Consider the following 114,723-nt stretch of genomic DNA (forward strand, 5'->3'; position numbering starts at 1 on the left):
GTTCTGTGTCCTTCACCTTGACCACACCTCCTCCCCTTGAGTAACCACCCCCTCACCTGCCTAACAGGACTCGGACCCTTCCCCAGGACCCTTCCCCAGCCAATCGGCTGAGGCCATAGCCATTACCTCACCAACTGCCCCTAGGCCCCAATAAAAGCTTTGTCCTTTTGAAACTCGCTCTCTCTCCCCCCCGGTATCTCACCGCTGCATCGGTGCAGGTAGGGGATTGAGCTCGAGCTAGCTCGAATAAAGGCTCTTTGGCTTTTACATCGGACTCGGCTCCCTGGCGGTATCTGGGGATCACGAATTCTGGGCATAACATAAGGAAGTACAATCCCTCCGTGTGCATGGACACAGAGAACTGGACATATTTGCTAACGGCACCAAAGACTCCAAAAGCAATTACAACAGCCTGGATCCTCAGATAATCCACAAGGCCACCCAACTTCAAATCCCATACTTCCTAGCTGTGTGCCCTTGAGCAAGTCGCTTAATTTCTCTGTATCTCTGCTTCTTCCTCCAAAAAGGAGGAAAATATATCAACCTTGCAGAGCTATTAAGTAATGGTTTCATGAGTTAAAACGTGTAACGTGCTTAAAACAGTGCCTGAGACATGGAGTTCAGGACATGTTAGCCAGGATGTTATGAGGAATACGGTGAAGTACCCCACACGGAAGGGGCATTTGGTAAAGGGTTGTTGTTATGACTGAAGCTCCGAGGAAAATGACTGTCCAAGGTAACCTAGCTGGTAAGTACAGCATGGTGGTTAAGGGCCTGAGCTCTGGGGTCTCCCCTTGGCAGTTAGTAAGTACTCAGTAATGTTAATTAATATTTGGAGAAGGTTCAATGTGGTTAAGAGCATAAACACTGCCTGGGTTTAAGTCCTAGTTACAATACTAAGCAGCTGTGTGACCTTGGGCAAGTTACTTAGCCTCTCTGTGCTCTAGTTTCATCACCCATAAAATGAGGATAATAATAGGACACTTGCAGTTATGAAGATTAGAAAATAATATAAGCAAGGCCCTCGGGACAGTGTTTGGCGCATTATTAGCACCGTGTGGTTGCTGGCTATATTTTTACCACACTCTTAGCCACACAGAGGCATCCAGAAATAAAGCAGTTCGTTTCTCCCAGCCTAATGAAGACAGCCGGTGCAAATTTAGCAGTTCTTGAACCGCAGAAAAGTTTACAAGGGACCTGGGAATGAGAGAAGGAAACAAATTGGAAACTTTTCCTACCTGCCCCAGGCAGTCCTAGAAGTCAGTGAGGATGTCCATTTGTTCTCAGACGTCCCTGCAAGGTAGGAGGGCAGGAGAAGGGACAGGCCGAGTAAGGCCAGTTAGCAGAGGCATTATTTCCAACTCAGAGCCAAGATACTCTGTAACTGCTGGTTCCCTCCAAATTCGGCCCGCTGAAGCAATTGCAGTTTCCCATCCAAGCAGACGGGGGCGCTGAGTCAAAAACCTTGCTCTTAGTAGAGACTAACAGTCACTGTCTAACCTTTTCCAATCTACTGACCAGGTGTTGTTCCAAACATTTTCCACGCATGATCTCTTATGACCCGCGTAATAAAACCCTACAAAGTAGGTATTCTTATTAGCCCCATTTTAGATATGACAAATCTGAGAAGAGAAACTAAGCAACTTGCCCAGCAGGCCATACCTAATATTTGTAGGATGGGGACAAAAGTACAACTCTAGTTGTACCAGGCATATTTATGTACCAGCCATATTTAATATGTACCAGGCATATTTAAAAAATTATAAATGGAGTTCATGCACTGTCATACAAAATACAGTCTGTTTTGCTACCTACAAAGATAAACCTTCACAATGACCTGGGAGGCCACGTTCAAATTTCTGGGCTTCTCAGAGCTCTGCACTAGAAGTTGGGGGAAGGGAGAGAAGCAGGACCCTCACCACCCCCCTCCTCTTCTCCTTATACCTCTAAGTATGTTTCCCTGCAAGGGGCCTTGGGCACATGTGTGCAGATGTCCTAACCTGTGTGCTCAGGTTCTGTTTTAAGGTTTCTTTCTTCCTTTCTTCTTCTTTTTTTTTTTTAATGTTTATTTATTTTGAGAGAGAGAGAGAGAGAGAGAGCAAGGGAAGGGCAGAGGGAGGGAGAGAGAGAATCCCAAGCAGGCTCCGTGCTTTCTGTGCATTGTTCGACACGGGGTTGGATCCCACAACCATGAGATCATGACCTGAGCCAAAATCAAGAGTCAGACGCTTAACCGACTGAGCCGCCCAGGCGCCCTGTTCTAAGGTTTCTAAACTGAAAGGGTCCATCTGATATCCAGCACAGTGGATCACAAAAAGCCACAACAAAGCACAACATCATCACATTTTCTAATACTAGGGACTGAGAGAAGATCTTAAAGGCTTCCAGAAAGGGAGCGGTGCTGGTGGTGGTGGGCGGGGGGGGATCCATATAAAAAATCAGGAATCAGAATGGCATTGTACTTCTCAAAGCTAGAAGAAAACAGCAAAATCTTCAAAATTCTAAACGAATTTTATCTTCAAATTACCAATTAAGTATAAGAGAAAAGTGAAGATATTGTCAACAGTCACTTAATATGTATGGTAGTGTAGTAGCCAGCCTTTAATGAGTTCTATCTCCTGGCATTCATAACCTTACATAATTCCCTCACACTTTGAATTTGGCTGACCGAATCTGTGGAACCCTGGAATATTCCAGAATGACAGTATGGGATTCCTAAGGCTAGCTTGTAAAATACATTGTGATTTCTACCTTGCTCTCTCTGCTTTGGTGACAGCTAGCTCTCCTGTCTTAAGGACACGCAAGCAGTCCCATGGAGAGGTGTGTATGACAAGGAACTGAGGCCTCCAGTCAACAGCCTGCAGCAACCTGACAGCCATGTAAGTGGCCATCTTGGAAGTGGATCCTCTAGCCGCAGTCAAGCCTTGAAAGACCCTAAGCTCGTGAGAGAGCTGAGCCAGAACCACCCAGCTAGGCCACTCCCAAATTCCTGGCTCAGAGAAACTTTGAGATACATGTTAACTGTTTTTCACGCAACAAAATATAATTAATACAGATATACTGGGGAGGAGGGGGAAAGGAGCCACAGCATTTTACAGTTCTTCCCACCAAAAGGTGACGTCAGTATCTCCACCCTTGACTTTGGGTTTGGCCACGAAACTTGTTTTGGCCGATGGCACATTAGCAAAAATAACGGAAGCAAGGGTTAAAAAGTGCCTGTGCAATTGGGTCTTCCCTCTCTTGCTTCTATAGCTCCTACCTTGTGACTAAGCTCAGGTAGCCTACTGGAGGCATATGAGTATAGTTCTCGGCACATTAGTGCTCAATAAATCAGTAATGGAGGGGCGCCCGGGTGGCTCAGTCGGTTAGGCGTCCGACTTTGGCTCAGGTCATAATCTCGGGGTCTGGGAGTTCGAGCCCTGCGTTGGGCTCTGTGCTGACAGCTCAGAGCCTGGAGCCTGCTTCGGATTCTGTGTCTCCCCCTCTGTTTATCCCTCCCATGCTCATGCTGTGTCTCTCTGTCTCTCAGTAATAAATAAACGTTAAAAAAAATTTTTTTAAAAATCAAATCAGTAAAGGATGACAAAGATGAAAATGACAGGATAGAAACCAGAAGTGAGTAGATATCCTGAGTAAGTAAGGCCTGTATCAGTTCCACGGTCTTTGCAAAGAAAGGCTACTGAGAGTATCATTCAATTAAACAAATATTTACTAAAGTGTTTACCATGTGCCAGGCCCTTGGCCTGAAACTGTGATAGGAAAGCAGGAATAATTCATGACATTGTGCGGTTCTGAACCAGAACCCAGCTCACCTATTTCACACAAAATTGAACTAGGACATCAAAATATGTTTGAATGGAACTTAAACAGATGGATCTTTTGATTTGTATTTCACCTGCCCCCATTCTTGTCTGGACACCCCAGAGCCAGACATGAAGGGCAAGGGATATCCAGAGTATCCCATAACTCTCTCTACATCCTCCCTCTTTCCCTCTCCCCACCAGCAGTCAGAATGCATTTGACCCTGAATCCAAAAATCATTTCAACTCTAAACAGTGGCTGACAATTCTTTTGACTTCAACCCACGACGTGAAAAACACTTCACATTGCACCTGGGTACTCAAACCCAAACTGAAATGAAAGTTCTATAAATTGAGACTTAAAATGTGTGATATATTCTGACTTTTTAATTATATTCTATTTTTATGCTGGTCACAATCCTCTAAACGGATTTTAACACCTATTAATGGGTCACAACCAGCCGTTTGACAAAAAAACCCTGCTCTGATATGTCACACGGCAAGGGGACTTAAAGGTCATTTAGTCCGATTCTTGCACCTTACAAGTAGTAAATGGAGACTCAGAGAAGTTAAGTCACTTGCCCAAGGCCACGTAGCTAGCAAGTTGGCAGTGCCTGGATTTGAACCAAGATCTGACTCAGCTGTTACCATGTGTCAGCCACTGTGCTGGGTTCTTTCACTTCCTTATTTCATGTAATACTCACTGTGATTCTATGAAACATATCATCATTCCCACTTTACAGATGACAAAACGAAGTCTCGGGATGGGGAAAGTGAATTATTCAGAGTGTCCCACTGTCAGTAGCAGACCCAGGACCGGTCTTCAGATCCGGTGGTTTCGACCGCTAAGCCCCCTATGGAGTGGTTATGGAAGTGAGTGTGTGCGCTCTCAGTGCCTACACGTGTACGTGGGAAGCAGCTATAACGTTGTGCTCCCAGCCCTTCAGGACCTTATCGCTGCACACGCTTTCTGCGACCAGCTCCCCCAAAACGCTGGTGGTAAAAGAGCACAGCCTTTAGCCTAATGGGGAAGAGGATTCGAATTCCAGCCCCATCATTTACTGGAACACGAGCCTCATCTCTCTGCGCCTCAGTTTCCACACCTGGGAAGCGGGGAGAGCAACAGGACCGCGGACTCCGGACCTGAGTCAACAGAAACTCCCTTGCACCTGGAAGCGCTTATCGAAAGTCAAGCCCTCGCCGAGCCACGCCCCCTCCCCCTCCCCCCCCCCGCCCGGGCCCCGGGCGCATGCGCCGCACAGGGGCGCCTTTTACGACGCGGCGGCCGCGGTGCGCTTAGCGGCGGAGCGGAGCGGAGCGAACGAGGCGCGGCGCGGGCGGCGGCGGCGGCAGGGCCGAGGGGACGCGCGGACGGCGGCGTCGCCATGTCGCACGGCCACAGCCACGGCGGGGGCGGCTGTCGCTGCGCCGCCGAGCGGGAGGAGCCGCCCGAACAGCGCGGCCTGGCCTACGGCCTGTACCTGCGCATCGACCTGGAGCGGCTGCAGTGCCTCAACGAGAGTCGCGAGGGCAGCGGCCGCGGCGTCTTCAAGCCGTGGGAGGAGCGGACCGACCGCTCCAAGGTGGGCCTTTCGGGGCCTGGGGCGGGTGGGCGAGGCGGGGACCCGCGCGGGGCCTCAGGCCTCCCGACTGCTCTGTCGGCCTCAGTCCTGCTGTTAAAAATAACGACAGCCCGCTTGCCAAGCGCTTTCCCGTGCCTGTCACCTGCCCGCCCCTGGGGAGGGAAACAGCGTCGAGTCTCCCTATTTTGCAGGTAGAGGAACTGAGGCCCGGAGAGGGAGAGGGGCGCTTTGGCTTTACGAAGCCGACGTTCTCTTCCAGGGCTTTCGGGAGGATGGCTGTAGGGCGTTTTCTCTACTGTTTGACTACCAGTCCCAGTGGCTGCCTGATCATATCACCTGATGAAGACCAGAGACAGCGTAGGCAGATGAAGCGTGTTATCCTATCTAGAGCCTTTACCGTTGCGGGGTCACAGAGCCATTTAAAAGCTGTGGACCCCATAGGCACATACTTTTGCACACAGTTTCAGGCTCGTCGAGCCTGGAGGTTCATTCATGGGCTCCCCATTTAAGAAGCCTCTGAGAGGATGGCCTGTAGACTTTTGTTAGCGTCAAGGCAGTAAGTGCTGAAAAACCGAGGGAGGTCGACTATTTATTTGCATTGCACTCCCAGTTGTAGAACAGGGTGGAAGATGCCTAAAATTGTAGGCTCTCAGCAAATATTTGTTGCTTTCTCCTCCCCACTCCCCATCCCCTCCAGTTTGTTGAAAGTGATGCAGATGAAGAGCTGCTGTTTAATATTCCGTAAGTACCTCCTTGGTGTTTGCCTCAGGCTAGATAGGCTGTACCCAGAATCCTTATCACGATTCACTCACTGGTTGTGTCAAGAGCACACATCTGTTTCTAGAAATGGGGGAGATTACAGTGTGGTGGGTTTGAGGAGGAAAGCGTAAAGATGTCTCGGTTGAAAGATAACTGAGAAGCCGTGGTAACTTTCTTAGAATTGCAGGATGCCAGAGGCAGACAGGATCTTAGAAATTTTCTGGTACAAGTCTGACACATGAGTCACCTGAAACCCAGGAAGGGGAAGGGTCTTGCCTGGGGTCACGCAGCTAAGCAGAAGTTCAAACCCAGGTTGACAACTTCTTTTGCATCCTGGCAGATTTACAGGCAATGTCAAGCTCAAAGGCATCATTATAATGGGAGAGGACGATGACTCACACCCCTCTGAGATGAGACTGTAAGTGGCAAGGCCTTCAAGAAGCCTCGGAGTTCTCTTTTCTCTGGTAGCACTTTATTCCAGAATGATCCCCCCTTTTTTTTTTTGTTTTCTACTGGGTTAAATATCCCCTCCTCCCCCTCTTAAAAATCTTGATCTTGTTCTGCATCAGAATACACTTATCTCTTCCTGAATTAACGACTTTTTTAGATTAAGTGTCTTTAAGGCCAACAGCTTGTGTCTTTTCAAAATGCTTTTGCTGTGCCAACCATTCATCCAGAGAGCATCCTATAAATGCCAGTTGTTGATGACTTTGCAGTTTCCTTAGTAACCCAGCTGCAGATCTCAAATGGTCTTTATGGTTTCTGCTCCTGGGGTTAGTTTCCAAATTTACCCTTGTTATTTCACACAGTTAAAAATCTTTGCGTGTGTTTTGTTTACATGGAATTACTCCATCGGAGTGTGCATGCCCTTTAGCGAGCAAAGTTCCGTAGGCCTCTTGCGGTACAGGAATCTGTTGCCACCAGGGCTGGTGCCCCTTATTTGACAGCTTGCCTTATTCCAGCACAGCCTTCCTAAAAGAAGGGGCAAACTTTTGAGTGCTGGAGAAACAAATACCAGAAGAACTTTACATTTTAAAGAATTTCTTCTGAAAACGTTTAAATGAGAAATTTAAGAAATTCACACTTTTTGAATGTTAGAAACATAAATTTGAAAGCAAACCCACATATGTAATCATTTTAAGGGGACAGTACATTTGAGTTGATGGTTTTGGAGACTTGTTTACTGGGGAGATGGACTGGCTTGAGAAAACTAGAAATCCATGTTGCATTGTGGTTAAGAGGGGGCTCTGGAATAAACTGCTTGGGTTCCAGTTCTGTCTGTACCACTTGCTGGCTCCATGACTGTGGGGCATTACTTACCTTCTCTTTATCTCTGTGCTCTCATATGTAAAATGACAACAGTAATAGTAGGAACTTCGTAAGATTGTAGAGAGAATTAAATGATCTATAACATGTAAAGAGCTTAGAAGAAGTCTGGAACTTAATAAATGCCCAGTTTTGGGAGGGCAGGTACAAATACTTACATAAGACCTCACATCTAAACACTTTACCTATGTTACACTTTATCGAATCTAAGATATCATTGATGTAATTATCTTATACACCATTAATAAAGAAAAAATATTGCCTATTCAACTATGACATGCCACTGACACATCTGGAAAAGTTAAATTGGTACTTAATGAAATTTGAACACAGACTAGGTGTTAGATGTTGTTAAGGAATTGTTAATTTTTGTAAAGTGATCTCACTTTTTAACAGTGGTATTTTAAGAAGTCTTTGCTTTTTAGAAATATGTACTAACGTGTGAGTGAAGTGAAATGTTTCAGATTGCTTTAAATATCAAGCACAAACAAAATGGGGGTGATAGGAAATAGGCATAATGTTCATTATTGAAGCTGAGTGATAAATGGAGATAGAGTAATTGTATTTTTCTCTCTGTGTATAATTTGACATTTCCCATAGTAAAAATTTTTAAGTATATGTATCTTAAAAGTGATTCAGTTTAATCTCATCACTGTATCAGATATGTACTGTTGCCATCCTCAGTTTATACATGAGGAAACAGATACAGAGAGGTTAAATCACTTGTCCAAAATTATACAGCGGGTAAGTGACAGAGCCAGGCTTTAAGCCTAGGAAGTCTGGCTCCAGAGACACTGCTTTTAACTACAGTGCTACGCTGCCTCTCATAATGCTGCTCATAAATGTTCACTATTATTATTCTGTGCATCATTCTTAGAAACACTTTGAAGCAAACACTTGCTTTCTTAAATTACGTGCGTTTTCCCGCCGCCAATATCTAGGCCCCTTCTGTGTGGGTGTGGAGATGGTGGGGGTGTGGCGCAGGTCTTTAGAATCTGTGAGTTATAGAGGAGACAGCTGTTTCTTAGATATTTCTTTGAAAAATTTATTTCTTCATTAGCAGTTTTACTTGACTTTCCAAAGCCCATTGTGAGTTGGCAGCCTTTTGTGCTCTTTTCAAAATGGAAACCCGCAGATACTATGTGTTTAAAGAACTGTAAGACGACTCTATGTATAGGGTAATTTTGAACACAAAAGTTGCTTGAGTGTTAAGTTACCTGCTCTTCTCTCTTAGCTGTGTTTAATGTGTTTCTGCCAAACTATTTTTCTCCCATGAGTAAGCTGTTTTGTTTAACCTCCTCAGCTTGGTGTGAATGTGCTGAGTTGCTGATTTTCTCCATGCATTTGCTGCGTGTGACCTGGTTTGAGCCTTCTCTTTGTATATTGCTTCTCATGTGATCTTAACCCACTCAAAGATGCCACTGGCTTATGTTGCAGTTCTCAGCTCTTTTCCTGCTGGTTTAAAGATATTTGTGTATAAATGCCAGTAAAATGCCATTCCTAAAATTTGATCTTCTTTTGATAGAACTGAAGGCAGTTGAGTCAATAGGCAGTTTTGAAAAACTGAAAAATATGATAATGCACATTCTTGATTTTTCTTCCCTTTCCTTTCTCAGGTACAAAAACATTCCACAGATGTCCTTTGATGATACAGACAGAGAGCCAGATCAGACCTTTAGTCTGAATCGGGATCTTACGGGAGAATTAGAGTATGCTACAAAGTAAGCACTGTACCTGTTTCCATTCTCTGGCTTCTGAGGAACAGCAGGTGTTCATTTGCAGTGAACATATATGTCCATTAGCACTTACTGAGCTTGCAGTTTAATTTTGGCCCATCTCCTACTTTCTTAACGTCAGAAACTAGTTAAAACAGTGGAGGGAAGCTTGATCCTCAGCTTGGTCAATTTTTGGCAGAGATGCAGTGCAAGCCATAGGCCTGTTGCACTTGTAAGCAGTTGACAGATCTGAGTGAGCTCCTAGGGTGGTCTTAGGAAAGATGTTTTCAGAATTCCTCTTTGCACAGTGGGCTTACAACAGGCCGAGTTACACATGACCACTTTAGCTCTTCACTGGCTCTCTTTTTCCTAATGGTAAGGTCGGTGAGATCGGCACTGAACTTGCATTAGAATCGCTGCTTGATCATACAGCATTTCTCATTCCTGCTCCTTGAGGGCAGGGCAGCGTTGACTCATTTTTCTATTCTTACTGCCTTGGGCAGGATCTGGCAGATGCTCAGGCAGTGTGTACTGAATCGATTGCTTATCCAAAAGGGAAGAATGAGACCTAAGAGCCCAGAGTGTTCTGTGACGTTTGCCCGGGTGTTACCACAAGTTAGAGTTAGAATTGTTTCTGAGCCGGTGGTGAGATATTCATTGAACTCTAACCTGTGTCTTCTCTCCCCATCCCTTTCATTCTCTAGAATTTCTCGTTTTTCAAATGTCTATCATCTTTCAATTCATATTTCAAAAAACTTTGGAGCTGATACCACAAAGGTCTTGTATATTGGCCTAAGAGGAGAGTGGACTGAGGTAAGAAGGGGCAGGAATTCCTGGCCCCCCAGTATATATGCATATGTGTGTGTATATCTGTGTGTTGCCATATGGGCGCTTTAGGGAAAGGAAAGAGAGCAGGTGAGACGCTGCTTGCTCCCAGTCTGTTTATAATTTTTCTTGGTTTCGTTACTGTACACTGTCCATCTCCTTTGGCAGGCTGTCCGTATTTTTTTTTTTTTTAACGTTTATTTATTTTTGAGACAGAGACAGAGTATGAACGGGGGAGGGTCAGAGAGAGGGAGACACAGAATCTGAAACAGGCTCCATGCTCTGAGCTGTCAGCACAGAGCCCGACGCGGGGCTCGAACTCACGGACCGCGAGATCATGACCTGAGCTGAAGTCGGATGCTTAACCGACTGAGCCACCCAGGCGCCCCAGGCTGTCCGTATTTTTAACGGAGTTGAAGTAGCCCAATTGACACCAATTCATTTTTTTCACTTTAAGGTTCTTTTCTTTATCCACCATTTTTGATGACCTTTCTTGTGTCAGGAACCAGAGAGAAGATGATAAGATAGACAAGGTCCTCTTCTCATGGTGGCACCATTATAGTGGGGGAATGAATCTTCTAAGTTATGGGGTGAATCATTGATAATGGTCTTTGCAGTCTTCCTAGGATGATTGTATCAGCAGGGGGAAGAGATGGCTTCCAGAGATGAACCTGAGTAAGGACGACTCCACTGTATGGTCTGGGAAATGGCCAGCTGACCCAGCCTCTCACTTTTCTTGCAGCTTCGACGACACGAGGTGACCATCTGCAATTATGAAGCCTCAGCCAACCCAGCAGACCACAGGGTCCATCAGGTTACCCCACAGACACACTTCATTTCCTAAGGCTGGCCAGGGCTCCCACAGAGGCGCTGTGTCAGTGAAGACGTGCAGCATCCTGTTGGGGAGGACAAAGAGATGGGGTTCCGGAGAGAGCTGGCGCCACAGCCTCTGCCAGGCTGTGTCTTTGGGGCTTTTGCTGCAGAAACCCGGCCTATGGAAGATACCACACCACCGGGGAGGGTTGTGTGGGTGCTGAGGGACAGTCGTGGTTCTCTAGGGCCTAGGAATTGAGTCTTGGACTGGTCAGCATCTGGCAGTCATTGGATGATGCCTGCCTTTCCAGTCAGTGTGGCCATGGGATCCCAAGCGTCTTGTTGCTTTGTGGCAGGATTTTTGTGTGACTTGTTTTTTTTAAACATGGAAACTGTTTCCTGGGCTGCAGTAAACTTTCTGAAGCCTCAGCATTGCGTTTCTATTAGCCATCAGGAGGGTCTCCAACTAGAAATACTTGTCCCTGCTTGCTCCTTCTTCCTGTCAGCGTTCAGCATTCTTGTCAAGTTGCCCGGCTTGGAGTTGTCTGTCATGTACTAGTGTCCCATGGTAGCTAGGAGAGCAGGAATGTCCTGATGATGCTTAATAGCTTGAGGAGAAGGTCTTTCTACTGCCTAGGTAAGCAGTCTGGGGAGAGCATGGGCATCATTTCTGTGTTTGTGAGTTATCCTGGTTGGATAAGGTTGGGACTTAGGTAAGATTCCCCTTGGGACATCTTTAATGTTTATTAGCCTCTAACTAGTGTCATAAGCGCAGTGCCAGAAATTGGACATCTCAGTTTTTCTGTTCATGGCTTTTTATTCACCGTAACTAATAAGCTTCCTAATAAATCTTTGCCGGACTTCATGTTTGTATATTCTTTTGATTTCTTGGCAGTACTGATGAAACTTTTACTTCACAGGAACTGTGTGGAACTTTGAAATTTGTTGTTGTTTTGTACTAGGTAGATCATAAGTGCCACAGTGATATATATTCAAGACTAGATCATTTCTCCGGGAAAGATACAGTGGACTAAAAACACTCCTACACCCACCCACCCACACTTTGTAAAGAGGAAGGTGAAGTTACAAACTGATGTCCTATTTCTCATGAGAGGAAGTAACTTGAGTGACATTTACAAAGACAAGGAGAACAGATTCTGGAACTCACCAGAAGAAACGAGAGTAAGGAGAGTAAGTGAACAGCACACGGCAGACCCAAGACTTTGGACTTCAATTTTGTTAAGACAGCAGTTGGAGAGAATTTAAATATCTAAAATAAGATCGGAGATGGTCAGTATTCTCTCCTTTGTAGAAAATAGAAACAGTGGATAATGGGAATCAGTGTTGAACCTGATCCTCTTGAGAGAATTCTCCTGAAAGTGTTGGCCCACACTGTTTCTCCAGCCTGTCCAACGGAAAGCCCGCCACCACCGTTTTGTCAAGCCTCAAGATTTCTAAAATGAATCCTGAAATCACCCAGAGTGCAAACACGATTATTGATGCACTAAGGGACCTACTCGTCAGCCACAGCCTCTTTATTTCAGTTGGATCATTTTGGAGATAAAAATATAGGCTATGTCTTTAAATTTGGAGTAGGAGGAAGAGTAAAGTTAGAAATCTTAGAGCAGACTATCCCTTCATTAATTCCACTAATTAAAATCTAATCACAGGTAGCCCCTGGGACTGGGTTTCTGAATATGAAGCTTCACTCTGAAGAATCTGTTCCAGGATGTGAAGAAGGGCCCCAGGATCTCAGGCGATTGGGGGTATAGTATAGGAGGAATTGTTTACTCTTGCATAAGCAGACCTAGCAGGGATCCTATGTGGGGGGCAGTTACGTGGTCTCCGTGCACTTCTTCCTTTCTGACATCTAGTCTGGGTCTTCGGCTTGTTGCACTTCTCAGGACTCAAAGATTTCCTGCTCGGAATCCTGGTGTTTTAGGCTCTTTGTGACCCTTTGAACACTAAAATCAAACTGCCTCTCAGCCTGGGAAAAGTGCTTTGAGTTCCCAGGTTTACAGTGTTCTTTCAGTTCAAAGAAAAACTGTAGGTTATGCTGGGAGAATGAGTCCTAAGCTGCTTAGGTACCAGTGTCACTCATCTCCTGTTTGCAGGTATCTATGTGTTCTCTTAGGGATGTGGCCTTCGACTCAGTTTGCCTCCCTTTCCAGCTTTTCTGTGGACCCTGAACCCATTTCCACTTTATCAGTGCAGCAAGGAGCAAATGGCAACAACATGAAGCCTTTTTTGTTCTTAACAACTGGAGCTCATTGATGGTATTTTGTGCACCGTCTGCATGGCATTGCTTGTGGGGGGCAGAGCTAAGACAACGCTGCCAATGCCTGTCCAGCTGTCCTGATGTAACCTGTGTTTTCCCAGTGTCCTTTTTGGTCATTACATCCTCACACTGTAATTTTACAGTGTATAAAGCATTTCCACACGACCTCGTTTGAGCCTAACAACAAAGCTGTGAAGGAGGCAGGGTAGTGGTTATCACCGTGTTTTATAGCTCAGGAAGCAGGTGCAGAGAGGCAGCATTAGTGTTGTCCTGAGATCGCTGTTTCCTTCCCCGCTCTGAGCGGGAGTTTCCTCATCTTTAGAGTAAGACTGGAGGACTAGACGGTCTCTAAGGTTGTCTTAAGTGTATGATTCCATCCCTCCAGTGTATGATACATCCTGGATCATTCTGAGGATGATTCCATCCAGAAACAGGGCATTGAGGTCAGTGGTGGATATCCAAGACCACGGTGAAGTGCCACCCGTGAAGGCCGGGAGGTGGGAAACTGCTAGGAGAGGTATGCCTCTCCTTCCGGATAGCTTTCCTCCAGGAGGCGCACGGGCGGCGGTAGCAAGCGGGGACTACCGACGCGCTGTCTAGATTCCGCAGGTAACTCCGTGGCTTCATTACGGGGAGTGGCCCCACCGTATCCAACATGGCAGCTTCTATCTGGCGGATCGCCGACGCCCACTTCCGGGTTCCGTACTGCTGGCCAGGCTACTTCCGGCAGCGCGATGGCTGGGTTCCCGGGACTCGAACGGAAGTTCCGGCGGGGGCGGCCGAGGGGGAAGAGAGTGTGTCTGTGCAGGAGAAAGAGGAGAATCGCCCGAGAGGTCTCGAAACCCCCAGGGAGTGGAGGTACCCTCGTCCGGGGCCAGCCGGCGGAGGGAGGGCACGGGGGTGGGGGGGAGAGGGGGAGATCGGAGCACCGCGGGGGTCCCGGAGAGTGGGGAGGGGACCGCAGTTGTGAGGGATGGGGGTGGGGAGTGAGGTGCGAAGAGGCGCTGGCCAGTCCTGGGGACTTTGGGGGGAGAGAGGGGAGAGAAGGCGGCCGGGCTATGACGGGAGGGACTTAGGGTTGAAGTGGAAGATCTCATTGTGGGGCGGGGGCTCCACAGGGTCAAAAGTAGAACAATCCTTTGTGGACAAGAGAGGGTCCTGGGTCAAGGTAGAAAATGTCACTGTGAGAAGGGGGCGACCCTTGGTCAGCACAGACATTCCCAGTGTAGGGAGTGGGAGAGCCGGGATTAGAGTGGAACTTGTTACCGTGGGGAGCTCCCTTCCCTGGTCAGCGGGGAAGGCATTACTTTGAGAGAGGGGACCCTGGGGTGAGAGGTGGAAGTCTCCCAGTGAGGAGGGAAGGGAATCCCAGCTTAGGACGAAACGTGCATCTCCCATGTGGGAAGAGGGACCTCAGGGTCAGAGGTGAGGGATCCCACGTGGAGAGGTGCACTCAGGGTCAGAGATGGAAGGTTGAAGCCAGTGGGGAAGGTGGGAGGGGTGGGCGCCACTGGGAAGGGCAGGCGTTTAGGGACAGGTTGCACAAGCTGCTGGGGACTTTGGAGGATGCTAAGGACGGGGAGGAGCCCGCCAGCCTTACATTCTTTCGTGTGTTTGGGAGCCCCAGAGCATGGTCAAACCGGGGGACCCGGTTGGATTCAGGGGCAGTAGCAGCAGGGAGCATCGTTCAGCGGGGCGTGGGGCGCCAGTTGCGGCTGGTGGACGGGAGTTCGTGCGCCTCCTGGAGACCTGGGCAGCCCCCCCGGGGGCTCTGCGAACGGCTGAGCCGGAAACTGCTTGTGAAGGCTGGGTGGGGGCTGGATGGGAGAGAGGTGGGAGAAAATGTGTGGGACGGTTGGGGGTAGGGGCTGAAAGCATATTTTTCTGGCATTTGCCCCCCCTTCGTTTCCCAGTAGGGCTGAGAGTTGGGGAGGAGGGGACCAGGGGCTCTATTAGAGGCATGATGATTGGAAAGCAGGGAGGAGGCAGTTAGTGGGGGGACGACAGCAGGGGATGCCCTGCCCCTCCCCTCCCGCAGGGTCCCTAAGCCCTACTTCTGCCCCTCTCCAGCAAGCTCAGGCTAAGTAAGGGGTGGACCGAACCGGGGACGCTAGGGTAGCCGCCTCTGCTTTTCAGCCTGGAGTAGAGGCAAACTTCCTACCCCCTGTGGCCCGAGACTTCTTTCCTGCCTTTTCTTTGTGGCCAGGACAGAACCCGGGGTGCTTTGGGGGGTTGACGGCCTGAGTGGGCCCTGGGTTTGAGGCTCTTCTCCTGTGTCAGGAGTCTCTCCCTTGCTCTTGACCGCTCCCTCGAATTTGCACAGGCCCCAGCCGTGGAGCCCTGCAGTGTATGTGTGGTAACACCATGTCTGTGCCCCTGCTCACCGATGCTGCCACTGTGTCTGGAGCTGAGCGGGAAACGGCTGCGGTAAGGGTCCTCTCCCACCCTGGGCAGCCCCCAGGCCGGCCGCTGCCGGTAACTGGCTGGAGGGGGCGTGTGGGAAAGATGGAGGTGCAGTGCGGAGAAGGGAGCAGCCTGAAGCCAGGCGGCAGCGAGGTAATCATCTGTTTGGCTGCTCCTGGACTTCCCCCTAGGCCCTCGGGGGTGAGAGGGCGGCCAGAAGTTGGAGGACAGAGGGGGAATGAGAGCAGGGGGTGACTGCCCTCTTTCCACCTCCCCATGTCTCACCCTCTTCCAGGTTATTTTTTTACATGGACTTGGAGACACAGGGTAAGTGAGCTGGAGAGGGGGTGTCCTTTGGGAGGGTGGGGAAGGGCCCGGTGGGCAGGATCAGAGAGGCCCGTGCCCTCCTTTCTCCCTCCCCACATCGGTGCCTTTTTTCCCTTCCTTCCTACAGGCACAGCTGGGCTGACGCCCTCTCCACCATCCGGCTCCCTCACGTCAAGTACATCTGTCCCCATGCGTGAGTGTCACCCCAGCAAGGGAGGGACTGAGGATGGGGATAAGCTGGGGGGTGGTCCTGTGGTCCCAGGCCTGTTCTCTCCTGCCAGCTGCGCCCTGGGCCCGGGCCCAGGGCAGTCGGAAGTGCCGTTTTCAGCCTTCACTCCCGTGGAGCCCGCGGCCCCAGCCCCCAGCCCTAAGGCCTCCTAGACCCAGGGGCCTCCTGTGCCCCTTCCCCAAGTACTCACCGACCGAGCTGGAACCCCGTCACGCCGTGTGTCGGGCTCTGCTTGTCTGCTGATGCCCCAGCCCCAGCCTCCGGCCCCACGTGGCAGGTTGCCTGGCAACACCTTAAACACAGGCCTTGCCTGCTGGGAGGGCCCCCCCCCCCCCCCCGGGGGCTACTCTGCCCCCTCCCGGCTCTCTGCTGTGGCTCCCTCACCCTTCTGAGCGCGATGGCCCTTCTCGCCGCCCCTCCCCAGACCCCGGATCCCTGTGACGCTCAACATGAAGATGGTGATGCCCTCCTGGTGAGTTGCAGGGGCAGGGATGGCTGCTGAGAGAGCTGCAGGGGGCTAGCCAGGGTCTTCCAGTAGCTGCCAACGCCTCTCCTCCCTCAGGTTTGACCTAATGGGGCTGAGTCCTGATGCCCCAGAGGACGAGGCCGGCATCAAGAAGGCAGCAGAGAACAGTAAGGCCCCGGTCCCTCCTCAGCAGCCCCCTCCTCCCCCACCGGCCCCCCAGGAGAGCGCTGGGCAGCATCTGGCTCCCTTCCCTGGGCCCCTCCAGCAGCTTTCCCCCCACCCAGTCATGCCCCCTCCCCCCAGTCAAGGCCTTGATTGAACACGAGATGAAGAATGGGATCCCTGCCAATCGAATCGTCCTGGGAGGCTTTTCACAGGTGAGGGGAGAGCGAGGGGTGGGGGGTGGTAGGAGAGCTGTGCCCTCATGACCTGTCATTCTCTCCTCCCTCCAGGGTGGGGCCCTGTCCCTCTACACGGCCCTTACCTGTCCCCACCCCCTGGCTGGCATCGTGGCATTGAGCTGCTGGCTGCCTCTGCATCGGGCCTTCCCCCAGGTGAGTGTCTCCACGAGTCCCCTCCTGCCCTTTGGGTCTCCTCGCGGCTCGGGGACCGTGCCGAACACTGGCTTTGCCCTCAGAGCCCCGTCTGGCCCACAGGCAGCCAATGGCAGTGCCAAGGACCTGGCCATCTTGCAGTGCCACGGGGAGCTGGACCCCATGGTTCCAGTACGGTTTGGGGCCCTGACGGCCGAGAAGCTTCGGTCTGTCGTCACACCCGCCAGGGTCCAGTTCAAGACGTACCCAGGTGTCATGCACAGCTCCTGCCCTCAGGTCGGTGATGGGGGACCACTTCCCACCCCACCCCTCCCTCCTCCCTCCTCCCTCCGGCTGGGAGCCCCTCACGATCCCTCCTCACCCCCAGGAGATGGCAGCCGTGAAGGAGTTTCTTGAGAAGCTGCTGCCTCCTGTCTAACCAGAGTCGCTGGCCCCCAGCGCAGGACCCCAGCTCCTGGGGGACGCAGCACGCGCGGCGCCATCTCGGATCTGAGCCGGTCGAGCCCCCGTCCCCACCATCCCTGACCCGTCCTCTTCCCATAGGCCTCTGGGGCAGGCGGGCCCAGGCCTGGCCAGGCCTGCGTCCCTGGCCTCAGCCACCTGGCTGTCTGCGGCAGGGGTGGGCCACCCTCTTCTCCCATTTCCCCGGAGGTGGGCCCCCCCCACGGCAGCAGTATTGGAGGGGCTGTAGGCAGCGGGAGAAAGGGGCCCGGCCGCTGACCCACTCACTCAGGACCTCACTCACTAGCCCCGCTTTGGGCCCCCTCCTGTGACCTCAGGGTTTGGCCCATGGGGCCCTCCCGGGCCCCACCTACCACTCCACACCCCCCCCCCCCCCCCCCAGTGACTCTGCCCAGATAATCGTGTCTCTCCTCCTTCTCTCCAGCTGCTTCTCAATCATGAATGTGTCCATGGCCCGGCCCCCGTGCTGCTGTGGGCTGCCTGCCCCTGGGCAGGGGTGTTGGTGAGGGGGCAGAGTCCTTCGAGGGGGGCCTTCCCTTAGGCCCCTGAAACGTGGGGGCTGGGCCCTGCCCCTCCCCGCCCCCCCCCCCCCCCATTGCCCTGTTCCCCCCCGTAGGCCTGGAGCCTGCAGGGCTGGACTGAGGCTCAAAGTCTCCCCCCGCTGTCCCACTCCCACGTTGTCCCCACTCTAGGGCCAGGGGGGAGGTGGGGGAGTTGTGTCTCGTCTTCTGTCTCCATGTGGTTTTGGGTGTTTTTCTTGTTGTATCCTGGATTCCGATAAAATTAAATTGCTTCAACTCTCAGGCTGGATGATTCTGTCCGAGGGGTAGAGAGTGATCATGTGCAAGAATCTGCCCCAGTGTTAGAAAACTTTTATTTTAAATACTTTAGAAATCTCTTTCAGAGCAGTATAAATTAGTTCCTGTGTCAGGGCCCTCGTTCCCACATTTGCTTCTGGTGGTCCTGATGGGTTCGTGGAAAAGAGAGACCCCCAACTCCTGGTCAGTGGAACCCTTGGCCCCCCGCCTGGTGGGCTGAGCAGGCCCGTCTGGGGTTTGAGGTAGGGGAGGCTGAGGCCCTGGGTTCCCACCGGAGGCTGGAGAACAAGCAGGTGTTTCTTTCCTTCACTGGTGCGTGGCAGGAGAAGGTCTCAGGCCTGTGCCCCAAAGCCGGAAGGATTCTGCTTCTGCCAGCGCCACAGATCTTCACCTGTGATGGGGGGAGGTGTGGGGTCAGGGTCCACGTCGGAATGCGGGGTTCCTGCCACCTCGGGCGGCCCAGGGTGGGCATGCCCAGACCCAGTCAGCCCCTTCCCAGCCCCTGAGCCGGTCGAGCCCCTGTCCCCACCATCCCTGACCTGTCCTCTTCCCATAGGCCTCCGGGGCCTGGCCAGGCCTGCCTTCCTGGCCTCGGGGGTCAGGCCAGCACCCAGGGTCAGGGGTTAGGGCTAAAACTCACACATCCTGTCCAGCCCTAAGGCTGCTGTCCAGCCCAGCTCCTTGAGGGCCAGGCTGGGGTTGGCATAACAGGCAGCCACGTCGCCTTCCCGCCGTGCCACCACCTTGTATGGGATCTGCAAGAGAAGGGGCAGCGGGAGCTTGGCTGAGCCGGCCCTGGCGCCTCCTGCCCCGCTGCCGACCAGGCTGAGAAATGCAGGTGCAGGCACCCTGCGCTAACAGCACTAAGGCAGGTGGTGGAACCAGGCGGCGCTGGGATCCCCGTCAGGGAGGCTAGTGGGAAGGGCCCAGCTCACTGTGACGTTCGGGCCTACCTTCTGCCCGGAAGCCTTTTCCATGGCCTGGACCATCTGTAGCACCGAATAGCCCGTGCCCGTGCCCAGGTTATAGATCTGCCCAGGAGAGGAAAACGGGTTATGGAGGGGGGTGGACCAACTACCCCTCTGGACCCCATCTCCCTCACCAAATTCGCTTCTCCCTTTTCTCCCTACCCGACAGCCACACTGCTCCTTCAGCTTCCTCAAGGCCGCGATGTGGCCCTTGGCCAGATCCACGACATGGATGTAATCCCGGACACCTGCAGAGGAGGTGGTTGGGTGTGGGGGTTAAGTGTAGTCTCTGTCGGACCTCCCTCTCCCCCTGGCTCCCCCTCCTGGATCCTCCTGGTCCTGGGCTCACCTGTGCCATCCTCTGTGTCATAGTCATTGCCAAAGACATTCAGTGCCTCCCGTCGCCCAATTGCCACCTGGGGTGGAGGTCAGGTCAGCTCTTTCCAGGCCTCTGGCACCAGTTGTACCCTTCAATCCTATGGCCACCCCCTGACCTTCCCCTTCTCCCTTACCTGGGAGACATAGGGCATGAGGTTGTTGGGGATGCCCTGGGGATCTTCACCGATGCAGCCCGAGGCATGGGCGCCTATGGGGTTGAAATACCGCAGCAGCACCGCGTTCCACGTCTGTGGGACACAGGTCAGAAGATGGGGAAGGAGGCGCATGCTGTGCCCAAGCCGAATCCAGAGCTCTTTAGCTGCTTCCCCCGCCCCCAGGCCTAGTCTCTATCCCCGGAAAGCAGCAGGGGGTCAGGCCCACCCACTCCGTGCTGTGACTTTGGGCAAATCGCTGCAGCTTCCAGAGTCCTAGCTGGGAGTGTTCACGGGAGACCTTGAGTCCATGAGTGGAGCCAGGGCTGGGTCAAGCGTGCGTGCGTGCGTGCGTGTGTGTGTGTGTTGGGGCGGGGAGGGGGTACCCTCACCTTGTCTGCCCGGCACAGGTCCCGGATCATTTCCTCGATGAAGAACTTGGACTTGCCATAAGGGTTGGTACAGCCACCTGTGGGGTGGGCCTCATCCAGGGGCAGGTACTGGGGATTCCCGTACACGGTAGCCGAGCTGCTGAACACCAGGTTCTTCACCCCGTGGGCCCTCATGATCTGCTCACGGAGGAGAGGCGTCAGCGGCCTCTGCCCTGCACTTAGTCCCACCCCCTTACTCCTTTACAGGTGAGAGGGGCTGAGGTTCGGGCGCTCCCATTTATAGATGGGGAGACTGAGGCGGAGAAGTCAAAAGGGACACGTGTCCAAGGTGGTACAGCTCGGGCCCTGCCTGACTCTGCCCCCCAGGCCCTCATCTACCGTGTCTGGCATGGCCTGCCTGGCCGGGGCCTCCCGGTGTCCGTGTCCTTGCCACACGTCTCACCTCCAGAAGCTGAATGGTTCCTGTCAGGTTAACTCTGTAATAATCCAAAGGCTTCTGCACGGACTCTCCCACGGCCTTGAGACCCGCAAAGTGGATGACTGCCATAAAGTGATGCTGCAGGTGCAAAGCCAGGGTCAGAGGTTGCTTTACAGGCCCTGGCCCTTGGCAGGGCCCCCTGCCTGCCTGCCTGCCAAGCACTGACCTTCTTGAAGAGACGCTGTAGGGCTGCCTGGTCCAAGATGTCCATCTCCTCAAACTCCATAGAGCGGCCTGTCAGCTCCTGAACCCGCTGTAGGCTCTCAGGCATGGAGCCCCTTCCTGGTTGGACACATGGAGACCGTCAAAGGAGAAGACGGGTCCTGGGTTCCCAAGGGACTAGCCTGATATATGTGTGTGTGTGTGTGTGTGTGTGTGTGTGTCTGTCTGTCACCCCTAGTAGGTGGAGGTAGAACAAAAGGTTTTCCTTCTGTCCCCGCCCAAAGCCCTAGCCCCCCACCCCTGTGCTCACCACGGATGGCATTATGGAAATTGTCAATGACCACAGGCAAATAGCCGGCCTCCAGCAGTTCCAGCACCGTGTGGCTGCCGATGTAGCCAGCGCCGCCTGTCACCAGCACCTTCTCTGCCATCGCACCTGGCACAGAACACAGTGTCAGAGGTGGTCGAGATGGCCCACTCAGGGACCCGCCTAACGTCCGAGGGAGGCAGTAGTGTGTCCCAGCTAATAGGGTGGATCTGGAATCAGCCCTGGTCCGGGTCTGGACATCATCTCTTTCTGGCCTTAGGCCTTGGAAATCACTTATCCTCTCTGCTTCAGTTTCCATCTTTAGAAAATGGAGTTGATAACTACAAACGTGATGCAATCGTGTGAGGCTTACGTGAGTGATTTGAAACGCCCACAGTGTGGCACAGGTGGGGAGACTGATGCACGGGCACCACAATCCTGGTCCCAATTTACCTGTGATTGAGAAGATGAAACCTAAGGCCCCCAAGGTGTCTGGGGACTAGACAGTCCTGGCCCGAAGGACACACGGCCAGCAGCACTGGGACTCCCAAGAGCCCAGGAAGAGGTTCTGTCTGCTCAAATTCAGGCCTTCCCAGTCTCTCTGCCATCACTAGGTGTAAAGTGGCCCGGTGATTAATACCTCCCGCTCCAGGCAGCTCTCCTGACTCCCACAAGAGTCAGCTGGGAGGAAGCAGGAAATGTACCAACTGGCCACAGGGTGGGGTCCTTTGCCAGGCCCACTGGAGCCCGACTCTGGGGCTGCAGCACCACAGTCCCGGAGTGGGCCCCACCCGCCCCAGGTCATTCAGGCTGGCTCAGCCTCTACCAATGCATGCCAGGGCCAGCTGGGTCACCGCCCGCTTGGAGCTAAGGATGCCACCCAACTTTAGGCGGCACCGAGCCGGGCGCTGTAGACGTGGCCCTGGTCCCGACTCCACTGCCAGGTGTGCACCTCCGCCCTGAACAAACTCTGTGGGCGGAGAGGGGGAGTGGGTAGGGAACCCCAGACACTGAGGCCTTTCATTCGGTGTGGCCTGGCCCGCAGCCGCCTTCCTCCTGGCTGCCTCAGTCCCCTTCTGGGCTTATTCACTCCCACCCACTTGACTGCGCTCCTGCTGAGTGGCGGGCTCCGACCGGGCACTTCTGCATTCTTCTCCCTGTGTTCCCCCAACATCCTAATGAGGCAAGTGTTAGTGCCGGCACTTTACCGAGAAGGATACTAAGGTCAGAGAGGTCAAGTAATTTGCCCGAGGACACACAGCTACTATACACACAGCTACTATAGCCGCCCTAGAATCCGGATCTCCAGGTTCACAGCGAGCCAACCTCGCACTTCACCCTTCCCCCCATGGCTTCCTGCTGGACTCTGCTCCCGACGCCAAGACCGCCCCCGCCCCCACCCCGCCTCGCGGAAGCCCGAAAAGTGGTCGCGGAGGGGCCCCGGGAGGCAGGAAGGGTGGTGAGGTCGAACTCGCCCCGGACCGACGGAGTGACCTCGGTCGGATGTCGCCTCCTCGGTTTTCCCAGTCTGCAAAATGGAGGGGAGGAGGCGATGGGCGTCGGGCTGGGATGTGGGCCGTGGCTCCGAGGGGGCCGAGCTCGGAGCTCCCGGGTCGGGAATGAATGAAGTCGGGCCACCCCGGCCAAGGCGGCGGGAGCTGGGAGCGGCACAGGCACGGGCGAGCCCGCCCTAGCGGGGCTCTGCCCGGAACGCGGCCCGGACCCCTGAAACCAACCCTCGCTCCCCGCAGGCCACCCGGCCCCTCGCGAGCCCTCTAGCCCTCCCCACCACGGCATTCGCCTTGCGAACCTGTTCGGAGCCTCGCGCCCCGCGCTGCTTCCAGCGGCGCCGCCTCCCGCGCTCGGCGCCCGGGTCCCTTTAAGAGCACACGGCCCACCTGGTCCCGCCCCCTCCACGCCCCCAAGGAAACGTGTCACCGGGGAGTGCGCGCTACGGGGCGCCGGGAGGACCAGGGGCGCCGCGACATCTAGGCGCCTGCGCGGCGCGGTCCGGTGTCGGAAGGCGGAGGGGAGGCGCGGCCTGGCCCGGGGAGCTCGGCTCCGGGTGCCCGGCGGCTGTCCCGCGGCGGGAGCCACAGGCCGAAGGCGGGGCACCCCCCCCTTCCCACCACCCCCACCCCCACCCCGCTCACCGCCCGTTCGCCAGCCTCTCTGCACGTGCCCCGCCTGTTCTTCCGAGCCAGCCTAGCGGGAAATCAGCGACGGCGCGCAGCCCAGGCCCTAAGGGGCGGCCGCCCAGAGGCCGCGGGCTCTGCGAAGTCTGGTTCGAGAACCACCCAGAGAGCTGGAGGGCAATCGGAAGCTCGGGCGGACGCCGCAGTGCTCGCTGCGCTCGGCACCCGCACGGACCACTGGGGACGGTCCGTCCGCACCGTGCCTGCCACAGTGGACTAGAAGACGGTGTCGTGCTTCTGCTGAAAGTAGGGGCAGGGCCGGGGCACTGTGCGTAGGAAGTCCTGACGACCCGAGCAAACAAGCCGTGCCCAGCCCGGAATGCCCTGGGCCTGCAGTCCAGCGAGGACGACTGACGACGGTAACGCCGGAGCTGGAGCCCAAGGCGCCCGGACCCGCGCCTCCCGGCTCTCAGGGCCAAGAGCCTCAGAAACCACCTCTCCGCGGGTTTCTGGCCAGACCTGAACGAGCCCAAAGCCACTGATTTCCAGTCATTATGAATTTGGGGCCCGGGTGGGGAAACGGAGGAAACCCAGAGGCCAGTAAACCAGCTCAAAGTCTCCATTTTCCTCTCAGGATGCCATGTTGTAAAGGTGGTTTATTCCCCACCAGTCTCCCCCATTCGTACACACATCTGCACAACGGAATACCTGAATGCTTCGTGTCATTAAACCTTTAATTACATAAGCGCTTTTCGAAAATCATGCTCAGAGTGGAGATTTTCCAGAGATGCCAGAGTTGGCAGTGGCCACCAGAGCAGCTCAGCCCTCGCCCCCTCTGCCGGCTTGGGGAAAAACTCCACGCCCCTTTGCTCTACGGAGTCAGTGATGGCCCCAAGGCCATGGCAGGGTAGAGCTGTGTAGTGTAGCTAGCTGACAGATTTCACCCAGAGATGAGGCCGGAGCACCAGGGAATGGGTTCCAGGGGACCCCCAGGCATTCAGCTCCTGGCGGGGGGTGGTTCATGGGGCAGGGAGACCTACAGCCCCCAAGGCTTCTCACTCACACCTGGGTCTGGCAAGGAGGCCTGAGGCCAAGCAGCTCCTGCCCTCCTGCCTCCCTTCTGCAGGAGCCCTATGTGCAGACCCCCCGGGAGGTGCCTGCTCCTGTGAATTTCATTCCCATTTCCATGTGCCCTGTCCGGAATCATTCACGTGTGCCCCTCTTGCCCACATTGTCCCCAGCGCTTGAGGCAGCAAAATGGCTCAGAGTTTACAGGTAGCCTGAGCCACTTTGGAGCAGGTTTTTCTGTTCAAGGCTTGGCAGATAAAGGCCCCAGCTTCCAGGAGCTTCTGGAGGTTCACACCCTTGGAGAAACAAGTGAGACGATGCACTAAGTCATGACCTGCCTTCCACACCCAGGGAAACAGACTGGACAGAAAGCTGATACTGAGAAAGTAAAGGTGAAGACAGACCGGGTCTTGTTCCTCTTATGGTGGGACCCCGACTGCCCACAAGCCTGTATCCTTGTGCCATCAGGGGTTATCCCTGTGCCTCTCCTTGTATGTGGAAATGGTTTCTAGTGCTGCCACCAGGGCAGGAATCTGGTCAGTCCTGTGTGGTACCCCATCTCCAGCGCCCAGCACCCGGCCTGGCCTGCAGTGGTCAAAAACTCCATATTGAAGTAATAAAGACCACAGGCGGAGAGCTAGGACAAAAACACCAGCTCAAAGGGCCACCCTGGAAACCTCTGTTCATCACGGTAGCTCTCATTCACTGATGCATTCTATGCTCTCAGCCCTGGGCTGCACATTCTCCCATTTTCCCATCGAATCCTAACAGCCCTAGGAGATAGGTGCTGTTATCATCACCATTTCTTAGGCCCAGGGAGGTGAAACAATTGTCAGGTCACACAGCCCGTGAGTGACAGGAGTAGGTTTTAAACCGAGTTCTGTCTGGTCCCAAAGCTCAGACGTGGTACTGCTTCCAACCCACCACTGAGGGCCCTTAACTGACTCTGATGGAGCCCCGGGAAGGGCTGGCTACCTCTGCCCTCATTCTACACGGAGTGAAACAAAGGTGTGGGGGGAAATGACTCAGGTAATGGATGTGACTCCTTTCAGGGCCCTGTCCCTACACCTTGGTGCCTCCTCCAACTGACCTGTCCAACTGAGAGCCTGGCCTTGTGGCCTCCATCAACCACACTCTGCTACCTCAAAAACATACAATAGGTGTTCCTGGGTGGCTCAGTCGGTTAAGTTTCTGACTCTTGGCTTTGGCTCAGGTAGCGATCTCACGGTTCGTGCGTTCAAGTCCCACACTGGCCTCCACGCTGACAACACAGAGCCTGCTTGGGATTCTGTCTGTCCCTCTCTCTCTGCCCCTCCCCTGCTCATGCGCATTCTCTCTCAAAATAAATAAAACTTATATTGGAAAAAAAAAGTACAATAAAACATCCCTAACCCCCTGAAAGCCTTGCCCTCTTAAGTGCCCTCCCTACACCCCCCCCCCCAAAAAAAAACCCAAAAAGAAAAACAAAAAAAAAACCTAAAAACTATCAGCTTCTGTCCTCTGGCTTCAGGGAGAGCTCTAGTCAGTTCAGGGTTGTCGCCACCAGGGGGCAGGCATGCTTACCGTGTGAATGCCCAAGCCAGACAGCATGTAGACAAGGTCCTCAGTGGCCAAGTTTCCTGATGCCCCCTGTGCATAAGGACAGCCTCCAAGTCCTGCCACAGAGGCGTCCACAACACTCACTCCCATCTGGAAACACAAGGGGTTGAAACATGGCTGTCATTGTGGGGACCAGGGCCCTACAAAGCCAGTCTTTGCAAACCTCCCAATCAACTGCTGGCTGAAATTCCACTGAGAGTTATTCTTTCCTTTGGCTAAAAATTCTGTTACTGTTCCTCCTCCTAGTTCATGGAACAGTGTGAATCTTTTTTGTGGACACTGTTTCCTCTACCAGGGGTATCATCCCTGGTTCCTTTCATGCTGGACTCCTCACCCTGAAAGGTCTCCTCATGCTCTTCCTGGACACAGACCTAAAGGAAGTACCTCTCACTGCTGAGATTTCAGACCCCTGTTGTTTACTGTGATTCATTTATCCACCCCTCCTCCCCTGCCCAAGGCTGTTCTCACTTCAAGTTGGACCTCTAATCCCAGAAGGCCTTATCCCACAGCCCTGAGTCAGTACTGCCCACTTGCCCCTTTCCCTCTCCTCAAACCTCCCAGACCTTAACCTGGATACCCACATGGAGAAAACAGACCCAGAAAGTTAGAGTCATGTGGCTTAGAGACGTGAGCTTCTAGGAGATAAGAGGGGGAAAAAAAAAGAAGAAAAAGAAAGGAGAAACAAAAGAGAAAAAAAAAACCAAACAACCCAAAGATGGCCCAGGATTGCTTTAGCTAACATAAAGAAATAGGTCAGACCTTGACCAATGTGAAGGCAAGGTGGCTTGCAGTCAGGCACTCAGAACTCTCCTTCTAGGGCTGGCCAGTCCAGGGAATCCTTCTGGGCCAGCCCACAAGAAGCAAACCTCAAGGGAAACCCAGCCTGAGGCCTCGGTTCAATCTTCGGGGAACAGCACGCAAGGCTGCAGCGGAGTGACCTTTGCCTACCCCTACTTCCGGTCTCCTCGTGTGCTCCCCGACAGCCCTGTGCACACTCCCCGGGCCAGCGCACGCGTCCTCCCTGAACCCCGTCTCAGCCTTACAGTGGAGGGCTGCCTAGTCAGCTTTTCACTCCCCTTTTCAACTGCTCACCTCTTCACAGCCTCCGAGCCTCATTCAAGCCTCTTCTGGCAAATCCTCTCTGGCCTTCTTGGCTGGGATGGAGGCCTTCCTCAGCCTTGTGCTTCCTCTCTTCCTGTGATCTGTCATAATGCACGAAGGCTACCACAAAACTCCCTTGGCTGTCTCCCCTAAGGCCCTTCTAGGCGAGGGTCACATGTCTGTGTCCACGGTGGCCAGGCAAGGGCCCAGCACACAGGTAATCGGTGAGAGCTTATTGAAAGAATACATGAACCTAGCTGGCCTGCCACTATGCCCTTTAGGAGAATGGACACAGGTCTTTCTCCCAGGACATGCCCTGATTACCTGCAGGGCCATCAAGGTGTTGGCCAGGGCCTGGCCATAGGTGTCATGGCAGTGGACGGCCAGGGCAGCCACGGGCACGTCATACATGACAGCGGACAGCATGTCCTTCATGATCCCAGGGGTGCCCACGCCGATGGTGTCCCCCAGGGAGATCTCGTAGCAGCCCATGGAGTACATCTTCTTGGTGATCTGGGGAAGCAAGCAAGCAAGCAGTACTTGGAGGGCACTGGATTCTCCAGGTCCGGGGCCCAAGACTTCAGACGCAGGGATTCTTGGCCTACGCGGAACATCTCCACGTCCGAAACACTAAATTCCTGTCGCGTCTTAGGCCCCTTACGACTTTCTGAATGGCAGTGACAATAACCTTTCTCCTCACTAGGTTGCTGAGACGTGAGGGAGCAGGGCCAGCCGCTGGAGCAACCCCGGGGCTGTGACCCTGTGCCTTCCTCCCCGGCGCGCCTCAGACTTCGGTCCTTCACTTCCTCCCTGTGCCACAGCCAAACACTGGACCCAGGACCATGGGTTCCTGTCACGTAACTTTATCCTCAGCAAGATCTGTCACCTTGTGGGTCGGAGGTGCTAGTTATATACTGTCAATAGAAGTACACAACTGTTTAAACTTTTAGAAGCCCATTTGCAAATCCCTAAAACCACTGAAAATCCAGGGCAGCGTGTGTCCCGCTTGAGGAGACGCTGCCCCACCCTGCACTGCAGAGAAGGCGGAGGGGATGACAGGGCCGGGGACGCAGCGGACGCTCGGCCGAGGTGCGCCAGGGGGATGCAAGGGCGAGCCCCGCCGCCCGGGCAGCAGGCCGAGGACGACCCGTGGGGACGGAGGCCGCAGCGAAGGAGCAGGCTCCGGCGTGATGGACACTGGTGGCCGTCCCAGTTTGCCCGGTCCCTGGCTGGGGGCGCCGGCGAAGGGCTGACCCTCTCGGAGCTTCCATTTCTGCTTCTGAGAAACGGCGACGAGCCTTTGTGGGCTGCGGTAAGGACTGGCGGGACCGGCGGCCGAGATGCGGCGTGCAGCCGCCGCCCTCAGCAGGCACCTGCCCGGACGCTCCCCACGCGAGTGGGGGCACAGCAGGTGGGGCTGAGACCCAGCTGCACCATCTACAACCTGTGCGGCAAGTCGTTCGGTCTTCGTTTCCTCGCCTGAAAAATGGGGTAACACTAACACGACCAAATTTTCGGGGTGACTTTGAGGGCTAAGGGGCGTGAGCTCTTGGGTGGCTCAGACTCCGTTCCCACATCGTGCTCTTCTCAGTGCTGACTTGGTTACTGCTCAGAGGGCGCCAAGGACGCGGCCTCCCCAAACGCTGCAAGGAACCGCAGGCACCCCGGGGGAGGAGCCTCTCATAGATCACCTCAATTATCACCAGTCCACTGACCAGACTGGAAGCCGCATCAGAGGTTTTCAGGCTGGGGCGGAAGGTGGGGGCTTGAGAGAATCCAAGCTGCACTGGGAGGCGGGCCTCCAGGAGCAAGTGCTGGGCTGTGCTCCCAGGGGGAATGAAGGAAGGAGCTGGGTGAACGAACGACATCAGTGACCCACCAGGAAAGGGTGGTGAGGAGGACCTCAGGGGCAGGCAAGGGAGACGACCCTCAGAAAACCCCGCCCCGATACACACACACACCTCAGCTACTTTAGCCGGGGAGATCTTCCCTTCATAGGGGCATCCAAGCACACAGGAGACATACCTGTGGGAGGACAGGGGAGGTATGGTGTCAGTTCCCCCGAGCTCCTTGGCCAGCAGAGCTGACGCAGGGTCGAGGGTTGAGGGTTGCTGTTTCACATACACCCCTGGAGTGGGGCAGGTCAAACGTCTGGGTGAAAGGCGAATTCGAGGATGTGGAGTCAGAATGGTCATGCCGTGTCACGCCAGGAGGGGGCAGTGGAGAGCCAGGGCAGGGAGGGGACTAAAAGGCGCTGTTCAGGAAGCTGGGGCTGCTTAGGCCTGAGGAGAGAAGCCAGAGAACAGCCGGGAGAAGCCGGGAGAGGGCAGTAGGACAGGCTCCGGAGCCACAGGGTATGCGGTCCCTACTCACAGGAGGGGGCCAAGCATCAGCTGCTCCGGTGAGCTGCTCGAGGATTCATACGTACACTCATTTACTCAACTGCTATCTACTGAGTTGCCCACTAAGTGCCAGGCACTGGGTCATGTGGTGAGCAAGACGCCAAGGTCCCTACCCTCACGGAGTCTGTTTCCAGTTAGGGAGAGAGCCAAGAAAAGGGCAACCCAAGGGGTGGATGCGATCATCTCTGAGTGACTGCTGTGAGGGGAAGAGCGGGGAAAGTGACAGGAGCGGCTACAGGCGGTCCACGGCAGCCTGGGTGGCCCGGGGGAAGGGGGGCGGACCTCTGGGGCTGCGATGTGGGAGCTGGGGGCGGGGCAGGAGAGCTGCTGGAAGAGCATTCCAGACAGAGAGAAGAGCGGTGTGGAGGCCCCAAGATGGACGAATGGGGGTGTTCAAGCCACAGAACAAAGGACAGGTGTGGAGTGTGGGCTGCCTGCACCCAGGATAAGGAGTCTGTGGGGACGAGGGTGTTGAGTCAGAGGCTGGCCCCATTCCAGAATGGTGCCGAGGGAAAGGCACTGATGTGGTCTCACTCACCCGCGCACAGGGATACCAGCGGCCCGAGCCGCCCTCAAGATTTCATCAGCGCGCTGTAAACTCTCATCAATGGAGCAGTTGGTGTTCTTCTTAGTGAACTGCTCCGAGGCAGCTCCAAAGATGCTCACTTCCTTGGCTCCAGCAGCAACCTGCCAAGAGCCGGGTGAGCCCCTTTCAGCCTTTTTCCCTTCGAGGAACACCAGCTTGGCAAACACTCTGGTCTTATGGCAAATTTTATAATATATGAATATTATGGGTTGAATTGTGTCCCCCCACAAAAGATTTATAGAAGTCCTAATCCCTAGTACCCCAGAACGTGGTTTTATTTGGGAAAAGGATGGGTGTGTAAGTAATCAGTTAAGGGGCACCTGGGTGGCTCAGTCGGTTGAGCGCCCGACTTCAGTTCAGGTCATGATCTCGCGGTTTGGGGGTTCGAGCCCCGTGTCCTGCTCTGTGCTGACAGCTCAGAGCCTGGAGCCTGCTTCGGATTCTGTGTCTCCCTCTCTCTCTGTCTCCCCCCGCCCCCCACTCACACTCTGTCTCTCTCTCCTTCAAAAATAAACATTAAAAAAAAATTTAAAAAAAAAAAGTTATCAGTTAAAATGAAGTCATACTGGTCTCTACTTCAATAGGACTGGTGTCCTTCTAAGACGGAGGCCATGTGAAGACACACACAGAGGAAATGGCCGGTGAAGACGGAGGCAGAGAGAACAGAGTTGTCCTCCCGGTCCTCAGAAGGAACCAACCCTATTAACACCTTGATTTCACACTTTTGGCCTCCAGAGCTGTGGAGAATACATTTCTGCTGTTTTAAGCTGCCTAGCTTTTGGTATTCTCTTATGGTAGCCCTAGGAAATTGACACTGTGAATTAGATCTTCATTTAAAAAGACACCACCACCTGGGGTGCCTGGGTGGCTCAGTCGGTTAAGCTTCTGCCTCTTGATTTCGGCTCATGTCATGATCTCACAGTTTTGTGAGTTCGAGCCCTGTATCAGGCTCTGCGCTGGCAACACGGAGCCTACTTGAGATTCTGTCCTTCTCTCTGCTCCTCCCCTGCTTGCACTCTCTCTCTTTCTCAAAAATAGAGAATTAAAAGCTTAAAAAAAAACCCCACCACCACCCGTGGCCTTCCCCCAAAGGCCAACACTACCACTGCCATCACCACCCTGCAAATCACCCTGAAGGACAGTTTTCTGCCTAAATTCAGAATCAACATCCCCAATGATGCTTTTGTCCTAACTTGTAAGAAAGTTAGCAGATACGAGCAACCACTGTGGGGAGCACGATTCCTTTTCTCTAAAGAGGAAACGTGTATTAACAAGAGCTAACATTTATTAAGCACTTACCTTCTACCAGGCTTTTGCTAAGCAATATAGGTGCATTCTATCCTCTGAAATCCTCCCAGCATCAGGTAACCATGATTAGCCCTATTTTACAGGCCGAACCTGAGGCTCAGAGAGATTAAGTAGCCGGTCAAGATCAGAGAGCTGGGGGTGGCAGGGCCTGGTCTGTCTGACAGTGCTCATCGTTACTGGAGAAAGCCCTTCAGACAGACATCCCACAACAGGAACTGGGGCTCAGGGACAAGACAGGGACCGATGCTGTCTATCTCATTTCAGAGGCCCCCGCCATCAAGCTAGTCTCTTACCGCTGCCTGGAAGCCTTTGATATTCGGGGTCAGGACCGGGTAGTTGACGCCAGGAAATTTCTGGATGCCCTTCAAGACTTCAGCATTGTCAGCCATCTGGGAGCCAAAGGAGACAATGCCAGGTCATTGCCAAAGGCAGGCAGAGAGCTCAGGTACAGAAAGCGTTTTTATCACAAGATCTTTGTTGTCCAGAACCCCTGGAAAGGAAGTCCTTTTGCAGAGCCGCGTCTTCCCAGTGCTTTACTATTTGTTTTGCACTGATGGGCCAGAAGGCTCCTCGGTGCAGGTAATTCCCCCAATTTCTCCATATGGCTAATACTGTCAGCTTTACATAAGCAGGAAAAGCAGCAATGATGCTGCCAGCCATTTAATGAGAACATGCTCTGTGTTATTTACTACTCAGGTAAACAGGATCTTTCTTCCCACTTGATTGTTTCTGTGAAGCAGCAGTTGTCTTTCCCTTTTACAAACACAGACACCACATCTCTAGACAGGTCTAGAGATTCTAGACTTCCAGAGCCAGAAGAGACCTGAGAGGTCACCCTCAACCTGGAGAGGGGAAGACCTCAGCAAGACCCCCAAGCAAGGAAGGGGCAAGCCTCCTCCTTATGTTCCTGTGCTGCACCATGCTACTAGAAGTCACCTGAGACCAAGCCAGAGATCAGGAGACCTCTGTTCCCAACTTCTACCTACTTTCAGGGCAAATGCAAAACTTTACACCTCTTTCATCTGAGAAACGCCTGTTACTGAGGGCTGGGGCTCACCTGGGGAACCCACTTGGGGGACACAAAGCTGGTGGCTTCTATAACAGGGAGTCCTGCTTCAGAAAGCATGTCTATCAGCTTGATTTTTGTAGGAGTAGGCACAATATTCTGTAGAGGAGACAGAAACACCAGAAAAGACAGGTTAGCAAAGCTGGGAATACAGTGGTCTCAAAATGCAGTGCCCGTTAGTTCAAAGCTCTGCTTAAAGCATGCACTTCACATTGGGGCGCCTGGGTGACTCAGTCGGTTAAGCGTCCGACTTCGGCTCAGGTCACGATCTCGCGGTCCGCGGGTTCGAGCCCCGCGTCGGGCTCTGGGCTGATGGCTCGGAGCCTGGAGCCTGCTTCCGATTCTGTGTTTCCCTCTCTCTCTGCCCCTCCCCCGTTCATGCTGTGTCTTTCTCTGTCTGAAAAATAAATAAACGTTAAAAAAAAAAAAAGCATGCACTTCACTATCTCAACTTCTAAGCATGAATGAGTTCACACGTAATCCTTGCCAGTAGGTGGGGCACATCTTCAAGTTCTACAGATAGCATTTTGCAGTGGAGGCAACTTCTCGCCTGAAAAGGTGTAAATATTTACATGGAAATGATAATTTTTCTGCCTTAAAGGCTTTTTCTTAACTGTTAATTCATGAACCCACCATAAACAAATTGAGATCAATGTGCGATGGCTCGAAAGGGCAGAGATGACTAACTCTCTGGGTCCCAGGAGATGGGGCCCCTAAAGTATCACACTGCCCCCTTTTCCACCTCCCAACTGGCTCAGGGCCTCATCCTCACATGGTCAGCCTACTGCTTCTTTCTTTCCCTCCCCCACCTCGCCTAGTTGCTCTACTAGGTTCTATGGATCCCCCTTTCCAAATCCACTGTCATTCTCCCATGTATATTACGGCATGGTCTCACTCTACCAATTCATCCCACAAGGAATCCTTCTAAAACAGTCTCTATTGTTTCACTCTCCTGCTCAAAAGCCTTCTATGGCTCCTTAGTACTTACAGGTTTAGGTAAAAAATCCAAGAACTCAGTCCTTCTCACCAGGCCCGTCCACCCCAACCCCCTAATTTCTCTCCAGGCCCGTCAACCCCAACCCCCTAATTTCTCTCCCATTGCTTTACCTTAATTCATTCCGTAATTTTTTTTTTCAACTTTTTTTTTTTTTTTTTTTTTTTGGGGGGACAGAGAGAGACAGAGCATGAACGGGGGAGGGACAGAGAGAGAGGGAGACACAGAATCGGAAACAGGCTCCAGGCTCCGAGCCATCAGCCCAGAGCCCGACGCGGGGCTCGAACTCACGGACCGTGAGATTGTGACCTGGCTGAAGTCGGACGCTTAACCGACTGCGCCACCCAGGCGCCCCCATTCCGTAATTTTTAAGAGCCCTCCATGTTCCGGGGATTGTGCTAGGTGCTAGGGATACAGCAGTGAGCAGAACAGAAACGATTCTGCCCTCACAGAGCTTACAGTTTATTGTCAGAAATAAGCTCTCACTATTAAAACTTGGCTTTTCAAAAAGAAGAAAGAAAGAGAAAGAAAGAAAGGAAAGGAAAGGAAGAAAGAAGGAAAAAAAGACATTTCTGATTGAAAAAATAATACATGATTATTTCAAAAAACATGCCAAAACCAGAAGAAAACCATCCTTAAAATCTCCCAGAGATAACAACGGTAACACCCTGATAATGTAGCTTTCTAGATCCATGTAATCCAATACATTAAACACTAGCTATATGTGATTATTTAAATTGACATTAATTTAAGTTACATAAAAACAAACTTTCAGTTCTCCAGTCACACTAGTCACTTTTGTTTTTCTTTCTTTTCTTTCTTTCTTTCTTTCTTTCTTTCTTTCTTTCTTTCTTCTCTTTTCAATCTTTACTTATTTTTGAGAGAGAGAGAGTGGGGGCACATGTGTGAGCAAGGGAGGGGCCAAGAGAGAGGGGGACAGAGGATCTGAAGCAAGCTCTGTGCTGACAGCAGACAGCCCGATGCGGGTCGTGAACTCACGAACCATGAGATGATGACCTGAGCCAAACTCGGACGCGTAACTGACTGAGCCACCACAGCACCCCACGTTAGCCACATTTCAAGTGCTCGATCGCCACATGTCCAGCACAGCTCACATCTACGACGTTTCCATCTTCACGGAAAGTTGTACTGGACAGGACAGTTCTAGACTCTTTTCTAGGTAGATGTTCCCACACACATATAAACTTTTTTGTTTCTTACGTAAAAGTGTAAGATTAAAGAATATACATATTATCTTATCATCAGCTTGAGTCACTTAATATACACCTATATTAATAATAACTTCATAATCCATTTTATGAAGTCATTTAAGTACTTGATCTAACATTCCCCATACTGAGCATTTAGGTGGTTTCCAACTGTTCTGTTGTTACAAGGGGGTTGGAAGGAACATGTCTAAGGCTAAATCTTTGCATGTGGCCTTCATTACTTCCTTTGAATAAGTCCCCTTGCGTGGAATTGCTGGATAAAAGGCATGCTCTCACCTTCACTCTACTCTCCTGCGGTCTGCCCCACTGGGCCTTGAGATGTTCCCCCTGGGGACACCACACCTGTCGCTCCACCAATTTAGATTGCTTTACCGTCACAGGTGCCTGCCCGGCCTCCTGGACTTTGGCTGGGACAATCGTGTCTTGCACAGCTCTGTCCATCCCGGCTGTGCCCACCACAGGGAGCTCTTACTGCCTGAAAAACCTCTTTTGGATGATTTCCATCTTTACCTTTTCATTTTGTAGTCCGTCTCGGGCACCAACTTCCACAATTTTCACTTGCTTTGGGAAAGTATCCGCAGAAGAGGTGCTGACCTTTGGTTTAAAAGAGGAAACGAAAAGTAACCAGAAGAGATTGTCCCAAGTCCCCAGGGGGACAGATCTAAAAGAATGGATCCACCTTCACTGAGACAAGAAGCAGTATTTCTCACTGAACAGTAAATATTTCTCACATTTGGTTCATTTTAGAATTGAGAACAAAAAGAACAAAAATGTTTCACTGAGGAATGGGCAAGAGATTCATGCTCCTAGTAAAAGTCCATTTCCAACTGTCTGTCAGCGGAGCATTTAGGTTGTTTTTTACACAAACCTATTTGCTCCTCCTAAACTTAGAAGTCCCCAAACAGAACTGTTTAAATTCTCCTGAAGCCCCATCTGACTTCATGCTTTCTCAGTAAAAATCATCACATACATTCTACTGCTTAAGCCAGAAACTTGACTCATCCCCTGACCCCACTCATCATGGGCTAGAAGGTTATCATTTGGCTCCTACTAATCCCAGTGAACTCATTACTTGTTTCTACTGTCCCACACCCCCCCCCACCTCCCAGTGAACCCATTACTTGTTCCCACTGCCCCACCTTCCCCAGTGGGGTAACTACACTGCAGTCCCAATGGCCTTCTTCCCACAGCAGGGCCTCGAGGGTTACTGTTCCCTCTGCCCAGAATGCTCGTCCACATCTGGCTCCTTCTCACCTTTCAGCCAGATGAGCCTCTTCTGACCACTCTTTGTAAAGCTGCCAATCCCCTCACCCTCATCATTTTCCGTATCAAAACAGTAATTCCTTCAGAGCACTGCAAATAATGCCTACTCAATGTTTCCCTCAATAGAATATAAGCTCTATGAGGCTCAGTCTCCACCTCCACTCCATCCCTTGTGTTTGGCACTGTGCTTGGCACACAAAGCAGGCACTCATTAAAAAGTTACTGAAACAACAAATAAATGCATGAAGGGGCATAGCTGCCCCAGAGGAGGGCAATTACTAGGTATGGGGAGTAGTTCGTCTTAGACTTCGTGGGGTTGGGGGATAGAGCAGGACTTGTTCTGTTAGTCATAGGCTGGGTGATGACAAGGAAGGGGCTTGAGGGGAGAGGACACCAACAGCTGAACACATTAAAAAAAGTCCTTGAGTCTCCTCCATTTAAATTCTGCCCCAAATCTTCCTCTCCTTACCACCAAGTAATAAACAAGGCTTTTCTCCCCTGTCTCCTCTGTTCTTCTTCTTTTTTTTTTTAAATTTTTTTTAATGTTTATTTATTTTTGAGACAGAGAGAGACAGAGCATGAATGGGGGAGGGGCAGAGAGAGGGAGACACAGAATCGGAAGCAGGCTCCAGGCTCTGAGCCATCAGCCCAGAGCCTGACGCGGGGCTCGAACTCACAGACCGCGAGATCGTGACCTGAGCTGAAGTTGGACGCTCAACCGACTGAGCCACCCAGGCGCCCCTCTCCTCTGTTCTTCTTAATACTACAACTCTTCAAATTAACTTTGTGTTACCATAATTAATCTGGATAAACATACTGCAATGAGGCCGCGGGAGAGAAGTGCATTGGGTAATCTGCTGAGGATCGCCAACTCCTGAAACCCTTAAGGAAGGAAACGTTCCCTGCTATGAATCAGCTAGAACTTGAACAACTCACCTGAACTGGCCTTGCTTTTAGTCAGAGACTAAGGCGATGAGCCAATGAATTTCATGAAGTCAATAGGAAGGTCTCTGCAAGTTGAATGTCACTACAACAGGGATGTTCAGCCTATGCTAGTCCACTGCCCTAAATGGATCCCATTGGAATGTAAGCTGCATGAGGCAGGGACTTTGCTTTATCCATTGCCGTATTTCCAAGGCCCTGGGACATATACGGGTTTGACAAATAACTGCTGGATGTTGTTGAAAGCACGCAAGACCCGCTTCCAGTGTCCTTTTACTAGAAAAGAACAGACTCAATTCCACTTCCTTCCCCGTAACAAGTCTTCACATAATAAAATAATAATCCACATTTATTAAGCATTTAATATTTGCCAGGCACTCATCAGCGCCTTTTACACATTAACCCATACCATCCTCTCAACCTCATTAGGTCGGCCTATTACAATCTCCTGTGAAGCCCAGAGATTAAATAACTCTCCCAAGGTCAGATGGTTAGCTGACCCACTGATCGATATCTGAACCTGGCAGTGTAGACGTACAACGCTTGCTCTTAACCCCTAGGCCACATTGCCTCTTTGCCACTTTTCTGTCTCCCCCCCCCGCAATATTCTACCTGTCTTGGTTAATCACTCAGTTCATTCCCTCTGTACAGCTCTGCCCAGAGATGATCTCCTCTAACCACAGAAGTCCTGGGCCAAGCCTCCCGAGCTACGGCATACCGGTACCAACAGTTAATAGCAACTGAAGTCCAGCGCTAACTTCAGGGTCAGTACCGCACTGAGTACCTCCATGGCAGGGACTATCATCATCTCAAGTCCGTTCAGGAAGAAGCAGCCTCAGAAAGATTAGCCAAAATCACACAGCTAGCAAGTGAAGAAGTCTGACCTTGAACCATCTGCTTCTGCTCTCAACCCTATGCTAGTAACCCCACGAAGGGCCTATTACCACCACGTCATCACACATTTTTTTTCACAGCACGTTGATGCCCACCATCTCATTTAATTTTATTTTTCAAGTTGGAAGCACCATCTCTACTTTACACATTAATAATCGGTAGGGGTGGGTGGCCTAGCAGACATTAGAGTGGTCTTCCGAGGGGCCCACTGCCAAGACAGTGTCATTTTCCCCACCTTACTCTTCTAACTCTTCCTAAACAATCTAAGGCAAAAATAACACAACTGACTTATCCCTTACTACGACCTAAAACAATGTCAAATGCTTTACCTACATTTTCCTTCCACTCCAAAGAACCCGGAGGTAATGTTTACCCAAGTTATAGACGAGAAAACGGAGGTTTAGAGAGTAAATGATTGTCACTCAATTTAGAAAGGGGCAGAACCACTGGGCACCAGAGCTCTAACTCTAACCAAAACAATTTATTCAACCCCTTATTCAGCTAGGTCTCCTACACTTTCCCTCCGCTCACTGAGCAGGAACATCAGGCTCAAATATGCCCAAAGTACGATTCCAAGGGAATCACAAATAGTCTTACGCGATCCCAGTCCTACTTGGCACGCTAGGATGGCTCTCCAAGCGTCCCCAAATGCAACCAGAGCTGGCAATGCCGGCGGAGGGAGGGCGAGAGCCTTGCTTTCTCCGCTCGGAACTGGAAGGGTATTCGTGACATTCGCTACTGAGAAGCCTGGCAAGGTCGGAAGCTCGGAGGGACGAGGTGCTAGGGTCGCCGGGAAGAGGCCCAGGTCTCCATGACCCGGGCAAATCGTTCCCTATCTCCGGGCCTCAGTTTCCCTGTGCCCCTCAAGGGATTTGGGCGGGACAAAGAGGATCCATGACTCCAAGGCCCTCCTCCCGACGGTGGCCTGAGGAGCTGTCCGGCTTCGGCTCTCAAAGAGCAGCCGCCACGGGCCAGGGCCCCGAACCCGACCGTCACGGTGCCTGCAGGGCCACCCCTCGGCGGGCCGGGGCACTTACAGCCCGGAGAGACGCCAAAACCATCAGTCTCCGCGGCAGGACCTTCCTCATTGTCGCCATCTTGGCCCAGCTTCCCCCGCGGACCTCGGCTGAGCCTCACGTGACCGCCAGCCGCCAGGTGGGCGTGCCCCTGCCTTTGGGGCGGGGCTTCGGGTGCGGCGGAACGACACCCTCAGCTGACCCTGTTTCCAGTTTGTTTTTCTTTCTTCTGGCCTGCTGTTCCTTATCCATTACGTTTTCTGAGTGCCTTCTACTTGCCATGGCGAAGTGAGGCTAGGACTATAAAGATGAACAAAAATTAATCAAGGGGTTTGGAGTCTGGGAGCTGTAGGAAGACATTAATAATCACATAAATAGTTGCATAATTACTACCTTTAGCAGTAATCACGAATACCCTTCCAGTTCCGAGTGCAAAGTAATAAGATGAAGCATTAGTATTTGCCATGCCCAGGTCTGAGTTCTTTGCACGTATTAACTCTTTCATCACTACCTCCAGGATTCAAATGCAGGCAGTCGATGAGAGAGACAGTGCGCGCGAGCATGAAACATCCTTTGATTTCATACCTTGAGAATGAGTAAGATTTATCCAGGTAAAGAGGACACAAGAAAAGCTTTCCAGAGAGCAAACCACATGCAAAGGCCCCGGGGCAAAGAAATTGAATGCTTAGAGCAGTGTTTTTCAAAATGCATGTTGTACCCCATTAATGGGTCATAACGTTAATCTAGCAGGTGCCAACTTTTTTAAAAAATAGAAAAAATTGGAGAAAATAGTAGTAAAGCTAAGTACTGCTTTACAAATCTTTTGTTTGTTGTTACATATGTCAACTAGGTTACAATGTAAATTAAATTTCTTACTGTAGGCTGTAATTTAGAAATGTTTGAAAAACACTGTTTTAGAGAGATAAGAAGGCCAGAATGACCGCAGAGCAAGGATGGGACTTTCTACTAAGATGGGAGAGATTGACAAGGACCATACCACTGGCTTTGGAGAACACATTAACAGCTATCCTAATAACAATGCATTTGATGGGTTTTAAGCAGAGAGAGATGATCAAATTTCCATTTAGTGAAAAGTCACTGTGGCTACTGGGTGGGTGGTATCCAGCTGGTAAATGCACTAACTGGCATTCCTACGGGAGTCAGAGAAGGCACTGTCCCTGCCATCAGGGGGCTCAGATTTTAGCTAGGGAAAGAACATGACCTGATAAGTGTTCTGTTATGCTTCCATAGTACCAAAAATTTCCTCAGCACCAAAAACTACTCCCAGAGTTCTCAAACTTGCAGCTAACGGACAGAATCAGACCTCAAAATACTAGCACGGCATTTAATTTATTTTAAAATATTTATTTATGATTTTCATGACTGTTATGACATATTTATTTTTGACTTTCAGGAATTGTGCACTGAAAACTATAAACAAACTGTAAACAATTCCTGAAATTAAAGAAGACAGAAATAGATGGAAAGGTATATCATGTACATGAATTGGAAGACAATATTGTTAAGATGTCAGTATTATCCAAAGTGATCTGCAGATTCCGTGCAATCCCTATTAAAATCTCAATGATGTTTTTTGAAGAAATAGAAACATTCATCCTAAAATTCATGTGGAACCTCCAGGGGCCCTGAATAGCCAAAACAATCTTGGGAAAAAAAAAGCAAAGTTGGAGGACTGACACTTTCTGATTTCAAAACTTACTATATTAATAAAAACAGTGTGGTACTGGCATAAAGGAAGACATATAGATCAGTAGAATAGAATAGAGAACCAAGAAAGAAACCCTTGTATATATGGTCATATAATTTTCAACAAGGATGCCAAGATCATTCAGTGGGGAAAAGGACAGTCTTTTCAATAAACGATGCTGGGAAAATTGGATATCCACATCGGAAAGAACGAAATTGGACGCTTACTTCACACTATATACAAAAATTAACTCAAAATGGATCAAAAATCTACACGTAAGAGCTAAAACTACAAAACTCTTTGAAGAAAACATAGAGGAAAAGCTTCGTGACATTTGAGTTGGCAATGATTTCTTGAGTATGGCACCAAAATCATAGGCAGCAAAAGGAAAAACAGAGAAATTAGACTTCATCACTTTTGTGCATCAAAGAATACCATCAAGAATGAAATAATAGCCCACAAAATGGGAGAAAATACTTGAAAATCATATATCTGATAAGTGCTTAATATCCAGAATATTCAAGGAACTCCTAAAATTCAAGAACAAATAAACATCTCAAAAATGGCAAGAATGTGAATAGACGTTCCTCCTAGGAAATGGTGTTTGCCAAAGTAGAGTGGTTACCAGAAGCTGAGGGGAGAAGGATATGAGGCATTATTGTTTAATGGGTACAGAGTCCCAGTTTGAGAAGATGAAAACATTCTGAAGATGAATAGTGGAGATGATTGCGCAACAATGTGCCTTAATGCCTCTGAACTGTATACTCAAAAGTCTTTCAGAAGATGCCCCTCCCCTGTTTATGCCCCTCCCCCTCTCTCAAATAAGTAAACATTAAAAAAAAAAAAAAACAGGGGCTGGAGGAGTGGGGATGAGAGGGATGGGGACTTATTGCTTCAAGGTTTCAGAGTTTCTGTTTGGAATAATAAAAATCTTAGAAATAGTAGTTGCACAACACTGAGGAAGTACTAAAAGTCACTGAGAATTATACGCTTAAAAATGGTTGACGGAATACTATGTGGCAATGAGAAAGAATGAAATATGGCCTTTTGTAGCAACATGGATGGAACTGGAGAGTGTTGTGATCACTGAAATAAGTCATACAGAGAAAGACAGATACCATATGTTTTCACTCTTATGTGGATCCTGAGAAACTTAACAGAAGACCGTGGGGGAGGGGAAAACAAAAAAGGGTTAGAGAGGGAGGGAGCCAAAACATAGGAGACCCTTAAAAACTGAGAACAAACTGAGGGTTGATGGGGGGTGGGAGGGAGGGGAGGGTGGGTGATGGGTATTGAGGAGGGCACCTGTTGGGATGAGCACTGGGTGTTGTATGGAAACCAATTTGACAATAAATTTCATATTAAAAAAATGGTTGAAATGATGAATTTTATGTTATATATATATATATTCATAATAAAAAAAGTTAAAAAAAGAGTTACCGTATGAACCAACAATTCCACTCTAGGTATATATGCAAGAGAAATAAAAACATGTGTCCAGGGCGCCTGGGTGGCTCAGTCGGTTAAGCGTCCAACTTCGGCTCAAGTCATGATCTCACAGCTTGTGAGTTCGAGCCCCGCGTCGGGCTCTGTGCTGACAGCTCAGAGCCTGGAGCCTGCTTCGGATTCTGTGTCTCCCTCTCTCTCCGCCCCTCTCCTCCTCACATTCTGTCTGTCTCTCTCTCTCAAAAATAAACATTAAAAAATTTTTCTTTAAAACCCATATGTCCATTAAAAAAAGTTGTGCATAACTGTACGAAGCAGCCTATTCATAATTAGCCAAAAAAGTGAAAGTAACCCAAATGCCCATTAAGTGATAAATAGATAAACAAATGTGGGGGAGGGGCATGAATACAACAGAGTATTATTCAGCCATAAAAAGAAAGTTCTGATATGTGTTATAACAGGGATCAACCCTGAAAAAACTAGGCTAAGTGAAAGAAGCCAGACCCAAAAGACCACATATTGTATGATTTCATTTATACGAGGTACCCAGAATACGTCAATTCATAGAGAGAAAGTAGATTAGTGGTTACCTAGGGCTGGGAGATTACTGAAGGGAGATGGGAGTGCCAACTTTTAAAAGGTATGGAGGGGTGGTGTGCCTGGGTGGTTCAGTCGGTTGAGCGTCCGACTTCAGCTCAGGTCATGATCTCACTGTCCATGAGTTCCAGCCCTGCATCGGGCTCTGTCCCGACAGCTCAGAGCCTGGAGCCTGCTTCAGATTCTGTGTCTCCTTCTCTCTCTGCACCTCCCCTGCTCACGCTCTCTCTCTCTCTCTCTCAAAAATAAATAAACATTAAAAAAAAAAAAAAAAGGTATGGAGGAGTGCCTGAGTGTTAGGTCATGATCTCACAGTTTGTGAGTTTGAGCCCTGCTTGGGGCTCTGTGCTGACAGCTCGGAGCCTGGAGCCTGCTTTGGATTCTGTGTCTCCTCTCTCTGCCCCTCCCCCACTTGTGCTCTGTCTCTCTCTATCAACAATACATAAATGTAAAAAAAAATTTTTTTAAAGGTATGGAGTTTCTTTTGGGGGTGATAAAAATGTTCTAAAATGGATTGTAGTGATGTTTGGACAACTCTGTAAATATACTGAAGACCACTGAGTTGTCCATTTAAAAAAATTTTTTTTAATGTTTATTTATTTTTGAGACAGAGAGAGACAGAGCATGAACGGGGGAGGGTCAGAGAGAGAGGGAGACACAGAATCCGAAGCAGGCTCCAGGCTCTGAGCTGTCAGCACAGAGCCCGACGCGGGGCTCGAACTCACGGACTGCGAGATCATGACCTGAGCCGAAGTCGGACGCTTAACCGACTGAGCCACCCAGGCGCCCCTGAGTTGTCCATTTTAAATGGATGAGTTGTAGAATGTGAATTATAGCTCCATCAAGCAGTTTTTTAAATGTCAAAAACATAATAAAGGGAGGGAAAGTCCCTGAGATGACCGACAATGGAGTCTTTGAGCCCAGTCCCATCTTTCCACCCGCTCAAGGTTGGCCATCTAGATCTATGGCCCAAGGTAGCCCCCACAAGTATAGTATCTTGGGCCTGGTCAAGGTCTTCTCATCTGCAACCCATGTCCCCGGTGGGGGGGGGGGGGCACTGTGGCAGGGTTGTCTACCTTTGGAAAATTCTCAGCCCATTAACAGACTATGAGAGTCACTTTTGTCAGTTTCCTAAGGTAACTACAGTGAAAATTTGTCAGCTTAGGATTTGCTGGCAGGTGAGAGGAAGTGGTCTGCCAAGGTCCTCAGCTGAAGAGTCCAGAAACTTAGGCTTCCATTTTGTAAGAGATCCAATCAAGTCTTCCCTACAAACTATCCTGCCCTGGGCTGGTAATTCCAACATGCAATTACTTGAGACATTTGAGTTGATGGCAAACTTTGCAAGGTGTCTGATTTGCTTGTCTCCATTGAGAAAGATCCTGGGACACACCTTGGGCCAACATTTTGTAAGGGGTTCCGTCTATGTCCCAGCAGCAAACCATCCTGGACCTGTGACCGTCCACATGAGCAGGGAGGCTGAAAGGATATGACAGACCTCTGACCTCCGTTTCGTAAGAAGTTGGATCTACTTATTTCCATCATAACCGTCATCTGGAATCAAACCCAAAACAGCATGGATTTACTCCAGACATTTGAAAAATTTTTAAATATTTATTAATTTTTGAGAGGGGGGAGGGCCAGAGAGAGAGGGAGAAACAGAATCCAGAGCAGGTTCCAGGCTCTGAGCTGTCGGCACAGAGCCTCATGCAGGGCTCGAACTCATGAACCGTGAGATCATGACCTAAGCCGAAATCAGATGCTTAACCAACTGAGCCACCCAGGTGCTCCATACTCCAGACATTTGATGCAATATTTACGACTTAAGAGTTAGGGACAACTCAATTTTGTAAGAAGTTGGACCTGCCGGTTTTCATAGCAGCCATTCTCCAATAATGACCAACAGCGACGATTTACTCCAGACATTGGATGACATCTTAGAGTTGGGACCACACTTTGGGATTACATTTTTTTTTTTTAATTTTTTAAGTTTATTTATTTTTGAAACAGAGAGAGACAGAGCATGAGCAGGGGTGGGTCAGAGAGAGAGGGAGACACAGAATCGGAAGCAGGCTCCAGGCTCTGAGCCGTGAGCACAGAGCCCGACGCGGGGCTCGAACTCATGGACCGGGAGATCGTGACCTGAGCTGAAGTCGGACGCTTAACCGACTGAGCCACCCAGGCGCCCCAAGGGATTACATTTCTAAGGAGCTGAATCTACTCTTCTTCTTGAGAACCATCCTGGAAGCACTCCAGTTTGGCATCTTCTGAAAGACTGAAGAGCTGAGGACACACCTGGGGTGTGTAAGATTTTGCCAGGAGCTCGGTCTGTAAGTGAACTCAGCCAGCAGGATTTACTGGGGACCTTTCATACCGTCTGGGAGGCCTTCAGATGCAGGCCACATTGTCTGCCCCATCTCCTTCCAGTGGGATGAGGGGTTAGGGCCGTGGGAGTGGCCATTGTTGAGTCTCTGGCACAACTGTTTCTCATCTTGTTTTAGGTATCTTGTATCTTTCATTGTTACAGAAGAAGGAAGTTTTTCATTGTTTTCTAGTTTCTGGACTGTGGAAATGCAACTGGTTTCTATCTACGGATCCAACAACCTGCTAACATATCATGTTACTTCTAAGAATTCATTTGTATATTCTTTGAGGTTTTGTATGTGGACAATCACACAATCTGAGAACAGCGACAGCTTGGTTTCTTCCTTGCAAATTCTGATGTCCCTTATTTCTTTTACCTGTTTTATTGCATGGTTAGGACCTCCCAAATAGCACTTAGCACAGTGATACTGGGCACCCCAGCTCACTCCTGCTTTACAAGGCTTGCTTCTCAACACCCCCTTTTAGGTATAATGTTTGCTGTAAACTGTTAGCGTATGCCCACTTCTGGTCCTGCTTTTCACATAGGTTTGTTGTTGTTGTTATTCTGAATTACGAATGTGATGTATCAGGGGTGGCGCCCGGCTGGCTCAGTTGGTAGAGCTGCAACTCTTGATCCCAGGGTCATGAGTTCAAGCTCAATGTTGGGTGTGGAGCCTACTTAAAAAAACTACAAAAAAAAAAAAACCCCACAAAAAAACAAATGTGACTTATCAAAAAATATTTCTGAAACTATTGAGATCATCTAGCTTTACTCCGTTAATGTGTTGAATTCACTGGCATTTTTTTCTGATATTAAAGGCAACCTTAAATTCCTGCTATACAACCAATTTCAACAAGTGTTGTTATACTTTTATGACTGTTACCTGGATTCAGTTTGTGATATTTTGCTCAGGATTTTTTGCATCTTTGGGGGTGAATGGGTGGCTCAGTCGGTTGAGTGTCTGACTCTTGATTTTGGCTCAGGTCATGATCTCATGGTTGATGTGAATGAGCCCCAGGTCGGGCTCTGCAATGGCAGGGCAGAGCCTGATTGGGATTCTCTCTCTCCCTCTCTCTCTGCCTCTCCCTGCCCCCGCATGCTCTCTCTCTCTCTCTCTCAAAATAAATAAACTTAAAAAAAACTTTCTGCTCAGGTCATGATCTCACAGCTCGGTCAGTGCAGAGCCTGCTCGGTTCCTGTCTCCCTCTCTCTCTGCCTCTCCCCAGCTCATGCTTTCTCTCTGTCTCAAAAATAAAAGCATAAAAAAATTTAAAAAAAGAATTTTTTGGATCTTTATTTATGAGTGGATAGAGCTATCCTATTATTTTACTATTTTCCTCTAATTATGGTGTCAAAATTATGGTAGTGTTATGAATGACGCGAGGTGTGTCCCCTTTTTCCATTGTCTGAAAAACAGTAAGACTTCCAACCTCTTTGGAAGTTTTGCGTGACTCAACTGTAAAACCACCTGGGTCTGGTGTTTTCTTTACAGGACGATCATGTAGTACTGATTCGGTTTCCTTAAATGTTAGAGGACTTTCAAGGTTTCTACTTCTCCCTAAGTCATTTGGCTTAGTGCTTTTTTCAAGGAATTATTTTATTTGTTTCAAATTTTATTGGTACAAAATCATCCATCTTATTCTCTTTAAAAAATTTAAATTTTGGGGGGCGCCTGGGTGGCTCAGTCAGTTAAATGTCTGACTTCAGCTCAGGTCATGATCTTGTGGTCCGCGAGTTCGAGCCCTGTGTCAGGCTCTGTGCTGACAGCTCAGAGCCTGGAGCCTGTTTCAGATTCTGTGTCTCCCTCTCTCTGCCCCTCCCCTGTTCATGCTCTGTCTCTCTGTCTCAAAAATAATTAAATGTTAAAATTAAAAAAAAATTTTTTTTTTTATTTTTAAGAGAAAGAGAGCAAGGGGAGGGGCAGAGAGAGAGAGAGAGAGGATAGAGGGAATCCCAAGTAGGCTCCATGCTGTCAGCACAGAGCCCAACTTGGGGCTCGATCTCACAAACCCTGAGATCATGACTGGAGCTGAAATCAAGAGTCGTACACTTAATGACCGAGCCACCCAGGCACCCCTATTCTCTTTTTAATCTTGCTGTGTAGTGTGTTTTCATTCCTAAGATTGTTTATTTGTGCCTTTTCTTTTCTTTTCTTTTTTCTGTTTATTGTTAGTATTTCAAAGAATAAACTATTGGCCCTATTGATCATTATTCTATTCTGCTTCTTGAGTTTCTGCTTTTAATTTCATCACTTAAATATCATTTTCTTTGAATTGGTGCTCCGTTTCCACCCCCCAACCCTGCTTCCTGATGTTTTTACAATGATATTCCATAACTTATTAAATCTCCGCCTTGGGGCGCCTGGGTGGCTCAGTCGGTTAAGCGTCTGACTTCGGCTCAGGTTATGATCTCGCGGTCCGTGAGTTCGAGCCCCGCGTCGGGCTCTGTGCTGACAGCTCAGAGCCTGGAGCCTGTTTCAGATTCTGTGTCTCCCTCTCTCTCTGCCCCTCCCCCGTTCATGCTCTGTCTCTCTCTGTCAAAAATAAATAAACGTTAAAAAAAAAATTAAAAAAAAATCTCAGCCTTTCATTTTTCCCAATATAAATTTAAGGCTATACATTTCCTTTAAGTACACTTTTCCATTTTTTTTTCCCATTTTTTATTGTGGTAAAATACATATAACGTACAATTTATCATCTTAATCATTTTTAAGTGTACAGTTCAGTGGTATTAAATATTCATAATGTACAACCATCACTGTCATCCATCACGACAACTGATTTCATCTTGTAAAACTGAAATTCTACAGCCGGTACCCACCACTCTACTTTCTGTCTCTGTGATTCGAACTATGCTAAGTATCTCAGAGAAGTGGAATCTTCTGGTGACTGGCTGATTTCATTTAATGTTCTCAAGGGTTATCCATGTTGTATCATTGTGGAATTTCCTTCCTTTTTGACATTGAGTAACATATATGTGGCTAAGCAAACTGTGCAATATACAGGTGAAATACATTGAAAAGCAAGCACATATGTAAGTATATTTTGGTTTGCTTATCCATTCATCTGTCAACAGACACTTGGGTTACCTCCATGTTTTGATGATTGTGAACAATGCTGGTATCAACATAGGTGTACAAATACTCTTTTTGAGACTCTGTTTTCAGTTCTTTGGGGTATACACCCCAAAGTGCAATTGCTGGACCGTATGGTAAGTCTACGTCTAATTTTTTTCAGGAAGTGCTACATTGTTTTTCACAACAGTTGCACCCTTTTACATTCCCACCAGCAACGCACAAGGGTTCCAATTTCTCCTCATCCTTGCCGACACTTATTTTCTGGTTTGTCTTTTTGTTTTTTGATAAAGCCATTCTGATGGTTGTAAAGTGGCATCTCGGGGTTTTGATTTCTACTTCCCTAGCGATTAGTGATTCTGATCATCTTTTTATTCTTAATGTCCATTTGTATATTTTCTTTGGAAAAATATATGTTGAAGTCCTTTTCCATTTTTAAATTGGTCTGTCCTTCGTTAGTTGAGTTTTAGGAGTCTACTACTTTATATTCTGGATTTTAATCAGAATATTAAATAAAATCAATATTTTCTTAATATTAAAAATAATATTAAATATTTAACATTATCAGATATATTATTTGCAAATATTTTCTCCCATTCTGAGGTATGCATTCTTTTTTTTAAACAAAATTTTTTAAACGCTTATTTATTTTTGAGACAGAGAGAGACAGAGCATGAACGGGGGAGGGTCAGAGAGAGAGAGGGAGACACAGAATCGGAAACAGGCTCCAGGCTCTGAGCTGTCAGCACAGAGCCCGACACGGGGCTTGAACTCACAAACCGCGAGATCATGACCTGAGCCGAAGTTGGACGCTTAACCGACTGAGCCACCAGGCACCCCGCATTCTTTTTTTTTTTAACTGAGGTTTGTTCTATAAATCCTGTTGATGGTGCCTTTGGATGCACAAATTTTAAAAATTTTCATTAAGTCCATTTGTCTATTTCTTTTTGTTTTCTGTGCTTTTGGTGTATCCACAAAATCACTACCAAATCCAGTATCATGAACTCTTGTCCTATGTCATCTGTCTTCCAAGAGTTTTATTGTTTTTGGGCCTTACGTGTAGGTATTTGATCCATTTTGAGTTAATCTTGTATGATATCAGAGAAGGGTCTAACTTCATTCTTTTGCACATAGATATCTAGTTTTCCCAGCACCATTTGTCGAAAAGACTGTTTTTTTTCCCCCAGTGAATGTCTTGGCACCGTTTTCAAAAATAATTTGACCACATGTGCAAGGATTTATTTTGAGTCTCTCTATTCTAATCCATTTATCTACTTTATGTCTGCTTTATGCCAGTACCATGCTGTTTGGTTACTTAGTAACTAACAGTGTATGTGTGTGTGTGTGTGTGTGTGTGTGTATGGGAATCTTCAGGGTTTTCTACATATCAGCTTATATCATCTGCAAACAGAGTATTTTACTTATTCCTTTTTAATTTGGATAGCTTTTATTTCTTTTTCTTGACTAGCTGCTCTGGCTAGGACTTCCAAAGAGAAGTGGTAAAAGCAGGAATTCATGTCTTGTGTGTGGTCCTAGAGGAAAAGCTTTCAGTCTTTCACCATTGAGTATGATGTTTGCTACAGGTTTTTTATATGGCTTTTATTATGTCGAGGTAGTTTGCTTTTAGTCCTAGTTTCTTGAGTGTATTTGTCACAAAAAAGTGTTGGATTTTGTCAAATGCTTTCATCAGTTGAGATGATCATGTTTTTTCCCCTTCATTTTGTTAATGTGGTGTATTATAACGATTGATTTCTGTATCTTGAACCATCCTTGCATTCCATGAATAAATTCCACTTGGTGATGGTGTGTAATACTTTGAATATTTTGCTGATTTGGGTTTGCTAGTATTTTGTTGAAGAGTTTTGCATCAATGATCATAGGGATATTGGTCTGTAGTCTTCCGGTAGTGTCTTTGTCTGGGTTGATATGAGTTTAATGCTGGTCTCGCAAAGTTAGGAAGTTTTCTCTCCTCTTTAATTTTTTGGAAAAGTTAGTTCTTTAAACGGTAGAATTTGTCAAGAAGCTATTGGGTCCAGGGATTTTCTTTGACAGGAGATTTTAAAACTATTGATTCAATCTCCTTACTAGTTATAAGTCTATTCAGGTTTTCTATTTCTTTGTGATGCAGTCTTGGTAGGTTTTGTTTTTTGGAAATTTCCCACTTCATCTAGGTTATCCAGTTTGTTGGAGTACAACTGCTCATTAGTTTTCTCTTATAGTCCTTTTTATTTCTATAGAATTAGTAGTAATGTCCCCATTTTCATTTTTATTTTAGTAATTTGAATCTTCTTTTTTCATCATAGCTACAGGTTTGTCATTTTGCTGATCTTTTCAAAAAATGAACTTTAAAAAAAGTTTTTTTTAGAGAGAGACAGTTCACATGCAAGTAGGAGAGGGGGGCAGAGAGAGAAAATCTTTTTTTTTTTAATTAAAAAAATTTTTTTTTCAATATATGAAGTCTATTGTCAAATTGGTTTCCATACAACACCCAGTGCTCATCCCAAAAGGTGCCCTCTTCAACACCAATCACCCACCCTCCCCTCCCTCCCACCCCCCATCAACCCTCAGTTTGTTCTCAGTTTTTAAGAGTCTCTTATGCTTTGGCTCAGAGAGAGAAAATCTTAAGCAGGCTCCACACTCAGTGCAGAGCCTGACACAGGGCTCAATCCCATAACCCTGGGATCATGACCTGAGGTGAAATCAAGAGTTGGATGCTCAACTGACTGAGCCACCCAGGCGCCCTGAAAAAACAATTGTTTCATTTATCTTCTCTATTGTTTTTTGGTTCTCTATTCTGTTGATCTCTGCTCTAACATATGGTCTTTTCTTCAATCTTTCTTCTTTCAGTTCCTCAGGCTCCATAATTTCCATTGTCCTGTCTTCAAGTGCGGTATCCTTTCTTCTGCCTAGTCAAATCTACCTTTGAATCCCTCTGGTGAATTTCTCATTTTAGTTATTGTACTTTTCAGCTCCAGAATTTTGTGCGTGTGCGGTTTCTTACGTTATCTAGCTATCTATTGACATAGGTTTCATTCATACATCATTTTCTCGAATTTCTCCCACAGCTTCCTTTAGTTTTTTGAGCGTCTTTAAGGCAGCTGTTTTAAGGTCTAATTTATCTGCCATCAGGTCTTTTTCAGAGACTTGTTTTTAAGTTTCTGTTGATTCACTTTTTTCTTTTGAAGGGACATGTTTCCCTGTTTCTTTGCATGCCTGGTGATTTGTTTAAAACTGGAAGTTGGAATCTAATAATGTCGTTAACTCTGGAAATCAGTTACTACCCTCCTGGGTTTGCTGGGGTTTTGTTGTTGTTATTGTTTTCGTATTTTGATTATTGTAGGCTGTTTCTATGCTGAGGATAATCCAGAGGTATAAACTTAAGGTCTCCTCAGGTCTTTTCTGAGCCTTTCCCTGGGCATGCATGGTCACTTTCTAATTCTCCTCATACATGCAGTTGCTTTTGAATATCCTCGTTTTTAATGTCTGGCTCCCCAAATGGGTAATATTTGAATGGGAGAGGGGAGGGCACTAGCCCTTTAAATCCACTGGAAGTCACTTTAGCCCAAGGAGGAGGGGCTTGCAACAATGGGGGAGGCACAACAATGGCTGCCCACCTCTGTGACCAGAAGCAGCCATCAGAGATCTGAGCTCAAATCCCAGGTATTTGGAGGGCAGGGTCCTTTTTGCCCTCTTGGGCTCCCATGAGCTGTGTGCAAGTTGTTCCAGGAACACATTCATAGCTGCCTGTTCCGTGGCTGGGGGTGGGGAATAGGCAGCTAAGTTGACCAACACTAACCACAATTTACCATCCAAATCTTCCTCTGGAAGTTGGAGCCTTGGTAGACTCCACAGTTCTACAAAAGTTGCATCAAATTCTGCCAGTGCAATTGTTGTCCAGGTCTGGAGATAGATTCCTGGTGCCTCCTCTCTGCCATCTTCCCAGCATCCTCTCTAAAGACTTCATTCCATCTCACAAGGTTCAGTACATAGTGTTCTCAATATTATTCTAAGCATTTTCTCATTCCCTGTATGGTGCCTTCTTTGATCAGTGAGTTATTTTAAAGTATGTTTTAATTAGCAATAATCGTGCCTCGGATAAACCTCATTGGCTATGATACTGCCACTGTGCAAAGCTATTTTAAAGTATGTTTTAAAATTTCCAAACTATAGGCTTTTTTCCTCCAGGTTTTTATGTTTTTATGGTCCTTTAATTATGTTGCAGACATCTGTATGATAGTGCTCCTTTGGTATTTATATTTATAAATATTCCATGTGCTTGAGAAAACAAACATTCCTTAAACGTCGTGTTAAGATGTCTAAATATATCTACCAAATAAAAAAGAAATGGAAAATCTGATTAGATCTATAATTAAAGGGGGGAGGGGGGCTGAACTGGTAGCCAACTCAAAAGAAGCAGTATTAGAGAAGCAAAAAAACCAAGGAATTATGTTCTCTGTTCTGCATTAAGGAGACTTGGCGAGTCTTTTTTTTTTTTCTTTTTACAGAAATATAAAGCTTTTTATAAGCAGTCCATATAGAAACTGGGAGAAGAAGACTACAACATGCTTTTTGGTAGAAATGATTTGACATAAAAATTTATTCATTTGATCGTATTTTAAAAAGCAAGGCAGAATCACATTCATTTCCTTCATAATATCTCTGTAAACAAACTGGACTTCTGAGTCCCTAGTTTGCTTTGGAAACTTCAAAGAGCTGACCACGTGCAGTCTAGCAAGCCTCTTCTTTCCCTTCCAGGCTCTCCACCTCTTGGAAGGGTGGGGATGACAAATGGCACTAGGTAAACAGCATGTGGTTGAGCTTGCTAAACCTTTTTCACCTCCTTCCACAGGCAATAGGGTGACTGGCTTATTCTTTACCTGAAGTCACTGAGTAAGGAAACAGGTTTCGGACACAGAGAATGGAGGGAAGTTTCCAGGGTAGAGAATTTCCCGAGTTGGGAAGAGAAGGATGAACTCAGAGCTTAACCGATTAGTTCCTTCTGCTCAGAGAGAGACATGCTAGCCATGGATGTCAGATCCCTGATCCACAGAGACATCAGTACAGACCCTCAGTTCCTTTGATTAAAATGTGTTGGAAAATCCAGCTCTGAGTAGAGAAGTAGTTTATTACAACGATGGTGCTATAAGAGGAAAATCAAAGCAGCAAAGAGAAGACAGTTCTGCCTGAGCTCCAGTGGTCACTCCACTCCTATCAGCTTTATAGTCCAACCAAAGTCAACTGGGAGAGTAAGGAGTGGTAACTGGGGCAGATAAATGAGTAGACCTCCTTCTGGATCTGGAGACCATTTCAGATCTTTTTCGATCCCCAGCATCGTTATCTGCAGAAAGTAAAAGGGAATGATCACACATCAGTGCACTGAGTACAGAATACGGCTTGAACATGATGGGAGACGGCCACACCGGGCCAGGGGAGGGCAGACGGTCTAAAAGGGGAATCAAAATGGGGGAAAACTGGGGCCAAAGGGAAGAAACAGAGATGACCTCCCATTCCTTTAAAAAAAGTTACCTCTCAGAAAGGACAGACTGAGAGGCTCCTTACCTGTGTAGTCGAGGTAGTTATGGGGGATACGAGGCTTAAGACTCCATTTTCTGGCCAGTGCAGGAAAATGGCATAAACAGTTGTTTCTCTTGAGGTATACCTGGGAAAAAAGAAACACCATTGTCAGAAATACCTGGCTTGTGAGCCTGACACATAACCTTATACATCTCCCTTTCAGTTATCTACCAACTCCAAGACCTTGAGTCTGTCACTGCTGCTAGGAAGTGATGCTTACTCGGACACCAGTTAAGGTCTGCAGGAAGGAAAGAAAACAGCCTTGGAAGGCTCTTTTGGGTGATCTCTTCCATTTTCCTGCTCTACTGGGCTAGAAATTGTCTTTAAAAAATTTTAACGCTTATACTAGTTATTTCACATTGAAGCCCCTTCCCTTATTATTCAAATCTTTTTTCAACCCTAAATCTGTGGGAGAACAGCAGAGGATCTAACAAGGGCAAGATGTACAATAAAGACGCATTTGTTCTGAGAGTTCACCAGGCTTAGAGAAGAGGATGAAAATCACTAAATAGAAATTCACTTGAAACGGAAGGATCAACGTGTTTCCCCCGATCCAAAGACCTATGTGCTATGGTGTAACACCTGCAGATACCTTTCGCTGAGCACTTTGTATACGCTGGGCATGCTCTCGGGCGCTTTACATAAGTTATCGCGCTTAACCATCACAACAACTCCAGGAAGTTAAGTATCTTTGCCCAGCTTCGCATTTGAAAAACACAGGCCCAAGGTCAAATAACTAGATTCGAAATTCCAAGTTTCGATCACAACTTCTCCACTAGTTAGCTTTGTGGTCCTAGGGTTAGGAACTGTATAGAACTGCCCTGGGTCCCCTTCTCACTTGCAACATGGGGATGATAACAGTGTCCGCTTGGTGGGGCTACTGAAGGGATTATGTGAATGGGAAGAATTTGGATTGGAGCCTAACACACTGTAGGTGCTGTGCAAGTACTGGCTATTACTATTTTTAGAGATAGGGTAACGAGGTCAAGTATGTTAACAGATGCCTTGTGGCTCCTTCCTTCACGAAGCCCACCACACCTCTCACGAGTCAAAGATATCCTGGTGGCTTCAGACATAAACTGGGGTACAAATTTAACAGCAAAAGAACGGCTCCGGGTTTCCTCAATCAAGATGGCTTCCAGCCTGGCTTCTAACACTGCGGACCCGAGGAGACGCCGGTTTGGGACGGGCCGCCGTCCTGCTCCCGCCCGCAACGAAGGACAAGCTCACCACACAGACGTCGTGTTCTTCTCCAGTTGCTTCCTCCACGGTTTAGAGGAATAGATGGCCTCCCCATTGATGCTCAGCCACTTCCCAACAGCAAGAAGCCTTTCTTGGAAGATGGGAACTATCAGCCCGTCTTTAGTTGGTCCAATGTTGAGAAGGTAGTTGCCTCCCAAGCTCACTGTCTGAACCAGTTCCTGGAGAGAGCAGAACAGTGAAACCATAGCTACGAGTGCCAAGCCCAGCATGATGCTGAGAACACATAGGTATTTTTTTTTATTTAAAAAAAAAATTTTTTTTTAAACGTTTATTTATTTTTGAGACGGAGAGAGACAGAGCATGAACGGGGGAGGGTCAGAGAGAGAGGGAGACACAGAATCTGAAACACATAGGTATTAAGAAAAAGAATCTCCTTTGGTGAATAGCCTTTACCCTTTTGAAAATGCCATATATTTTTTGTCATTATGAAAGCAGGATGGGTTTATATGAGAAAACTGAAAAAATCCTGCTACAGAGTGGAGAAATAGATTAACTTGAATTCCAGGAAGTGATCATGGGTGCTTCCGTGTCAGCCTGCACTCCCCACGGTGCGGCACGCACTGGGAAGGTCATGTGTCAGAAGGGCAAAGTGTGAGCAGGGAAGGGGAGGACAAAACACTTTGCTGTGATGTGATCCCATGGAGCCACATAGAGAGAATATGGGGATAAGACAAGAGAGATTTTGAGGGGGTGCTAGGGGCACTTTGGGGACATGGACGAGATCTGCAGATTTCGGGACGCTCTGTATGAAATGGGCTATGTAGCCTGGGTGGCTCAGTCGGTTAAGCGTCCGCCTTTGGCTCAGGTCGTGATCTTACGGTTTGTGGGTTCGAGCGCCGCGTCGGGCTCTGTGCTGACAGCTCGGAGCCTGGAGCCTGCTTGGGATTCTATGTCTCCCTCTCTCTCTGCCCCTCCCCCACTCGTGCTCTGTCTCTCTTCCTCTCAAAAATAAATAAATAAACATTAAAAAAAAAAAAAAAAGAAATGGGCTACATAAATGTATATGCTGCCTCTCTGGGAAAAGATGCTGTAAAGAAATATATTCTTCAAGGCTTCTGGAGTGGGGTGTGTGTGTGTGTGTGTGTGTGTATTTACTATGACCTCAAACAGGTGCACTTCAAGGAGGCCCAGAAAAATTATGGTTACACTCATAAAATTTTAAAAAGGAGACTTTGTCACAGTATCCCAAAGACACTACACCACCAACTTTTGATACTCCCTTCTGGTCTTTTTCCCATGCAGTGGAAATAGATTTTATATAGCTGTGGTAATTCATAACTTATTTTTTCACGCAATCCCCAGGCACTGACCCAATATTACATTCATAAACTTTTTAATGGTTAAGGAAAATCCCCAAATCTACTTAAATATCCCCTTACGGCTGCCAGAAATGAACACAATCCGCATGTCCAACTGCAGATAATCCTGGGAAGAACATCTCTGTATGTAAAACCTTCTTCTGTAATTACAATGATTTCCTTAGGACAGGTTTCTGTGGGTATGTTCAATGACCCCAGTGGGTCTATGGATCGAGCTGCACTTCCATCCCAGAATGCTCCCACCACTCTTAGTTAGAAGGCTAGTTTGAGATAGTAGTTAACAAACACCTAACTCGTAAGTGTTCTTACCGAAATGATTTCACACTCAGTTGCGACGTCAGATATCACCATGTTGCGACGATAGCCCCAGGAGACCTTGTCTATGGAGCTACACATTTCCCACTTGTGATCTGGCAAGCTCTCTGGCTTGAATTTATCCTGACAGTTGTAGTATCCTCCATGGTGACAGGAACAGTTCTGACCCCATCGGTCATTTACCACTACCTTGTCCTAAAGGAAGAAAGAGTACTGGGTCACCAGAGGTAAAACCACCTAGCCTCCTTATGTAATGCTGTTTGGTAAATTAAGTATGTATCTGGACATAAGGAGCAGACTTGGTCTACAACAGTGGTTCTCGTTTGGGGGCTGTTTTACTCTGGAGACTTTTGGCAAAGTCTGGAGACATTTTTGGTTGCCACAGTCGGGGTGGTGCTATTGCTATCTATGGGTAGAGGCCAGGGATGCTGTTAAATGTCTCACAACAAAACATCCAGCCCCAAATGTCAACAGTGCTAGGCTGAGAAACCCTGCTAGGCCCATAGGTAATGTCAGAGCTGGGAGAGCCTGTTTTAAAGACCATCTGGTAAACCACTTCTTCTATAAAGGAGAAATGGAGAGAAGACTTGCCCAAGGTCACATCCCTGGGCAGAGTTTCAGGAAGCTGAGATTGTGAAGCTGGTAGGTGAACTCAGCCCAAGATGCTTTCCACTATATAACCCTGACTTCCTTTTCCTAGGTAAAGAAAAGTCAGCAAATATTCTTTTCCTTCCTTCAAATCTTTGCTGCACTCTGAGAAATTACGCAGATTATCTCAATGTTAATGATTAATACTACCATTATGCTCGTGCTGGCATATCTAAGGTGAATAAAACAGTTTTTGTCCTTAGAGATCCAGCAGAGACTGGCTGAGGAGACAGACGTGTGGACAATATGACAGCACAGCAGAGTTAATTACCTAACTTAAAGGGGAAACACTAATCCGGGAGTGTTTCTTAATTCTAGCAAAGAATATGAATTGTCAGGAGCCAGATTTAGTTAACATTTAACTAATACTTATTAGGTGCCTAACTGGCTAAGTACTGTTCTTGGGGTTGGGGATGTAGCAATGAATAGACCCAAAACCTTGCCCTCAGAAAGCTGACCCTTTAGTGAGAGAGAGTTAAGAAACAAGGCAAGTGACATCTGAAAAATGTTAAGCCAGGCAGTGCTAAGGGAAAAAGCCAGCAGGGAGACAGGGGCATGCTGCAATTTCAGACAGGGGGACTAGGAAGGCTGCACGAATCAGATGAGCTCTGGGGGAAGACTGGAGGAAGCACAGGAGGGAGCCATGTGGGAATTACGGACAGAAGGAACAGTAAGGAAAAGGGACTTCTCCTAAAAGCACTTCCCAAGATGAGCATAGCTCCGAAATAACCCTCCTTCCTAACGCACGAGAAAGCATAGAACAAGAGTGTGCAGAACAGCATCTGCAACGTCCCACCCGAGGGTGCACATCGGAGCCGGTCCAGGGTGAGCACCTTGGGGAAAGCCCGTTTTAAGCTGTGCCCCCTGAGTCCCTCCACACTTGGCAAATCCCAGAAAAGCACTCTTAATTTCTAGGTGTCACATCGGTTTTTCCCTTTTTACCTCCTGAATTTAGTAACAGTTACCCAATAAGCTCCTTAGGAGGTTTATGAATCTACCAAGATAGCTCAGTACAACCTGGTGCTATACTTGGATTTTTCTTGAAAATCCACAACAAATCCAGAATATGCAGAATTGTTAAATTTTTGTGCGGTGAAGACCCAGGCTTCTGTGACTTTGTAAGCGTACGGAAATACAAACCAGAAACGGGCAGCTATACAGTGTCATAGTGCTGAGTATGTAGCAGGGGGGAGGAGGAGGGGGAGGGGAGGGAGGCAAAGTTCCGTCAAGAATTTGGATAGAAGGGCAAGGAAATTTCCTCGAGAGTTAAACCACATGACCAACACAGATTAGGTACAGTCATAAATATGTACATCTCATTCCCATCATTTAATTTTTATGTTTTGTCTATTAATTTGGGAGGGAGGGCTGGTTTTTTTTTTGTTTTTTTTTTCATTTATAATGTTCGTGTGCTTAATAGTATATTTTACTTTCTCTAAGTCTCTGGGATTTCTACATACTGCTTCTATTCTACTCCTTAAATTTTTTTTTTTTTCAATATATGAAATTTATTGTCAAATTCTACTCCTTAAATTTAACAAGATGTAAACCTCTGTTGTCAAAGTCAAGAATCAAAGGTGGCTCAGCCCATTGAGGGTCCAACTTCAGCTCAGGTCATGATCTCACGATCTGTGAGTTCGAGCCCTGTGTCGGGCTCTGTGCTGACAGCTCAGGGCCTGGAGCCTGCTTCGGATTCTGTCTCCCTCTCTCTCTGCTCCTCTCCCATTCATGCTCTGTCTCTCAAGAACAAGTAAATATTAAAAAAAAAAAAAAAATTTAAATCAAGAATTAAAGAAGAAAAAGAAAAGCTTATACTCTAAGGAAGGGGGGGGAAAGGAGAAACCTTTACTACCCATGAAGTCCCCTGGTCCCTACCACCTCCACGTTGCTATTAGTATTTATTATTGTTGCTGTTGTCACTGTTACTACTCCAGATCTTGGCTCCTTACTCTTTCTTTTCTCATAACAGACAAATAAGAGAGAAGTCATACAATCACATGCCTTGACTGGGCTATCATTGTAGAGCCAAGAAAGAAACTCTGTAGAGTTCCAGTAAGTATCAGGACATTCCCACTCTCCATCAGACCAAATCAAGTCAGGTTCATACCTGAAAGATACACAATTAGGAAAGTTTATCATCTGAATCTGTTCACAGTAAGGTCTTACGGATCTATTTTGTAACAAATATAAAAATTTCTCCCATTTTGAAAGTACCAAAAAATTACATGGTGCAGAGAATGTGGAAAACTAAAGAGACAAAAACAACAGCTGTAACTGTTATGGTTGCTCATATAACCGCTGTTTAATACACAATATTTTGGTATATTTCCTCCTAATCTTTTTTCAATGTCTTCCGAAAAAAGAGTCGCAATCAGTATATATACAATTTGATTTCCTTCCAGCAACTACTTCTGATCAAGAGTGGTGCTCCAGAACTGTAGGATTAAGGTGTCTGCTTTTAAGATGTATTAAGCGCTTCGGGGCACCTGGGTGGCTCAGTCGGTTAAGCGTCTGACTTCAGCTCAGGTCGTGATCTCGTGGTCTGTGAGTTCTAGTCCCGCATCAGGCTCTGTGCTGACAGCTCAGAGCCTGGAGCCCGCTTCGGATTCTGTGTCTCCCTCTCTCTCTGCCCCTCCCCCACTCACAATGTCTCTCAAAAATGAATCAATGTTAAAAAAAAAAAAAAAGCTTCAACTATTCCACCAAATGCACTGTTTTTGGACAACTGCCATAGCCTCAACTATAAAGGATCTTTTGAGTCCACTTGAGCCACAGCTGCACCTTTCACATAGTGACACTCTGAGCTCTATGCGGCGTGAGCACACGCACCTATGAGGTAAGCACGATTATTCCCATTTAGAGAGCAAGAACCTGATGCTCAGCAGGGCAGTGTGTTTTAGGTGGCAAAGCTTGTAAGTGATAGGAGCTGAAACTCATGTGCAAATTTACCCGATCCTGATCCTGTGCTGTGCTCTGTAAGCAGGACAGCAAGTGGACTTCAGGAAAAAGACTGCCTGTCTGAGAGGCAAGATAAAACGCAGGTGGCCTGTGTGGTACCGTGTATGAGAAACTGTACTAGGCACTTTATACTCATCATTACCTCATTAGTTTTCACAACAGCCCCGCAGTGTCTATTAACCTCCTTTCACAGATAAAGAAACTGAGATCTAGACAGATTAAGGAGTTTGTTCAAGGCCATACAGCCAGCAAGAAAAAGAACCGGGTTTCAGATCCAGTTCCGTCGGGACTCCGAACCTCTGCGGGTCTCTTACGACCGTACTATTTCCTTAGGGAAGTCATCTGGACGCAAGGAGTTTTGTTTTGGTTTTGGTCTAAAATGAGAGTCCAGGCAGAGATGGCTGCCGCTAGAGTCTTGAAGGTTCACCATCCTCTACGAGGTGGCACGCCCAGGTGCGAGAAGGGCAAACTAGAAATAAAGCATGGTGAAGACTAGTGCTGAACCCCAATGTGAAAGTGATCATTTTAATGATAATAATGATAACGCCACCCTTTTTCTATACAGGCAAGGTGACAGAGACTTTTCACATATTGTTCTGAACCCTATGTAAAAGGCACGATTTCCCTACTTTACACAGTGAGAATCTGAAGCTCAGAAGGGTAGTCATTTAAGGCTTGTAACAAGAGCCAGGGTTCAAATGCAAATCTGCCGGATGCCAAATCCTACGCAGGGGCTTGTTGCCCCTCTGCAAGGTCCCGACAGAGAAAACTACATGTAAAGAGGGCCTGAAGTTTTGACTTAACCACCATCCTTGGTTTTGTTCATTTTAACCTATAAAGACAGTTATGACCACATTATGGGAGTTTTGAGAAGTAGAGGAGGAAAAAAATATACTCTGTCTTGGGGCGCCTGGGTGGCTCGGTCGGTTAAGCGTCCGACTTCAGCTCAGGTCATGATCTCACGGTCCGTGAGTTCGAGCCCCGCATCGGGCTCTGTGCTGACAGCTCAGAGCCTGGAGCCCATTTCAGATTCTGTGTCTCCCTCTCTCTCTGCCCCTCCCCTGTTCATACTCTGTCTCTCTCTGTCTCAAAAATAAATAAATGTTAAAAAAAAAAAAAAAAAAAAAATATATACTCTGTCTTAATACAAACCACCGTTCTTATTTTGATGTCTTGTAGATTTTTTTCCATAGTCCTTCCTTTCCCCTTCCCCCCAACTTAACAGTATCCTATAGGAAGCTCTAATTTCACTGATAAAAGTCATAAGACCAAAAATAATTTTTTTTTTCTTTTTTTACCTGTAAACAAGGTCGTACAGTTCTGGCATTGTTTTTGCATAGACAAAATGCTGTGTTTTGAAGCCATTTTTCTTATCAAGTAGGTAGAGTGGGTGGAACCATTCTAACAGTGAGTGATAGAGTCCATAACGCATGTTCCTGAAAAAGAAAAATAGAACAGTACCTGTCCAGTAAGCAAAGAAAAAATAATTTAGTTTAAGAAAAATCAGTGACAGCATTTTACATCTCAGTGAAACTCACCCGTAAGGGTATGCAGGGCAGTGGGATCCCAAACCATTTCCTTAAATTATGTCTTATCATTAACTTAAACAAGATGATTGGGTTTTTGATAATACACATGACTACTTTTTATACATAACTATCTTAACACCAAATGTTATTTAAACCATATTTTATCTATGTCCATTATCTCAGTAATGACACATAGTTCTTTTTTAAGAACTGTTTTTCTTCCAGTAAAGATATTGGAAAATAGAAAAAATAGAAAAATAGAAAAAATAGAAAATATAAAATATTATAAATATATATAATATATAATTATAAATATAATAATATATAATTATATATATAATATATTGTATTATAATATAATATAATATAATATAATATAATATAATATAATATATAATATATAATATAATATATTAATATTATAAATATATATAAATATAAAAAAATAGAAAAAATAGAAAAAAATATAAAGAACATCCAAAATCTTATCTCTGAGAAGTGATCATTAGTAACATTTTCTATTTAGTTGAAATTAATGAATACAGGTTTATTGTTTCATTTACCTAAGATTTACTAATAGTTCTTAACACTGAAATGTTAAGAATTCTTAGCCAAAATGAAAAAGGGTCAAAGTGACCTATTTTTGTACACAATAAAACTTGTTTTGAGTTCTAAGTGGTGAGTGTCACAGAAATGCTATACTCAGTAAGAAGTAAGGATAACATTGCAACCGCACAGATAAGGCAGAAAGAATTAGAGTTAAGTGTTTCATCATATGACCTGGGGCCTAACCAGGTACAAAGAAGGTAAAAATCAAGGATGGTAAAATCCAGATCTCATCAACATCTCAGAGTTTTACAGCAGGACTGTGAGCCAAGCACAGCACTGGGAGACTGAATATTGAACAGGTGACCAGAGTCAGTAAACGCTTTCTTTATGGCCACATAGCATTTTAGACTTTGTGGGCCTCACGGTCTCTATCACAACTCTGAAGTTGCAGCCTGAAGCAGCCCCAGACATAACCCATAAATGAGTGGACGTACCTGTGTTCCAATCAAACTTTATTTATACAAACAGGCAGCTGGCCTATCCCTGAAGCAGGGCAGCAAGTTTACCAAATCACAAAAGAGCGGGATTGGGCAGGGGACAAACACTACTTTTCCTCTCTACAGGCAAACATACCTAGAATTATAGGGCACAGAACCAGGATAACGGGGTTCAAAGCCCACCTCTACCATTTCCTAGCTCTTTGATCTTGGGAAGTTACTTTTTTTTTTAATGTTTAACGTTTATTTGAGAGTGAGAGAGAGTGAGAGAGAGAGAGAGAGAGAGAGAGAGGGAGCGAGTGCACCAGCAGAGAGAAGGAGAGAAAATCTCAAGTAGGCTCCGAGCTCTCGGCACAGAGCCTGATGGGGGGGGGGGGGGGCTCCATCCCAGGAACAGTGAGAGCATGACCTGAGCTGAAATCAAGAGTCTGATGCTTAACTGACTGAGCCCCCCAGGCGCCCCTTGGGAAAGTTACTTCTTATTAAGTTGATAAATATTAGGAAGCATTAGAATCAACCAAGCGGCTCCTCGCCTCACTTTTCGGCTGCTCTAACTGCCCTTTTCAGTTCCCTCTGGATCTACCATTCAGCCAGACTTTCTCCGAATGCCTGCAAAGCTGCATGTTGACAGCTAAGGGGGACACAGAGATGACAGACCCAGTCCTTCATCAGCCACCAGAAAAGGCCTTGGGTTGCAAGGCCTTCCAGAAAGAATCCTTCACAGGGTGCAAATGAGGCATTGTGGGCTACTCTGGGTATCCTTCACCTAAACAAGGCCATGACCTTCTCTCACGGTATCATGGAAAGTTCAGGCATGAAAAGCGCTGGGCATCAGAGCCTGCTAATTCAAAGGCCAGGCTACTCGCTGAACATAAACTTAGACGACACGTAAGATCGGAGGGAAATGGTGCATCAAAAGACATGAAAGAGTAACCATCTGTAGATGCCTACCTCTTCTGAACAGCTTTTCCCAACTCACCAACCAAATCGCGATGGGGACCCACATCCTTGGAGTTCCAGTTCCAAGACACAGGACTTGGCCAGTTTGTGAAGCCTTCGTGATGCTTTGTTGTCAGGACTACGTATCTGTGGACATCAAAACTACATGAGCAAAGGAAGCAGGCGGCGGGCCACAAGCATGAACTTACCCAGCATGCCTGAGGGTTTTAAAAATGGTCCGGAGAACGTGATTACAGAAAACGTACTTGCATATGGGTAATTGCATTAGCGACACCCAGGGAGCTGCGGCAGTCACAAACCCCCATGGGGAGTTTTAGGAATGGAAGCAAACTTAAGGAGGACCATTCTTTAGTCCCCAGCCAAGGAGGACGCCCAGAGGGAAGGGAGGAGTAGATAAGGGAAAAGAAGTGCACCTTAGCTCTCCGGTTCTGGAAATAGCAGATGATAGAAAAGTAAAGGCAAAGGTCACCTGGATTGCCTCTCACTTACAGAGGTGACAAAAGACCAAAAGAACTGGTGAGAAAAATGTCAAAATAACAACCAAATCACTCAACATCTCATTTGCTTTAATGGCAGAAAAACAGAGGAAGCCTGCACGTGATAATTTAATCACTGGCTGAGGTAGGGAGCTCTAAGACTTGAAAGGCCAGATAGTACTTCAGCCTTTGTGGCCCCCACTCCTCTCCGTAGCATATCCTTTTTCTTTTTTAAACCCTTTAAAATGTAAAAACCATTCTCATCTCATGGAACTTATAGAAACAGGTCATCTCTCGGGCCACAGTATGCAGACCCCTGGTGTGGTGGAAAGAACCTTCACCTTGGAGTCATGAGATTTGGATGCAGGACATTAGTTCCCTTCCTCTGTCTGGGCTAGTCACCTGGGCTACAAAATAAGGGGTCTGGACAAAGGATGTCTCCCAGATTTTAATTTTTTGTCATTTGTAAAGTATGGATCTCTAAGGCTCCCATTAGACAGTGACCACCACCTCCATTTGGTCAAGCTTTATGTTCCCACATATTTATTGGCAAACACTAGTAAGAGTCAGCTGTAATTTTTCTTTAGGACAAAAGAACTTACCCAAGGGAAACTAAAACCCAGAAAATGACTGAGAAGACAAGGTAAGGGTGGAAGGCCACTCTAAGCCAGGAGCCCAGAAACCTCCCTGCCTCCATTCTTACCCTCTTCCAACCTGCTTCCCTCCCGGCCGCCAAGCTGATTCTTCTAGAAGCTGAAGGGAACCATCCCCTGACTTCACACCTGACTTCACACAATGCCCTCATGGATTAGTCCTTCAGGATTGGCCCCAGCCTTTAACAGCCTCTCCCTTCCCCATTTCAGCATGCCACACTCTCAGTTCTCTGCACCGACCACACTCAAGCTCCAACAGTTATCAAAAGAGTTCAGACATTTCTCGAGCACTTTCTGTGTGCAGGGCACTGAGAAGAAGCAGGTGAGTGAGAACTGGTACTGTCGTCCAAATGGACTGCACACCAGAACTCCCCTCCCCTCCTTCTTCCCCTGGGAGATATTAAGGCTGAAACGAACTAAATACACCCCCTTTCTATCACCATGGAAGGAGGCTGCAGGGAGGTAACAAAACTCCAGACCACTGGATTAAAATTCTGGAATCCTGATTGTCTTGTTGACCTGGAAGGACATTAGGTATCAGAGCTCAATCGTCTCGATCAACAGGTGTAGACAAGGGGGCTTTCCAGACCACCACCTCCCTGAAAGCTTTATTTTCTTCGAACCCCCCAGCAGACGCGCCTTCTCCTGATCAGGAGTGCTACATTCAGTTCTGCATCCTTCAGGAGGCAAATCACAGGCCCCGGGGGGACCTTAAGTCAGCCGGGCAGCCGTGCGACCCGGGGACAGCGGCCTCGCCTCCCCCCCCCCCTCCCGCCCCGCCCCCACTCAGTTCCCACCTGCCCAACGTCAGCCCGAGCCGGGAACGCGAGCTCCGCCGGTCCCCGCGGCGACACTCACTTGGCCCCGGCCGCCTGGAAGAGATCGGCCCAGCTGTCCGGGTTGAAGAAGCGCGCGGTGAATTGCGGCCCGAAGTCGGCGTAGCTGAAGCCGGGCGGGTAGTTGTCCCTCATGAACTGCTCGTACTGCGGCAGCCCCTCGCCCTTCCAGTGCCACCAGAACCACTCGCTGCCCCAGGCCGGCACCGAGAACACGCCCCAGTGCACGAACACCCCGAACTTGGCCTTGTCGAACCACTCCGGCAGCGGCCGGGAGTCCAGACTCTGCCAGTCCGGGGTATAACGGGGCTGAGGCCGGAACCCGCGCACGTATGCGGCTCGGAGCAGCATCAGCAGCAGCAACACCAGCCCGGCGCCCACCTCCCGCGACTTCATCTCGGAGAACCGAGTGGCGGACTCCGAGCCTCCTCTCCGCTTCTTAACGCGCAGGTGCGGGCCGCCCGGTTCCGCCTACTCTAACTAATGATTGGCTCGGAGGGGAAAAGGGGCGTGTCAACCTAGGCGGCTTGGCGACTGTGTTCCTCTCCGCCGCGGCTTTTCCTGCAGCGCCCTCTGGCGCTCAAAAGGAGAAAAACGCAAAGGGTCGTTGACCGTGGTCCCTGAGGGATGAGGGAGTCACAGTTGGGTTAAATCGTGGGGGTGAGGAAGGCCTGGCGAGTGCTGAGAGCTGGGACTAGTGCATTTTGTCATTGGGAGACATAGAGGACTTTTCGAACGTTAGTAGAGAAGAGCCAGCCTGGAGGCAGGAATACCAGATGGAAGGGCATAGTGACGGCCCAGGCAGAAATGCGGGCTAGAGGGATGGTGGAGGCATTGCCAGGGAAGAAGAGGGGGAAGAGAGGGCGCCGAGAGAGGAAGAGCCTCTGTGGTCACTGTGCCCGTCTAATATTTACTGAACTTGCTTTGGGCATTCTGAGGCAATTCAAAGAGTGTAATATCTAATTGGAAAAATGAGACCCTAGAGAACAAACCGAGGGTGGCTGGAGGGGCTGTGGGTGGGGGGATGGGCTAAATGGTCAAGGGGCATTGAGGAAGACATTTGTTGGGATGAGCACTGGGTGTGATACATAGGGGATGAGTCACTGGAATCTACCCCTGAAATCATTATTGCTCTATATGCTAACTAACTTGGATGTAAATTAAAAATAAACAAATGAAACAAAACCAAACAAAAAAACAAGACCCGGGCAGAGGCTGCCACTAAGGAACGTTTTTAGAAGAGCAGAGTGAGAAAATTGAGAGCCCCAGGCCCAAGGAGCGCCCGTGTCAACTTTGTCTCTCAGGGATGTCACCAGCTCCTCTACCCTTTTACACGCTGTGTGCTCAAACAGGTGAGGCCATCAGGTGGGGGAAGCCCAATGACCCCATGTGGCACAGCCAGTCCCCACGTATCAGTGAGAGAGCTGAGGCACATCAGAGTTCGAAGGGACTTTGGAGACCCTGGACACTATCCGCTTCCCTACTTATGGAGGAGGAAACTGAGAGCCAGAGAGGGGATTGGAGTTGCCCGCGGATCACGAGGCTAGTTTGAGCCGGAGGTGGGACCAGAATCCAGGTCTCCAGGTGTGGAATCTGTGCCTCTCCTCTACAGGCTGCATCTTTCTGGGAGGGGTTGGAGCCTGTGTTGACAAAACCAAGCACTTCCTCATTCAAGGAGTGATAAGGAAATACAGTGGTGTTGCTGATTGAACAGCTAGTTTATCTTCTGTGTGTCTTTCTCTGCAAGATTATGGTAACATAGTGCCCAGAACAGTAAGCATGGACCACCTCGAGAAACCTAACCCAACCCATTTGCACACATCTTGTAGTGATCAGAGTGAGTAATGGGATCTGACGTTATGGAACTTATCTTGGGGAAGGTAAAATGGGACACTGTGACCTTCACGTCTCCTTATTCTCCTCACCAAAATGTAAATCTGCAGGGACAGGTAGGTGAGAGGCATGGTGACGGTGTGGACAAAACCGGAAGTTGGGAGACCTGCATTTTTGGCACTGGGTATCACCTTGTTGGCTCTTCTTGGGCAAGTCTCGTCCACTGTCTAGGTCCGTTCTCTCATCTCCATAATAAGGAGAGTTCTCAGTGAAATCCACGGACCCCTTTCCCCACTTGCTCTCCTCCTCCATAAACTCGAGTTCTTTACTTAGAGCAGAAATTGAGCGTGAATGTGAAAAGAGAGAGGTAGGAAGTGTGGAAGTGCAAATGATTTTTAAACTCCAGTTTCATTCGTTAAACAATAAATATTTGCTGAGTGTCAATTTATGCCAGGCACTTGGGGCATTTTCTTTGCTAAAATGAGAGCAGACCCCACGAATGATTAAAGAAAGGCATGCCCAAACTTTAAGGAATCACAAGTTCACCTTAAAAAAATCATGCCAGGATGCCTGGATGGTTCAGTCGGTTAAGCATCCGACTTCAGCTCAGGTCATGAGCTCACAGTTCGTGAGTTCGAGCCCCACATTGGGCTCTGTGCTGCTGGCTCAGAGCCTGGAGCCCGCTTTGGATTCTCCCTCTCTCTCTCTCTTTTTCTCTCTCTCTCTCTGCCCCTCCCCCACTCGTGCTCTGTCTCTCTCTCTCAAAAATAAATAAACATTTTTTAAAAATTAAAAAAAAATCATTCCATGTCTTTGCCTTACAAAAAGATAGGCATCTGGGTTAAAAGAAAGTTTGATTTTCCAAAATGGTTTTCAGGGGCAGTTTAGTCCCACAAGTATTGACCAGCCCTCTTAAGACTCTATGCTGGGTTGTCAGGGAGCACTGGGGACCAGGAGGTGAACGTGTAGCTCATCTCATGGGGGGAGACTAGCCAGTGACTGCCATTTAACACAGTCCATGATCTGTGGGGTGCTGTAACAGAGGGGTAGGATTTGTCCTTGGGGGTTGTACTGAAATGAATAATGGCCACCCCCAAACTTCATGTACACTCGGAACCAGTGAAAGTTTCCTTATTTGAAAATAGCCTTTGTATATGTCATTTGTTAAATTATGATGAAGTCATACTGGATTAGGATGTGCCTTTAATTCAATGATTGGTGTCCTTAAAAGAAGATGCCGGGAGAGGTGGGGAGGGGAGGGCCATATGAAGACGGAGGCAGAGATTGGAGTTCTGTAGCCACAAGCCAAAGAACATCAGGAACTCCCAGAAGTGGGAAGAAGCCAGGAAGGATACTGTCCTTGAACCTCTGGAAGGAACATGGCCCTGCTGATGCCTTGATTTTGGACTGTAGCTTCCGGAACTGTGAAATAATGAATTTCTGTTGTTTTAAGCCACTCAGTTTGTGGAAAATTGTTACAGGAAATTAACACAGGACATACAATGAAGTGCAGTGAGAAATAATGGTGAGTTAAGAAAGCAACAATCTGATGTTACAGAAATTGAGTATTATTCCTCATTGACAGAATTTGGCTGAACTAAGCCAAAAGGTTAGTGGGAAAGGGTTGGAAACCCCAGTTTGGGGTACATATTGGCACTGTGACCTCAGGCAAGTGATTTTGCCTCTTCGATAGTTCCTTATCCATAAAACAAGGATCTTAAGACCCTCATGGTCAGGTTATTATGAGGACTAAATGAAATATCTCATTTGAAAGCACTCATCCTGGTGTGTGGCACATAGTAAAGACTCAATAAAAACCTTGGGACGCCTGGGTGGCTCAGTCGGTTGGGCGTCCAACTTCGGCTCAGGTCACGATCTCACGGTCCGTGAGTTTGAGCCCCGCGTCGGGCTCTGGGCTGATGGCTCAGAGCCTGGAGCCTGCTTCCAATTCTGTGTCTCCCTCTCTCTCTGCCCCTCCCCCGTTCGTGCTCTGTCTCTCTCTGTCTCAAAAATAAATAAACGTTAAAAAAAAAAAATTAAAAAAAACCAGCTGACATTTATGACCAACCTAAAGTTGTCTCAGTTAGTCCCTTTCCCTTGACTAATGAGTTCCTTCATTGTACCACCAGTAATTATCTTCGTTAGTGGCTGTCTTTCCCACCAGAGTGTAAAATGTAAGTCCTTTTAGGTGGGGGCAGAGTCTCATTTATGGCTGCACACAGGACCTAGCACGAAGCCTGGCACGTATTTGTGAGATGGGTGCATGAATGAATGAATGAATGAATTAATTAATGAATAGTGGACACCTTGTCTTGTAAACATTAAATGAAGACATGTTTAAACAATATCTTTCCTTTTACTCTGTCTGTGGTCCCACATAACTGCATTAGAATGCCTCTGTAATCTTCCCCACCAACAATAATTTCTCTTGCCTGTTTTAAGCTTCTTTGGTAGGAACGCAGCTTCCCTGATATGTAAAATATGGGTGTCCTGGAATCTTCGGAAGCATGGGGCTGTGTTCTTGCTGGCGATAACAGACTGTGGGATGTCAGTCCCATGCCTGGCACATAGGAAGGGAATTTCTCCCTCCTCTCACTTGCCCTGTTTATTTTTTGCTGTAGGGGTGTGGAAGAGACAAAGGGGCCGAATTGAGGGACAGCGGAGAACAATTTGGGAGTTTATGAAATCCTAGTGAATGTCTTTCTTTTTCTTGGAGCTGTATTAGATTGGGGCACTGCTTGCTTCCAGGGGAACCAAACCATCAAATAGGACTTCACAGGGTCAATAAAATGCTCTGAAAATTCTGTGTCTTGCACAGTGCCAGCCTCCCCTGTATCCCCGGGACCTAGGTCACAGTGGCTGTGAGTGGAGATTCTCAGGATGTCAAGTGGGGCCATTGCCCTAATAGCAAGATTCCCTGAGCTGGAGGCTTGTCAATTACCTACGAAAGAGGTGGATCAACCCTCTTGACCCTTATCATATCAAAGTTTTTCGTTCTCAGTAGGAAAGGATGACCAGAAAGTGGGGTCTTTCATAGCCTTAGAGCCAAGGAGGCCCTGACAATTAAGCAAGAACAGGGTTGGCCAGCCATCCCATCTGATACTTTGAGATCCCAGGAAAAGAATCCATTCTTCTTCCCAGATGTCCTCCAAGTCCCTTGTTGCTGAGCCTGGAGGCTCCATCTGGCTGCGGTCTCTGTGGTCTCGGGAGGACGCAAGCACTAAGCCATCTTGTTGGGGAGGTTCTCCTAACCTGACGAGCACTGAGCCTGCCCAGGCCTCTGGCCCACGTTGCCACTCCTCACAGGGCCTAGCTCTCCAACAGTCTGTGTGCAAATAGGCGTGGCCAGGCTACCTGCCAAGGGTGGGTGCCATCAGTCATCGGTGAAAAGGGGTAAGTGTCCAGGCCCCTGGGGCTGGCTCAAGTAAGACAATAGGGTCAAGGTTGCTCTCTCTCCTCCAGGGAGTGAAATGATTGGCTCAGCTTGTTGAACTGTGAGAGGCCTCATCAGCAATCAGAGCAGTATAGTCCTCTGGAATCTGGCCACGGGGTGATTTTCACATCAGCCTCTGTCTCAGTAACTGAGGACCTCGGGACTTCTTTGCTTCCTTCAAGCCCACGTCTCCTCAGATGCTTCCTCCAGTGGGCCAGGCAGCGGTGGGCAGAGGAGCGGATCTCCCCACTCCTCAGGGCATAGATAATGGGGTTGACCATGGAGTTGACAAGGCAGAGCAAGGAGCAGAAGGCGAAGACCTTCTTGACCTGGTCGCTTAGGGTGGCGGTCAGGCTGTAGACCATGAGGGCCAGCACCGGGAACCAGCAGATGAAAAGCACAGCCAGCACCACCCCCAGGGTCTTGGCCAACCTCACATCCAGCCTCATCCGTGCCATTCCTGGCACCTGCCTGTCCTGGTGTTCAGCCAAGCTGGCTACATGCTGATGGGCCTTCCAGAGGACATGCCCGTAAGTGTAGATGATGCCAAAGAAGAGGAAGGCAATGAACAGGAGCCAGCCCAGCAGATAGTCATTGGGAATCAGGGGGAAAAGCTCAGAGCAGGGACTGGGACAGCAGGTCCATCCCATAAGGGGCAGGTAGGAGACAAATGCTGAGAGGACCCACATGATGCCCAGGGTTGCCAGCGCCCTCCCACGGGTGAGTAGGGCTTTGTATGTGGGTGGGTAGCACAGACAGAGGTAGCGGTCAATGGCGGTCAGCAGTAGGCTGCCTACAGAGGCTGTGAAGGTAATGGTCACGCTGCCAATCTTCAGCAGGAAGACAGCCTTAGAGTCCACACCGTGGAAGACGTGGAAATTGACGAAGTTGCAAGCAAAGATCACGCTGGCCAGGAAGTCAGCCACAGCCAAGCTGCTGATGAACAGATACGAAGGCTTCCTGCGGAGCCGGTGGGAAGACAGGATCAGGTAGAGCACAGCCAGGTTCTCCAGGGCGCTTAGCAGGGCCAGGGAGGTGCACAGCACCGCAATAGCGATCCTCTGGGAAGCATTCAGGACCATGTACTCTTTCATGGGGTTGAAATCCAAGCCATCCTTGCAGCCATTGGCCGCCTCCATCACCCAGCGTCTCTCCATGAGGCGGGTCCCTTGGCTCCTGCCGGGCTTGCCAAGAAGCCTTTGCTGTAGTACAATGAGGGGAAGAAATGAGTCTTTCTCAATTAGCACAATAAGGACTTCACACAATCACCGGCTCTAGCCACACCCTTTACCTGTGCGGATGGATCTTGCGTTGCCATAGCGATTTAGACCTTTCAACTTTTGAAAAAAATTTGTGTTTTGTTCCCCTGTATTTTGCCCTTGCTCTATCCCACTGGGTCACTAGGTCTGTACTGGTTGCTTTGCTTTAGGAGAGGTATGTGGGAATTCAAGAAGCAGAAGTGTCCTGCAAGGTTTTTGGTCTTTTGTTTTCAAAAAGACCAATCCTGAGACTTCCCTTTGAAAGTAAAAGAAATCTCCAAGTGTCAAAAACTGAGAGGAAATCAAAACCAAGAAAAAAATGGAATCCAGAGTGATAAGGCGGGAGGGGATTTTTTCCATCGGCGTTTTGTTCGGTTTTGTTTTGTTTGCTGGTTTCGGTAAGTAAGATGCCGAAGTTTTAACAACAAAGATGAGTCTTTGGCCTCACGCCAGTAGGGTTGCCAGATAAAATATAGGAATCCAGATAAATCTGAATGTCAGATAATGAATCATTTTTTAGTATAAGTATTCTAAATATTGAGACAAACCGAACCAGGGTTCCCAAATATTATAGGGGACATCATTAGATATTACTAGAAAGCAGACTGGAAAATCCTCTAGAGAGATACACTTTCTAGCCAGGTGATCCAAGATTCCCACATGGAGAAGCCCATGGTGTTTGAGCTCACAATACAAAATTACAAAATACTTAAGAATCTATGGATAAGAGTTAACAGAAATGTCAGACAGTAGAATGAGACTTCCCAGGACTTTGTGTCATTCTTGGGAATATGTTTAATATAATTAAACAATAAGGGCTCAAAAACATGAGTACATAATGGGAGACTGTCTAGGCAGATTTAAAAACGAATCAAGTTGAATTTCTGGAACTGAAAAATAAAGTCTTTGAAAAAAAAAACTCTTAAAGGCAGGTTAAAAAAACAGAACAGGGGCGCCTGGGTGGCTCAGTCGGTTAAGCGTCCGACTTCAGCCAGGTCACGATCTCGCGGTCCGTGAGTTCGAGCCCCGCGTCAGGCTCTGGGCTGATGGCTCAGAGCCTGGAAACTGCTTCCGATTCTGTGTCTCCCTCTCTCTCTGCCCCTCCCCCGTTCATGCTCTGTCTCTCTCTGTCTCAAAAATAAATAAAAAACATTAAAAAAATTAAAAACAAACAAACAAACAAAAAAAACAGAACAGATTCGTTGGAAAGCACTGAACCCGAAAGTAGAGCTGAAGAGATTTCTTGAAACGTAGCACAAAGAGACAAAGAGATGGGACAGATAAAAGAGAGGTTAAGAGGCATGAAGGATTGAATGAAAAGTCCTATAATATATCTAATTGGAGTTTCAGAAGGGAAAAATAGAATTGAGGGTAGGCATTGGGGAGGCCAAAGAGGGAGGCAGATGGTGGAGAATCGTCCAGAATTCTCCTCAGATTCAGAAATCACAGTGAACTCTGAGCAGAATTTTATTTTATTTATTTTATTTTACAAGTATCTTTTTAACGTTTATTTATTTATGTTGAGAGAGAGAGAGACTTTGTGCGTGCATGCAGGTGGGGGAGGGGCAGAGAGAGGGAGAGAGAGAACCCCAGGCAGGCTCTGCACTGTCAGCACTGAGCCCTAGGCTCAAACTCACAAACCATGAGATCATCACCTGAGCCGAAATTGGATGCTTAACTGACTGAGCCACCCAGGTTCCCCTGCGTGCCCCCAGCATAATTTTATTTTTTTTTAATTTTTTTTTAATGTTTATTTATTTTTGAGACAGAGACAGAGTATGAACAGGGGAAGTTCCGAGAGAGAGGGAGACACAGAATCTGAAACAGGCTCCAGGCTCTGAGCTGTCAGCACAGAGCCCGACGCGGGGCTCGAACTCACGGACCATGAGATCATGACCTGAGCCGAAGTCAGACGCTTAACCGACTGAGCCACCCAGGTGCCCCCCAGCATAATTTTAAAAACAAACTCATTCAACGTTCACATATATCATAATTAAACTTCCGAACACCAAAGACAGAGAAAAAAATTAAAAGCAATCAGAGGGAAAGGACACAATACCTGCATTGAATCATAATTACATTTAAAAGCTGATTTTCCAAAAGCAACAATAGATGCCAGAAGAAAGAGGTGGAAGGGAGGTAACTAAACTACAACTCGAAATAAATAAATAGAAGTAGACGTATCTAGTAACAGACCTTTACTGAAAGAACATTTAAACGATGTGCCATCACCAGAAAGAAATTTTTCATAGAGGAAAGAATAGGAAGGCAAGAAGGAACTGTGAACAAATAAATTGCTAAATGTCTGTGTAAATAAAAACAACAGTTTGTATACAACACTAATAAGAATGCTGATGATCAGTTTGGAGGGCATAAAGAAAAAATGGAAGCAAAATTGTGAATGACAGTAACACAAGCCAAGAAAGAGAAAGAGTGGAAGCTTTATTTAGGAAGTGAGTAAAGGCATTGATCTACTTCAGGATTTTAAAAATCAAGCATCATCTCCTACCTGGTTGACTTTGATAGTTTACTAACTGGGCTTCTGGAGTGATCCTTTTAAAATATGTCAGAGGGTGCTACTCATTGTCTGAAACTTTGTATAGGACCCATTCCATTTGGTGTAAAAGCCAAGGTACTTACAATGGCCTAAAGGGCTTTATGTGTTCTGGCCCTATTATCTCTAATATCATGCTTTCCTTGGTCAACCAGCTTTAGCCACACTGGATGCCTGAGGTGTCTAACCTCCTGCCACAGGACGTTTGCACTGGCTGTTCCCTCTATCTGAGCACACTGTCCCTAGATATATGCTTGACTTAGTCGCTCACCTTCTTCAAGTCTTGGCTCGAGTTTTACCTTTTCAATGACATCTTTCTTACCACTCTATTTAATACTGTAACTCACACCAACCTCCTGCTCTTCTGGTCCCCCTCCCTGTGCTCTATGTTTTATTTTTTCCCATATCACTTATCACTTTCTAACATACACTTTACCCTACATAACTTATCTATGTATTATGTTTTATTGTTTATTGTCTGTTGTTCCACTAGAATTTAAGCTCCATGAGGTCAAGGAGCTATTTTGTTCACTCATATAAGGTCTTAGAATAGTATCCGGTACATAAAATTATAAAAAAAACCCACTTCTGAATAATTCTTGGGTCAAGAAATCATAAAGGGAGTCCGAAAATACTTAGAATTGTAACATTAAAATTCGTGGGATGCATCTGAGCAGCACCGAAAAGGAAATCTATAGCCTCACATGCTCATAGTGGAAAAGGAAAAAAAATGTGCTAACCATCACAAAATTAGAAAAGGGACAACAACATAAATACAAAGAAGGCAGAAGACAACTCAGAAGAGCAGAAATTAATTACATAGGAAACTAATGGAGCCTGGAAAAGACTGAGGCTAGTTTTTTGAAAAGGTGATAAAATAGGCAACCCTCAGGAAAGATTTTTTTTTTAATGTTTATTTATTTTTTTTATTTTTGAGAGAGAGAGAGAGCACAAGTGGGGAAGGGGCAGAGAAAGAACGGGAAGGAAGATCCCAAGTGAGCTCCGTGGTGACAGCACAGAGCCCTGTATGGGGCGCAAACTCACGAACCGTGAGATCGTGACCTGAGCCGAAGTCAGACACTTAACCTTGCCTGAGCCACCCAGGTGCCCCTTCAGGGAAGATTTCTGAAGAAAAAAGGAGAGAAAAATAATGGTGTGAAAGAGAAATGGTCAATGATCCTTTGTTGTTGACATTGTTGCTATTGTTTTTGGTCAATGATCCTTTGAAAAGATGTTTAACCTCGATAACGGCCACAGATATGTAAGTTTCGCTCCAAGCAGGTTGGTAAAAACTTAAATCTGAGAGGGGCGCCTGGGTGGCTCAGGTCACGACCCCAGTTCGTGAGATCGAGCCCTGAAACTTGCTCTGCACTGACAGTGCGGAGCCAGCTTGGGATTCTCTCTCTCTCTCTTTCTCTCTCTGCCCTTCCCCCACTTGCATGCTCTCTCTCTCGCTCTCTCTCTCTCTCTCAAAATAAATAAATAAACTTAAAAAAAAATTAAACCTGATGATACTGAGCAGACCAACAAGGCGCAGACCAACAAGAATTTTCAGCACCGCGACGGGGGTGTAAGCTGGCACAACCACCGTGGAGAGCAGTTTGGCAAAATCTGGCAAAGTTGATGTGCCCCTGCCCTTGAATGCACCACCTTCTCTCCCGGGAATATGCTCCTGAGGGACACCGACACGTGTGACCGAGGAGACAGCAACAAGGATGTTTACTTACCTCTCCTGTTTCTATGTATTTACTTATTTTAAAAAAATGTTAATGTTTGTTTTTGAGAGAGACAGAGAGAGAGAGGGAGAGAGCAAGCAGGGGAGGGGCAGAGAGAGGGGGAAACACAGAATCCGAAGCAGGTTCCAGGCTCCGAGCTGTCAGCACAGAGCCCGAGGCAGGGCTCGAACTCACGAGCTGTGAGATCATGAGCCAAAGTTGGATGCTCCACCCACTGAGCCATCCAGGCGCCCCCTTACTTATTTTTTAAATGACATGTGGCTCACGTGAAGCCTTCGCGGGATGGCGCTGGCCCACGCCAGCATGCTGTGCTGCGAGTGGACACCCAGGCAGGGCAGGGCACAGCGCCCAGCAGCCACGGCTGGCAGTCCTATCCGGCTCAGCTGCTCCACCAGATGCCCCACTGGTTCCCAGATAGCTCTGCTTTCTTGCACCTCTGCCCACACCTTCGCCCCAGGGTTCCTTTTTCTGGCTCACCTTCCTTCTTTTCCTTCCTTCTGGACTCATCTTTCGCCCCGTGAAGGCTTCCTCGATCCCCCATCGCTCTGGAAGCTCCCAGCCTTACTCTGCTTATGCTGTAACCAGTTCTGCACTAGGCTTTTCTCCGACCGGAGGAATAACCGCACTAACCAACATTTGTATGGGACTGAAATTCTACAAAGTAATTTGCCACCATCCACTTCACACAACTTGACAATATAAAGATTATGGTTATTGTTCTTGCATAGATAAAGTGGGCTCAGAGATGTTAAACCACTTGGCGGAGGTCCCACAGCTTGGCAAGGTCAGGGGCTGGGCTTTTGTTATTTCTGGGTCTTTTAGTGCCTTGCACAACGCCTGCCATCTACACAGTAGGTGCTCAAAAACTCCCTAATGAATGAACCCCATTTGCCTCAAGTGGAGTGGACCCCAAGGAAGAATGTGAGGGGGAGGGGAGCACATCCTGTAGGTTAAAATTCCAGCAGGGTGGCCTTGTTGAAGATACCGAATGCCTCAGTCTTCCCATTTCTCATCTGTAAAATGGGTTTTGTGAGGCTTTAAGTACATTAATATACTATCTGAAAGTGCTTCTGCTGCTGCTGCTGCTGAGCATCTTCCAATGGGGATAACTCACCTACTCCATGAGGTTCTTAAGAATAACATGCCAGGGGGCGCCTGGGTGGCTCAGTCAGTTGAGCGTCGGACTCTTGGTTTCCGCTCAGGTCATGATCTCACAGTTCATGAGTTCGAGCCCTGCATCGGGCTCTGTGCCGATGGTGCAGAGCCTGCTTGGGATTCTCTCTCTCTCCCTCTCTCTCTGCCCTTCCCACGTCTCTCTCTCTCCAAAATAAATAAATAAACTTAAAAAAAATAATAACATGCTTGGCACATCACAAGAGCTTGATAAATGTTAACCCTTATAATCCAGGTTAAAAATTAAAAAAAAAATTTTTTTTTTAACGTTTATTTATTTTTGAGACAGAGAGAGACAGAGCATGAACAGGGGAGGGGCAGAGAGAGAGGGAGACACAGAATCTGAAACAGGCTCCAGGCTCTGAGCGGTCAGCACAGAGCCTGACGCGGGGCTCGAACCCACAGACCGTGAGATCATGACCTGAGCCGAAGTCGGACGCCCAACCGACCGAGCCACCCAGGTGCCCCAATTTTTATTTATTTTTGAGAGAGAGACAGAGCGTGAGATGAAGAAAGCAGAGAGAGAGGGAGACACAGAATCTGAAACAGTTTCGGGCTCTGAGCTGTCAGCACAGAGCCGGACACGGGACTTGAACTCGTGAACTCTGAGATCATGACCTGAGCCGAAGTTGGACGCTCATCTGACTGAGCCACCCAGGCGCCGCTAGGGCTTCAAAAATTTTAAGACAGCAGAATAATTTTTACAATTGATGGAACCCCTATTCGTAAGTCAGGTAAAATCTGAGCTCACGTCACTGGTAGCCTCTCTTCAAGGCAACCCGAGGAACGTCGGAAACCTCTCGTCTAATCCAGCTCCATCATTTTACCGTTAAGAAAATAGTCCAAGGGTGGGGATACAATCCCTGAGGTCGCCCAGCAAAAGAGCAGCAGACCTGAAACTAGACTTCACATCCCCCCAAATCACAAGACAAGACTCTTGTTCTGTAGGCGCAGAGGTGACCCTACCGACAGAAGTGTTTCCCTGAGACGTACAGTTTGCTGAATGTCGCCAAAGTCACATCTGAGCTGAGACAGGAAATGGTGCTGGCCGAGTTCTCAGCCCTGGTCATGAATGAGTGACAGACAGTGCAAACCTTTCTCGGTTCCCACGTCCCCACCCTGTCACTTCTGGAAGCTTCCTCCCTGCACCCTGCGGCCCCAGCCAAACTCCCCTCTCCCTGAATTTCCCTGGGAAAACGGTCCCCTTCCCACCAGAGCATGGCTTACCCCACGCAGCGTCCAGCCTAGAAGAGGGATGCCGGAGAGGTGGCTGCCGGCATTCTGTGCTGCCCCCAGGTCTGGCGTGGACACTGACCTGTGGTGGTGTCCAAATTCGGCAAGGTCAGGAAATGCAGGCCCTTAGAGGGAGGGCCTGACAAGACAACATCCGACGGCAACAGGATGCACAAAGCAACAGGAAACCCAGCTCCCTCTCTGGTTTCCCGGTGGACGGATAGAAATACCTTCTGGAGTCAGAGCATCTGGCTCCCGGACGGGCCTGCCTCCAGGGCGAGGACTGGTCTGAATGCCCGGCACGGGGAGAGGCCCAGCATGGGCTGCGCGACAGAGGTGGAACCGTTCCACCTCTGCCTTGTCCCATCATGTGACTCCGGGCAAGTCCCTTCGACTTTCTGAGCCCCTTTTCTCAGTTACTTATTTTCTTGAATGTTTACTTATTTATTTTGAGAGAGAGCGAGCGAGACAGAGGACAGGGGAAGGGGCAGAGAGAGAGAGAGGAAGAGAGAGAATCCCAAGCAGGCTCTGCGATGTCAGTGCAGAGCTCGAGCCCACGAGCCCGTGAGACCATGACCTGAGCTGTCATCAAGAGTCGGCCGCTCCACCGACGGAGTCTCCCAGGCGCCCCCCATCCCCTTTTCTCATTTATGAAACGGCAGTGACAATACCTGTCCCATTCTCCTTGGAAAAACCAATTGGTTGATGACCTCCACCATGGCTTTTGAAGCCAGTGAGCTGTGATGGGGGTAGCCATCTTTTCAAAGTGTGTGTAAGACTTTATGTCTGTACATTTTTTAGGGGAAAGCGTTCATATTTTTTTAAATTATTTTTTTTTTTTGCATTTATTTATTTTTGAGAGACAGAGAGAGACAGCAGGAGCAGGGGAGGGGCAGAGAGAGAGGGAGACACAGAATCCGGAGCAGGATCCAGGCTCCGAGCTGTCAGCAGAGAGCCCGACACAGGGCTCGAACCCACGAACTGTGAGATCATGACCTGAGCCGAAGTCGGACGCTCAACCGACTGAGCCACCCAGGTGCCCCCATATATATATATTTATCACTGTGTCAATGAAGTTCCCAATAGTACGAAGCACCAAGTCATGCAAAACCATTTTGTGGCCGACTCTGTACAAATGCAAGATGAAAAGAGAACCAATCTTGGGGCTCCTGGGTGGCTCAGTTGGTTAAGTGGCCTGCTTTGGCTCAGGGCATGATCTCGCGGTTCATGAGTTCGAGCCCCGCGTCGGGCTCTGTGCTGACAGCTCGGAGCCTGGAGCCTGCTTCGGATTCTGTGTCTCCCTCTCTCTCTGCCCCCTCCCCGCTCATACTCTGTCTCTCTCTGTCTCTCAAAAATGAATAAACGTTAAAAAAATTTTTTTAAAAAGAGAACCAACCAGGGACTCCTGGGTGGCTCAGTTGGTTGAGCCTCTGACTCTCGATTTTGGCTCAGGTCAGGATTCCAGGGTCATGGGATCGAGCCCTGCATGGGGCTCTGTGCTGAGCGTGGAGCCTGCTTGAGATTCTCCCTCTCCCTCTCTCCCTCTGCCCCTCTCCCCACCTCGCTCTCTCTCTCTAAAAAAAAAAAAAAAAAAAAAAAAAAGGAACCAGGCAAGTGCTATCCCCACCTAAGAAACATGTCAAAGTCCTTAAACTGCCTGACACTCTTCTCAGACAGCATGTCCATGGCTGTGGTGGGTTGGCAGGGCCTGCAGTCCTAGAGCCCTCATGCTGAGTGTCTGGGAAGGGAACCTTCAGGCAGGGGGATGTGGGGGGGGCGGTGGTGGTGGGTGGGTGCCCCTGGGGGGTTTTCCTACCTGAACTGAAAGTGTGAAGTGAGAGTGAGGCCACGGTAACAGCTGCCCCCACGTTAAAGCCTGAGGGCACCAGGGAAGAGGATGATCGAGGAGGATCGTAACCCTTTGAATGTGGCTGCTACACCTGCAGTGAAAAGCTGAGATCGGAGGTCAAGAGCGGTCATTTTTCTCTCTGACTGGGAGTGCGGAGGCCTGGGTTCTAGTCCCTGTTCTGCTACTGATCATCATTGGGCAGCTCCCTTCTCCTTTCTGGGTCTTTCTTTTCGCATCTTTAAAGCAGGTGGGTAGACTGGGTGATTTCTTAGGTCTCCTCCTGGAAATTCACCATGTTGAATCCCAGACCTCCTTGGATTCGAATCCAGCTCTCCATTTCGTGGGCTGTGTGACACTGGGCAAGTTACCTCCCCTCTGTTTCATTCAGCTGTGAACCGGTGAGAAATACCACCCACATGGCATTGCTGTACCGATTAAGTAACCGAAGTTTCCTAAATTCATGGTGCTGTGCCTGGCTGACAGTACGTGTCCAATAAAAGGCAGGAAAGAACTCTGTTGAGTTAGAATTCTTACAGGATTCTGTGCTCAAGGCTTGTCTGACCTTCATCTGAGAGCTGAGGCAAATAGAAAGATCTCTGCTCATTCTTAGCTGACACTTTATCACCATGAAGGCCAAACCATGACATTTTTAAAACCCTGTTTGACCCACATGACCTTCTTGGCCTGCTTCCCAGCAGTCTGGGCTCTTGGTGCTATGTCCAGCTGTAGGAAGGGAGTCACGGGGCCTTCCTTCCACATTTCTTCTCCTACTTCCCTTCTGTGCTTGATAGCCCTTGGCTGCAAGTTGCAAGGAAGTTCTCTGGGATTTGGGGCTGTAGGCTATTGTCCTTTACCCAAATCTTATCTATTTTTCAGGTCCTGTATCAAGGCCACCTTCTCCAGGAAGCATTCTCTGGTTTCCCGTAACCCTTCCAGATGGTTGAAACTCATTGAGTCCTGCTGTATGGATCACCATCTACCTTCTGTTATTTGTATCAGTAATATTTGTCTCCTCTTGCTTCCTGGATTGTGAGCTTCTAGTTTTGAGAGTTGAATCTGGGGGTCAGGGAGGGAAGACATCTTTGTATTCTAGTTCCCTTTACAATGAAACGAAGTTCTTGTAATGAGGGGTTCTGAGCTAGGCTCAGCAGCCCTCATGGAGGTGGAACTCAGCCCAGCTAAGCAAGACAATTAGGTGGCCCCGAGCCACCACCCCCTGTTCCCAAGCCATGAGAGACAGTGCCCATCGGCCCCAATTCCCCGTCATCCTGAGCCTCACCCTAGTGCCCTTTATCCAGGGAACCAGCCTTCTAGAAAGAGATGGGAACCACAAACAGCAGGTCTAAGGCAGAAAGTGAACTAAAAGGTTGGCAACTGTCCAGGCTCTTTTTGACCTTGTAAATAGACCACGACGGTAGTCATCCCAGAGGAGGTGGGACAGATTGTGAGTGAAGGAACTTAAAAATCTCTCCAGTGATGTGGACGCCTGGGTGGCTCAGTGGGTTAAGTGTCTGACTTTGGCTCAGGTCATGATCTCACAATCTGTGAGTTTGAGCCCTGCATCGGGCTCTGTGTTGACAGCTCAGAGCCTGGAGCCTGCTTCGGATTCTGTGTCTTGCTCTCTCTCTTCCCCTCCCCTGCTTGTGCTCTGTCTCTCTCTCTCTCTCTCTCTCTCAAAAATAAATAAACATTAAAAAAAATTAAAAAGAAACCTCTCCAGTGATATAAGCCCTAGGAGAAGCTTATGGATGTGAGGCAAAATATGGAAATTGCCCTAGGGGAGGGATACAAAGGGCTGTGCAGACCGATTTCTTCTATTTTTTTTAATCAATTTTTTTTTTTTTTTTTTGAGAGGGAGAGAGAGAACGAGCAAGAGGGGAGAGGGACAGAGGAAGAGATAGAAAGAATCCCAAGCAGGCTGCATACTCAGCGCAGAGCCTGAAGCCGGACTGGGTCCCCCAACCCTGGGATCATGGCCTGAGCTGAAATCAGGAATCCGACGCTTAACTGACTGAGCCACCCAGGCGCCTCAAATTGATTTCTTTAATACATTTTTCCTGGGATTTCCAGCACTTGAGCACAAGGCCTGGCATAAAGTAGGCACTTAAATATTTTAAAATCAACACGTTGAATGAATGAACGAACAAATGTCCTATTGGGAAAAAAGCAGGCTTCTTCAGAGAGACTTTGTATTTTCTTTTCCCTCCGCTGCCAGGAAGTTCAGAGCTAAACACGATGCAAGCCTGCAGTCCTGGTTCGTTCAAGGTTGGTTCCTGATTCATTTCTTCTCTCTTTCAGTGGTTTCTAATGCTCTGCTTTTATTTCCACTGTCCTAATTCATAAGATAGACCTCCACCAGTTCTTTAAGGGCAGGATTTTTAATTTATAGAATTGGCGCAAAGGATCACCATGAAGGCCTTTCTCAAACATCTAACGGTTGGCAAAAAAATCTCACTCCCCATGAGTCTGCCCTGTGGGCCTGGAAGTTTCCGTCCTGTCTGCTATCCACTCGCTGTTCATCGCTCCCACCAGGGGCCTGTGGGATCACTACCTGCTGTCTGGACACTTGTTCTCCCTGGACCTTCCTTCCTCGTCTTTCTGTATCGTCTCCAGCCTCCCTCCTGGGAGGAATTAAGCTAAACGGTGTCTGAGGTCTCTTTCCACGGTAGCAAAGGTTAAAGGGCCAAAGCTTTGGAATGAAACATTGCCGGCTTCAAACCCCAGCTCTGCCAGTGGTGGGCTGTGTGACCTGAGGGCGTTACTCAAACTCTCTGAGCCTCAGTTTCTTCATCTGTGACTGGGGAAACTATTACTGCCTGCATTCTTGATGTGCAGATTAAGTAACGATTTAAAACAAGCAGTCGCGTGGGGGCCTGAATGGACTATAGCGTGTTGGTGTGTGATGTGGCGGAAAGAAAAGGGTCTCACGCTAAGCCGCGGGTGCTCAGGGTTTGAGCCTGGCTCTGGCACCAGTTGGTGCTATGGAGAGGTCGCTTTCCCTCCCTGTCCCCAGTGCTGCCATCTGAGAAGAAGATCGAAGGATAACGATGACGAGGGCTTGGCATGGTACTGGCGCCCTCCACGCATTATCTCACTGAAACCTCAAAACAACCCTGCAAGGCTGGTGTAATTATTTTCCACATTTTCCAGATGAGGAAAGCGGGGCCCAGGGATGGATGTAAGAAACGTGCTGGGGGCACCGGGCACGTGTTCATTCCTCTGAAGACGCAGGGTTCCATCCTGTTGGTTTCTGTTCCTTAAGTCTTGGTAATTAACTGACTGATCTGAAATCTTCCCACAGGACAGGGTGGTTGAGCCTTTTCAGATCTTTTCTTCCTTTTTTCAACTACCTTATGTTCCAGCAACTTCCCTTTCAGAGAATGAACCAATGGTGCCCACATCCATATCATATTTGACAGTTTGCACAGTGGGGAGGGCTCATGATGGTATCTGAAGCAGGTAGCATGTCTTGAGCAAATGGGTGCAGAGAGGGCAAGTCACTTACCCAAAGTTCACAGCAAGTGCCAGGCAAAGCTAGGACTTGGGCCCCAGTGCTCCGACAAAGTCAGGTTGGTAAAGGGACAGGATCCTATGCATGACCTTGCCCAGGGGCGAGGGGCCCTAACAACAGCAAATAGGTGATCTTTGTCCTTTAGCCCCAGGGGCAAATTGCATTGTTTCTCTTTCTGGCTTTTTCCTTTTTGGACCAATCTCACTCAGCAATGCCTCCCTTGCTTACATTAGCTGATCTAGATTTTAGTCTTATCCCCGCCAACCAGATGGAGTCCTGACCTCCTCACCCCCAAGGATTTGCCAGTCAGGATCTTGGGGCTTTGGAGTCAGACAGACCCGACTTCCAGAACTGGCACAGCCAAGTGTTAGCTTTGTGCCCTCAGATAAAGTCACTTCTGGGGGTGCTTGGGTGGCTCAGTCGGTTCAGCGTCCGACTTTGGCTTAGGTCATGATCCCCCGGTTCATGGGTTTCAGCTGTCAAGGCAGAGCTCACTTCGGATTCTTTGACCCCCCCCAACCCACTCCCAGTCGCTGCCCCTCCCCCCTCACGCTGTCTTTCTCAAAAATAAACACTAAAAATGTCACTTCATTCACTTCTTTTCCTCTGTTTCCTCATCCATAAAATGGGAATAACATATAGTTATTTGTTGGGACAAATGGGACATACTTCACCGGTGGTGGTGAAGCACGAGAATTAATTGAGATAGCATCATGCTTAATACAATGCCTGGCACACACACACACACACACATATATATATATATATATATATATATATATATATATATATAGTAGAGACTATATATATATATATATATATAGTAGAGACTATATATATATATATATATAGTAGAGACTATATATATATATACACACACACACACACACACAATATGTGTACATATTACAGCTTTCTCCTCACTTCCCCAAGTTCTTTGCTAATTGACACCGAGGGACAATGTCATTTCTGTCGTGCCCTTGGGCTGGTGGAGGGGGGTCTAGGAGAACAGAGCAGTTGAGAGGCAGGATGGAGAGTGGGACAGTGTTAGGGGAGCAGAGGGAGAAGATCCTGTTTCCATTCAGGATGTTAGGAATTGAGTGAACCGGAAGCTGAGGATGTGCCGGGAGCCTGATGGATTATTAACCAGGCTGGGGTAAAGCAGTCAGCACCTGCCAGCCTGCGATTGGGACAAGAGCCCTGGGCCAAGGAGACAGGCTTCTGGTTCCAGCTTGGGGTGGAAACGATGGCCGGGTAACCTCAAGCAAAACAGTCTTCTCAGTGTGCCCATCTGTACCAGGAAGGGGTTTTTGATGACATCTCAAAGGGTCCTTCTTTCCAACTTGAAGTTGTGCAATTAATCACATGGGGCAGGGGGGTTGTTGTTCACTTGCAGAAGAGCTGGGCATGAGAAAGTCAGCTTAGGAAAGCCTGGAGCAGCAGATCTCAAACTCTGGGCTCTCTGCACCCCTTTACTATCTTAAAAAAATCACCAGACCCTGGAGGGCTTTCATTGATGTAGGTTACATCTCTCACTCTTTACTGTATTAGAAAATAAACCTGACAACTGAAAAAATATGTTTAGTGAAACTATATTACATGTTAATAGCAATAACCTATTTTTTAAAAATATTTATTTATTTGGGGGAGAGCATAAGGGGGGGAGGAGACCTAAGGGGGGGGGACAGGGGATCTGAAGCAGGCTCTGTGCTGACAGGCTGATAGCAGCGAGCCAGATGTGGGGCTCGAACCCACAAACTACGAGGTCATGATCTCTGCCAAAGTTGGACGCTCAACTGACTGAGCCACCCAGGTGCCCCTAGAAATAGCCTATTTTGTTTGTTTGTTTGTTTGTTTATTTATTTTTGAGACAGAGAGAGACAGAGCATGAACAGGGGAGGGTCAGAGAGAGAGGGAGACACAGAATCCGAAGCAGGCTCCAGGCTCCGAGCTGTCAGCACAGAGGCCGACCCGGGGCTCGAACTCACGGACCGTGAGCTCATGACCTGAGCCGAAGTTGGACGCTTAACCGACGGAGCCACCCAGGCGCCCCAGAAATAGCCTATTTTTAATGAAAATAGTTTTGGGCGAAAGGAAGTCTCTTAATTATCTGGCAGCCGGATTCTCATCTCTGCTTCTGCAGTCAGCCTATTGTCATAGGTCATTGTGGTTAAAGTATGTGAGGAAAATGAATTTGTCACCACCCTTTACTACTTCCTTTGTGGCAGGCTCTCCAAGAGGCTTTTTACCTGCATTGTTTCCTTTATCCTGCAAACCGCACTTGTGGGTGGATTGTCTTATTTTCCCTATTTTAAGATGACGGTGCTGGGGCCCAGCTGGATGGATCTGCCCCAGGTCACGACTTGCAGGTGGCTTGGGTGGCTACGCGCATGGTGGACCCTGTCCGCGGGAGGGAGCGCATGGTGGACCCTGTCCGCGGGAGGGACGCACTCGGGGCGACAATCTCTTCCCTTTCCTTTTCATCCTTTCCTCTTTGGACTCTTTGCTCCAACCTGGGCCTCTAGCACGACCCTTAGCTGCGAGGGCGGTAGAATCTCAGCTCCAAGAGAGCAGGTGTTCATCGTCTGTTTTGTTCACTGCTGTGTCTCAAGTGCCTGGCACATAGTAGCTGCCCAATTAAATGTTTTCCGAATGAATCGGCTGAAGGGCTTCTCTCTGACGCTTGTGAAAATCCTCAAGGAGGGTGATTTTCAAAGGGGACACAACTGATCTATTTACAGAGGGGCGCCTGGGTAGCTCAGTCAGTTAAGGGGCCGACTTCGGCTCAGGTCCTGATCTCAGGTTTGTGAGTTCGAGCCCACGTGTGCTGACAGTCCAGAGCCTGGAGCCTGCTTCGGATTCTGTGTCTCCCTCTCTCTCTGCCCCTCCTCCATTCACACTCTATCTCTCTTTCTCTCAAAAATAAATAAAAACATTTAAAAAAAATGTATGGGGGGGAAAAAGGGCTGATGGAATGTATATCAGCAGGAAGAACATGCGGGGCTTGACGTTTCAGAAGTGATTCTCAAAGGATCTGCGACAAGAGCACTTAGGACAAGCCTTTAGGAGATTCCCCTGCCCTGCTGAAATGTGCAGGAGAGGGTGGGGTCTTGGGGGATCGAACCTAAATACTAACAGCTTCCTGTGCGCCAAGCTTGGCTTTGCATGTGAACTCAGTTAATCTGCATGATAATCACTATTATCATAGGCTCCCTTTTGCAGACAGACACGAAGTGACTTGCCTGAGGTCATACGAAAGGGCAGAGCCCAATTCAAACCCAGGCTTGGCCCGTAATCATGGGACCTCTCCTCCCAGTTGCTCAGTGGGTCCCTGCAGCTTTCTCCTGAGGACCTCTGTCCTTTCTGAGGAGGGGGCGGGGGCGCTTCTTGAAATTCTGGAAGTAGCATGAGGTCCCCTGTTTCCTGCTTTGCCAGATCCCAGGGTTCAGGGTCTCAGGATGGGGTGTCTGATGACAGGTGTCTTAGTTTTGCCCTAGCAGGGAGTCCCCCTGTGATTCAGGGCCTGTTACTCTGATTCCCTGCCTTTTACCTTTATCTCTGTAACAGGGATTTAAAAAAGGCCTATATCTCTCTCAAAGAAAACCTGCTACAGAAAATTTTGGAAACTCAGTCACGTTAAAGTCTGCATGACTGATAACAGTGCATGGATCTCCCTGACCCTGAGGGCGAAGCTTGGTCATTGGTCATTGGGAAGCGTGTGTGTGTGTGTGTGTGTGTGTGTGTGTGTGTGTGTATAGCGGCTGATCACCCCTTCTGACCATGAAGTGCTCCCTGTAGGGCAAACAAGGCCTTATAACCAGAGAGGGGGCAGAGAGGTGTGATGATGGGGACTTTTCGGGGTGGCTTCTCTATACAGCAGAGTAGGCAAGGGCTAATTAAGTGGTAGATATTCTGAATCACCTGCAGCTTCCCCCAGGTTCCTCTACTCCTTCCTGGCTTGCCCAGATCCCAAAGGGTGTGGTCCCTGCCCTAACCTTGATTCTGGTTGTTTCTAGTTGCACCGTGGGGGTTGCAATTCAGACCAGTTCTCCAAACGGAGGTGGGAGTGGTGGGGCGACAGAGCCACGGAACACAGTGGTGATCATGACAATCATGGAAAGTAACACTGAATGAGCGCTTACTGTATACTGTGTGCCAGACCATTCTATGCCCTTTGCACAGTAATTCATATAATCTGCACGACAAGGCAACGCGGGGACTGGTAGCATTCCCATTTCATAATCGAGGAAACTGGCATCAGCAAAGGGGCCGATTCATAAGACTTTGGGCCCCTAACATCTGGGGTGACAAAGTGGCTAGAGGGCCACGGGGACAGCTGGATGCAGGCTGATGAATGAATGAAACCTGCTGTGGGCAGTCAGGCCATGGAGAGATGCGGAGAAGCCAGAGATGGGCCAGACATCTGGGGAGGTGACCCTCACGCACACTCCACCTACTGCTTTCTACAGAGCGAATTAATGTGCCCCGGTGGCGCTGTTTGCTTTGGGCCCTGGGGCAGTGAGGACGAAAGCATGTCACCATTTCTGGCCTAGAATTTGGGATCAGACCCAGCACACTGATTCCCTCGAGACACCAACTTGCAAGGAGGCCTGGAGTTCCATCTCCTGCTTCCGTAAGGAGAGGTGGTCAACAGGTAAGGATCGACTGAGAATAAGAAGGAAATTTACAAGCAAGCTCTGTGCTGTCAGCACAGAGCCCAACATGGGCCTCGATCTCACAAACCGTGAGATCATGACCTGAGCCGACATCAAGAGTCAGACGCTTAACCCACTGAGCCACCCAGGCGCCCCTACAGACGGAGGTTTAAGAGGCCGCCCAAGTCACGGTTGTGAGTTCTGATTCTGCCTCTTATTAGGTCCGTTGTGTCTTGGGCAGATTGCCTCACCTCCCTGAGCCTCAGTGTCCTCATCTGTAAAATGGGTATAATGAAAGTACTCAGGGCTGTTGTGAGGAGTATATGGGGCAGGGGGCATGTAGCAGATGCATAGCTCAGTACCTGGCCGGCACTTAATCTACCCTCAATTAAGGTCGTCTGTCTGTGTGCCAGGTTATCTAAGGGTCATGGCCAAAACTGAAAGAGTAAAACAAAACAGAGTGAGGGCGTCAGACTAGAATATCTCCAATCTCTTCCGACTTGGGAGCCGTTTCGCAGTAATATGTAATGTTAGAAACCCCAATAGGAATTATTTGAGCCATTTTGTAATTGTGTGTGGCTTGTGAAAAAGGAAGAGAGTTTAAGTTACATGTGCTATTTTCAATACGTGTATCATTTCAGAATTTTCCCTAAGATTTATTTTAAACCCTTTAAATTATATGCATGATGTGTGAAGATAACTTTTGACTTCTCCCCACCTTCCAAGGGGCATGTATGCTCCTTTCTGCTTTGCAGTCACAACAGAAGAAAATGCCTGGTTAGTGAACACATTTTGAGGGAATGTTAATATTGGGACCAAAGGGACGTTACAATAGGCTGCGATGTAACAAGAGGATGGGAATCACTTTCATGACCTGAGGGTTTGAATTCTTTTTTTTTTTTTTTTATTTTTCTAATGTTTATTTATTTTTGAGGAGGGGGAGGAAACAGGGGCAGAGAGAGAGCACACACACACAGAATCCAGAGCTCCAGGCTCTGAGCTGTTAGCACAGGGTCCGACAGGGGGCTTCAACTCAAGAACAGGGGGATCATAACCTGAGTTGAAGTTGGATGCTTAACGACTGAGCCACCCAAGTACCCTGAAGGTTTGAATTCTTGCATTCAATGCTTAAAAAGCCAATTTGTACTTAAAAAAGTTTTTTTTAATTCCTCATGGCTTTATTTTGTCATTTTTAAAAATTTTATTACTTTTTTAATGTTTATTTTTGAGGGAGACAGAGACAGAGACAGAGTGTGAGGGGCAGAGAGCGAGGGAGACACAGAATCTGAAGTAGGCTCCTGGCTCTGAGCTGTCAGCACAGAGCCCGACGCAGAACTCGAACCCACAACCACGAGCTCATGACCTGAGCAGAAGCTGGACACTTACCCACTGAGCCACTCAGCTGCCCCTAGTTTGTACCTTTTTAAAAAGAATCTCATGTTTGTCACAGGCAAGAGAAAATAATCTGAGGTCCCTATTTGCAAGCCTCTCTCTGCATTTGTCTGGCAAGTGTGGATCGCCTTTATGCCCAACACAGGAGAAGAAAGAACACGTTATTTTCTCTTTTTAACAATCTTGAAATGTGGAGAAGCATAAGAACTTCCCTGAAATGCTTTGTAAGAAACTTGATCAGATAAACACAACTCATGAATCTTGAGGCAAATTTTCAGAGGAGGTATTATTTTCTTTCTTATTTCCTTGTGTTTTTGACATCAGAGTTCCTTTTGCATCCTGTCTTTGATCATTGGTTCAATAAGGGTGTAAATTAAATAATAAACAATTAAGAATAAGACCAGTGTAAAACCATATATATCAGCTAAAGCCACTCTAGTCGCCAAATAAGAAACATCCTGGGTGGGAATTCATTAGGTTATCATTCATTTGATCACCACTGACTTCTGCTTTTGATTCTTTTTATTTTAAGAAGCTCTCAGTCTGAATAAAAACAATCTTCTAAATAGCAAAAATAATTATTCGCTTATTTTTTAAAAAAATGGAACCAAGCACCATGAATTTCTAGTGTGTGAACCTTCTGAAATACCTTCCATCTTGTTGGGAAAACCTCGTGGAAAGTAATGGGAGCACAGAGCTGAGCTCGACTCTGGTCTCTGCCATTTGCCCGCTCTGACTGGGCCTTGGTGACCTCATCTGCCAAGTGGGTATTATTAAGATAGGACTCGTGTGAAGTCTTCGAGAAGGTCCGTGAGACACCCTGCACCCCCGCCCGGTTCTCAGCAGGCTCCCACCCCCTCCTCTCAGCTCCGTCAGATTTCCCAGGACCCAGGCAGACCCACGGAGACCCACAGAGGACGATTCACTGTCCAGCAGAGGCAACACCGTGAACGCAGCTGTGGTTCTCGGAGGAACTTTGGGGTGGCCCCAACCCCCCAGGGAGAGGAGGGCGGAGGCGGGGTGGTAGCTGTAGTGGGAGGGGCTGCTTCTGACTCACTGTGCGAGCAGAAGATTGGGGGCCTCCTCTGGAGGGGTAGGAGCAGGTGGAGGGAGGAGAAGGGAGGCAGCAAAGCCCATAGGACACTCAGCCCAACCCATTTCTGTCCGGAGGTCTCCCCAACATTCTTCTGATTTGGATGGGACCTCAGCAGCCTTCCTTCCCAAGCTTGGCTTTTAAAAAAAATGTTTTTTTAATGTTTATTTATTATTGAGAAACAGAGAGACACAGAGCATGAGCAGGGGAGGGGCCGAGAGATGGAGAGACACAGAATCCGAAGCAGGCTCCAGGCTCCGAGCTGTCAGCACAGAGCCCCACGCGGGGCTCGAACTCACAAACCGCCAGATCCTGACCTGAGCCGAAGTCGGGTGCTTAACCGACGGAGCCACCCAGGCGCCCTCCCCCAAGCTTGGCTTTAATGACACTGGGGGGCTCCTCCCCTTCTGATCTACCCTATTGATGATCTGCCTTTCTCTGCCATTTTCTTTCCTTGGCATTTGGGGGGGGTCTTCCCTGCATGGGGGTGGGACAGGATACACCCCATGTTCTGTGGACCCTATCTTTCCCCAGGAGATGGAGGGAAGAGGGAATTATGGCCTTCAATTTCCTTTTCCGAGCTCGGCTGGAAGAGGGCTGATGGTTCTTCAAGCCTGCATGACACCTCAGTGCTTGCAAGGTACTCTCCACACCTGTTCTCTTTGGGTCTCACTACGGTGCAGCCGGTTCTGGCTTCAGACAGACCCAGGTTTGAGTCCCGGCTTTGCCGTGTGCCACCCGCTGTGTGACCTTGGGCTAGGTCTTAGTCCTGGGTGAGCTTTAGTTTCTCACCTCTCAGATGTGGGTGGTGAGAGCATGTGTCTCCCTCACAGGCTGTCGTGAGCACTGGACAAGGAGAGGCAGCCGTGCTGGCAGACTTCCAGCAGGTAGTGAACTCTCAGTAAATGTTAACTTAAGGAAAGGAGCTCCCCTTGGCGGCAGATTGGTAAGGCTTTGCTTCATTTTTGGAGTTGGACAAACTGTAGGTTAGAAAGGTGATGTGACTCCCCCAAGGCCATCTGACTCGTTGGGGAGGGGGACTTGCGTCTTCCACAGGATTCAGCGATTGATAGCACAGGCTTTGGAGCCCAGAGAGCTGGACTTGACACTCTTCCTTGGCCTTGAATTCAAGGTCAACCTTGAATGAGTCACCATTGCCTGTGAGCCTTGTCTCACAGGCTGCCTGTCTCCCTTCAAAGAGTATCCTTGGTTTCTCCTGGCTCAGGGCCTTTTTGCACGGGTTGGGGTAGAAAGCAGAAACTGTCTGAAGACAGCCCTTCTTCCTGTCCTTTGTGAAAATCTGAGTGCGGTGCGGTTAAGTGGGTGTCCCAGGAGGGTGGGGAGAAGAGCCTACATCTGTGACCCAAAGCCAAGGACACAGGACAGATGGCCCCGGGCTAAAAAGGGACCAGAGGTCACGGGTCCCTTGAGTGTTGACATCCTGGGCTCTGCTGTCTTGGGGAGATGGTGGGGCCTCTGGGGGAAGTTACTGGGTGGCTCACCCTGAAGTTGAATCCAAAGCACAGTGGTTTCAAATCCTGGCAAAGAATCCGGACTCCAGGCCTGCCAGGGAAGTGGACAGGGCTGGACTTCAGGGAAATCAAACCCCTTTGGACAATGGGCATCTATCACAGGAGGAACCAGGGTGGCACCAAGGCCGGGCGCCTCCCTCGTTCTGTGCTCTGTACGAGACCCTAGGACGCCATGTGCGTTGCTGGAAGGCGAGAGAAACTCGCTACGCACCGAGACCCCATCGCTGACCAGCTCAGTAGGCTCGGAGTCCTACTGAACATGCTTTAATAAGAATGAATAAAAGAACATTCTGTGCACGTTTGAGAGCACAGGGTAAGTAAGATTAACAGGTGCACCAAGATGAGGAGGGAACAGAAGAGATACACCGGAGGGCTCTGCTCGGCTGGGCCGTGCTCCCATTTTGCCCACCTTAACCACATGGTCTTAACCCTCCCAAAGGTAAAGGCCACGCTTCATTGGTAGAAATTAATGCTAGGGCCAGAGTCGTTAGGGTGCTGACTCCCAGGGACTCCCCGGATTCCTCCACGGCCCCTCCTCTGCCCTAGTCCTGGCCTTTGCGTCCTCAAGGCATCTACCTGCCACCCGTTCGAGAGAAAAACAGCCTGCAGCCATGACGTCCTTATCTCTACTCCATCGAGGGAGCCGATGGATGAAGATCAGAGTCTCTCCACTGTAGTCATTTGCTGACCCAGGTGCCCGCCTGGCGTCAGCATCATCCAGCCCGCCCTCACCACAGGCCCACGAGTGCTGGCATCGGGCCCAACATTCGCAGAAGAGGGAGCCGCGTGGGAAGGAAGGGGACCGATTTTCCTGAGGCCGTGGAGTTACCTACCAGCGCTGAGATGCACCTGGGTGCTGGCCCAGGGCACACTCGGAAACACGACTGTCCTGCTAAGTGGAACCTCCATGGAGCGGACCCCTGGCCTCCTGAGTCTAGTGTGGCTCTAACGCTGTGGAACTGCCCCAGACGGGGAAGCCGTGCTCCCTGAGCCTCAGCCTTGCCACCCCCCCCCCCCGGCCCCCCCGTCCAGCAGAGGGGCCCTGTACTCACCAGATGACCTCTAAGGCCTCTTCCAGCCGATCTACTGGGGTTCTTTCTGGGCCCACTGTCTGCTCATTAGGCCTGACCTTGTAAGGCAGGACACCCCGGTGGTGAAAGGGTGACTGTGGAGCAGAGAGTCTGAGTTCAAGCCAGTGTCTCACTGAATGTGACATTAGGTAAGTCACTTTCCCCCATCTGCGGGGCGGGGAGGGATAACAGTCCTGACTGCAGACGGATGTGAGGGTTAACTAAGTCAAGCCCTGCATGCAGTAAGGCTCTCTGTGTGTCGGTGAGTGTCTCCTTCTGTCCTGACCTTGGTGGTCCCGTCCAAAGGGGAGGACGGCACCAGCCCTGAGCCTTCCTGTGACTGGTCCTCAAAAACCTCAGGAGTCCCCCTCATACGGCAACAATTTCCCGGCCCCGGGCAGTCCTCCCCCTCCCAGCTCCTTACATCCCTGGAGGGAAGGGGTGAAGTAAGAGCACAGGTGTTCTGGAAGGCAGCTATATGCTAAGTAACCGCTAGGCCAGCCGCGCCCCACAGAACACAGTTTTCCGAAATGAGGAAGAGGCCCCAAAGAAAACAGCTGCAGACAGCTACTCACGGTGATCTGTGGCTGAGCTCCCTGATCCTGCTGGGTGCTGAGGAGTCCTGGCAGTCGTGTCTAGGTGGTGGGTCTGGGTCCCAGTCAGAGGCCCTGTTGAACAGCCACCCCAAGCAGCTTTCACTTGCTTTTGCTCTTTCTCACAGATGAGTGAGTGTGGGGAGGCCTGGCCTTCCGTCCCTGTCACCACTTCCCCTCTGGGACCCCACTGCCACAGCATTCTTGTCCCTGTAGCTGAGCTGTTTCTCACAAGGAACTCGGGCCAGCGTAGGGCACAGGTATAGGCCCTGGAGCCAAGGGACTTGGGTTCTAATCCAACATAGCGCTCATGACCTTGAGCAATTCGCTTTAACCTTCCCAAACCTTAGTGTTTTTTCATTGCAAAATGGAGATAATGCACCAGCCTTACACAGATCACCTCAAAGAACATTCCGTTGCAATCAATCCCTGTTGCCTGTCAGATCAGAGCTTTGAAATCCAATGCCCATCGGCACCTGCCAGATAACACAAATGGGTGAAGGGTGCTGGCACGGGGCAAGAGAGAGTAGCGGGGACTGTGGGGGAGTGGAGACACATGACTCAGTCAGAGGGGGCTGGCATCTCAGCTCCAGCCAAGCCCTGCTGCATGGGAGTGCAGACCCCGGCTGCCAGCCGTCCCAAACATTTGGAACATGTTCCCCTTTTTCTAAGAGATAATAGAAATCCTGACCTTTATGTAATGGCTTCCAATTTTAGAATGTTGACCACAAAGTCAAATATTTTATTTTATTTTATTTAAAATTTTTTTTTAACATTTTATTTATTTTTGAGACAGAGCATGAACGGGGGAGGGTCAGAGAGAGGGAGACACAGAATCTGAAACAGGCTCCAGGCTCTGAGCTGTCAGCACAGAGCCTGATGCGGGGCTCGAACTCACGGACCGCGAGATCATGACCTGAGCCGAAGTCGGCCGCTTAACCGACTGAGCCACCCAGGCGCCCCAAAGTCAAATATTTTAGAAATGCTATGTGGGTCAAACCAACACCATTTTCCATTCACGTTTGCTAGATCATGGGCTCCCTGAAGGCAGGGATCGTGTCCCTAATGCCCAGTCCTGGGTGTTTTCATACCTGTTATCAGATAGAATGTTTATGTATTTATGTATTGTTTCAAGTTTTAATCTAAATTCCAGTGAACATACAGTGTAATAGTAGTTTCCGGAGTAGAATTTAGTGATTCCTGATTTACATGCAACACCCAGTGCTCATCCCAACAAGTGCCCTCCTTAATCTCCAGCACCCGTCTGGCCCATCCCCCACCCACCTCGCCTCTAGCAACCCTCAGTTTGTTCTCTATAGTTAAGGGTCTGTTTTATGGCTTATCAGATAGAATATTTAATGAGATCTGCTTCTACCTAGGGGTACAGAGATGAGTATGGTAAAGTTCCTGCCTTCCTAGATGAATGGCATTTGATTATCTCATTAGATATTTTTACTTACTACCCCCACTTTCCAGACCCCAACGGATGGATCTAGGCCTGTGGTTCTCAGGAAGGGAGATGGTGCCCCTGAGGCAGAGGGGCCGGACTCAGCAAGTAAGAATGTAGGATGGCGGGGTGCCTGGGTGGCTCAGTCGGTGGGGCGTCCGACTTCGGCTCAGGTCATGATCTCGCGCTCCGTGAGTTCGAGCCCCGCATCAGGCTCTGTGCTGACAGCTGGGAGCCCGGAGCCTGCTTCGGATTCTGCGTCTTCCTCTCTCTCTGCCCCTCCCCCACTCGTGTTCTGTCTCTTTCTCTCAAAAATGGTCAAACATTAAAAAAATATATATAAAAAAAGAATTTTCAAGGTTAAGGTAGGAAGAACACTGGGAATCTGGGTTCTAGTGTGGTCTTGGCTACTGCCTGGCCGCGTGACGTTACTTCCCTTGTGTAGTGTCCATTTCCCCATTCCTAAAATGAGGAAGTTGGAGCTAATCGGTGTTTCTATAACTTCCGCATGCATCTGCATCGCCCAGAAGGCTTGTTAAAACACAGATTGCTGTCCCTTCCACCCCAGGTTTCTGACTGAAGTATTCTGGGGGGAGGTCTGAAAATCTGCATTTTTTTTTTTTTTTAATTTTTTTTTTTTTTAACGTTTATTTATTTTTGAGACAGAGAGAGACAGAGCATGAATGGGGGAGGGTCAGAGAGAGAGGGAGACACAGAATCGGAAGCAGGCTCCAGGCTCTGAGCTGTCAGCACAGAGCCCGACGCGGGGCTCGAACTCACGGACCGTGAGATCATGACCTGAGCCGAAGTCAGACGCTTAACCGACCAAGCCACCCAGGCGCCCCTGAAAATCTGCATTCTTAACAAGTTCCCAGGTGATGTTGTTGGTCCTTGGACACACTTTGGGGAGCCTGAAGGAAGTGACGGATAAGAGACCTTCTTGCCGGGGCGGTCCAGGATCCCCAAGTTTCCTGGGTGCCCTGGGCAGGGCTGATGGGACCCGCTAAGGAAGTCTGGTCTCTTTTTTTCCCCAGAGAGGGCTAGGTGCATGGGCAGGGAAGGGTCCAGGAGCTGGTTTTCTCCAGCTGGCTTTCCCCTCTGGACAGCCAGCCTCACCAGCCCGCGCACAGTGAGATTCTGCCATCTACTGGACGCATCTAGCCCGTGCCGGGCCTCTCATGGTGCTACATTTAGGACCTGATTGAAGGAGGAACATTCAGGGGTGACGTATTTCCCAATGGGCCCCAGGGAAGCAGACTTTGTCAGGTCTGGGCCTTCTGACCCCTTCAGATGACTCAGTTTCCGGTATGGATGTGGGAGCCTGAATTAACCTAGGAAAATGAAAACAAAATGCAGTTACAAGTTCGTGGGGTAGAAGTTTTCACCAAACTGTTACTCCTTGAAGCTTCTGAAAGCCCAACACCAGTGATCTGAATTCACTAAGTGCAAATGCTGGTGGTGATATTTATATGGGAAGGGGTTGTGTATCTGTACGAGTCTTTACCACAGGTACTCTTTTTAAAATTTTTTTTTATGTATTAAAAAAAATTTTGTTTTGTTTAGCCTTTATTTATTTTTGAGACAGAGAGAGACAGAGCACGAACAGCGGAGGGTCAGAGAGAGAGGAAGACACAGAATCTGAAACAGGCTCCAGGCTCTGAGCTGTCAGCACAGAGCCCGACGCGGGGCTCGAACTCACGGACCGCGAGATCATGACCTGAGCTGAAGTCGGCCGCTTAACCGACTGAGCCACCCAGGCGCCCCCACAGGTACTCTTTTAGGTGGCTGCATAAGGCGTGTTTAAAATGTGGTGATTCGTGTATCAAACTAAGAAAAAGCCCAAACCAATAGCGACGCTGGCAAGCAGGCAGTGAGACAGACGTGTCACAGTGGGCATGTGGCCTGGAAGGAAGCCGGCTCCGGGTTTTGCAGTGTGGGATAGAGGTTTGAGCGCAGCCTCTGGACCTGGGCTAGACCTAGGGAATTCTAGCCTGGGGGGAACATACTGTGTTGGTCAAAGCACTTTCTTAATTTCTTCAGCCTTTGAAATGAGCAACTGGGAGCTGGCCGATGTTTGTCAGACTTCATCAGATCACCAGAAGGGCTGGAAGAGTTCGAGGCACGGAGATGCTCGTTCGACGGGTCCAAGTGGGCCCGACAGTACACCTGTCTTAACCAGCTCCCTTGTCACCTATGTGACACCCTGGTGAAGCCCCCTGCAAGCCTTAGCTTCCTCACCTGGGAATCTCCAAAGGGTGATCGCAGGTAGTATGTGAGGCGGTCCTGCACAAAGTTGTGGCTCCTCTCGTGAATCTCAAACACGCCCACAGAGAGCATTTGAAACAGTAATTAACTTGTGGAAACTTATTTTAACAAACTAATCACATGATCAACGATGTTACATTGGTATCATTTATGATGGTGAGGACCAGGAGGCATTCTAAACATCCGATAATAGAGGAATTATTTAATAAATTATGGTACATCCATGCGTTGGAAGGCAATACAGCTATTAGAAATGAAGCTGTCTTTTTTTTTAATGTTTATTTTTTGAGAGGGGGGGAGGGGCAGAGAGAGAGGGGGACAGAGGATCTGAAGCAGGTTCCAGGCTCTGAGCTGTCAGCACAGAGCCCGACGTGGGTCTCGAACCCATGAACCGTGAGATCATGACCTGAGCTGAAGTCGGATGCTTAACCGACTGAGCCATCCAGATGTCCCAGCAATGAAGCTTTCAAAAAAAAAAAAAAACAAAAAAACCCTATCACAATGACTTTGGAAAATGCTCACAATATAAATTAAGAGGAAAAAAAAAGCAAAAGGCTTGGATGTTATGAGCTGATATCCACTTGTTAAATATACGAAGACGTGCTCAACAGGGGCAGGGGCTGGAGGTGGGGATTTGGGGTGGGGGGATCGGCCTCTACCCCTCTCCCCTCTACATTTGAGCCACTGGGGCATGGGTCCTTATTTTGGTTTCTCAAAGATCCCACACGTCCTCCCACCTCAGGGCGTTCAATGCTGTTCCCTCAACCAGAAAGCTCTTCCCTCCTAATTCATTGTTCAGACGTCAGCCGCAATGCCATTGCCTCCCCTGAGAAGCCCTCCCTGACTACCCAGGCAAGGTTAAGCCCCACTGTTATAAGCAGTTCTTATATTTATAACTCTTGCCCTTCCCTGTCTGAAGACTATAAACCGCATCGCATCACAGATCCATCTACTGTATTCACTGTTGTCGCCTCAACGCTCGAGAAAAATCTGTGCACGAGTAGACGTTGGTGAGGTCACTCCAGTGTTATTTGGGAAGCACGTGGGAATCAGGGGTAGACTTGGTGAGCATAATGTTAATCCTTGGGCAAGGCTGTCCTCGAGCTCCTCAAGACCTTGGGCGAGTCCTTTCCCTTCTCTGGGTCTTGGTCTCCTCTAGAAAATGGGACCGTTGGGTTTCCGGGAATGGCAGATTGGATTTTAGCTTCAGTGCTACGTCAGGTATTTTGGTGGGTGTTATCAGACCATAGATTCCGAAGCTGGGTGTTTGAACTCAGTGGGAAACCATGTCATGATCAGTTAATGAGGTCTGTAGTGGTGTAAGAGGGGCAGCAGTTGTCCACAAGCCGAGTTCTGGCACCCTTGGAATGTAATTCTTAGGGTTTTGCGGGAGCATGATCCTCTTTAAGAATCTGATAAAACTTGGGGCGCCTGAGTGGCTCAGTCAGTTAAAAATCCAGCTTCGGCTCAGGTCCTGATCTCGCGGTCTTTGAGTTCGAGCCCCGCGTCGGGCTCTCTGCTGACAGCTCGGAGCCTGGAACCCGCTTCAGATTCTGTGTCTCCCTCTCTCTCTGCCCCTCCCCCACGCACACTCCGACTCTCTCTCTCTCTCAAAAATAAGTAAACATTAAAAAAAAATTAAAAAAAAAAAAGAATCTGCTAAAATCTAGGGCAAGTATTGCAAATGCAACTTTGCGGGGGGGCAGGTGTGGCATCAGACGGAGGCTCGCGGCCAGCCAGGGAGCCCTTGCCCAGCCCTGTTGCTCGGTCCTTGCGGGAACGGGCTCAAGGGGCCAAACCACAGATTTTGCAAAAGAAGTAAACGATCTGGATTTGCATGTGAAATTCTTCCAACTTTTTAATCTCACTCTGTGAGGAACAAATAACAGGTTTTACTGTGGGCCGGCCCTGTCCTGAAGGCCCCCAGTCTGCCACCTTTGCCCGAGGGCCCTTCCCTGGTGTTTTCGTGTTGCCCATTTGCTCCCTCTCCTGCCCTTCCCAGCGAGGATGGCTGGAAACTTCTAGATGAATATACCCACATTCCCCTCCCCGGGGGTACCTTCCCTTTCCCAAAGCGTGCCTGTGTATTTCAGAAGAAGGAAAGGAGAGACTTCACAGCCATTCCCAGCTCCCCCTGAAATCCATCAGACTCAACTTTTGTTACTCCTTAGGCCTTTTTTTTTCTGACTATGAAAGTAAACAGAAGTAACAATGTCCACCTATGTGCCAAGGTAAAAAAGAGAAGAAGCAGAATAAGACACTTAGGACACTACTCTTTTTGTAGATTAGAAAACACACTTACAAAACAGTACAGCATATTTTACATGCATGCATTTAAAGTCAAGGATACTTAGGGACCAAAGAGGTACCCCAGAGGGGTTATCTGTGGTGGGGGTGGGGGGAGAAAAGGGTTTAAAACAAGCTCAGTGCATCAATAAATCAATGGACGAGAGGGGCCTTGCACAGAGTAGTGACAGCGAGCCATAGACCCAAGGGGTCTGCTTAAGACCGTAAACTCACCCAACGGTCCCCTAGAAAAAGCAATAATTTTCAATGCAGCCTTTTAAGAAATTTTACAAACTACAAGGAAGAAGACAAAAACGCCCCTGGATCCTGCCACAATGGGGGAGGGAAACATTGCTAACTTTTCGATGTGTTTCTCTCTAGGCTGCCACATATCCAGGCCAGGGGTGTTGAGGGGCTCAGCGTGCCCATGGGGGCCGTGGGCACAGAGGAGGGAGGACAGTTGAACAGATATATTACAGGGTTGATCAACAGAATCTGACTTTGGAGCCAACCTTGGGCTCCAGTGCCCTGGCCACCACCGGGGTATTTCAGCCTGTTCTTTGCCCTTGTGGCCCAGCCCCAGCAGTAAACAACCGATGCTATAAATAACAGCGTGGGCAGGGGCTGAGGGCAGATCCGAGCCTGCCAGGCTCTGAGACTCAAAGTGTTCAATAATAGCCTCGACTCTCCTGGGGGGTTTCAGGCAGATAACACCCAGGCTCCAAAAACAGCACGGTGGGAGGCATCTTCAGTAGAGCACTGGATTTGAATTTTCAAGCTGGGTTCTGGCCGCGAGAAGCAACATAGCACCGTGGTTAAGCATCTGGGCTGTAAACACAGATGGACCTGGGCCCCTCTTCTGCCAGCGAACAGCTGTGTGACCTTGGTCAAGTGACTGGATTTTCTTAAACCTCAGTTTTCCCATCTACTGCTACTACCTAGGATTTAATTTTTTTTTTTTTTTACATTTATTTATTTTTGAGAAACAGAGTGAGACAAAGTGTGAGCAGGGGAGGGTCAGAGAGAGAAGGAGACACAGAATCCGAAGCAGGCTGCAGGCTCTGAGCTGTCGGCACAGAGCCCGGCGTGGGGCTTGAACCCACGAACTGTGAGATCACGACCTGAGCTGAAGTCGGACGCTCAGCCGACTGAGCCAGCCAGGCGCCCCTTACTACCTAGCATTTAATGCAAGAATCAGAAAGGACCATATAAATATCAGAGACAAGGAAAACACAAGATATAGAAGACAGATGGAAATGCTGTCTGACAAAGGATCTCTCTGACCAAACTGTAGTTGGGTTCCTCTGAGCCCTTCTTCCAAGTAGGCCTTGATCTTGGCCCTTGTGCTGTCTGAGGCCTGCCCAGCCTTGTCTTAGCAAAGAATCCTGCTAAATCCACCTGTGATCCGTGATTAGGTTATTCATCTCCCACCTTTGAGGTTCAAGTCCTTGGCCTGCCTTCAGCAAGAATCCTGTTAGGTCAGTTTAGCGAGGGTGTCCCCTACCCTCGATGTCTCCTGTCGGTGACCATCTGTCCACTGACCCCCTCACTGTGCTCCTCGACTGTAAACCCCCAGCTGTCTGTGCTGTGTTGGGAGTTGAGCCCCATCTCTCTCTGCGTTGCAAGATTCTCGAATAAAGTCTTCCGTGCGGTTTAAACAAGTGTCAGAATACTCCTTAACATCCCCAAGCTGAAACCAAAAATTTAAAAAGTTAACCCAGGTACGAGGCAGTAAATCCCACACTGGCACTCTAAACGGCATACTATTCCTGTACCTGGCACAGGGGCCCAGCCCGGAGTAGGCCCTCACTGCAAGGATTTATTGGACTAATGAAAGCGGAGTGTCCCTGGATGCTCAACATCGCTCGTCGTCAGGGAAATGCAAATCAAAACTGCAATGCGCTGTCACCTCACACCTGTCAGAATAGCTAAAAATCCACAACGCGAGAGACGACAGGTGTTGGCGAAGATGCGGAAAGGGGGGAACCCTCTTGTGCCGTTGGTGGGAATGCAAACTGGTGCAGCCACTCTGGAGAACAGTATGGCGGCTCCTCAAAAAGTTAAAACCAGAACTACCCTAGGATCCAGCAATTGCACTGCTAGATGTTTACCCAAAGGATACAAAAATACTAACTCAAAGGGATACATGCACCCCAAAGTTTACAGCAGTATTATCTACAATAGCCAAACTATGGAAACAGCCCAAGTGTCCAACTGACAAATGGATTAAAGAAGGTGTAGCGTATATATATATATATGGCATATATACATATATATATATGCCACACCTTCTTTATCCATTTCTATATATCCATCTATATATGAATATATAGATATCCATATGTAGATATATATACCTTCTATATATCCACATATATATACCTTCTATATATCCATATACATACATATATATATATCCATATACATACATATACATATATATATATATATATATAATATGGAATATTACTCAGCCGTCAAAAAGAAAGACATCTTGTCATTTGCAACAATGTGGGTGGAACTGGAGTGTATTATGCTAAGCGAAAAAAGTCAGAGAAAGACAAATACCATACGATTTCACTCATACCTGGAATTTAAGAAACAAAACCGACTAGCAAAGGGGAAAAAGAGAGAGAGAGGCAAACCAAGAAACAGACTCTTAACTATAGAGAACAAACTCTCCTCCCAGAGGGGAGGTGGGGCATGGGGGAAATAGGTGATGGGGATGAAGGGGTGCACTTGTGATGGGCACCGGGTCATGTATGGAAGTGTTGAATCACTATGTTGTCACCTGCAACTCATATCATGCTGTATGTTAACAAACTGGAATTTAAATAAAAATTAAAAAAAAAAAAGTGGAGGGGTGTCTGGGTGGCTCAGTCGGTTGAGCATTTGACTCTTGATCTCAGCCCAGGTCTTGATCTCAGGGTTGTGAGTTCAAGTTCCGTGTTGGGTTCCATGCTGGGTGTAAGGCCTACTTTATTTTTTTTTTATTTTATTTTATTTTATTTTTTTAATTTTTTAATATATGAAATTTACTGTCAAATTGGTTTCCATACAACACCCAGTGCTCATCCCAAAAGGTGTAAGGCCTACTTTAAAACAAAACAAAACAAAACAAAACAAAACAAAACAAAACGTGGAACATTGGAACTAATAGGAGCCAGAGTGTTAAAGCACCGAGTTCCATCTCTTCCATCAGCTGAGGAGGGTGGGATATTGTGGAGAGAGGAAGTGGGGCAGGGCGGGGGGGAGGATAGTGGGGCAGCAGATCCGGGTCTAGGCCCCAGTTCTGCTTGAGCTTCCTCTCTGAGCCCCAGTCTCCTCATCTGTAAGATGAATAGGGGTTGGTAAGAGGTTTTTTTTTTTTTATAATTCTGTTTAAGTGTAATCCATTCATTTTACATCATGACCTCGTACACTTAATTATATATACTTAATACGGTATATAAAATTGCAAGGTCAATTTTAGGCAATGATGATAATCCTTACTATGTGGGATATGCTCAGACATTTTCCTTTCTCTTATTTGCTTCTATTCTGTTTCAAAAAACACAAACAAAAACAAAAGGTATTTGTAGCCAAAGAAATCATTTTGATCACTCACCACCGGGTTACAAAAGTCGGAAAACCACTGGTTAGAGGGCCTCCCGTCTCGGTCTGAATCCCAATCCCCGGCCACGTCTCAGTTTTGCCCTTCTGCCAGCCAGTGGGCCCACCCCTGCTGCTCACCTGTTTGACCTCTACTCCTCCAGGCTTAACTCAAGTCCTTCCTCGCCGGGAGTGATCTCTGCCACAGCACTGGTCTCACTTCTCAATCTGGTTTGCTTGTTTTTCATAAAGGGCCATGTCTACCAATTAGTATTTGCTTGTGTACTCAAGTGTCTCCCTCCATCTGTGCTCGGGACAGTGGAGGCGTCAGAAAGGCCCGAGACACGTTCAGGGTCCAGGTACTGAGTTGGCACGAGCGAGACTCAGAGAATAGGGATCATGAGAAGGCAGCCTATGAGCGGGTGACAATCTCCTGGAGGAAGGAGGGACCCTCTTCACTCCGCAACTGCACCCCTGCCCGAAGGAATTCAGAGGAGTGGAGGGAGGGCAGACAGAGGGCTGGGGACGAAAAGAGCTGCCAGCTAGACAGGAGAGGAGCAGGAAGGACTGTCCCCTGAACAAAGAGGAGGCAGCATCCAAGGGCCCAGTGCAGGGGTCAAGGGAAATGGGTCAGAGGGAGGCGCTTCCTGCCGCTGGGCTGGCTGGGCCCCCGGTGATTAAGCAACCCCGGCGGCCTGCAGCTGCAATTTCCACTCTGGGCAGATGCCAAAGCGTCCACCTGGCGGGATACTCCTGACCCAGGGTTGGCTCGAGAAGCCACGGATCGGTTTAGCGTGAACCTCCCAGGGAAACGAAGCTATTTCATGGTTTTAAATCATCCACTGAATAGTGACGAAGACTCTCCCCTTGACCAAACTCCACTCAGTCTCTCCTGAGTTTCTCAGGGATTTCTGTGTTCGTTCCTGCATTGCCCAGTTGCAGCAAGAATCTCGTTAGGTCAGTAAGAATCCTTCCTTACTCCTGCTGTTTCTTGTTAGTCATTTTTCATCCACAGCCCCCTCCCCCCACCCCCCCGCACTGCCCCTTATGATCTTAAGCAAGTGTCGTGAATAATGTTCTTTAACGGTAGCTTGCAGGACCCATGAGTGGACATAGGAAACAGTCCACAAGTGCAGGGGTGGGGGGTGGGGCACCGGGGGAGGCCTGGGTGGAGGAGGAAACAACAATGCAGGGATGAGGGACCGAGTTCTAGTTCTGGCTCGGCCTCGCCGTGGCCGTGTGATCTTGAACAAGTCTAGGCCTTAGCTCCCTCTTCCGTAAGATTTAGAGAAGGTTCTGACCTTCTGCGGCTACTTACACGTGCACTGAGTACATGAGAGGAAAGCGATGTCAATCTGCATGCAGTGAGCTGCGTACCAGGCACAGATATATCTGCGTCTCAGATATTTTCTCTTCAGAGCCTCACAACACTTAGCAGCAGCAAGGACTTTTATATCCACGTGATGTTACGCGTGGAAATATAACTCAGTATTCTCCAGGAAGGAGTAGGACGAGCTCCAGGTGCTTTGGGTCAGTCCTTTGCGCCCTGGACTCTCATCTTTACGTGGTCCCATAGGCCAGGAGGTAAAGCTCCTCCCTCCTCACCCCAGAACCCCATCTCCCTGTTTTTTCCAAACCCCGTATCATCAGCTGAAGCCCACTGTATACTCCACTTAGTAGTTCATTTTCCTGCTCCTCCCAGAAATATAAACTCCCTTAGAGTGGAGATCTGTGTCTGTTTTGGTCATTTCTACATCCCTGGTGCCTAGAGCAGTGCGTGGTGCTCACCAGGTGCTCAGCTAATATTTGTCGAACGAAGAAATGAATGAAGGAAAGTAGCCGAGCCTGAGGGAGGTTACATAAATTGCCCAATGTTATCCAGCTAGCAAGGGGCAGAGCTGAAACTCAAGCCCAGAGCTGTGACGCCCTTGGCCTCGGCCCATGTAACCTTTATCCCTTAACTGCTTCATTCGTTCTGAGAATGTTTATTGAGATCCTAATTCCTGTTGGGCACTGTTCTAGGTGCTGGGGATACAACAGTGAACAAAATAGACAAAAATCCTCGCCCTGCTCTCATCCTGGTATCCTCCCATGTGAAAACAGGTGTGACATTTTGAGACTGGGAAGGTGGATGCAAGGCCCGAGGCTCCCAGTGACATGTCAGTGGTAGACAGGACTAGTTGATCAAGGTCTTTATTTCTGGGGGGCCCAGATGCTGCTCCCGATCATCCTCAGGGTCGCACTCCAGGCTGCCATTGTCGACCGCAGGTGGCACCAGATAAACCTGGTTTCATGCACGAAAACACAAGTCAATAAAGGCATGAATCCCTCGCAACCCTGCACTGTGCGGCCAGAACCTCTGAGACCACAAATGGTGGTCCTGTGGCTGCTGGCACAAGACTTGGGGTTCCTTCCCACTGGTCCCATACATCGTCTCTCTATTCCTTTCCCCAACTACTGACCTGCTCCGGAGAAATGGAGGGCAAGGAGGTTTGCCAAGGTACAGGTGGAAAGGCCCTAGAGTCGACCAGATTATGTTGAGGCTGGGAGTGTAGCTTGATGTAAAGAATGGGCAAAGGTTCTAGAATGGGCAGTTCTGGGTTCAAATCATGGCTTCTCCATTCACGTGACTTTGGGTAGATCACTGTCCCATTCTGAGCCTCAGTTTCCTCACCTCTTAAGTGGGGATAATGCATTCACTTCCAAGGGTTGACATGAAGATTAAGTGAAATAAATAATCAATATAAAGGGCCTGGCTTAGTGCTTGGCACATAATAGGTGCTCAACAAACGTTTGATGCGTGAACAAATTTATGCATGAGTGGTTGAATGAATAAGTGTTCTAGCAGGGAAGGCAGACACAAAAACGTGTCTGGCAGATTGTATATATATATATATATATATATATATATATATATATATATATTTTGGCAGACTGTATTTTCTAAAGATGACCTCAGTAGACTCTCCCATCCATATGACTTCTCCCATATGTCCCCTCCCCCTTGAAATTAGGAAGGCTTTTGTGATGATTTCAACCCATGGAGTATTGCAGAAGTGACGCTATGTGACTTTCAAGGCTGAGAATACTCCCTCCCGGAGCCTTCAGTTACCATGACATAGCCATGCTGGGAGCCACCCAAACTCTCCCACATGGAGGGACAACCTGGTGGGGGTGGGGGGGAGGCTCTGAGAGTTACGTGAGGACACAGAGATGGCCAGCCAGCTCCCAGCTGTTCCAGCTCCGTCTACCCCCGCCCCCCGCACCAGCAGCCCCACGATAGACCCCAAGTCAGACCGCCCAGCCGATCTCTTCCTGAATTCCTGACCCTCAGAGACCTAGAAAGATGGTAAAATGCTTGCTGTTGTTTTAAACCACTGAGCTCTGGGGTGGTTTATTGTGCAGCAACCGAAACTGGAAGAGCAGGTAACCCAAATGCCCTAGATGTACAGTGTGTTGGAGAACACAAGGGTGGGGCGGGGGCAGCCATTAAAGGTGGTGGAATGTTCTACATGAAGAAGGAAATTACGTTAATATATCTAAGAGGATACACCATCAAACTGAGTTGTTGGAAGTAATCTTTAGGTGAAGGCTTTTGGATTCAGGAGCTTAAGAAAAGTCTGCACTTCGTACCGTCTTAGGAAACCTCCCTGGGTTTCCCCTCCCCACTCCCACCTCCATCCTTTCCCCAGCCCCAGGGGGGAAGGACTCCCATAGCTTTTCGGCCGCCAAACAACGGAAAGAGCACTGGACTTGGAGTTGGAAGCCCTGGGTCCAAGCTCCCCCCTCCCCACCCCCCCAGCTGAATGATTCTGGGCAGGTCAGTTTAAAGCTCAGCCTCCTCGTTTATGAAACGGACAAGCCATAACTGCTGACATTTCTTGAATGTTCTGCACATCCTGGCGCAGAGCCGTTTAAAATTTTTTAAATGTTTATTAATTTTTTTGAGAGAGAGACACACAGAGACCAAGCAGGGAAGGGGCAGAGAGAGAGAGGGAGGCACAGAATCGGAAGCAGGCTCCAGGCTCTGAGCTGTCAGCACAGCTCGAACTCACAGACGGCGAGATCGTGACCTGAGCCGCAGTCGGCCACCCAACCAACTGAGCCGCCCAGGAGCCCCAACGCAGAGAAGTTTAAATGGACCACCACAACCAGTCAGTGAGATAGAGAATATTGTCTCCATTTTACCAATGAGGAAACTGACCCAGAGACGTTGAATAATTTGCCCAAGGTTATGCATCCTCTGGACAGCAGAGCTGGGATTCAAATGCAGATTGTCTAGCTCTAGAGCTTGTGTTCTTTCTTTCTTTCTTTTAATATTTATTTATTTTTGAGGGAGAAAGAGAGAGAGAGCATGAGCCGGGGGAAGGGGAGAGAGAGAGAGAGAGAGAGAGACAGAATCCAAAGCAGGGTCCAGGCTCTGAGCTGTCAGCACAGACCCCGATGCAGGGCTCGAACTCACGCACTACAAGATCATGACCTGAGCTGAAGTTGGACGCTTACCCCACTGAGCCACCCAGGCGCTCCGTCCAAAGCTTGTGTTCTTAACATTGCGCTGACCCAGCTGGGGTGGGTGAAACTCAAGGAGAGCTTCACAAGGTAAACAAAAGTGGCACCTCGTGCAAAGGTGAGGAGCCCGCTGTATGGTGTCTGCAGCTCCCTTGTGGCCCTTGGCATGCTCTGCCCCACCGTAGACACAGTTGCTCCCGAGTCTGGGTCCTACTGGCAAGGCTTCTTAAAGGTAAGACCCAGAATTCGTCTCTGCACCTGCACAGCACCCAACCCAGCTCCAGGGACTGAACTGGGGCTCTGAGATAAAAACGTGGGCAGTGTGGATTCCCCTTTTAAGCTGAACCGTGAAGGCAATTATATCCGCTCATAGAAACGTAACGAGAACAAGCACACCTTCGAAAAACCCTCTCAACATTTCCGAGCCCACTTTTAGCCCAAGATTTTTATCCCGGGCTTTAAAACACAACCCAGTGCTTTCCTTCTCAGAGTTTGCAGATGTAATCACAAAAGAAGGGGAGAAAGAGAAGCAAAGAGTCTTTGTGACTCCTTCAGACACTCCCTGAGGCGTTCCCCAGGCTGGGAAAGAGGCCTTTGGTCCCAAGTGGCGGAATCCGACTGGGGAGGAGGTGGGGTGGGGTCCTTTGAAAGCAGAATTCTCTCAGGCCAAGAAGTTCTGTGGAGACTTGTTTTCACAAAGTTCTCTTGTGTGTGACCTGACCCAGAAACCGGGGGAAGTTCAAGAGAAATTCGATGTTATGAGGCAGCTGCCCCTGAAATCGGGTCCCGAAGCTTCCCTTAGCTGAGGTCCTTCTTTTAGAAGCCTGGAGAACCTAAACAGGCTTCAGGGTAGGCAGAAGGGAAATTCTTCAACATGCTCCAGTTAGTGACTTTGTCCTTCCTTTTCCACAGTGGGTGGCAAATTTCCGTAAGAAGTTGACGTGGAACCAAAATAGAAGAATTTCTCAAACTCATTTGACTAGTGCCAAACACAGCTGAAATAGCTTATTTTACTCATGAGCAGTCATCTGAGATTTGGCCAGTCATAGATGTAAGCTCTAAATTATAACTAATAACATTTTACATGCATCTGAAATATTGAGGCAGCCAAGTGTCCGTGGTTCTTACAGCTCTTAAAAGTACAGCTTTGGATTTAGACAGGTTGGGTCTGGATCCCAACTCCAGCATTTGTAGCTGTGGGACCATTGGTAAAATAATTTAGTCTCTCTCTTTTAAACATTTTTAAAATGTTTATTTGCTTTTTGAGAGACAGAGAGACAGAGCGTGAGGAGCGGAGAGAGAGGGAGACACAGAATCTGAAGCAGGCTCCAGGCCCCATGCTGTCAGCACAGCTCGAACTCACTACCTGGGGCTCGAACTCACAAACCATGAGATCGTGACCTGAGCCGAAGTCGAATACTTAACCGACTGAGCCACCCAGATGCCCCAATAATTTAATCTCTTTAAACCTCAGTTCTTTCTAGTAAAATTTAGGTGTAATAATAGCTCCAGATTCCCAGGGTTATTTTCAGGATTAAATGACTATATATACATATTGCTTACGTATTAAGTCCTTAATAAATGTTAGCTATTGTGGTAGGTAGCCCCTAAAATGGCTCCCAGTAATCTTTGCCTCCTGGTATTCACAGCCTTTGTGTAATCCCTTCTTGATTGTGGGCCAGACTCAGGGGCTAGCTTCCAACAAACAGAACATAGCAAAAGTGATGAGGCGTTAGGGACTCCGAATAGCCAAAACAAATTTGAAAACAGAAGAACAAAGTCGGAGGTCTCACGCTTCCTGATTTCAAAACTTACCACAAATCTACAGGAAGCAAAATATATGATGCCGGCATAAAGATAGATATGCAGGTCAATGGAATAGAACAGACAGCCCAGAAGTAAATCCTCGCGTATATGGTCAAATGGTTTTCAACAAGGGTGCCCACGCGATTCGGCAGGGAAAGGACAGTCTTTTCCACACATGCTCTGGGAAAACTGGAGACCCACCTGCAAGAGAATGAAGTTGGACTCAAATCTTATACCTTAGACAAAAAATAACCACAAAAGGAGAAAGATCTAAACGTGAGAGCTGAAACTTTTAGGAAAACTTGGGATAAAAGCTTTACCGATTTACACTTGGCAATGATTTATTGGATTCTGACACCAGAAAGGCACAGACAACAAAAGAAAAGATGGGCACATTGGATTTCATGAAAATTAAATACTTTTGTGCATCAAAGGACACTCACTATCAACAGAGCGAAAAGGCAATGCAAGGCCCTTATGTGTCCACTGCTTCTGATGGACACAGCGGTCACAGGACCATTGGATACGCCACTAGATCTTGCCTTCATTCCTCCCAGATTCTAGGGATAGATCAGCAGATACATTACCTCCTATTTCAGGCAAGAGAGGCCCTTGCTTTGGGCCTGACGATTGACAGGGCCCCATCGCAGACACACATAAAATAAATGTATTGAATAAGAGGTAAAAATGAAATCTCGAAATCAAATTGCAAGAAATCATTGTTATCAATGACGTACACAAGCAGGCGATTAGCACCCTGTCTCAAAATGGACCCAGAAATGTGAACCAGAATGTCCGAATAAACCTAATTCTATCAGCCAGGAGTTGAATGACAATTTGACGAAGTAGGAATATAGAACAACTTTCATTTAGTTTGCCCCAATTAAATATTTAGACAAATACATGTGGGTGTCTGTTTGTATCCCTACCTCAGACCCCACATATGTCTAGCAAGTATGATGGTATGTTGAAAAAGATTCGTGGTATAAAGAAATATTGGGGCACCGGACTGGTTCAGTAGGAAAAGCGTGTGACTCTTGATCTCAGGGTCGTGAGTTCGAGCCCTGTGTTGGGGGTAGAGATTACTTAGATAAATAAAATTTAAAAACAAACAACAACAAAGAAGTATCTTTATTTCACTCTCTTGTCAATTCAGCGTTTGTCAATTTTAATGCCAATTAAAATGCATATGGCATACAATTTACCAATTTAATCAAAAAAAGGTGTGCAGTCCAGTGATTAAGTACATTCATATTGTTGTGCAACCATCAGCTCCACTCGCCTCCAGAACTTTTTGATCTCGTAAAACTGAAAGTCTATACCCATTAAAAAGTAACTTCCCATTCCTGCCCCTCCCCCAAACCCCCGCAGCCCCTGAGTCCCTGGAAAGCACCGTTCTATTTTCTCTCTGTGATTTTGACTACTCAAGGAACTGCGTGTAAGTGGAATCACACAGTATTTATCTTTTGGTGATTGGCTTATTTCACTTAATGTCATGTCCTCAAGGCTGATGGACTGAATAATACTACATTGTACGTATATACTACATTTTGCTTATCCATTCACTTGTCCGTGTATATTCGGTTGCTTCCATGATTAAGCTGTTGTGAATAAGCTGCTGTGAACAAATATCTGTTCAACACCCCACTTTCAATTCTTTTGGGTATATACCCAGCACAGGAATTGGTGGTTCATAAGGTAATTCTATTTTTAATTTTTTTCAGGAACGACCATATGGTTTTCCACAGTGGCCATAGCAATTTACATTCCCCCTAACAATGCACAGAAGTTACAGTGTTACCACATTCTTGCCAAAAGTTGACATTTTCTGTCTTTTGTTTTTGTTTTTATGACAGTCATCCTAATGGTTGTGGAGTTAGGTATTTCCCTAATGATCAGTTATGCTGAGCATCTTTTCATGTACTTATTTGCCATTTCTAGATCTTCTTTGGAGAAATATCTATTCAAGCCTTTCGCCCATTTTTGAACTGGGTTGTTTTGTGGTTGTTGATTTTTAGGAGTTCTTTATATATTCTAGCTATGAAGCCCTTAAAAGATATACGGTTTTCAAATATTTTCTCCCAATCCACAGATTGCCTTTTCATTCTGTTGTTAGTGTCCTTGGATGCACAAGAATTTTTAGTTTTCATAAAATCCAATTTGCCTATATTTTCTTTTGTTGTCTGTGCCTTTGGTGTCAGAATCCAATAAATTATTGCCAAATCTAATGTGGTAAAGCTTTTATCCCAAGTTTCAGCTCTCATGTTTATTTCGGTCTTTATCCATTTGTGGCTATTTTTTTGGTCTATGGTATAAGATTTGAGTCCAACTTCATTCTCTTGCAGGTGGATCTCCAGTTTTCCCAGAACCGTGTGTGGAAAAGACTGTCCTTTCCCTGATGAATGTCCTTGGTACCCTTGTTGAAAAATCATTTGACCATATACAGAAGGATTTACTTCTGGGCTGTCTATTCTAGTCCATTGACCTGCATATCTATCTTTGTGCTGGCATCATTTTGTCTTGATTCCTGTAGATTTGTGGTAAGTTTTGAAATCAGGAAGTGTGAGACCTCCAACTTTGTTCTTCTGTCCTTCTTGAAAGATTGTTTTAGCTATTTGGGTTTGTTTGTTTGTTTGTTTGTTTGTTTTGAAATTCCACATAAGTTTTAGGATGGATTTTTCCATTTCTGAGAAAAAATATCGTTGGGAATTTGATAACAATTGTATTGAATCTGTAGATCACTTGGGCAGTACCGACATCTTAGCAACATTAAATCTTTCAATCTATGAGTATTGATATCTTTCATTCAGTTATGTCTTCTTTAATTTCCTCTAGCAATGTTTTGTAGTTTTCATTGTACAACTCTTTCACCTCCTTGGTTAACTTAATTACTAAGTATTTCATTCTTTTTGATGCTATATAAATGGAGGTGCTTTCTTAATTTTCTTTTCATATTTTCATTGTTACTATATAGAAATGCAATTGATTTTTGAGTGTTGACCTCGTATCCTGCTACTTTGCTAAATTTATTTCTTAGTTCTAATAGTCTTTTGGTAGAACCCATAAGGTTTTCTATATATAAGATCATATCAGGGGTGCCTGAGTGGCTCAGTTGGTTAAGTGTGCAACTCTTGATTTTGGCTCAGGTTATGATCTCACAGTTCATGGGATTGTACCCTGTGTTGGTACAAGCCCTGCTTGGGATTCTCTCTCTCCCTCTCTCTGCCCCTCCCCTACTCACTCTCTCTCTCTCTCTGTCTCTCAAAAGTAACTAAGTAAACTTTAAGAAAAAGATCACATCATCTGTGAGCAGAGATAATTTTACCTCTTCCTTTCCAATTTAGATGCCTTTTATTTATTTTTCTTGCCTAATTCCTCTGTTTGGAACTCCCAGCACTGTGTTGAAAAGAAATGGTGAAAGAGTGTTTTTGCCTCGTTCCTGCTCTTGGAAAGTTTTCAGTCTTTCACATTGAATATGATGTTTGTTGTGGGTTTTTCAGATATGGCTTTTATTATGTTAAAAGCAGTTTATTTCTATTCCTAGTTTGTTGAGGGTTTTCATCATGAAAAAGTGTTGAATTTTGTCAAATGTTTTTTCTGCATCAATTGAGATGATCATATGTTTTATCCTTCATTCTGTGAATGTGGTGTATTACATTGATGTTTGTATGTCAAACCATCCTTACATTCCAGGAATAAATTCCACTTGGTCATGGTGTATAATTGCTTCACTATGTTATTGAATTCAGTTTGATAGTATTTTGTTGAGGATTTTTGTAGTAACGTTTATAAGGGAAATTGGTCTGTCGTTCTCCTTTCCTGCTGTGTCTTTGTCTGGATTTGGTATCAGGGTATTATGGGATGAGTTAGGATTTCTTCCCTCTTCTTCATTTTTTTTTTTTTTTTTTTTTTTTTTTAATATTGGTTCTTGAATATTGGTAGAATTTACCAGTGAAGCCATTAGGTGGAGGGCTTTTCTTTCTCAGGAGATTCAATCTTCTGATTAAATCACCTTACTAGTTACAGGTCTAATCCGATTTTCTGTCTTCATGATTTAGGCTTGGTAGGTTTTGTGTTTCTAGGAATGTTTCCATTTCATCTAGGTGATACAATTTTGGGGGGTACAATTGTTCATAGCACTCTCTTATAATCTTTTTACTTCTGTAAAATTGGTAGTGACATCTCCACTTTCATTCCTGATTTTAGTAATTTGAGGGGTTTTTGTAGTCAATCTAGTTAAAGGTTTGTCAGTTTTGTTGATTTTTTTCAAAGAAACAACTTTTGGTTTCATTGGTTTTCTCTCTTTTTTTTTAATTCTCTATTTCACTTATCTCTGTTCTAA

General features: G+C 48.0%; 6 protein-coding genes, 1 long non-coding RNA gene and 1 pseudogene across 16 annotated transcripts; 2 read left to right on the plus strand and 6 right to left on the minus strand.

The window, feature by feature from the left end:
* Positions 1-5,134: 5,134 nt before the first annotated feature.
* PITHD1 (PITH domain containing 1) lies at positions 5,135-11,686 on the plus strand. Its single transcript, XM_042949740.1, has 6 exons — positions 5,135-5,383; positions 6,081-6,124; positions 6,483-6,560; positions 9,085-9,189; positions 9,888-9,996; positions 10,751-11,686. Exons 1-6 carry the CDS (start codon positions 5,186-5,188, stop codon positions 10,850-10,852), a joined length of 636 nt encoding a protein of 211 aa, XP_042805674.1. The 5' UTR covers positions 5,135-5,185; the 3' UTR covers positions 10,853-11,686.
* A 2,048-nt stretch (positions 11,687-13,734) lies between these two features.
* Positions 13,735-17,914, plus strand: LYPLA2 (lysophospholipase 2). The gene is made up of 10 exons (XM_042949737.1): positions 13,735-13,957; positions 15,423-15,526; positions 15,798-15,829; positions 15,957-16,022; positions 16,483-16,530; positions 16,621-16,691; positions 16,828-16,901; positions 16,977-17,078; positions 17,181-17,354; positions 17,446-17,914. Exons 1-10 carry the CDS (start codon positions 13,834-13,836, stop codon positions 17,494-17,496), a joined length of 846 nt encoding a protein of 281 aa, XP_042805671.1. The 5' UTR covers positions 13,735-13,833; the 3' UTR covers positions 17,497-17,914.
* On the minus strand, positions 13,819-16,476 carry LOC122226496. The gene is made up of 3 exons (XR_006205652.1): positions 16,249-16,476; positions 14,700-14,916; positions 13,819-13,899 (listed from the first exon to the last, which is right to left on the minus strand). It is a non-coding gene; the product is annotated as an uncharacterized LOC122226496 (long non-coding RNA).
* A 337-nt stretch (positions 17,915-18,251) lies between the features above and the next one.
* Positions 18,252-23,444, minus strand: GALE (UDP-galactose-4-epimerase). Of its 4 annotated transcripts, none has more exons than XM_042949731.1 (11): positions 23,349-23,444; positions 21,199-21,324; positions 20,893-21,008; positions 20,691-20,804; positions 20,249-20,425; positions 19,839-19,952; positions 19,676-19,742; positions 19,489-19,574; positions 19,312-19,389; positions 18,999-19,113; positions 18,252-18,749 (listed from the first exon to the last, which is right to left on the minus strand). In XM_042949731.1, exons 2-11 carry the CDS (start codon positions 21,317-21,319, stop codon positions 18,691-18,693), a joined length of 1,047 nt encoding a protein of 348 aa, XP_042805665.1. In that variant the 5' UTR covers positions 21,320-21,324; positions 23,349-23,444; the 3' UTR covers positions 18,252-18,690. The 4 variants fall into 4 exon arrangements, with proteins under 4 accessions (XP_042805665.1, XP_042805663.1, XP_042805661.1 ...); XM_042949729.1 differs by lacking the exon at positions 23,349-23,444 and adding an exon at positions 23,006-23,075; XM_042949727.1 differs by lacking the exon at positions 23,349-23,444 and adding an exon at positions 22,690-22,955.
* Positions 23,445-23,850: 406 nt separating this feature from the next.
* HMGCL (3-hydroxy-3-methylglutaryl-CoA lyase) lies at positions 23,851-38,919 on the minus strand. 5 transcript variants are annotated; one of them, XM_042949735.1, is made up of 10 exons: positions 38,820-38,908; positions 36,883-37,086; positions 35,194-35,277; positions 32,452-32,559; positions 31,688-31,783; positions 30,039-30,187; positions 29,060-29,123; positions 27,423-27,611; positions 25,962-26,087; positions 23,851-24,694 (listed from the first exon to the last, which is right to left on the minus strand). In XM_042949735.1, the coding sequence occupies exons 4-10, from the start codon at positions 32,518-32,520 to the stop codon at positions 24,593-24,595; spliced, it is 795 nt and encodes a 264-aa protein (XP_042805669.1). In that variant the 5' UTR covers positions 32,521-32,559; positions 35,194-35,277; positions 36,883-37,086; positions 38,820-38,908; the 3' UTR covers positions 23,851-24,592. The 5 variants fall into 5 exon arrangements, with proteins under 5 accessions (XP_042805669.1, XP_042805668.1, XP_042805666.1 ...); XM_042949734.1 differs by having other exon boundaries at positions 36,883-37,164; positions 38,820-38,903; XM_042949732.1 differs by lacking the exon at positions 36,883-37,086 and having other exon boundaries at positions 38,820-38,919.
* A 13,050-nt stretch (positions 38,920-51,969) lies between these two features.
* Positions 51,970-52,119, minus strand: LOC122228886 (annotated as a pseudogene).
* Positions 52,120-52,563: 444 nt separating this feature from the next.
* FUCA1 (alpha-L-fucosidase 1) lies at positions 52,564-65,994 on the minus strand. The gene is made up of 8 exons (XM_042952349.1): positions 65,584-65,994; positions 63,588-63,722; positions 61,360-61,497; positions 59,105-59,210; positions 56,450-56,650; positions 54,789-54,979; positions 53,544-53,643; positions 52,564-53,322 (listed from the first exon to the last, which is right to left on the minus strand). Exons 1-8 carry the CDS (start codon positions 65,955-65,957, stop codon positions 53,182-53,184), a joined length of 1,386 nt encoding a protein of 461 aa, XP_042808283.1. The 5' UTR covers positions 65,958-65,994; the 3' UTR covers positions 52,564-53,181.
* Positions 65,995-69,387: 3,393 nt separating this feature from the next.
* CNR2 (cannabinoid receptor 2) lies at positions 69,388-94,565 on the minus strand. 3 transcript variants are annotated; one of them, XM_042952856.1, is made up of 3 exons: positions 94,460-94,565; positions 93,867-93,979; positions 69,388-72,029 (listed from the first exon to the last, which is right to left on the minus strand). In XM_042952856.1, the coding sequence occupies exon 3, from the start codon at positions 71,982-71,984 to the stop codon at positions 70,902-70,904; it is 1,083 nt and encodes a 360-aa protein (XP_042808790.1). In that variant the 5' UTR covers positions 71,985-72,029; positions 93,867-93,979; positions 94,460-94,565; the 3' UTR covers positions 69,388-70,901. The 3 variants fall into 3 exon arrangements, with proteins under 3 accessions (XP_042808790.1, XP_042808788.1, XP_042808789.1); XM_042952854.1 differs by lacking the exons at positions 93,867-93,979; positions 94,460-94,565 and adding an exon at positions 78,777-79,214; XM_042952855.1 differs by lacking the exons at positions 93,867-93,979; positions 94,460-94,565 and adding an exon at positions 78,777-78,800 and having other exon boundaries at positions 69,388-72,576.
* Between the last annotated feature and the right edge of the window lie 20,158 nt (positions 94,566-114,723).

This window comes from Panthera leo, chromosome C1 (assembly GCF_018350215.1).
Source record: "Panthera leo isolate Ple1 chromosome C1, P.leo_Ple1_pat1.1, whole genome shotgun sequence".
In the NCBI taxonomy this organism is placed as follows: domain Eukaryota; kingdom Metazoa; phylum Chordata; class Mammalia; order Carnivora; family Felidae; genus Panthera; species Panthera leo.

Bases quoted from the DNA above. Each gene is read 5' to 3' on its own strand.
- PITHD1 (XM_042949740.1), top strand. From the start codon at position 5,186: ATGTCGCACGGCCACAGCCACGGCGGGGGCGGCTGTCGCTGCGCCGCC. The intron at 5,384-6,080 runs GTGGGCCTTTCG...CATCCCCTCCAG, and splicing joins AGCGGACCGACCGCTCCAAG to TTTGTTGAAAGTGATGCAGA. The intron at 6,125-6,482 runs GTAAGTACCTCC...GCATCCTGGCAG, and splicing joins GAGCTGCTGTTTAATATTCC to ATTTACAGGCAATGTCAAGC.
- LYPLA2 (XM_042949737.1), top strand. From the start codon at position 13,834: ATGGCTGGGTTCCCGGGACTCGAACGGAAGTTCCGGCGGGGGCGGCCG. The intron at 15,527-15,797 runs GTAAGGGTCCTC...ACCCTCTTCCAG, and splicing joins CTGAGCGGGAAACGGCTGCG to GTTATTTTTTTACATGGACT. The intron at 17,355-17,445 runs GTCGGTGATGGG...CCTCACCCCCAG, and splicing joins TGCACAGCTCCTGCCCTCAG to GAGATGGCAGCCGTGAAGGA.
- GALE (XM_042949731.1), bottom strand. From the start codon at position 21,319: ATGGCAGAGAAGGTGCTGGTGACAGGCGGCGCTGGCTACATCGGCAGC. The intron at 20,426-20,690 runs GTGAGACGTGTG...CTCCGTGAGCAG, and splicing joins GAACCATTCAGCTTCTGGAG to ATCATGAGGGCCCACGGGGT. The intron at 19,390-19,488 runs GTAGGGAGAAAA...TCTCCTGGGCAG, and splicing joins AGGAGCAGTGTGGCTGTCGG to ATCTATAACCTGGGCACGGG.
- HMGCL (XM_042949732.1), bottom strand. From the start codon at position 38,879: ATGGCGACAATGAGGAAGGTCCTGCCGCGGAGACTGATGGTTTTGGCG. The intron at 31,784-32,451 runs GTGAGCCCCAGC...TTTGGCTCCCAG, and splicing joins CCCCCAAGTGGGTTCCCCAG to ATGGCTGACAATGCTGAAGT. The intron at 27,612-29,059 runs GTGTGTGTGTGT...TTGCTTCCCCAG, and splicing joins CCCCGGCTAAAGTAGCTGAG to ATCACCAAGAAGATGTACTC.
- FUCA1 (XM_042952349.1), bottom strand. From the start codon at position 65,957: ATGAAGTCGCGGGAGGTGGGCGCCGGGCTGGTGTTGCTGCTGCTGATG. The intron at 63,723-65,583 runs GTGAGTGTCGCC...TGATGTCCACAG, and splicing joins TTCCAGGCGGCCGGGGCCAA to ATACGTAGTCCTGACAACAA. The intron at 53,644-54,788 runs GTGAGCTTGTCC...CTTTTTTCCCAG, and splicing joins AAGAACACGACGTCTGTGTG to GTATACCTCAAGAGAAACAA.
- CNR2 (XM_042952856.1), bottom strand. From the start codon at position 71,984: ATGGAGAGACGCTGGGTGATGGAGGCGGCCAATGGCTGCAAGGATGGC.